This window comes from Budorcas taxicolor, chromosome 5 (genome assembly GCF_023091745.1).
Source record: "Budorcas taxicolor isolate Tak-1 chromosome 5, Takin1.1, whole genome shotgun sequence".
Classification (NCBI taxonomy): domain Eukaryota; kingdom Metazoa; phylum Chordata; class Mammalia; order Artiodactyla; family Bovidae; genus Budorcas; species Budorcas taxicolor.
Window position 1 is genome coordinate 19,340,226 of NC_068914.1, and position 143,021 is coordinate 19,483,246.

Below are 143,021 nucleotides of genomic sequence, written 5' to 3' on the forward strand. Positions count from 1 at the left end.
AGGGGTAGATTGTAAGCTCATGGAATACAGACATTTTTGTTCCTCTTCTTTTGTTTTCTGCAAGGCTTCTGCCAGTTTTCAATGCAACATATAGTTTCATTTTTCCCCCCATGGGCCTGGAAATCAAAAGGAGCAACTGTATTGCTGTGGCTAAAGGATTTAGCTTATTTGAGCATTAGTATTCCCATCTCTAACATGGTGATATCACTATCATCACAGGGTGGCAGGAAATAGGTGAAGGACTTAGCCCAGCACCAGGGTCATAGTGGGGGCTTAGTAAAGACTGGTTGTTCATAACTGTACTCTAGAGAAGAGGGTGTGGAGAAAAGGGTATCCACCTACACTACTGGTGGAGTGTTTTTAAACTGGTACAACCACTATGGAAAACAGTATGGAGGTTTCTATAAAAACTAAAAATAGAATTACCATCAGTTCAGTCAGTCAGTTCAGTCGCTCAGTCGTGTCCGACTCTGCGACCCCATGAACCGCAGCATGCCAGGCCTCCCTGTCCATCACCAGCTCCCAGAGTTTACACAAACTCATGTCCATTGAGTCAGTGATGCCATCCAGCCATCTCAACCTCTGTTGTCCCCTTCTCCTCCTGCCCCCAATCCCTCCCAGCATCAGTCTTTTCTAATGAGTCAGCTCTTCACATGAGGTAGCCAAAGTATTGGATTTTCAGCTTCAGCATCAGTCCTTCCAATGAACACCCAGGACTGATCTCCTTTAGGATGGATTGGTTGGATCTCCTTGCAGTCCAAGGGACTCTCAAGAGTCTTCTCCAACACCACAGTTCAAAAGCATCAATTCTTCAGTGCTCAGCTTTCTTCACAGTCCAACTCTCACATTCATACATGACCATTGGAAAAACCATAGCCTTGACTAGATGGACCTTTGTGGGAAAGTAATGTTTCTGCTTCTTAATATGCTATCTGCTGCTGCTGCTGCTAAGTCGCTTCAGTCGTTTCTGACTGTGCGACCCCATAGACAGCAGCCCACCAGGCTCCGTCATCCCTGGGATTCTCCAGGCAAGAATACTGGAGTGGGTTGCCATTTCCTTCTCCAATGCATGAAAGTGAAAAGTGAAAGTGAAGTCGCTCAGTCTTGTCTGACTCTTTGCGGACCCCACGGACTGCAGCCCACCAGGCTCCTCCGTCCATGGGATTTTCCAGGCAAGAGTACTGGAGTGGGGTGCCGTTGCCTTCTCCAAATATGCTATCTAGGTTGGTCATAACTTTCCTTCCAAGGAGTAAGCGTCTTTTAATTTCATGGCTGCAGTCACCATCTGCAGTGATTTTGGAGCCCAAAAAATAAAGTTAGACACTGTTACCACTGTTTCCCCATCTATTTGCCATGAAGTGATGGGACTGGATGCCATGATCTTCGTTTTCTGAATGTTGAGCTTTAAGCCAACTTTTTCACTCTCCTCTTTCACTTTCATCAAGATACTCTTTAGTTAATTCTTCACTTTCTGCCATAAGGGTGGTGTCATCTGCATATCTGAAGTCATTGATATTTCTCCCAGCAATCTTGATTCCAGCTTGTGCTTCCTCCAGCCCAGCGTTTCTCATGATGTACTCTGCATATAAGCTAAATAAACAGGGTGACAATATACAGCCTTGATGTACTCCTTTTCCTATTTGGAACCAGTCTGTCTCAACCATAAAAAAGAAGGAAATAATGTCAGCTGTAGAAACATAGATGGACCTAGAGATTATCATACTTAGTGAAGTAAATCAGACAAAGACAAATATATGATATCACTTACATGTGGAATCTTAAGTGATACAAATGAACTCATTTTAAACAGAAACACACTCTCAGAAAACAGGCTTGTGGTAACCAAAGGGGAAAGGTGAAGAGGAGGGATAAACTAGGAGATTGGGATTATCATGTACCCACTGTGTGTGTGCTTGGTCACTCAGTCATGTCCGACTCTTTGTGCCCCTTTGGACTGTAACCTGCTAGGCTCCTCTGTCCATGGGATTCTCCAGGCAAGAATACTGGAGTGGACTGCCATGCCTCCTGCAGGGGATCTTCCAAACCCAGGGATCGAAACCATGTCTCTTGTGTCTCCTGCATTCCTGGTGGATTCTTTACCCACTTAGCCACTGGGGAAGCTCGTATACTCATTACTGTATATAAAATTGATAAAACATTATTTATATATATAAAACAGATAATCAGAACCTACTGTATAGTACAGGGAACTCTCAATATTCTATAATAATGTATATGGGAAAATAATCTGAAAAAGAATGGATACATGTATAACTGAATCACTTTGCTGTACATATGAAACACACAACACTGTAAATCAACTGTACTCCAATATAAAATAAAATTTTGTTAAATATTGTACCCTCAGCAACACTGCATGATCAATGCATTTTTTTTTTTTTCAGGTAAGGTAATCTGAAGCATTGGCCCAGTTAATATAAAGGGGCCAAATGAGACCTCTGATTGGAAATTCAAAGTGCATTTTCACCATCCCTGAGCCTATGCCTGCATACACTGCACCTGTAATGGCAATTAAGTCCCATCTAATCAGTGTATTTGCTACGCACAGGTTATATTGTGCTTTTGCACAGAATGTTCTTTACATAGAGAACAGCTGCCCTCACTGCTTTTGGGCCAAAGGGAATTTGCCTTTATACTGACAAAGTGAAGGTGAAGTTGCTCAGTCATGTCCGACTGCGACCCCAGTCCATGGAATTCTCCAGGCAAGAGTACCGGATTGGGTTGCCATTTCCTTCTCCATACACTGATAAGAAAGCTGTGCAAATTGCTTCATGATGGGAAGCATTTATTGAAGAGTTATTAAGTCGAGTCAACTGCCACGGAGTTTATTGGTCCCTCTGTCTCTGGGATCTTTCCTTTAGTTATTACAAAACCGTTAAGTTAACAGAAAATATTCACCAGGAATAAGATTAAGCAATAAAAATCACAAGTGTATGTGGCAATCTGAATTTTTTTTAAAAAGCCTGAAAACAATTTGCAGTCTATCAAAATTTTAAATTTGTCTTTACCCTTTGAGTCACCAGTTCTGCTAGAAGAATTCATGCTAGTTGACTAAGAATAGCCAATCAGGCATACAGCCTACGGCAGCTTTGTTTATTACAACAAAACCTGGAAAAAATATCCAGCAGTCCAGTTGAGGAATGGCCAAATATTCATGCCATGTAGCAGTCAATGACATCACTGCATGTGCTGATATAGAAAAGACGTTCAAAAAAATCCAAGTGAAAGGAGAAGGTTGTAGTACTCAACAGCTGCTAGCTATAGCCTGGGGGCCAAATCCAGCCTGCTGGAGGTTTGGTAAAACATTTTACTGGAACACAGGCACACCCGCTCATTTATGAACTGCTGTGACCGACTTCTAGCTACAATGGAGAGAGAATTTAATTGTTGGGATAGAGACCATATGACTTGCAAAGTCAAAAATATTTACTGCTTGACCCTTTACCAAAAACTTTTGCCAATATTTATCCTATGATCTTCTTTGTGTTTTTTTTACATAGAAAGTATTGAGGGGGTGGTGAAAGAGATACGTTAATGGATCTGTTTGTATGGGTATAGACGATTTCTGGGGACAAACAGACAAAAATTAACCACAGCCAACAACTACTCTCTCAGGGAGTAGGCATGAGTTCTGTACGGAAGGAGTCAGGCCCAGGGAATTTCCTTCCACTTTATAAGCTTCTAGGCTCTTTGGAATGCAAAGAGGCAAAATGGTTGTCTTATAAACAGCTATATAAGGAGGAGACCTTATAAACAGCTATGAAAAAAAGAGAAGCAAAAGGCAAAAGAGAAAAGGAAAGATATATCCATTTGAATGCAGAGTTCCAAAGAATAGCAAGGAGAGATAAGAAAGCCTTCTTCAGCGATCAATGCAAAGAAATAGAGGAAAACAACAGAATGGGGAAGACTAGAGATCTCTTCAAGAAAATTAGAGATACCAAGGGAACTTTTCATGCAAAGATGGGCACAATAAAGGACAGAAATGGTATGGACCTAACAGAAGCAAAAGTTATTAAGAAGAGGTGGCAAGGATACACAGAACCACCATACAAAAAAGATCTTCACGACCCAGATAATCACGATGGTGTGATCACTCACACTCACCTAGAGCCAGACATCCTGGAATGTGAAGTCAAGTGGGCCTTAGGAAGCATCACTACGAACAAAGCTAGTGGAGGTGATAGAATTCCAGTTGAGCTATTTCAAATCCTAAAAGATGATGCTGTGAAAGTGCTGCACTCAATATGCCAGCAAATTTGGAAAACTCAGCAGTGGCCACAGGACTGGAAAAGGTCAGTTTTCATTACAATCCCAAAGAAAGGCAATGCCAAAGAATGCTCCAACTACTGCACAAATAATTGCACTCATCTCACATGCTAGTTAAGTAATGCTCAAAATTCTCCAAGCCAGGCTTCAACAGTCCGTGAATTGTGAACTTCCAGATGTTCAAGCTGGATTTAGAAAAGGCAGAGGAACCAAGATCAAATTGCCAACATCTGCTGGATTATCAAAAAATCAAGAGTGTTCCAGAAAAACATCTATTCCTGCTTTATTGACTATGCCAAAGCATTTGACTGTGTGGATCACAACAAACTGTGAAAAATTCTGAAAGAGATGGGAATACCAGACCACCTGACCTACCTCTTGAGAAATCTGTATGCAGGTCAAGAAGCAACAGTTAGAACTGGACATGGAACAACAGACTGGTTCCAAATAGGAAAAGGAGTACGTCAAGGCTGTATGTTGCCACCCTGCTTATTTAACTTATATGCAGAGTACATCATGAGAAATGCTGGGCTGGATGAAGTACAAGCTGGAATCAAGATTTCTGGGAGAAATATCAGTAAACCCAGATATGCAAATGACATCATCCTTATGGCAGAAAGCAAAAAAGAACTAAAGAGCCTCTTGATGAAAATGAAATCAGATAGTGAAAAAGTTGGCTTAAAGCTCAACATTCAGAAAACGAAGATCATGGCATCAGGTCCCATCACTTCATGGCAAACAGATGTGGAAACAATGGGAAACAGTGAGAGACTTTATTTTCTTGGGCTCCAAAATCACTGCAGATAGTGACTGGAGCCATGGAATTAAAAGATGCTTTCCCCTTGGAAGAAAAGTTATGACCAATCTAGACAGCTTATTAAAAAGCAGAGACATTACTTTGCCAACAAATGTCTGTCTAGTCAAAGCTTTGGTTTTTCCAGTAGTCATGTATGGAGAGGTGGACCATAAAGAAAGCTGAGCACCGAAGAATTGATGCTTTTGAACTGTGGTGTTGGAGAAAACTCTTGAGAGTCCCTTGGACTGCAAGGAGATCCAACCAGTCCATCCTAAAGGAAATCAGTCCTGAATATTCACTGGAAGGACTAATGCTGAAGCTGAAGCTCCAATACTTTGGCCACGTGATGCGAAGAGCTGACTCATTTGAAAAGACCCTGATGCTGGGAAAGACTGAAGGCAGGAGAAGAAGGCGATGACAGAGGATGAGATGTTGGGATGATATCACTGACACAATGGACATGTGTTTAAGTAAACTCCAGGAGTTGGTGATGGACTGGGAGGCCTGGCGTGCTGCAGTCCATGGGGTCTCAGAGTCTGACACGACTGAGCGACTGAACTGAACTGAACTGATGCTCTTTGGTTTGTTTTTCTTAAAGCATGTGTAAGATTTAATTTAAAGTTTTTTAAGAAAATCAAATAAAGTAGGAGGACACCAATGGACAGTGCTCAGCACAACTAGTGGCAGGGGGCTTCTAGTTATATATATATATATATATATATATATATAATATACATATATATTAATAATATATATATGTATGTATTTTTCAGTTCAGTTCAGCTCAGTTGCTCAGTCGTGTCTGACTCTTTGCGACCCCATGAATCGCAGCAGGCCTCCCTGTCCATCACCATCTCCCGGAGTTCACTCAAACTTATGTCCATCGAGTTGGTGATGCCATTCAGCCATCTCATCCTCTGTCGTCCCCTCTTCCTCCCTCCCCCAATCCCTCCCAGCATCAGAGTCTTTTCCAATGAGTCAATTCTTTTCATGAGGTGGCCAAAGTACTGGAGTTTCAGCTTTAGCGTCATTCCTTCCAAAGAATACCCAGGGCTGATCTCCTTTAGAATGTACTGGTTGGATCTCCTTGCAGTCCAAGGGATTCTCAAGAGTCTTCTCCAACACCACAGTTCTAAAGCATCTGAATAAGGACTGGGAGGGACTAGGCCCCAGAATCTGATTTTTAACCAGTTCCCCCGGTGATTCAAACATACCCCTATGTTTGAAACTAATGCTCTAGTCATAAGTCTCAGAGATCAGGAAAAATTTCTCAAGGGGTTTTAGATCAGCATGAGATAACCCAGCAAACATCTACCACAGCAACAGCGGCAATGATGATAGCTCCCATTTGTGAACACTTCTTAAGTGTTCCGCCTGAGGCTATAGGCTCTATGTATTCATCTAGTGGGTATCCTTGTCCTGTTCCTGATCTTAGAGGAAATGCCAAATCACAAGTTGGAATCAAGACTGCCGAAAGAAATATCAACAACCTCAGATATGCAGATAATATCACTCTAATGGCAGAAGAGGAACTAAAGATACTCTTGATGAGGGTGAAAGAGGAGAGTGGAAAAGCTGGCTTAAAACTCAGCATTCAAAACCTAAGATCATGGCATCCAGTCCTATCACTTCACAGCAAATAGAAGGGGAAAAAGTGGAAACAGTTGCAGGTTTCATTTTCTTGGGCTCTAATATCACTGTGAACAGTGACTACAGCCATAAAATTAAAAGATGCTTGCTCTTTGGAAGGAAAGCTATGACAAAACTAGACAGTGTATTAAAAAGCAGAGATATCACTTTGCTGACAAAATATCTGTGTAGTCAAAGCTATGGTTTTTCCAGAAGTCATGTACAGATGTGAGAGTTGGACTATAAAGAAGGCTGAGTGCTGAAGAATTGATGCTTTTGAATTGTGGTGCTGGAGAAGACTTTTGAGTCCCTTGGACAGTGAGGAGATCAAATCAGTCAATCCTAAAGGAAATCAGTCCTGAATATTCATTGGAAGAACTGATGCTGAAGCTTCACTACTTTGGCCACGACGCGAAGGGCCAACTCATCGGAAGGGACTCTGATGCTGGGAAAGATTGAAGGCAAAAGGAAGAGGGGTGACAGAGGATGAGATGGTTAGATAGCAACACTGACTCAATGGACGTGAATCTGAGCAAACTCCAGGAGATAATGAACAGGGGAGCCTGGTGTGCTGGTCTATGAGGGGGCAAAGAGTCAGACATGACTTAGTGACTAAAGAACAGTAGCAACTTCGCTTTTCACCATTGAATTTGATGTTGGCTGTAGGTTTACCTTATATGGACTTCATTATGTTCAGGTTTGTTCACTCTGTACCCATTTTGTTGAGAATTTTTATCATAAGCGGATGTTGACTTTTGTCAAAAGCTTTGTCTGCATCTATTAAAATGATATGATTTTCATTCTGTAATTTGTTAATATGGTGTATCACACTGACTGATTTGTGGATATTGAACCATCCTACATCCCAGGGATAAATCCCATTTGATCATGGTGTACAGTCCTTTTAATATACTGTTGAGTTAATGTATTTTTAAATGTTTTTTTTTTTTTAAATTACACAAATTTTTTTTTCTGTTTATATATTTTACTTTACAATATTGTATTGGTTTTACCATACATTGACTTGAATCCACCATGGGTGTACATGTGTTCCCCATCCTGAACCCCCCTCCTACCTCCCTCCCCATCCCATCCCTCTGGGTCATCCCAGTGCACCAGCCCTGAGCACCCTGTATCATGCATCGAACCTGAACTGGCGATTCGTTTCACATGTGATAATATACATGTTTCAATGCCATTCTCCCACATCATCCCACCCTCGCCCTCTCCCACAGAGTCCGAAAGACTATTCCATACATTGTGTCTCTTTTGCTGTCTCACATACAGGGTTATTTACACAAATTTTTATATGTTAAGATTTCAAAAAAATGCAGATAAATTCCTCTATGCTTGCCGTCAATCTCACTCCCTTCTTAACGATTAACCATTATTATCAGTTCAATATGAATCTTTCTTGATTTTTATGTTTTTACACACATATATCTGAATATGAATATACAATTTAGTATTTTTAAGTATGTATGAGATCATAGTTATTATATACATTTTGAAATTTCATATGATTTATGGATGCTGCTGCTGCTAAGTCGCTTCAGTCGTGTCCGACTCTGTGTGATCCCATAGACGGCAGCCCACCAGGCTCCCCCGTCCCTGGGATTCTCCAGGCAGGAATACTGGAGTGGGTTGCCATTTCCTCCTCCATATGGATGCTACCTAATTCTTTTTCTATAATTTATTTACTTATTTTATTTCTGGTTGCACTGGGTCTTTGTAGCTTCGAGCAGGCTTTCTCTAGTTTCGGAGTGCTGGGACTACCCTCTAGTTGCAGTGTGAGGCTCTTAATTGCAACATCTTCTCTTGCTGCAGAGCACAGGTTCTAGGTGGACTTCAGTAGTCCATACGAACATGGACTTCAGTAGTTGTGGCACGCAGACTCGGTAGTTGTAGCTCAGGGGCTTTAGAGTGCAGGCTCAATAATTGTGGTGCACAGGTTTAGTTCCTCCACGGCATGTGGAATCTTCCTGGGCCAGGGATCTAACCTAAGACCCCTGCAGTGATAGGCGGATTCTTATCCAATGTACCACAAGGAAAGTCCTAGATGCTACCTAATTCTTTTAAACTGGTGTAAAGGTAATACAGATGTATTGTTGAACACATTCTTGAGCATGCATGACATGTTTGTGAAATCTAATGTGTTGTAGGTAGCTGGAATGCTGGTTACAAGTTGGAGAATAGAAGAAGGGCAAGAGAGGTAGGCAAGGACTGGGTAATGAAAGGACTTGCTAGAGACCCTGGACTTTAGGAGAACCTTGAGAGGCACCAACAGTTTTTACAGCTGGAAACGACTATTATCTCTGTAATGGGTACAAAATTCTAGGAATTCTAGGATTCCTGGTGATCTGCAGTGCTGTTTGATAATATTTTCCTCCTCCCTACCATACCCTTCTCATTAGGAAATGTCCAACCGTATTTACTGAATGCGTAACTCCTCCATAAATACTGACGTGGTCTTGGTATGGTATGTCATTTGGACATGTTCCACAAGCATTTGCTGGGTGCCCCATGGGAGGCAGTGGAGGGGAGTACCAAGTTGTGTAGTGGTTTCCGAAGCAGGGTCCAAGGCTCTCTGGAGGTGTTCTCCAGTGGGGCCATTCAAAATCTAGGAGGTGATTTCCAAGTGCCACTAGACTCTAAGCCTCATGAGGTCAGGGGCTCTGTCTCTTTTGCTTCCCTCTGTATTTCTAGCACCTAGCACATGTCTTTGCATATATCACGTACTTCATAAGTATTGAATGAATTAATCCAAAATACAAATTCTTTCATTGCTTCCTAAAGGGAAATACTTATGTATCAAGACAAGACCATAACTGGGCATTCACAAACTAAAATGTATATTTCTGGAGTTCGCTGAGAACAGTAACTTAATATTTTACTAAATCTAGTCAGTCATCATAGGATAGTTAATTTTTTAAAAAAAGGAAAAAAAGCTTCCATATTCCGGCTTTTTTCTTTTTCTTTTCTGCAGGTATGGAGGTGGTTGGAATTTCTGCAACGTAAGGAAGGAATCTTTATTTTGTTGTATCCTTAATGCTTCTTGGGGACCTCAACTAATGCTTTTTAATTAAAAACTACTATTAATTATTCTACTAATATTAAGATAGTATGTTGTGAGTGTTGAGTTAACTCTGTTAATATGAACAAGAGCAAGATTATCTGCTAAACCGGATCCTCCAAAGACAGAAACCAAGCCTGAAAAGGCCCCTGCAAAGAAGGGAGAAAAGGGACCCAAAAAGAAAGGGGGAAAAGCTGACAGTGGTGAGAAAGGGAAAAACCCTGAAAAAAATGGAAATGCCAAGTCAGACCAGACACAGAAAAGAAAGATGAAGGTGCTCGGGATACTAAGTGAAAGAAAAAAATGTTTTTTAAAATTGTGGTGTGTTGCGTTAGTCACTCAGTCGTGCCCGACTCTTTGCGACCCCATGGACTGCAATCCACCAGGTTCCTATGTCCATGAGATTTTCCAGGCAAGGATACTGGAATGGGTTGCCATTTCCTTCTCCAGGGGATCTTCCCAACCCAGGGATCGAACCTGGGTCTCCTGCACTGCAGGCAAAGTCTTTACCGACTGAGCTACAAGGGAAGCCCACATAACACGCATTTACCATCTTAGCCATTTTTAAGTGTTCTGTATAGTTTACCAGTGCTGAGTACATTCACAGTATTATACAACAGATCTCCAGCATTCTTTTCATCTTGCAAAACTGAAACTATGTGTGTGCTAAGTCTCATCAGTTGTGTCTGATTCTTTGTGAACCTATGGACTGTAGTCCGCCAGGCTCCTCTGTCCACGGGATTCTTCAGGCAAGAATACTGGAGTGAATTTCCATTCCCTCCTCCAGGGGATCTTCCCGACCCAGGGATGGAACCCATGTCTCATGCATCGGCAGGAGTGCCACCATAACCCTTAAATAATTCCCCATTCTTGCCCCCTCCCAGGCCATGGTAACTACCCTTCTACCTTCTGTCTCTGCAAATCTGAGAATTCTAGTTCTCAGTACCTATGCTAGTACCCAGTATAAATGGAATCATATAGTATCTGTCTTTTTGTGACTGGCTTATTTCACTTAGCATGTCCCCAAAGTTCACTCATGTTGTAGCATTTGTCAGAATTTCCATCCTTTTTAAGGCTGAATAATATGACACTTTGTTTATCCATTTATCCACTGATGGACACTTGGGCTACTTCCACCTCTTAGCTGTTGCGAACACTATTGCTGGGAACATCAGTGTACAAATATTTCTTTGAGACTCTGTTTTCAATTTTGTAAGTTATATACTCAGAAGTGGAATGCTGGATCATATGGTAATTGTATTTCCTATATTTGAGCAAATCCTCTGTTGATTTCTACAGGGGCTGCACAATTATATATTCCCTCCAACAGTATACATATTGGGAACATACAATTAGCTTAAGAATTAAGATTTCTTCCAAATTGTACTCTAGATTATGTTAAAGGGAAAACATTTAGAAATCTTAAGACTTTTACCTCCTCAAATTTTAGATTGATTGCTTTTCAGAATGATTTTTCTAGCATTATATGAACTCCTCTGGCTAATAAAAGGCTAAACATTTACATTTTTCTCAGGAGTTGAATGACTTTTTATGTATTAACACAGACGGTTTTCCAGTTTTTACCATGCTCAATGCAGGAAGGAATCACTAATTTTCATCATCCGTGCCCTTTTGGCTCCCTGGTCTCTCCCCTCCTTCATAGCCACATTTCAAATGGCACTGTCTAGTGTCACTGCCCCCTTTCTTCCCCTCTTGGCCTCCCCTTTGGTCACTCCAGTCCAGCATCCATCCCTGTTACTCCCCTGAAACTGCATGTATCAAGGTCATCCGTGGCCTCCATGCTGACAATTTCAGTAAGTGGTTAATTTTTATGTGTCGACTTGACTGGACTAAAAAACACCTAGATAACTGGTGAAACATTATTTCTGGGTGTGTCTGTGTTTCTGGAAGACACTAGCATTTGATTCAGTATACAAAGTAAAGAGATGTCCCCTCACCACTGTCAATGGGCATCATCCATCTGCAGAAGGCTCAAATGGAACAGAAACACAAAGGAAGGGCAAAATCTCTCTCACTTCTTGAGCTGGAACATCTACCTTCCTGCCTTTGGGCATCAGAGTTCCTTGTTCCACAGCCTTCAGTCTCCAAGACTTACACCAACAGCCCCCTGATTCTCAGGCCTTCACACTCAGACTGAATTATTTCACCAACTTTTTTGACTCTTCAGCCTGCAGACTGTGGGACTTCTTGGCTTCCATCACCAAATGAGCCTGCTCCTTAATAAATCTCCGCTTATACAGATCTATGTACCCTATTGGTTCTTTTTCTCTGGAGACCTCAGACTAACACAGGTGCATTTCAGTTTCTGAGTTCCTGTCGACCTAATGTTGAGCACACGTAGGGGAATAAGACTAGAATGAGGAGGAGAATTACATAAAACTCAACAAAGACCCTCCATCTCCAGATCACTCACAATAAAGGCTAAGTCCTCACAGTGGCCTACAAGGCTCTAAAGGTCTGCCCCTATTGAGAGATAACTCTCCATGAATCTCTCATATTTCTGTACTTCTTGTAGCGGAGATACTAGACGCCTTTATTTCAACTATCTTTTTTTTTCAAAGATGTTTAAATAAAGAACAGCCTTGGAAAAGAGTCTCCATCTGGGCAGGGGATAGGTCTCTCTGCTGGCTAGTGTAATACTGACTCTATCTGGGTCAAAAGTCAGTCAAGTTTGCCTGCAGTCCACTATGAAAGACTGGGGTTCCCTAAGCTCTGGGTTCTTCAGCTGTGATGCAAACCCACTCTATGCTGCTCTGCATCACCCCCAGAGAACTTGGTGGGGGGCAAGTGCAACACATATCAACATGAAGCTCATGCTACTTGCTTTGGTTGAGGTAATAAAATCCTTGGTCTCTGCCCCAGGAGTCTCGTGTTTGCCAGTATCCACGGAAGTGTGCCTGGCTGACTCTTTAGGTGGTCTCAGAACCTTCCCAATTCTTAACCGTCTGCCCCGCACTTTTATCACCTCATCTCTTGCTACTATTTCCCTTGACACCCTGCCTGGCTATGCTGGCCTCCCAGCTGTTCCTGGAACCTGCCATGCACACTCCTCTTTGGGGCCTCTGCACATGCTCTGCTGTTAGCCTGGAACATTTCACCCCCAGATGTCTTTCAGGTCCTCTCCAAATGGCATCTTGGTGGGGCCTTCTTTGACAATAGCTTCGCCACCAGTAAACAGGCTGACATTTGCCGACCTTAGTGAAAATGTTATCTCAGTCAGTTCAGTCACTCAGTCATGTCTGACTCTGTGACCCCATGGACTGCAGCACACCAGGCTTCCCTGTACATCACCAACTCCCAGAGCTTGTTCAAACTCATGTTCGAGTCAGTGATGCCATCCAACCATTTCATCCTCTGTCATCTCCTTTTCCTCCTGCCTTAAATCTTTTCTAGCATCAGGGTCTTTTCCAACGAGTCAGCTCTTTGCATCAGGTGGCCAAAGTATTGGAGCTTCAGCTTCAGCATTAGTCCTTCCAATGAATATTCAGGACTGATTTCCTTTAGGATGGACTGATTGGATCTCTTTGCAGTCCAAGGGACTCTCAAGAGTCTTCTCCAACACCACAATTCAAAAGCATCAATTCTTCAGCACTCAGCTCTCTTTACGGTCCAACTCTCACATCCATACATGACTACTGGAAAAACCATAGCTTTGACTAGACAGACCTTTGTCAGCAAAGTAATGTTTCTCCTTTTTAAAACACTGTCTGGGTTGGTCATAGCTTATTTCCCAAGGAGCAATCATCTTTTATTTCATGGCTGCAGCCACCATCTGCAGTGATTTTGGAGCCCAAGAAAATAGTCTCTCACTGTTTCCATTGTTTCTCCATCTATTTGCCATGAAGTGATGGGACTGGATGCCATGATCTTAGTCTTCTGAATGTTGAGTTTTAAGCCAGCTTTTTCACTTTTCTCTTTCACTTTCATCAAGCGGCTCTGTAGTTCCTCTTCATAGTCTGCCATAAGGGTGGTGTCATCTGCATATCTGAAGTTACTGATATTTCTCCCAGCAGTCTTGATTCTAGCTTGTGCTTCTTCCAGCCCAACATTTGGTATGATGTACTTTGCATATAAGTTAAATGAATGGCATCTTATTGAGTTTTAAATTTATTAACTTTTATTATTTTCTGTAACCTATATTTTTGTGAGTTTATTATGATTAAGAGCCATTTACATTTCCTTCCCTGATAATCATGATTCTCTCCTTACCTATTTATTTTTTTATTTTTTTCTCCTTACCTATTTTTTTAACAAACCTTTTTCATATAAAATTTTTACTTGCCTATGATGTAATTACAGCTTTCCTGATGGCTCAGTGGTAAAGAATCCACCTGCCAATGCAGGAGAAGCAGGTTTGATCCCTGGGTGAGGAAGATCCCCTGGAGAAGGAAATGGCAACCTACTCCAATATTCTTGCTGGGTAATACCATGGACAGAGGAGCCTGGCAGGCTATAGTGCCTGGGGTCACAAAAAAGTCAGACATGATTAGGTGACCAACAGTAACAACAACGATGAGATTACACGCATTTTTTTCTCAACTTATTATCAATCTTTTGAGTTTATGGTGTCATCATTACTGCTGTTTTGCCATACAAGGTATTTTAATTTTTCTGTGGTTGAATTTATCAATCTTTTATGGCTTCTGGATTTTCAGTCACAAATAGAAAGACCTTCTCTATTCCAGGAGAGTTGAGACTATAAAGAGTTGAGGCTATAAAGAAAGCTGAGCACAGAAGAATTGATGCTTTTGAACTGTGGTGTTGGAGAAGACTTGAGTGTCCCTTGGACTGCAAGGAGATCCAACCAGTCCATCCTAAAGAAAGTCAGTACTGAATATTCATTAGAAGGACTGATGCTGAAGCTGAAACTCCAATACTTTGGCCACCTGATGTGAAGTGACTCATTGGAAAAGACCCTGATGCTGGGAAACATTGAAGGCAGGAGGAGAAGGGGATGACAGAGGATGAGATGGCTGGATGGCATCACAGACGTGATGGACATGAGTTTGAGTAGGCTCCAGGAGTTGGTGATGGACAGGGAGGCCTGGTGTGCTGCAGTCCATGGGGTCACAAAGAGTCTGACACGACTGAGCGACTGAACTGAACTAATCATGTTTGAATATCTGTGTGCTAGATTCCCCTCCACGTTCTTTTTCAGAGACTGTTTTCTGACTATTCTTGTTTATTTTTCCATTTGAATTTTAGGAACAAACAGGGTAGTTTAATCTTATTTGTACTTTTATAAGAATTATGTTAAATTTGTAATTTTATTTACAGAAAATTGAGATCGTTATATTGCATCTTCTCATCCAAAGGCATCATTCATCTTTCCATATGACTCAATTTTCTTACCTGTAAGATGAGAGCAATAATACCAATCTCATAGGGTTGTCCTCATAATTAAATGGGGAAATGCAGGTGAATGACAGTGTAACAGGAACCAAAGTTTTGGTTTGGAAGTGCTTTGCCACTTCTTAGGGTATGAACTTGGGTTTGGTTACCAGAGTATTATGAACTTTGATTCTCTCATTTGTAAACTGGGGATAACAATAGTACCGGCTTCACAGGGCTGTGACGAGGGTCAAAAGAGATGAGGCGTGCAAAGTACTCAAGTGAACTGGAACGTAAGTACTCAATGAGCATTAGCTGTTCTTCTAGAAAACAGGTTATCCCAGGGAACTGTGACATAACGCTGAAGCTTACGGAAATCCATCTTAGGTCGAGGGCTCTCAGATCAACTCTTCCTTCCGAGAACCTACCTACCCGCTGGTCGCCACTTGCGACTTTCCCCGAGCGTCGAGAAAAACACGCACTCGTATCTGAAGCCGCGAGATTGAGCGCCTAGTTTCGCTGCTAGACTCCAGAACCCTACCCCACCCATTGGGCTGCAGCGCTGCCACGTCTCGCGTATCCCGAGCTCCCTACAAGAGGTAGAGGCCGCCCCAGAGCGACTCGTCACGCCGAGGCCCGCCCCTCCGCGGCCCCAGTCGCTGGTAGGGCGGCACCGGATGGCCAAGCGCCGTGACGGTACGAAGGGGTGGGGACGAGCACGCGCCCGGAAGTTCCGGGGAGGGGGGTGTTACGTACATCCGGCGAGTAGCTGGCGGTCCCGGGTGCAGCTGGCCTCTGTGCTCTGAGGGAGGGTCCAAGCCGCCTGCTGCCGCCGGAGGAACCCCTTGGGCCGTGAGTCAGGGGGCCCCGGCGAAGGAGGGAGCTGGGGACGGAGGCGCGAAGGTGGCGGGCAGGGAGGGTCTGGGTGGAGGGCGGCGCAGGCGAGGTTGGGGGAGGAAGTGACACGCAGGCGGTTCTGTGGGGCCGCGGGGCTTGTTCTGGGCGGGGACGGGCCGGCTTGGCCGGGTCTGCTCGGTTCCCTGCCGGCCTCACGGGTATCGGGTCCATCCGCATTTCTTTCGGGGGTCTTGGCAGCTGTTGGGCAGGATACCAGTTTTCCTGTGTTTACTGTGCGTCCCGGTTTACGAATCGGCTTCACATCCCCTGTCTCGGATGATTCTCAGCCCTCGGTGGGGTGGATTGAAGTCCTTGATAATTATCCTTGTTTTTACAGAGATTAAGGCCTGTAGAGGCATAGTGAATTGCTCAAGACCCCGCAGATAGCAAGTGTGACCGTTCGAACTAGATATCCTGGCTCCTAGTCCAGGGCTCTCCCCACCCCCACTTCAGTCGTGTATTATCATCTGCTGTCCTGGGTTGAACCCCGTGTTTTCTTCGGCCTCCCCGCTTTTCCCTCTCTTCAGTGCATGGGAAAAAAATCTCGGTTAGTGTTGTCCCTTGTTCTTGTCTTTTCTCTTTTATTTCGGTACATCTGTTTAGGTTGTGATGGGGCTTTACAGAGTTTTGCAGTGGAGCTGACCTTTGACATTTACTCTGCGCTAAGCAGAGTTTCCTAGGCAAAAGCCAGCTGCTTGCTATCCTACATCTGTCTGAAATAGTGTCTTAAAGTTGCTCGGAGCATATATAAATAACGAGTATGGGCAATATAAGTGATGCATAGGTTTTTTATTGACCGATCGTCAGTCTAGTGCTCTATTTATTTGAATCATCCATCCTTAAATTTGCAAATTTTAGGTACGTTGGCAGTGCTTTTGTTGGTAGTTAGAGACCTTAAGCTAATTTGCCATAAGATGCCATAAGGTGGTAAAGTGGGTCAAGGCTAGAAAAGAAATAAAGTGCTAGTTATTTAACTTACGGTTTAAAAGTTGTGATGAGTTATAAGGATGAAAACATTGGATTATCATAGGTGTAATTGGTGGTTTAAAAAAGTTTTTTTTTAAGCAGTTTTGTGATTTTCATTGGAATTTTATGTGATATTAAAAGGAAGGGCTTTGACTTTGGCATTAAAAGAGGAGGGTTTGAGTCTTTGCATTGTTACCTTTTCAGCTGAGCTCTCTTGGTTAAGCTAACTAATCTGGGACCATCAGCGCCCTCATCTTGTTAAATGAAGCCAGGGATCCCTACCTCCTAGGGTTAGTGTGAGGCTGAAATGAGATGTATGTACAGGCACCTTATAAACTGAAAAACTACTCACTGGAGGGTGCAAAGCCTAAGATCTCAAGGATGGAGGCACCATCAGAGCCATTTCCTCTTTGGGTAGCACTACTGTGAGGTTCTTTGGGTCCAGTAAGGGGTTTTATTATTTTTTAACATCACCTTCGTTTTGGAGGGAAGAATTACAGGATTTTCCAAACGGGGATATCAAGGGAAAATAAACTGGAAAGTTAAAGTAGTTCAGTTAATTATGAAACATTCCTTAAAATGAGATTTTCTGCCATTCTGTCACCTCCAGAGAATTTATCTAGTTGGGAACACTTCTATAATGATGTGGTAAAACTTTACAAAATGTCTGTAAAGTACTGACTGTAAACCAGTGTAGTACAAATGAATATATGTGTTGGGTTTTAAAGTTGAAATCAGTGGGAGTGACCTTAATGAGACATGTTTTCTAAAGGTGAGACGTGCTTCTTCAAGTGGTAGAGAAAGAAAATAGGGAAGGATGACGGGTTTGGTAGGATTGCTGAGGAGAGGCACGTTGTTCTTTTACTTACCAGTAGTGGAAACGTAAGCACAGGAACTTTGTAAGTATATTTAAATCATTGGACTTCATACTAAATTTGGTTTTTCTACCAAAATATATTTTGATGTTGCTGAAGAAGGCAAAAAAATCCTTGTTTAGTGTCTTTGTATAAAAGCTTTTCCCTCAGTCTCCACCCCCACCCAAACTCCCAAGCTTCTTTTGACCCACCTATGGTAAGCCATAGCAGATAAGCACTAAGCAGTCCTGAAAGTTTTCAGGTCAGGCCCCAGGCCTGATAAAGACGACCAAACCAAAAACAGTAATTGGATGAAAAAGAAAATTAACATATGCTGTCTCATTCTTTAAATGAATATAGGTAGGTTTTTGTAGCTAACCCTTTTACAGTAAACCTTTACTTTAAAAAAAATATAAAACTTCAGGAAATTTGTTTGATAACAGTTGGCCACAACTAGTATAAAACCTTGGCGTTCAGGTGTTCTTGCTGTTGGAGAGCAGTGAAAGTGGGGGATCATTCTTTTTTCTGCACCAAATCTGACGTGCTGAGGCAAAAATGCAGTGTGATCAGGAAATGCTGACTCTGAGAAAACTAAATACCCACCATTGGCTCTAGATTCTATTACTGTTACATTTAGAGGTCCTCTTGCTTATTCCCAGTATATGTATACCTTTTAGTAGCTTTGGGTCATCTTTTGTTTTGTCTAGCCTTATGGGAAACAGTAGAAAAAGTGATGTTAATATCAGCATTGAGGTATGTACTTGGGTAGGAGCCTACCTATATGTCCCGAATGAATTTTCTTATTTTAAGAAAGTCCATATTTGTAAAATGGGTTAGGTGGGTCTTAATTATTCACATTATTATTGGACTGTCTTATCTCTTCATGGCTCTCCAACATAGTGCTGTCATCTTTTTCTAACTTGAGACATATCTATAAAAGAGGTTAAACAATACTGTTTAAGAAGAGATAGAATTGGTAAATGGAGCAGTGCAAATTGTGCCAGCTAGTAGGATTTTAGCGAGCTTGTTTTTTAGAGTTGTTTACAAGAATGGGTTAATATGCTTTTCATTCAGGTTAATGTGCCTTTTATTCTTGTTTTCTAGTTAGCACATCAGTGTGACATTTTGATCCAGATTATTGATGAGGGTGATTTCCTAGAAGTTTTGCTAACTGGCAGACAGCTGTGGTGTATCTAGGGAATGTGAATGAGCAGGTGCCTGGAGAAGTGAATCATACAGTGAAAGGAAAGTGTATCTTTAACGCGTAGTCCTCTGTGTATCATAGATTGGAAACTGATAGAAAATCAGGAGTCTATGCAGATCTGAGTACCCCAGAGACTTCCCTCCAGGGTGCAAAATCCTTTGATTTTTAGATCCAAAAACATGGGGGTGTAACCACGCATGAGGGCCAGCAAATGAGAGTTAACGCCTCTAGAAATGTACCAGCATTGAGAAGGCTGATGTCTGCTGCTTTCCTATTTTGTACAGGGAGTAAGCGTTAATAATGTCTTTCATCTTTGAGTGGATCTACAATGGCTTCAGCAGTGTGCTCCAGTTCCTAGGTAAACCCATTTCCTTGAAATACACATTTCAAATGCTGTGCATTTCCTGAAACAATTTAAATATAGGTAGATTTTGCTGTGTAGAAGCTAATTATGCTATTATTATTATTTTCTTTTTAAGGACTCTACAAGAAATCTGGAAAACTTGTATTCTTGGGTTTGGACAATGCAGGCAAAACCACTCTTCTACACATGCTCAAAGATGACAGACTGGGCCAGCATGTTCCAACATTACATCCAAGTAGGTTTGAAAATACCTGGTGACCTTTTGTTATTTGAGGGTCAGTGTCAGGGTTGGAGGATGGATCTCCAGTTGATGCAGTTCTTTTATTTACTGAAGCCAAAAGACTTGATAAAAAATTCTCTATAGGATACGCTCAAGTCAAATACCCATGAATCTAAAGACCTCTGGAACTTTGTCACTATCTGTTCTTACTAGTCCTGCCATGGGACACATCTCCCATATCTACTTCTAAGGAGTAGCAAACACTTTGGAGAAAAAGAGACTTGGCTTTTTAAAATAATTGAAGGGTATTTTCACCCTTGTATCCTTTTCTTCACAAAGTGAAAGCTTCATTAGGTTTTATGTTTGTATTGGATTATAATTTTGGTAGCTTGGCCTTGTTGGATGGAGAAGTTTATTTCCTTCCTTTATTTTTCAGCATCAGAAGAGCTGACAATTGCTGGAATGACTTTTACAACTTTTGATCTTGGTGGGCATGAACAAGGTAAGAGATGATTCAGTGGAAGGGTGATGTTGGCTTCTGGATCATTTTGTTCCCCTTTTTCAAAGCAGAGTCTTTGAAATTGCTTTCTAATAACATGAATATTCCCTTACGTAATCATAATAATTGTCAAACCCAGAAAGTTTTATTTATCTACTCTATAGTGTATACTGCCTTTTTTGGTCATTTGTTCTGGTAAGCTCCTTTCAACATTTTTCCTCTCTTTTAAACAAGATCCAGTACAGTATCACATGTTGAATTTAGTCATGTCTCTTTTTTATCATTTATTCAGTGGAGTGTATGTAGGAAATTATTTGTAATTTTAAGTCATTTTAAATTTGTCAAGAGTTGCAAAGATAGTAGAGTGACTATTTGTGATGACTTTGATCTGAACTGATATTTTGTGTATTCTCCCCATTTGGGGCAGTTGGTGGAACATTTTCTTCTGCCTTGTTGTTCTCCTCAGTGCTTTGTGCCTTACTCAGCCTATGTCCACTTGGTTCCCAGATTCCTATCTGGTGTTTATGCGGAATTGGGGGCATCTTCATCTGATGGATGCCCACTTTATGTTTGGCATGACTTTATAGTCAGTGATTTCATTAACATTACACTTAATTTATTCATGTAATAGTTATATCCTACAAAATCATATATGTAAAATCATCAGCACATAAAATACCTATACAGAAGTGATTGAAAGAACATGTACAGAAACATTAGCAATGGCTATGTATTGATGGAGGGCTGGTTTCTTTTTTTCCTATAATAAACTTGTATCGTTTTCATTCGGGTAGAGAACAGAGCATGGTATCTTTTCTGCTTCTTTCAGAAGTATCTGTAACCACTTACAGATTTAAATTCAGAGATAAAATAGTTGTAAGCTGAACTGAGACCATCTGGAGAATGCAGAAGGAGGAGGTGTTTTTAGATACCTGAATTGGGAATTGTATATTATTTGGTGTGATAAATTTAGCTTTCAGGTTTTGATAAGAGTAGAAAAGGAAATTAATTTATGTACAGATGGTCTCCAACTTAACAATGATTTAACTTAAGATTTTTGACTTTACGATAAAACAGCCTTTGGTCACGCTGGGCAGCTCCCCGGTCAGCCATGAGATCCCGAGAGTAAACAACTGATACACTTAAAATCATTCTGGGCCCATGCACCATGCTTTTTTTCATACAATATTTCATACAATCATACAGTATTCAATGAATTACATGAGAGAGTCAACACATTATAAAATAGGCTTTGTATTAGATGATTTTGCCCAACTGTAAGCTGATATAAGTGTTCTGAGCACTTTTAAGGTAGGCTAGGTTAAGCTATATTTGGAAGGTTTATCAGATACATTTTGACTTAGGAGATTTTCAACTTACAATAGATTTATTGGGATATAACCCCATTATAAAGAAAGATTTGTCCATAGTTTTGTTTGAGGAAAATGTACTTAACAGAAACATTTTTTCCATAATAACCTTGCTACATTTTACACAAATTACTGAGGTGCTGTCTATTTGGAGGGTTTTGTTTTGTTTTGTTTTTTGGTATAACTTAAAAATTTAACTTATAAAAGTAGTCCAGGATTAATGTAGCAAATTCAGTATATGATGAGTATACAAATCTGAAAGGTAAAAGTGAAATTTCCCCAACTTCTCCTTCCAAGTCCTGCTCTTCTGAGGTGACCACTGTTAAATGTCTGATGTAGAAGCGCTTCCTTAATCATCCCATAGAAATGAATAGGTTAGAAATTATAATACAGTTAAAGCACTGCTTCCCAGATCATTGTCACATCATGTTATAAACCAAAAATTGAAATTTATAAGGCACACTGGGTTAAATTAGGAGACTGAGGTAATTGGCCTGGAAACATCAACCACCTGGCAAGCTCTGTCTCCCTGTGGGCTGAGTAGATGAAAGTGTCAGTACGCTTACAAATTGGTTAGTTAGGAACTAACTTGGGACTAGAGTTATATGGATAAATAATCTGCATCCTGATACTCTAACTCAGAAGTTGCAAACTAAAATGGCTCCAGGGTGAGGTAGGTCCTTTAAGTGAGTGAAATTGGAAATGAGACAGTAGGAAGTGGTGGAAACTTTGACAGACTGAAGATCTGAAGCCGCATGTAAAGGGGCAGCCACCACTCAGTCCCGCTGATTATTATCCACCCAGTATATGTGGACTGATAGGCATGGGATTGCCAGATGTTGTACTTTTTGAGAAAATCAGGCAGAAAACCCTGATTTTAGTATTTAAATAAATCAGATTCAGTTCACGGACCATCGATTTATTCGTCCTCTGTTTTGACTTAATACTGGCTAGGACTTGGAGAATCTGTACAGAGTTTAATGCTATTGAAACCTGGCCAGAATTTGCTTACTTCATAGACCATTAGGTTATTCATATTCAGCATATATGTTTTTAAATTGAGGCAACTACAAACTTTGTCTTTTAGCACGTCGGGTTTGGAAAAATTACCTCCCAGCAATTAATGGGATTGTCTTTCTGGTGGACTGTGCAGATCATCCTCGACTTATGGAATCCAAAGTTGAGCTTAACGTATGTTTATATTTTCTTTTTCTTTTCTTGGCCTCTGTTTCTTCTAAGAAATACAACTTAGTAGTGCCAGTACTTAATCATTCCAGGTAACATTTGGTAAAAGTCCTAGCTATAGGAAGAAAGTATTTTGAAATAAAAAACATTATTTTTCAATGTTCTGAGGAAACTTGGCTTGAACACAAGTAAATTAACTTTGCTTAAATTTATCATAGGGTGATTCTGTGTGCAGTTTGCTCAGGACATTCCGCAGTTAATGTCTGCTTTCCCAGCATAATTAATGTCTTTCCCTTTCATGCATCACATATGTTCACTCTTTATGATGTGTTGGCATAGTGAAACCTTAAAGGAGATATTAGAGTTCTTTGCGTTTTTGAATCTGTGCTCTCAGGTTGTACCTGCCCAACCTTTGGCACTGAGTGACTTCCCAGACCTTAACAGGCTGTTCTGTCTTCAGTTTTGGTCACATGCATTGTTTGATACTAACTAGGACTCGTGTCGGATTTTTTCCTTTGTCAACATTCCATTTTTCTTGTCTTGATATTTCTGTACCGCCTTTGTAATCCATACTGTGTCACTCTGCCTCTTCTTTCTCTCTGATTTATAACTCTCTGCATTCTTGTTCCTGGCAGTTTGAACCTCTCTTCTGGTGTAAGTATGTTTGTTGAATCTGAAGCTGTAGTCTTAAGATCCTCCCCTTACTTGACCCCTTGGCACTCGTCATTCTTTCTCTCTGTAAACGCCCCTTTACATTCTTGGTTTTGGTGTTTTCTCTGGCTGATACTTCTCTGACTCTTGGCACAAGCACCCGTTCCCCTGCTTAGCCCTTAAATCTTGGTGCTCCCCAGGATCTGTACTTTTTCCCAGGCTGGTCCAGGCTTCTCTCATTCTTTCATCTGCAACCCATCATGCCAGTGACCCCCAAATGGGTTTCTGTTATTTGACTCTCTCTTGAGCTCCAACTTCATACATAGTGCTACTTATTAGAAACTCTGCCTACCAATTCTGTCCTCCCAGAATGGAACTATTCATCTTCCCCATCCTGTACCCGGACATGCAGTGAATTACTATAGATTTCACCACCACCTTGCCACATACTACTTGTCTTTGCCCTCCTTAATATTCTTGAGTAGATCTCTTACCAGTCTGGGGATAAAATCTACAGCTCTTTCGCATAGCACATAAGTTCTTTCATAATCTTTCTTCTGTTTATTTCTCCAGCTTTTCTGTTGCCTACCTTGAACTACATTCCAAACATAGTCAACAACTTGCCCTCTCTTGAATATCCAGAAGTAACTGTCTCTGCCTGGTTTTCTCACCTGACCCTTCCCTGCTTTTGCTCGCAGATTTCTAAATGTCCTTTAAGAGATCCCAGAATTTAGGTATGACTGTTTCTGAGACGCCTTCTTTGACCTCTCAGACTGTTAGACTCTCCAGCTTACCAGCATCTGTTGTTTTTACTGATTTTATTAGGTCTCTCCCACTGGAACTTAGATGTAGGGATCTTGTCTTATTTCTTTGTGAAACCCCCTTATCTAGTAAAGCCTTGAGCATATAATATGTACTTTGTTACTATTTAATGAATGAATAACATCCTTACTCTGATTTTGTCTAACATTTCTTGGTACTTGAGATGTTCATAGTAGGTTTCCCTTTATCCTTTTAATTCTGCCCTCCTTTCCTAGCTCTTCCTGTCAGTGAAATAGATTCCTAGGCTTGAAATCTTCACCACCTTCAACTCCTGTGTTGTCTGTCTTATCATTTAGACATCAGTCTCTTCACTTCTTTCTCTAGAATGCTTGCTGCACTATTCAGTGTGTGCTGCTATCTTAGGCTAGATCATCATCCCTTACCTGAGCACCACAGATAGATACTATTTGAGAATTCATTGTGCTGGAAGTCTAGATTCTATCTAATAATTCCTGGATTCAGGGTCTATTGCAAGCTAACTTCTCAGACTGGCACCATAATATTTGTCATACCATCCCAACTCATTTACTCTGTCAAGACACATCAACATAAATGCTTTAATCCAGCCAGGTGATACTCCATATGGCTTTATGAACTCTTCCTACTGTAAAGCCATTGCTTATCTTCTTCATTGTTTGGGTTCTGCCTATCCAAACCCTGCCCCTCCTTCAGAGTCCAGTTTAGTTTCCACATCTTTGTTAAGACTTTGCTTAAGTCCATGTCACTGTTTTATTTTCCTGAATGTCTCTTAGTATTTGTATTCTCTTCCTGTTCATTGTGACAGTTAATCATCCACTTGCCTTGCTTTATTGAGAGATGAGCATAGAGCGAGGATTTCTTGAGCCAGGGATGTGTCTTACCTTTCTTTTGTCTTCCTGTCATTGTTGGGGATAGTATGTTGCACACAGGGGGCATCTAGTGAATACTTGCAGTTTCCTGTAGTCATCTTTGAGGCTCTGTAGCCAGAGCTTTGTTCTTCCTGGACAGTGCTCAATGGAGAGCTGAGGATGGTCTGTGGTTGAGTGATTTAGCTCAGAGTTAAGGTTCTGCTGCTTTACAGATAGACACAACTTTACATTATAATTGTTTTGAAGCTTTTGGGGAATCTTTAACTAATGTCAAGGTAATTTTTAGGGGCTTTTCGCCTAAAAATAAGGGTGTTATATAATGTCAGGATTAACTTTTAGTTAATCACTCAAGTATAAATATGATCAGATTTTCACTCTGCATTTGGTACCTTGTAGACAAGTGAAAGGCAAAATTATCTTCATTGTCTGGTGGGCTTTTATAGATTCCTCACCCAGCTCTTTTTTTAAATCTTGGCTTTAGGCTTTAATGACAGATGAGACAATATCCAACGTGCCAATCCTTATCTTGGGTAACAAAATTGACAGAACAGATGCAATCAGTGAAGAAAAACTCCGTGAGATATTTGGGCTTTATGGACAGACCACAGGAAAGGTAAGAGAAAAAATCTTCAGCAGATACATTATAAAGGCAGCTCACAGCTTTTGAAACATTCATGTTTTACAATCTAGATTTTACTTGTCTTTTAAAAGTAACTGGGTTTAACATTTATTTTTCTAGAGGTGATTTGTAGACTGTGAAGGCTGGAGCATGTTCTTTCTTTTCCTGTGTTCTAATGAGAGTTTTTCTCAGGTATTTGACGGAGTCTTTAGCTAGAAATTTTTTTGGACTGGAAATTTTAGGTTATGAAGAGTGCTCATTTATATCATTTTCTAAGCACTGAACTCAGAGTACTGAGTTATTCTCTGTGCTCCTGCTGAGAGAGGTGGGACTATTACCCGCATTTGGAGATGAGGAAACTAAGAGTGATTGGTTCAGGTCTACACAGCAAGTCAGTGATAAAGCCAGGAATAGAACCCAAATCTTCCAGATCAGTAGAATCTTGTTGCAGAAAATTATGCTTGTGAGAGAAAAATCCAGATAAGCTCTAGTTTATTGGAATCCTGGTCTCTTCCCCATAAGGTTTGGTATATTTAATTTTTAAAAATTTGCTTTTCTGGAATCTGTAACTTCCTGACTTTTTTTGCATGGTTCCTTAGTCTTGCCTCTTCTTGGTTATATAGTTCTTTCTAGAAATACTTTTTTTCATTAACTTAGTTTTCCATTTTACACACACTTGAATTTTTTATTTTCTTGACATAACCTGCCATTCGTATATATTTCTGAGTGCTTGTATTAATACGAATGTTCTTATTTCTAAGAAATCCTGGACTTCTTTTGTCCGTAAGAGAACATGCTTTTCTTGGTTTGCTGCCATAGCTTTCCAGATGAACCAGTTCGTGTGTTCAAAGCAAAGGTGCTTCACAGTGAGAGAATCTGGGAACAGGACTCTACTGAAAGCATGAACCCCAGTGGCCTTGACCACATTTCTGTAATTAATCCCTGCTCAGATTTGCTTCTGACGGATGGAGAAAGTGATTTTTGTCATCACCCTTGCAAGCTTTTCCACATGGAAATGCTAACATCTTGGTTTTGCCTCCCCTAGGGGAATGTGACCCTGAAGGAACTGAATGCCCGCCCCATGGAAGTGTTTATGTGCAGCGTGCTCAAGAGGCAAGGATACGGCGAGGGCTTCCGCTGGCTCTCCCAGTATATTGACTGATGTTTGGACAGTGAAAATAAAAGAGTTTTACTTCTCTGGACTGATCCTATTCACAGCTTCCTCATGAACTTTTCTAATAGAACAAGGAAAGCTCTCCGACCGTGTCTGGCGTTGAGAAGCCAAGAGTCTCTGTCTGCTCTCTCATCGCCCAGTGGTGACATGTGCTCTTCTCCACACTGTTGGGAGGTAATGCTGCCCCACGTGCTGGTGCAGGTCAGCACCCCGGGACTTGGAGGTGGCAGGATTTGTCGAGTAGAGCTGTGTGCCATCACGGGCCACCTGGAAAGAAAAACACGTCTCACCACTGTGGTTGATTTCAAAAGAAAGTGATTCTATTTTTTAAAGAAAGTGTTGTTAATGTAATTGGTGACCCTCCTCATAACTTTTTTTTTAAGTTCACAATATACTTGGTCCAGAGTTTTCTTTTCTTTTTTTTTTATCTAGTGAATGGCATTTAAATATTTCATAAAATTATGCACAGATACACGTTGGAGTCCAAAGCTGAGTTAAGTGAACAGCAGGCTGGTGAGAGAGGCTCCCCCGTCTCCCTGACTGCCTTTAGTAGGTGGCACCACCCTGTGTGCAGAGCGCCAGAAAAGAGCAGAACTGCAGCCTCGCGGCCGAGGCTACTTTCCACTGTGCTGGGCTCCGGTCATGTCTCCTCCCAGTATGGATAGCAGATGGGTCACTGTGGAGGAGTTGGTTCTAGCGTGGGTTTTTGTTACTGTCTTTATTCAATAAATTACCAGTTTCAGCCAGTCTTTACTTTTACGCAGTTTTAAACTTTCTTTCTGTAGCACCTTTTTCATTTTCAGTTGTAAAAAGTGACTTTCGCCTCATGAAAGATTTGAGAACATCTCCCATGTCACACACTACAGGTGTGTCTCAGTCATTTTTGCAAATTCTAGGGGAAATTTTTTTCTCAATAGGAGAGTCACACAGGACAAAGTTACCAGCTTAAGGACTCTTAATTCTGTGAGTTGAGAAATTCGACGTCTGATATTGTAGCATTTGTTTGAATCTAGGAAAGATTTATTCCACTTGCAGAATTTGGTTTCTTTATTGGACTTCGTGAACTCTGTTTTTTTGTATTGGTTATCAATTTTTTTTTTTTTTGGTATTAAAGGTTATCATCTGTAACTTTTCCAGATTTGGGGGGTGGGTGGGAGGGATATGAAATTGTCTTTCTCCAGGCCAGAAATAACCTGGGGAAATTCTAATCCAAGAACTGTGTGTTGAGCTGTTCCTTTTGAGCCAGCATCACTTGTCAGTTAGCACCGGTATAAAAGCCTCTACGTCCACAGCGGTGTGATGAGGGTTATTTTTATAGCATTCCACTTCTCTAATGCCACGTGTGAAATTGGATTTTCATGATCTTAACCAATGTTTTACCCTTGTAGTAAAGGATGAAGGGATAAGAGATGGTCTTCATGTGGGAGGATATCTTCTTTAATGACAAATTAGAGATATTTTTCTCAGAACTGAAAATTGTGATGTTGAGGCTTATTTGCAGAGGACTGAACTAAATTCAGTGGATTCTTGTTTTTAATGTGAGAGCATGGAAAGTGTGGATAACATATTCCTGGGGTGAGAGTATTTTTCTTTAGTTGGATTTCGCCTCGTTAGTCTTCAGTACTGACCTGGTGGGAAAGCATACTTTTCACGGCTAGGTACCAAATGCAGAGGCTCAATGAAGCATAAAGCTGGGAAGAGCAAGTCTTCATTTATTAGCAAGCATAGCTGGTTTGGAAAGGGGTTAAAGCCTTAAGTGAACAAATCTAGCTAATGGTGAATGAACTAGGTAGTTAACTTACATACTTTTGATTTCCTTTGGCTAAAGGTAACCCACACTTCTCTATCCAGAGATAGGAGAGGTGTGATTGCTTCAGTGTTAGTTTTCTTCTTTTTTTTTTTTTCTATTTGTCCCTAGTCAATTTTTAGCAAGCTAGAAAACTATGGATTCTACACAGGGCAGCTCTTTGTGAAAGTGGTTTATTTTGGCCACCGGAGAAAGAGCTGGGATTGAAAACTCAAGTGGCGCCTGTCTGTTTCTTGCCCCACAGAAAACACAGTTCCTTTGATAAAATAGAGGAAAGAAGCTGCTGTAAGGAGCTCAGCTCCTAACAGGATCAGAGCTTTGTACAGGAACTCCCATGAATTGAGACTTTTCATTCTGTTTTATCAGAGTGCGTATATGTCCTATTTCAGGAAAAATAAAACAGTCATTTACAGAAGAGAGTCAATCTGTATCTTAAGCGTTTTAATAAAAAGTTAAAACAAATTTGCTATCTTGCTCCTTTTTGGCATTGGCTTGTTCTGAGTGTGAACATACAACAGATATGAGAGACAAAAATTTTGCTATGAGGGGATGCAGGCTGTGAGTGTGTGGAAAGACCAGGCCAATTTACACATTCCACTACAAGTAATACATTTAGTACTGTTTGAGAGCCTTGCAACAAATGGTGGTCCCAGGATTGGTTATTTCTGCAACAGGATGGACATGGCAGACTTTTTGTACAAAATCTCATATATTAACACGCTAGTAGGGGCTGGATTCAGTTTAGCTGTTTCATCATTTGATATAAAATTGGAAAGATTCAGTTAAATGTTACATTTTGCAAAATAGGAAAAGTAACGAAACATGCTTGAGCATTTACTAGGCTTGTAGGAAGCTTTGATTTAAAAAAACCCAAATAAGTTTATAAAATTAAAGTACTGGGATAAAATAGAATGGGAAGCAAAATGCAGCAGGTTGTTTTTGACTGAGTATTAAATTACCAGAGACATCTTGAGCTTGAAACATACTGTGAAATGATGGCATGGGTTTTACATTTATATGAATTTATTTGTGCTACTTGAGTCGGATCAGAGCATGAAAATTAAAGGCTGAATCAATGAGCCCAGCACTCAGGGGGTCAGGACCCTACTGTGATGTGTCGTAAATAGAGAAAAACCTGATGCAAACAGTTCATGCTGGAGGCTTGAGCATCACTCGAGAGAGAAAGAAACACTTTCTTAATTTCTGGAAAGTTGGATAGTCAGATTTTACTGTGATCAAGCCATCTTCTGTGTCACAGAACTAGAAGAAGACAGTACCTGCTATGGGAAAACTGCTGATTTCAGTACTGCTTCATACTATAATGGATCATTTCCCTTTCTCAGGTTTGTGACTGGAAATATTGAACATTACCCTGTATTGTGTTGCAGATAAAACCAAGCAGCATTAATTTATTCAAAAATTGACTAGAAAGGTTATGTAAGGTAGTAATTGAATGTTTTTCATTAATGCTGACATAAATATCTACTAAAATAATTCATTAAAATTAATGTGTACTTTAGTTGATAGTGTGATAAACAGACCTTCATAAAATGTCTAGCTTGTGATGTCTGCTTCAGGGATATCTAAAACACACTTGTTCGTATTCCTCTGCCCTCAGGGTGACTTCATTGGAAAAGATCAGGGATGGCAAACTATAGCTTGTGGTCCTGATCTGGCCTGCTGCCTGTTGTATGACCTGTGAGGGGAAAAAAAGTGCAATTTTGTGACATGCTACAATGATAAAGAATTCGAACTCTTTGAATTAAATTTTATTGGAACACAGCCATCCCACTCCTTTAGCTTTTGCATGCTACAGCAGCAGAGCTTAGTATTTGAGACAGAGACTATATGGCTCACAAACCATGATCTATTTACACTATATGGCTCACAAACCATGATCTATTTACAAACCATGATCTATTTTACAGAAAAAGGAACCCCTAAACCATATAAATGTCATTATATGAAATGTGTATACTGCCAACTATAGGGTTGTGTAATTTAAAACTTTGACTTCGGCTACTGTTTATCCTGGGATTCCCTGGTGGCTCCGTGGTAAAGAATCTGCCTGCCAACGCGGAAGATGCAAGAGACCTGGGTGGGGAAGTAAAAGAATACCCATTCCAGTATTCTTGCCTGGGAAATCCCATGGAGAGAGGAGCCAAGCGGGCTACAGTCCATGGGTTCACAAAAAGTTGGACACTACTTAGCAACTAAACAACAACTGTTTATCATAGTTTTGAAGGCCAATTTTATTTTGAGCAAATCCAGTTTCCATGAGATTGGTAGTGTGGTCTTTGGCATAACGAAAGACCCTCAAGTTGTATCTTATGAGCTCTATTATCTCCTAGTGGATTGCTGTAGGGTTTACTTACAAAATTTCAAAGTACAGAATGGCTTCTTTGCCCGTCTTATCGCAGGGATCAGAGGTCAGATGTCTCCTACACCTGGGCAGATACTGACAGGACCCGTTAGGGACTGGGCAAGTCTACGCACCTCAGCACATATTTGAATTCCCTTTCCTGCAGCTCAGCGAACAGAGACGAGACTAGGCTCCGAAAGACCAGCACGCCCTTATCTCCCGGTAAAAGCCATATTCCTGTCACTCTCCCGGGGCTCGTCCTCCGGTCCTACAGCTCCCGCTTACATTGCGCAGGTGACCTGAACGGTCTAGGCGGGGAAAGGCGGGGTCAGCCTCAGCAGCCAATCAGAACTCGGCCCCTTGCCCAGCCAATGGGGTTTAGCCAATCCGGCCTGACGAGGAAGCCCTGGGACAGTGCTTGCGCCTCTTGCTTCCAGCTTTGGGTGGCGCTACGTGGAGTCAGCTGGTTCCGGTCGTGGTCGTTGCTTGCTCGCTCCCTCTTCGGGAAGCCCTCGGTGTGCCGTCCCGGAGGCCATGGGGCGTCAGTGGGGGCCCGCCATGAGGGCAGCTGAGCAGGCGGGCTGCGTGGTGAGCGCCTCCCGGGCAGGGCAGCCCGAGGCAGGCTCGTGGAGCTGCAGCGGGGTGATCCTGAACCGTCGCCCGGGCCTGGTGCTGTGCCATGGGGGCATCTTCACCCCCTTCCTGCGGGCCGGCAGCGGGGCGCTGACCGCTGCGAGCGCCGCCTTCCTGCCCGGCGACAGTTGCGGCGACGACCTGCGCCTGCACGTGCAGTGGGGCCCAACCGCCGCAAGTCCGGCAGGCCGCGCGGAGCGGGGTCGCCCGGGGTTGTGCACGCCCCATTGCGCCGGCCTGGAAACCCGCCCGCCCGCCCGGCCCCGCGGGCGGCCACTGCAGCCCCTGCGCCCCGCCGAACTTCTGCTGCTGTTGAGCTGCCCAGCCTTCCGGAGCCACTTCGCGCACCTCTTCGGCGGCGAGGAGGCCGAGCAGTGGCGCTTCGCAAACGCTGCACCGGATGATGAGATGTCGGAGGAGGAGGAGGAGGACCAGCTGAGAGCGTTGGGGTGGTTCGCGCTGCTTCGGGTGCTGCCGGAGACGGAGAAGGAGGCGGAGGAGCGAGGGCCGGTATTGGCCGTGGCGCCTCTCGGGGACGTGCCCAAGGGCGCACCGCTCCTGGCTTGCGGCTCCCCGTTCGGGGCCTTCTGCCCGGACATCTTTCTCAATACGCTCAGCAGCGGCGTGCTCAGCAACTCGGCCGGCCCGCTGCTGCTCACCGATGCCCGCTGCCTGCCAGGCACGGAGGGTGGAGGCGTGTTCGCGTCACGGCCCGCGGGGGCGTTGGTGGCGCTGGTGGCTGCACCCCTCTGCTGGAAGGCCCGCGAGTGGGTGGGCCTCACGCTGCTCTGCGCCGCCGCCCCACTGCTCAGCGTCGCCCGAGCCGCCCTCTACCGCCTTCACCCTGACACTGCCGCCCTGGCTGCCCTCCTACCGCCTGAGATGGGTGCCCCGTGGGGCCTGCCCCTCAGCTACCGAGACCCCGGGCCCCCTTGGGCAGCTGCGGCCGTGCTGGTGGAGTGTGGTTCTGTCTGGGGCTCCGGAGTGGCCGTGGCGCCCCGTCTCGTGGTGACCTGCCGGCATGTGGCCCCTCGGGAAACGGCCAGGGTCCTGGTGCGCTCCACCACCCCCAAGTAAGGCCCGCAAGGTTGCCCGCACTCCACTTCCTCACCAGCTGTCAGGTCTAGATCCCAGGCCTCAGGTCATAATCCTGAGGACTACGGAGGCCTTCTGGTCTCAGGCTCATGCCTTGGTGGTGCACTGTGTGTAGGGACCTGGGACCCTCCTCTCATCCTTGGTACTCAGAACCTCAGAGTAAGGAGTTCTTTGCCTCCTGGCAGAGGGTGAATGGGACTTGGGCAAGATGCCAAGCAACTCTGGAGGTCTGTGGCGGTGTTCAGCATCCCTGGCTAAGCATCACTGTGCTCCCACTCCCAGTCTGAATTCCTTCTGGGCAACTCCTGTCTTAGCCTTGCACCCACACACCAGAGGCCCTTGAATGGAGTCTTCCTAACCCTGTTCTCTTTCCCCTGAATGCCTAGTGAAATGCCAGGGGCCCAGGGTGCCACCCTCCTGGAGTAGGAGAGGAGCCTGTTACTCTTACTTGGTTTATCTCTTAGATCTTAACCAGAACATCCCTTCTGGATCAGAATGACAGATATGGGGTTCCACCTAATAAGAGTATTAGAGTGGGTCCCAGGCAAATAGGTATATTTTGAACAGTTGTGGGGGGGTCTTGGCTGCCAGTTTAGAACTTCAGACAGTCATTTGTCCCCTCTCTGCAAGGAAAGCACTCTTGCTGTCATGTACTTTCACTTGCTCTTGACAGTGGAGTCGGGAGCCTTGGCTTCTTGGCTTGATTTTCTAGACTTTTCACTTGCTCTGACAGTGGAGTTGGCAGCCTCGGCTTCTTGGCTTGATTTTCTAATACATGTTCTTGCTGTTTCTTCTGTAATCCCAGGTGCTTTACCTAGGCCAAAGCAAAGCACTATAGCACCTTGGTGTTAATGCTTGTTGTTCTCCTGTACGTGGTCCAACCCAACTTCTCAGCCCAGATCTTCCCAAATGCCTCTACTGAACTTCCAAGGTTAACCCAACCTGGCTTTGCCATAGAAATCCCCTCTGACAATCAACAGGATGGCCATGACTTTATAGGGAAGACTGATGCTGAGAATTTTCCTCTGTGTATGGTCCTCAATTCCTCCTCCCTCCCACCATCCCCCACCCCAACATACTCTTGGTCCTAGGGAACCCACCAGGTCTCCTGGAAGCTACTCCTGCAGTGTGTGTAACAGGCAGCCATGCATAATCTTGGGCAATGTGCTTAATCTGTCTAAGCTGCTTTCCCAGGAATTGACATGTAAAGTCTTCTTACTGCCACATAGTAAGAGCTATAGAAGTGCTAGCATCTATATAAACACGGACCCAGAGGATGAAATTGTATCATGTCTGTCCCACTAAATGACAAGACTGTTGGTATCAAATGAGGCAGAAAAGGAAAACCCTGGGAAAATCAGCCCTGGCTCCTCCCGCTAACTGTGTGCTGGTGCTGCTGCTGTTGCTAAGTCGCTTCAGTCGTGTCTGACTCTGTGCGACCCCACAGACGGCAGCGCACCAGGCTCTTCCGTCTGTGGGATTTTCCAGGCAAGAGTACTGCAGTGGGGTGCCATTGCCTTCTCCCACTAACTGTGTGACTGTGAGATGTATTTACTCAATCTCTCTGGGCCTCAAAAGCACCATCTGAAATGGAGATAATACCAGTGGCTAGTTCATGGGGCTGCTCTGAGGACTAAATGAACTGATGTCCATAGAACATTAACACCAGGCCTGGCCCACAGTGCTCCCTGGGGGCTGGGTGTCTGTGATCATGATAACGTGCAGGAACCTGTATAGAGAGGTACTCTGCACTTGTAAAGCATGTTTGGAAATTCCACAGAACAGCTAAGTGATGTGCCCAGAGTTGTTTGCGGGTGTGTTCCAGGGCTAACACCAAATCTTTTGAGTCCCAAGTTCATGATTTTTACTGTTACTCATTGTTTTGCTTCCTCCCAGTGCTAAAAGTTGGGAGAGCTAACCTGTCATTTGGTTTCTCTTGTGTCCAGGAGTGCCATAATCTGGGGACGCGTGGTGTTTGCCACCCAGGAGACATCTCCCTATGACATAGCAGTTGTGAGCATGGAGGAGGACCTAGATGGTGTCCCTGTCCCTGTGCCTGCTGAGCATTTCCATGAAGGTAATGAACAAAGGGTCCCTTTGGTCAGGAAAGGACCTTGGAAAATCAGTGTTGGGCACATCAAGCCTACAGATCAGGGGCCAGCTCGTCAGGTCAGCTTTCTCCTCACCCCTGCTGGAGTCAAGCTGGCACCTTGTTGCATCCTGGTTACAGTGCTTTGGCTGGAGTTGCTCTTAGAGGCCTCCTTGCTGTGCTCAGCATGCCCGCAGTGCTGGGGCGGGGGGGTGAGGGGGGCAGGTGGAATTCTCCACGAAAGGTAAAGCATGTCTTTTTCCTGAGGCCCCGCAGCAGTGTAGTGTGGAGGTGCTGAACCTTGAGGACTCCTTTTAACACTACAGGCTGGTCTGTGAGGCTCCAGTGGCATGATCTGAGTAAAAGGCCTTGTGATGCTGCCACAGAAGTACCAGATGTTTTGGTTTGTGGATGTGATTTGTTATAACGTAACAAGGATTATGAGCTCACTGCTTTGGCATCTCTTCTGCCACTTACTAGGCCTGTATCCTTGGACAGCCAACTTAATATTCTTTGTCTTGGTTTCCACATTTGCAAAATGGGGATAATGCTACTTACTCCTAGGTCTTGTGTGGACTGGCTGAAATATTGCCTGTGAAGCACTTGGTGAAGGAAGGTGGTGTCATTTTGTAGTCATTGTCAGCGTTTTATTTTCACCAATAGACTTTTTAGTCCCAGGAGTTGGGTGTTAATTCCACAAACATGTATTGAGCCCCTGGCTAGATGCTAGGAATCCTAAAAAGTGACTACCCAGTCCAGAAGGGGAATGAGGGCTGAAGAGAAGTGATGGAGCAGATACAGTGGAGGTTCTGACCTCTTTCTGTAGGGGCCTGGGGAAAGTTCTCATGGAGGCAACAGGCATCTGAGCAGAAACTAGAAAGGCAGACAGGGTTTGGAAATTTGGAGAGGACCGGTGGGGAGGGGGCTTGGCGAGTGTATGAGTCCTGCCAGATGGAGGAGGCTCCCCAGCTTAACCCTCCTTCCTTCCCTGGCAGGCGAGGCTGTCCGTGTAGTGGGCTTCGGTGTCTTCGGCCAGGCTTGCGGGCCCTCAGTGACCTCAGGCATCCTGTCGGCCGTGGTGCAGGTGGATGACACACCGGTGATGCTGCAGACCACGTGTGCCGTGCACGGTGGCTCCAGCGGGGGACCTCTCTTCTCTGCCTGCTCCGGGGACCTCCTGGGTAACCAGCTCCTTGGCCCTCTCCCAGCCTTCCCCTGGCCAGAGCCTCAGTCCCACCCACGAGTGCTCAGTGGCCAGCCCTGGGAGCCACCCTCTGTCTGGAAAGATGATGGGCCTTATGCCCAGGGGTAATTAGCTAAGGTTTTTGGACTGTTGTGCTTCTGAGGTCAGAGAGGATGGATGCTGGGCTTGGAGGGAAGAGATCTGAGTTCTAGTCCTTTCTCTGCCACTAAGGCACTCCACGACCTTAGGTAAGTCACTTAATATCGTTTGATCTGTGAAACTCAGTAGTTGGATGAGTCCAGGGGTCACAAACTCAAAAGCCCAACCTACCAGTTGGACAGGTAAAGTGAATGAGTGAATGAATGAGTGAGTGAGTGAATATCTTCAGTGAGTGGAGGGCAAAGGAGAAACGGGGTGAACACCACTCAACTCTAGCACATTCTTGCCTCATTACAAAGATATGTGGGCCTAACACTGGCTGACTTTACAGTTTTTCACAAGGAAGTATGAACTCTTTTTTTTTTTTTAATAAATATGTGTTTCTTAAATCTTTCGATTTAAAAATTTTGTTAACTCAAGTTTTTTTTTTTTTTTTAATCTGTTAAAAAAAAAAGCCAACCATGAGTCCATATGGATACCTCCACCTACAGTCCAGCACACAGGGTTCATGCAAGCCTTCCCCTTCCCTTATTTCTGACTGAGAAACATTGCCTTTCTGTTGCTAGCTGCAGTAGATTTATTTATTTCTTCAACTGCAGTGTACAAAAGAAGTACTTTCAAAATTCCTAACCACATCCCTGTGAGAAACAGATTCACCAACTAGAAGACAATATTTGAGTGAGTACCGTTCTTTAGCCTTAAAGTGTCCAGTCAAAAGGCTGTTTTCCAAAGTTTCTTAGATTAGCTCCTTCCCCTTCAGAATGGTTATGTGATTCATTTGAAATACAGTTGGGTACATTCATCCTAGTCTGCATTCCATCTTTCTTCCATATACTGGTTGACCTTCTAAAAGATGTATACAGATAAGTGGATACAGAGATAAATATAAATGTGTGTACGCATGAGTTTGCGTGTGTGTGTATGTGTATACATATGTCTCTTATCTCGGTCTGCTGAGAGAGGCTCGAAGCCAGTGACACTCCAGTGGCGATGAGCGTGCCAAGAGTCCAGATCTTGGTTTCTGAGAGTCATTCTCTAGTAAAAAGAACCAGGAACTGACTGATTCCAGGGCTGCTTTGTGGTGCTGGAAAGGAAGGAAACTCTAAGAAAAACCAAATGATGAGCATGTCAAATGTTGAAAAACCCAAGAGCTGATGTGAAGGAGCTCCTGTGGGAACAATTTGAACCACAAAACAAATAGCAGTAGTATTGCATTGTGACCCAAGAAAAGAATGAATACTCGTGAGTCTATCCTAATATAAGTTAATATTGAATGGATTTAAAAACGGAGCCAAAGGATAGCTTTCCCTTATGGAAGAATTTCTGTTAATAAATGTTGGAGAAATGAAGCTCAGTAGTTGTAGCACATGGGCCTAGTTACCCCATAGCATAGGGGATCTTCCCAGACCAGGGATTGAACTGGTGTCCCTTGTATTGTAAGCCAGATTTTTAACCACTGGACTACCAGGCACGCCTATCACCTCAGTCTTAATCGTGAGAAAACATCAGGTCAACCCAAATTGAGGGACATTCTACGGAATAACTGACCTGTACTCTTCAAAGCGTCAAGGCTGTGAAAGATAAAGACTGGAAGTGACTCAGATAGGAGGAGACCTAGGAGACATGATGACTAAATGCCACGTGGGATCCTGGATCAGAAAAAGAGCATTAGTGCAAACCCTGGTCCATCCAAGTGAGTTCTGTACTTTAGTTAATAGCATTTCACGAAGCTTAATTTCTTGGTTTTGATCAATGTGGTGTGGTGACATAAGGAAAAGCTGGGTGCCGAATGTACAGGAACTCTGTACTATTTGGGCAAGACTGCTGTAAGCCTAAAATTTTCTTCAAAAAATTCATACACATGCACTGAGCCAGCCACCCAAAACTTATGTGTGAGTCTGATGCATTTATTCATTCACTCAACAAGTACGTGTTGAGGTCTTGCTATGCCAGGCACTCTTCCAGGTCCTGGGGAGATTATGAATAAAACACAGCAGCCCGGCCCTCATGGAGCTGAAAGATAACAGAAGTTGGAGAGAAAAATAACAAAATAAGTGAGACATAGTGTGTCAGATAGTGTTAGGGAGAAAGTGAAGCCAGGAAGGAGGGCTGGGGCGTGAGGGGCCTATGTCGATACATGAAGCCTGGTGTCTGTCACTATGAGGAGTATTCAGCACCCCCGCCCCCACAGGCCTAGGGCCTCCAGGATAGAGGTGGGTCTCCCTCCCTTCCCTGAGTCTTCGCTCATACCCTCTTTTCTTCTCTGTCTTCTGAACAGGCATCGTCGCCAGCAACACCCGGGATAATAACACAGGGGCCACATACCCCCACCTGAACTTCAGCATCCCCTTCACGGTGCTCCAGCCGGCCCTGCAGCAGTACAGCCAGACAGGCGACTTGGGTGGCTTCCGCCAGCTAGACCGCGCCTCCGAGCCAGTGAGGGTGGTGTGGCGGCTGCAGCGGTCCCCAGCAGAGGCCCTGCGGAGCAAGCTCTGAAGCTGTGTCACCCCTCTGCGGGGGAGAACAGCCCTTTGATGCCATGGGGAGGGCTGATGCTGGCGGCCTCATGATCCAGACGGGACCCACCAGAGCCCAGTTGCCTCCCCTTGACTACCCACCTTGCTCAGCTCTGGAGTCTGGACCAAACTTCTCTTTAGCCGCTGGGCACCTCTCACTGGGCAGGCCGTTTGGAGGTGCTTTCTCTCTCTGCCCCCTGACAGTAGACTCAGCTCTGCCCCTTCCCTTCTGGCGAGCTCAGGACAGCCGTACAACAGCCCTGGTCCTGACAGAGATGCTGGCTGTAAGACAGGCCCAGTCCTGGTCTCGAGTCTGTCCCCTGTCACCTGACGATCGCTGGCCACCTGGAACAGCATCTTCCCTGGGGCCTTGGCTCCTCTCTGCCCTTGGTCAGAATGGGGCTGACAGAGCACGGGGGCTTCCTCGGAAAACCTCAGCAGAGGGGCTGTGCTCCGAAGACCAGAGGTGCAAGAGAAAGCATTGTCCTGTTCCGTGGACCAGCAGTGGCATCCCTGGAAGCCAGAACTCCCGGCTTTTCGTATGTCAGGTGCCCTGACCTCTGGGGCACTCAGACACAGTGCCTTAGTTTTCCAGCCCGTGAAATGGGCCTCAGGGATATGGGGTGGGGTGGGTTGGAGGGGTGGAATGTGTCTTGTGGGCTATCTGGTTGGGGTTCAGGAATAAACAGGACCTCCAAAGGATGGGTCCTTATATGTCAGATTCTTTTTTCTTTCTTTGTTTCAAGAGTTGAATGGGGAATAGGAAAGCTCCAGGCACAGAAGTACACACTTTCTGTCCTGCTGTCTCAGTGGGGTTTGATCTCACAGGACACTCTTGTGTCAGACTTGACCTAGTAGCTGGTTGTGGTGCCAGTCAGCCCTGGATGGGCTTGTAGGCCTGGGTCAGTAGTGGTCTTGGCCTGGTAGCAGGTGTTTACAGGGTGCCTAGCTGTGCCAGGCCTGGGGATGGACAGGAGTTGGGGAGTTCAAAGGTGAACAAGGCCACGGTGGCCCCTAGGAGCTAAGACCAACCCCTGAAGTCAGGAACATGTATTGCATGCCCAGGGCCTTGTGTGCGCCAGCCTTTAAGAAATAATTGTTAAATCATTGACAGACTGAATGCAATTTGGGAACAACTGGGACAGGAGTGAAATGGGGTGGGGCTCTAATCTAAGCAGAGAGAATTGCTCTGAGTACTTTGTTTCAATATCTATTTGTTGAGTGCCAGCTCTGGGCAACCACAGAACACTCTGGAGACAGTGATTCTCCTCTGTGTGGATTAGGAAAGGGGCCAGAGGGCAAATGTTTTAATAGCTCGAATGAAAGCCTGCAGTGAATTAACGGGCGGCGAAGGAGGGCTGGGGTCTGACTTGGCTGTGAGTGGGAGGGGAGAGGATTCATTCCAGCATGTGTGGGTGCCAAGGAGCCCAGGCTGTGCTGGGGAAACGGGTGTGTGCCCCCAACCCTGCCCCGATTGGTGGAGCAAGCAGGGCCTCTCTGCCCTGTTCAGATGGAAGACCGTGTCCAAGGGCCCCAAGGATGGAGGATCAAGCAAGGATTCATCCACGTGACTCACGAGTTGAACCCTGAGGGGAAACTAAGTGTTTACCAGATAGGCTGGAAACAGGGACGGTGTCCAGGTTGAAGGCAGCAGGGGCTGGGACAAGCAATTGTGGAACTACACATATGTCTTGCCAGGCTTAGTGGAGAAAAGATTGGAACGGAGGCTAGAGAACCAGTGACGATGGGCCTGGTGAGGGGAAGACGGCCGAGGCAGGCCTGGTGGGTGTGGAGAAGCTCCAGAGTCACACAGGAAGTGAGCTTGATTGGATGTGGGGCGATGCGGAGAGAGAAGAGGGGTCAAGCGGTGCTGGGTCTCTGGCCAGGATGGTGATTGAGCGGCTGGCAAGTGTAGGGACAAGATGTTTCCCTGGGGTGTCTGTGGGACCTCAAGTGGAGAGCAGAGCAGGCTGTTGAGTAAGTCCCATGAGTTAGGATAATGCAGGAAAAGGTCCCTTCTCTCCCAGCTCAGTGGCTAAAGACAATAGAAGTTTGTTCATTGCTCATAGAAAGTCCAAAGTCGTGCACCTGACCAGGAAAGTTGGGGGCGGGGTGGCTGTCATGCATTCGGGGTTAAGGGACCCGAACTCTTTCCCGTCTACAGCTCTTATCCCTGGGCCTGGGACCTCAGACCCAGCAGGTCTTCTGTATCCTGCTAGTGGGTGGGGCAAGAGAGAGTGGAGAAGATATTATGGCTTCTTTTCGTAAAAAATTATTTTTTATTTTGAAACAGTTTCAGACTTACAGAAAAGTAGCGAGAATCCCGACACACCCTTCCCCCAGACACCCCATACCACCTGTGCCAAACACCTCAGTGATGTTCTCCGTGACAAAAAGACCTCATCTGGGATCATGAATGGTACCCACTTGCCCTGGCTCTCTCCCCACCTTGACGTGGAGCAGCTCCTAGTCTTTCCTTGAGTTTGATGCCCTTGATCTTCCTGAAGTCATTTTATAGAATGTGTCTTAGTGTGGGTTTGTCCATACTTCCACATGATTAGATTCAGGATGTACATCTTTGGGATATTACATTAGTGATGTCTTCTCATTTTCTCCTGCTGGGTATCACACGATCTTTGTCAAATAACAGATGATAATATCGATCCTTTGACTAAGATGATGCCTGCTAGGTTTCTCCACTATAAATTTTCTTTTTTGTTTGTAATTAATAGGTATTTGTGTGGAAATATTTGAAGACTGTGTAAAAATACTGTTCCCCACCCAGTTTCATCTACTATGCTTATCATGCATTGATATCCCTTGACTAAATAACTTTAATGTTTGCCAAATGGTAATCTTTTGTTTTCATTTTTCCTCCTACATTTATTCATGGGCATTCTATTGAAGTGAAAGCTTTCCCTCCTCTCTGTTTAACTATGTTTGTGTGGAATCATGGATTTGTATTTTAATCAGTGGATTATAATCTATTATTGTCATTATTTTGATGCTCAAATTGTCCCTATTGCCTGGTGGGAACTCCTTCAAACTACTGTGTTCTTTTGGCCTCTCCGCCTCATTTTTTTTTTTTTTTTAATTAATTTAGTTGGCTGTGCCGGGTCTCACTTGTGGCACATGAACACTTCGTTGTGGCATGTGGGATCTAGTTCCCCGACCAGGGATTAATCCTCAGCCCCCTGCTGGGAGCAAGGAGTCTTAACCATTGGACCACCAAGGAAGTCCCCTCCCCATCATTCTTTGAGAACTTCCTTCAAACCATACTGTTCTAGACTTACCTTGTACTTTCCCTGGAATCAGTCACTTCTCTGGGGTCCTTTTTCATTAGAGAATGGTATACAGAAACAAATATCTAGGTACTGGGTGTGCTTCTCACTCAGGTGTTGCTGCTTCCAGGCCCTCTCAGTAGACAGAACTTAGATCTGCATTTGTTTCTGTCTCTATATATTGTAAGTCACGAGTTAACACCAACAGTTGCAGTTTGAAACTACAAGCTCAATACCACAAGGTTCATTCTAGCTGTCCCCTTTTCATATTGGTACCTCCCTCCTTTCAGTGAGAAACACAGCTCCGTTATCCTCAATATATTAACTTGTTTGTTCCACCCCCTGCATGTAGCCAATCTTCTGACCCCATCAGGCTGTCCCTGCCTCTCTGCTCTGATGCTGCTCTTATACAGGCCTCCATTACTGCTTTGCACAAGCCTGCCTCGTGATTTTTTTACTTCATTAGTAAAAAGGGAAGAACGTCACCCTTGCTTCTTAACTGCTTCAGCCCAGAAGTGACATTATAATCGTTCCTGCCCACATTCCTTCCATGAGAATCTGGCCCCAGCCAGCAGCGACGTGGTGTGGGGGAGATTGGCAGATGCTCCTCGGCAGGCCCCGTGTGCCATGGAAGGGGAGAACGACCTTTGTGGAGAGCTGGCTGGCTCCGCCAAGCTGGGTCTTGTTTCAGGGCAGCTTTAGGAACAAAGACTCACTCGTATTACCAAAATAAAAGTCAGTTTGCTGTTAGATGCTCCTGCACAGGTGCTGGAAAGTAGCTTGGCCTGGGGAAGCTCTAGGGCCCTCTCGGCATGAGTGATGACTCAGCATCCCTCTCTGCTTTGCTTCCTCTCCTGTGGCCTTCTGGGCACTGAGTCTCTCCTCCTGTGTTAGTACAATTTGGTCTTTCTGGCCCTTCTCTCCATGACCTTTTACCTCTAGATTTCCTTGTCACATGCCCCATTATCAGATTTCCTCAATAAATGTCCAAGAGAGCAAATACCTGCTTGAGCCCATCATTTTCTCATGCCTTGCTACATCTGGGAGCAGGTGCAGTGAAGAGCCTGGGGCTGCCAATGTTCAAGAGCAGGAACCTGCAGGAGCCTGAGAAAGGATAAGCAGTAGCACAGGAAGTAAGCCAAGGGGGCTAAGACCTTGGTCAGCAGGGCAGACATCAGGATCTGTTTTCCTCTCTTCTTTCCACCCATACACTGGACGGCATCTCCTGGCCATCCCCATGGTCAGGTGTGTCCATAAGTTCCAAAGCACAGAAGGGAGGTACCCCACTTCCAGGCCCTGCCTTTTCTGTGCCCTTACCCCCACCCGCTGGGAGTGGAGACATCCCTTAAAAGACACCTTGGCAGCCAGTTGGTGAAGACAGCCCCTTTAGCTGGTCCTTGGATGATGGTGTGGAGTGGGCAGCTGCGTTAACTAGTCCACTGGCCTGGTACTGAAGCCCAGGCAAGTAATGCACTTCTGTTGTATTTGAGCCATTAGACTTGGGTGGGGGAAGGGGTCTGCTTGTCACAGTAGTAGAATCTAGCTTCATGAATATAGCCTTCCCCTAGCTGTGAGCACTCTGCCAAACCACATTTCAAGGGAGAGAAGAAACTGGAGGATTCCCCCCATTGTTTGAGGGTTGTGAATTTCACTAAAACTGACCAGGTTCTTCAGATAAAGTTAAGAGTTGTCCCTTCCTCAAATGGGAATACCGCTTCTGTTTCTCTGGGCCCTTGAGTTGATCCCAGTACCATGGCGCTCCTCCCAGCCCTGGGAGCCAGCAGTAGAGACACCTGTTGCTGTCATGGAATGTATGCCTTCAGGCCTTGCTGAGAGCCAGCAGTGCGTCCTCCTCTTAGGTTCTGGGATATTAGACAACCTGCCTGATGTTCCTACTATTATTATTATTTTTTTAATTCAAGGTTCCCATCTTTCACTTTTTCTAACTATTTTGCCAGCGCTATGCAACATGCGGGATCTCAGTTCCCGGATCAGGGATTGAATCCGCGTCCGTGGCATTGGGACAATCTTAACCACTGGGCTGCCAGGGAAGTCCCCCTACTAATCATTAAGGTTCCATAGAACTACCGACGTTAGGGCATCTGAATTGTTCTGGGACCTGGAACAATTCTGGCATCTCCGGCACCTGGAAATTCAAAGACAAAAGTCCCTTGTTAGGCAAGGAGCCGCGATTTTCATCGCCAAAGATATGTACACTGTTGAGTGGAAAGAGAGGAGTGATGTGGGGACAAGAAGGTTCCACTGGGACCCTCTCCCCTCTCTTGAATCAAGGTGTTCCCTGGTTGCCAAGAAAGTGCTGAATGACAGTGACACTTTCCCTAGTTTTCCTGGTGGGGGTCAGGTCCTTGGAGACAGGCCATACCAGCTCTGCAAGCCACGCCCCAAGCCCAGCATGGACCACTGCATGCCTCTCTCTCCTTCCTCCCAGCTTCAGGTTTGTGCTGCAATTTCAATAAGTCCTTTCCTTGTACCCTGCCAATTGGAATCCACTTCACGTGTATCGGTCCAGTCCTTCCACAAAACTCTCCTTGACCTTCCCAAGCCCCAGGGCTGTGTCCTTGCCCCGGGAAGGCCGTTTCCCACAGTGCCGGGGTGTGTGCCCAGTGCACTTCTGATACCTGTGTGACTCACCATTGAGTCTCTCCTATGCCTGCTCAGTGACCTCTGGCTCCCTTAGCGATGATGCCCTGGTTTTAGGGTCAAGACCCAGCTCCTCTCCTTTACTAACTGTGTGATTTTGCTGATTTATTAGCTTGAGTTTCAGTTTCCTCATCTGTGAAGTGGAGATGAATAAGACTTACCTTGGAGGACCCACGTGTAAAGTAAATTTGAGAAGCTATTCAAAGCACTTAGTTTGTGTTCAACAAATATTAGTTACTATGTTTCTAGGAGTACTGGTAGGGTTGTTTCATCAGATATGAATCATTCTGGTTGTCAGGGGCTGGACAGAGGCAGGAGTGGAGAGGGACTGCTCATTGAGTACGGGGTTTCTTTCTGGAGTGATGCAAATATCCTGGGCTTCCCTGGTGGCTCAGATAGTAAAGAATCCACCTGCAGTGCAGGAGACGTGGGTTCGATCCCTGGGTCAGGAATATCCCCTGGAGAAGGGCATGGCAACCCACTCCAGTATTCTTGCCTGGAGAATCCCATGGACAGCTATGGGTCCTTGGGGTCACAAAGAGTCAGACACGAGTGAGCAACTAACATTTTGGGCTTCCCTTATAGCTCAGTAGGTAAAGAATCTGCCTGTAAGGCAGGAGACCCGGGTTTGAGTCCTAGGTTTGGAAGATCCCCTGGAGAAGGAAATGGCAACCCACTCCAGTATTCCTGCCTGGAGAATTCCATGGACAGAGGAACCTGGCAGGCCTCAGTCCATGGGGTCACCAGGAGTCAGACATGACTTAGCAACTAAACGATGGAATATCCTGGAGTTAGATAATGGTGAGGATTGCATAGCCTTCACCCCATTGTTTTACGTTTTAAAAGTGAATTTTATGGTATGTGAATTATATCTTAATTTAAAAAAATCATTTAAGCAGGGATTTCCCTGGTGGTCTAGAGGTTAAGAATTTGCCTTGCAATGCAGGGGACTTGGGTTCAATTCCTGGTTGGGGAACTAAGATCCTACATATACCTCAGAGAAACTAAGCCTGTGCACCAGAACTACTGAGCATGAGTTCCATAACTAAAGAGTGTGTGCACCACAGCAAAAGATCCCGCAGGCCACAACTAAGCCCTAGTGTAGCCAAATAAAGAAATATAATTTTTTAATCATTTAAGCAAACATTAGTGAACTGTGAGGAAACCAAGGGCTGGGGTCAGTGCCAGATGCTGGGGACTCAAAGTCCAGCAAAGCCAGGTCTCTGCCCCAAAGAGCTAGTCAATGGTGGTTGTTATCCTCAGTGTCAGAGTTTAACAAGGCCCCTCCCCCACACCCCACTTTCCTCTAGCTCTTCCCAGGTGGTGCTAGTGGTAAAGAACCTGCCCGCCAATGTAGGAGACACAAGGGACATGGGTTTGATCCCTGGGTCAGGAAGATGCCCTGGAGTAGGAAATGGCAGTCCACTCCAGTATTCTTGCCTGGAGAATCCCCTTGGACAGAGGAGCCTGGCAGGCGACAGTCCATTGGGTTGAAAAGAGTTGGGCATGACTGTGTGCGTGCCCCCCCCCCCCAACACACACACACATGCACACATGCACGTGCACACACACACACACCATTTTACTCTAGGGATTTCAGGAGGACTACGAGGAGATACAAGCTATTTGGAAGTTTGCAAAGCCCAGGACAAATGAAGGCTCACTGTGCCCAGAACATCAAAGCCAACTCGGGGCTCTCTGATGCATCCCTGAGAGGCAGGGGTGGGATAGGCAGGGCTTATGAGCTCTCTGTACCCCACACTCTGGCACAGTTGCTCTTCTGTGACCTCAAGGCCTGAGAGAAGGAGGTGCAGACTCCCATGCCTCTGACTGTGTTCTTTTCTTCAGCTCATGTTCTCACTGGGCAGGGTGCCAGCTGGATGGGAGGAGATGGGAGGATTCCAAAGGACCAGCAGATGCAGCCTGAGGTATATAGGCTAATGATGAGCATGGGATGTTCATGGGAGGATGCCAGCTCCTCCTCCACCTTGAGATGATTCTGGGTACCAGCATCTTCTAGATGGAATCGCTCACAACACTCCCTACACCAGGGGTATTGAAAACAAGACCTCTGACCACAGCTTTTGGAAAAGGTACAGAAATGCTTACTTCTAGCATAAACAGTCATGAAAACCAAGGCAATAAAGGGCACTATTCAAAAGAGCACCGGGCTGGGAGAGAGGAAGCTGCCAATGTTCTGCGTCATAGCCTTGGGCAACCTAATTTCCTTATATCAAAGAGCTGTAATAAACAGCCGCTCTGTACTCTGCTGCTGCGTGCCAGGCAACATACTAACACACTTCACACAAATGATCTCACTGAACCTTTTCTTTACTTTTTTTTCCCATCAACTCTTCTACAACGCTTCGTGTTTGTGCTAATATTTGCATTAAATAGATGAAGATGGCTTTGCTGTTTTGCTAAGTTGTGTCTGACTCTTGGCGACCCCGTGGACTGTGGCCTGCCAGGCTCCACTGTCTGTGGGATTCTCCGGGCAGGAACACTGGAGTGGGTTGCCATTTCCTTCTCCAGAAAATGGCTTATCTGTCACCAAATTGGCTTGATCCTACCTCCAGTTTACATCAGTATATTTCTTGACAGAGTCGAACCGCCGCCTTCTTCCCCCTGGACTCTCCTCCTAGTTCCCCGAGTTTCAGGCAGCCCTCCATTCCCCCATCTTTTCACCTTCCAACTTGACTCAGACCTCACTCTTCTGCTTAAAACCCAGCAGTGGGACGTCCCCAGTGGTCCAACGGTTAGGTCTCCACGCTTCCACTGCAGGGGCATGGGTTTGGTCCCTGGTTAGGGAACTAACATCCCTCATGCTGTGACCAAAAATAAACCAAAACCAAAACCAAAAAAAAACCCAAACAACAAACCCAACAAACAAACCCAGCAGGGGCTCCCCATTGCCCTGGACAGTCTTCACCAGCGCCTGGAGGCTTGTGCCATCCTGCCACGCTGGGCTGCTCTGTCCCCAGCCTCTCCTGCAATGCCCCCATTGTCAGTTCTTTGCCTCCTCTCTGCCCAGGGCTAACTTATCCTTGGAGAGAGGCCTTGGCACCCTTCTTTTGCCCCCAGTCTTTCTTACTGCAATTAGTAATATATATATATATATATATATATATATTTTTTTTTTCTTGTAGTGTAGTATCTTTTTCCAGACTATCAACCTCGAGGAAAGCAGAAACCATACCTTGTCTTGTTCTATATTTTACAACCCCTCACCCCAACCCCGCGAGCCTAGCACAATACCAGACATGGATTAAGTGCTCAGCTTGTTACCTAAGCGAGGGCAGAAGGCTGGTGATCCGCGCCGCCGAGGTCCCACAGCCCGCGTCGGAGCCCCGCGCTCCAAGGAACGGCGACTGGTAGGGGGTCCCGCAGGGGAGCCGGGCCGGCGCAGCGCGGGCGGCTTCGGCCGCAGGGGTCAAGGACACACGGTTGAGGCGGTTGATTCCTGGGCGGCTGCAGTTCCCTGGGGGGCCGCCAGGGGCACAGCCCAGGCTGGAGGGCGGACGCGCCGAGTCACGCCGGCCCGGGCGGGGCCTCGGGCCGGGCGGCGACAACGGGAGCTGCTGGCGGGAGCGGGAGCGGCAAGGGGCCGCTGGCAGGTGAGGGGCGCGCCGGGCGGGCTCTCCGGGACCCCCGCGGCTGCTGGGCCCCAAGCTGCCCGGAACAGCGTCGGGGGCCGGGGCGCCCGATGTGGCCTTGGGAGGAGAGGGCGATCTGTATGGGAAGCGGGGTTCAGGCCTGCACCGCCCCCCAGGTCCCCCAAAAGTCAAGGAGGAAGTTTGCTCCAGCGAGGATGGAGCAAAGTTGCCTGTCACCTCGTTCACGCCCAACCTTGGAGATCCGTGCTAAGTCTTCCCAAGTAAGACAGACACCTTCCCCCGACCCCCATCCCGGGAGGGCTCCGAGGGTCGCGGCTAGACGGTGGAAGCCGCCGTGGGCGGACTGAAGCCGGTGTCACAAGGCGGGAGCAAAGCCTCAGGGTCAGGAGGAAAATGCGGGGGTTACCCAGGCTCCAGGGTGCACTGGGAGGTCCGCTCCTCCACGGAGCTCCAGCTTTCCCGGAAACTAAGGCCAGAGGTAACTCAAGTAACTCAGGATTTGCCAGCGGGATCCAGAAATTCCTGATCCAGCAGGAGTTGCTTTTGGTGCCTGATGTCTGGGATTTTTGTTTCAAAGCACCCATTAAATATACCCTGTCTTTCCCCTCTGGTTACACTCTCTCTGCCCCTTGATTGTACCATGACATTGAGAGAGGCAAGGGGCTTGGGAGTTGATGGTGCCACAGCAGGACAGGCACAGGGTAGAGGTTCAGACTTGGTTTGGGAAGGGGCTTCCACGTGTCCCAGCTCTGCACCTTGTGTTCAAAATATGTAAATGTGTTAAAACATCAAGGAGGCCTCCTTGGGTATGTACGTGCCCCAAGCTCTCAGAGGCCTCCAAGGAGTGCAGTCAGTAACCTCGCATTTGGAGGGTCCATTTCAGAGCGGGAGGTGAGACCCAGCTGGATGGGCCTTTGCTCAGGACTATCCATCAGGTAAGTGAGGGGCTGGGCAGAGCAGGTATGCTCCAGGGCCAGCCTGATCTCTATGTCTGGTGGTGAAATGAGGAAGCCGGGGTCCAGGCACAGACTGTGGGGATGTTAGGGGAACCACAAAGTGACTGGCTCCCAGGAGACTGTACAAGTTGTATGGCCTGGGTTTTGGCACCAGAGGCTATATGACACATGAAGAAACTGGTCTGTCCAAAAATACCCTCTCCTGGGACATGAAACGACAACCCCTTTTTCAGACTTTGAGTCCCTTTCGGAAACTGGTCTTTTGGGGTTTTGTTCTGCATATGTTTCCTGAGGAGCTGGCTGTGGAGTGCCTACTCTCAGCCCGGGCCCTGGTGTCCAGTGAGGGAGGCCATTCACCCCTTTGCCTTCCCCTGTGGGGAGGGGTATGTTTATGGTGTTTTGAGTCACTCTCTAGGCCCTTTCAGATCTTCCCCGGTGGCTCAGTGGTAAAGAGTCCACCTGCAATGCAGGAGACGCAGGTTCGATCCCTGGGTCAGGATGGTCCCCTGGAGAAGGAAATGGCAACCCACTCCAGTGTTATTGCCTGGAGAACTCCTTGGACAGAGGAGCTTGGCAGGCTATAGTCCATGGGGTCGCAAAGAGTCAGACATGACTGAAGCAACTTAGCATGCATGCACACACGCACGCTAGGCCCTCTCATCCAGGTCAGCCACTCTGGAAATGGCTGTGGAATCTACCTTGGGCATAACCAGTGAGCTCTAGAAAGCGGTAGGTTTTATTTGTAATCTCTATGAAACAATTCTGGGGTGATATCCACCCTTTGATCAGAGCCCACATGGTCCCCGCTGTGTGTCTTCTGAGACGTGACCTCTTTACAGCTTTGGCCTAAATGTAACTTCCTTGTTTTTCAGTTGATTTCTAAAAGCCCTTTGTTTTATTAGAGAAGAGTCCCGTTGGGATCAGGCTGAGTGTCCTTGGCAGAGGAAACAGGATTTACCGAGAAAATCTGAGTATAAGCCACATTGTGTGTGTGTTTGGGAAGGGGTAAAGATGGCATTACTTAGGAGTTGCTGGACAGTTAGGATTTGTTCTCTTGGACCTTCTTTTATGCTGACATTTCTGCATCTGGGAGGATTCAGTGAAGATCCTCTGTGCTCATTCTCTTGGCTTGATGATCAGTAAAATCAGATGGTGAGTTTGCAGTTCCTCAAAAAGTGAAGTCTAGAGTTACCATGGGACCCAGCAATTCCACTCACAGGTATATACTCAAGAGAATTTTTTTGTTCATGCAAAGAGTTATACATTCATAGCAGCATTATTCACTTTAGCCAAAAGGGGGAAACAACCCAGATGTCCGTCAGTGGACCAAAGGATAAACACGGCGTGCTATCTCCATACAATAGAATATTATTACTCAGCCATAAAAAAAAAAAAATACTGATACAAGTAACAGCTTGGATGAATATTGAAAATATCATGCTAGGCAAAAGAAACCAGAAGCAAAAGGTATGGAGGAGGAACATCTATAGTGACAGAAAGATTAATGATTGCAGGGGTTGGAGGGAGAAAGGAATGAGAAACGAACACTAATGGATATGGAGTCTTTTTTAGGGGAGTAGTGATGAACATGTCCTGGTGGTGATGGTTGTACAACTTTACGAATGTACTAGAATCCACTGGGTTTTACACTCTAAGATAGTGAATTTCATAATATATGAAAAACATCTCACTGCACTGCATGGCTAACGGAATCTTGGTTCCCTGACCAGGGATTGAATCTGGGCCCTCGGCAGTGAAAGTGCAGAGTCCTACCACTGGACTGCTGGAGAAATCCCCCAAATATCTCAGTTTAGAAAACTAGGTGGTAGGAGGCCTCCTCTGTCTTTAAAACTTTATTATTTCTGTAAAGTGGCATACTCACTTAAACATATTCAAACAATACCAAAAAAGAGGGGAAAAGCTCAAAGAAGAAAGTAAAAACATCATCTGGCAAGCACTATTAGCATTTAGGTTTAGAGTGCAGATGTCAAACTGCTGAGGATTAATCTTGGGCAAGTTCCTGAAGTTCTTGCCAAAATGAAGAGGAACCCCTGCTACTGAATGCAAAGATGCTGCTGAAAGCTCCGTGGATGCCCGCTGTTGTCATCATTACATGCATGTGTGTAGGTGTGGTTAGGCACCTGTGCTTGGTGGTCCACAAATGAGATCAGGCTCTATGTGCTGTTCTATTGTCTAACTTTTTCATGGACAAGTTTTTTTTTTTTTAAGACTTTATGATGTTTTTAGAGTAGTCATAGGTTCACAGAAAAACTGAGTGGAAGGCATAGAAATTTTCAACACGCCCTCTGTCCAGCACACGCATAGCCTCTTCCATTATTGACATCACTCACCAGGGTGCTCTGTTTGTCACATTTGATGAACCTACATCGACATAATCACCCACAGACCATAGTTTATGTTATAGTTCTCTCTTGGTCTTGTATGATCTGTGGGTGCAAATGAATCATGAACAAGCTTTTCATGTAAAAAATCTTTCACTGTTAAATTGCCTCCAGAATATTCCACCGTATGGGTGTATAATAACTAGCCTATAATCTCCCATTGGTGAAGGTTTCCACTCATTGATGGAGTTGCCCATTGGTTCAGGCTGTTTGCCCAGCACTGCTACTACGTTAGAACCTATAGTTCAACGTCACCAATTGCACACTTGCTTTCTGAGCACCTACAGGGTGTGTGCCTGGGAGTGCAGATCCGTCGCTTAAGCCAAGGGTTTAGGTGTCTGGAGAAGTAGGTCACGGCTGATCAGAGGGGAGTCCAGGGCCCAGGTGAGAATTGGCATTGGATGAGCCAAGGGAGAGGAGGGTATCCAAGAGTGTTGGGCAAGGGAGGCTGCCGAGGAGAAAGGGTGGAATGGGCTGGAGCGCCGCCAGGCCCCCTGTCCGCAAGTGGGTGTGTCAGGGGTCAGTGGAGGAGAGAGAAGGGCAGATTCCAGGAGAGGGGCCTCAGGCAGCTTGTGGCTAAGAAATGCCTCCTTTCCCCAACCCGGCTATGGCAGCCCTTCCTGGGCCTGGGTGTGTGCTTAGGCCCCACTCTGCACCTGGACAACTAGAGAATCAGTTCAACTAGGGCTGTGCCTAGTTGGGTGAGGCCAGGGTTTGCTCTCTGGGGAACCGGTTAATGATCCTGGGGGCGCTGAGGGAACAGGAGTTCAACTCATTTGACTAACCCACTGCATGTCCAGCCTGTGCTGGGCTCACGGGGCTTTCTTCCCTGTGAGAGCCTCAGGGCAGCCTGTAGGTCTAGACACTGGCCTGACATGACAGTCCTCTGTGCGTGCTGGCCCCTGTCACCTGCTTTCCTGGCTGCCCAAACCTGTTCCTTGAACCCTTCACACCCCCTCCCCTCCTGCCACTGGACTTCTTGGCCCAAGCTATTTCCTCTGTGATGAAGGCCCCTGGCTCCAGCTGTTTTTCAAGGCTCCACCTCAAGCTTCCCTGGGTGGCCCATGGTGGTCCCCTCTCCCCAACAAGCTGGTAGCTTCTTAGTCCTATGACCCCCTGGCTTTGGAAACGGAGCTCTCTGGGTGGTTCTCTGACCTCTTCACTGGCTGCTGGCCCCAAGGGCAGGCTGGCACAGAGGGGAGCCATGTTGAAGGGGGCAGGTGAAATGTACCCCTTCCATAACCTGCCTGACCACCTGCCACATTCCCAGGCCCTGTTCAGCTCCTGGTGTCTGCTTCTGTTCCTGGCTGGTCCCTGGGGTCCTCTTGGGTCCTGGCCCAGTTGGCAGATTCAGCCTGATGAACACTCCTCAGGCTATATCTGGACAACCTTTCTGAGGGCCTGGGACCATGAAGGTGACAGTACCTGTTAGGGGGCTTGTTTTGGTCCCAGCCCTGTCAGTTTCTCACTTGTAAAACTGATTCATGTTGACATATGGCAGAGGCCAATAAAATATTGTAAAGCAACTCAGTTCAGTTCAGTCACTCAGTTGTGTCCGACTCTTTGCGACCCTATGAACTTCAACATGCCAGGCCTCCCTGTCCATCACCAACTCCTGCAGTTTACCCACACTCATGTCCATTGAGTCAGTGATGCCATCCAACCATCTTATCCTCTGTTGTTCCCCTTCTCCTCCTGCCCTCAATCTTTCCCAGAATCAGGGTCTTTTCAAATGAGTCACCTCTTTGCATGAAGTGGCCAAAGTATTGGAGTTTCAGCTTTAGCATCAGTCCTTCCAATGAACACCCAGGACTGATCTCCTTTAGGATGGACTGGTTGGATCTGCTTGCAGTCCAAGGGACTCTCAAGAGTCTTCTCCAACACCACAGTTCAAAAGCATCAATTCTTCAGCGCTCAGCTTTCTTCACAGTCCAACTCTCACATCCATACATGACCACTGGAAAAACCATAGCCTTGACTAGATAGATGGACCTTTGTTGACAAAGTAATGTCTCTGCTTTTTAATATGCTGTCTAGATTAGTCATAACTTTCCTTCCAAGGAGTAAGCGTCTTTTAATTTCATGGCTGCAATCACCATCTGCAGTGATTTTGGAGCCCCCCAAATTAAAGTCAGCCACTGTTTCCACTGTTTCCCCATCTATTTGCCATGAAGTGATGGGACCAGATGCCATGATCTTCGTTTTCTGAATGTTGAGCTTTAAGCCAACTTTTTCACTCTCCTCTTTCACTTTCATCAAGAGGCTCTTTGGTTCTTTGCTTTCTGCCATAAGGGTGGTGTCATCTGCATATCTGAGGTTATTGATATTTCTCCTCCAATAAAAAAGTCATAATTAAAAAGAATGGTAGAATGCATAAGTTTCAACACATTGGGGACCATTTAGTCAATGAAAGGCAAAGTTAAAAATTCCCTCCAATCTCCTATGCCAGATCTGCCCTCCCTCACCCAGGTTTTTACTTCCCCAGAAGAGAAATTAGTGTGTATTTGAATACCAATGGCAACAGTGCCTGGAGGTCCAACCATAAGCTGCCCCCATAAGTGTGAGAAGATCTGGGGACCACTGTGTCTTGGAAAGCTACTGTTCAAGGACATTGCGGGCTGGCCCCTCCCATTACAGAGGGTAAATGAAGGCCCAGAGAGGGGAGGTGTTGTGCCCCAGACCACACTGATGATGCAGGGTAGAGTGGTGGCCTTCCAGTTGCCTGCAGTGCTGCCTGAGGGTACAAGGTGGGCCGGAACGTGCTTCTGCATTGCTTCTTGGCAGCTTGCTGTCTGTCTGCTTCCTCCCCACTCCTCCTTGCTGTGCTCATGCATGTGTGTGTGAGCCTGGACCACACTTGGCCTGCAGACCTGGCCCTCTTTCCTTGCAGATGCTCTCTTTGATTGCAGGTCCCCTTTCCTGGACATCAAGCAGGACCTTGCATCACCTGCCGCTCTCCCTGGAGCCCTCATGATCAGCGCTTCTCCAGCCTGTTTCTCACCTGCAGACTTCCTTCCTGGTCCTTAACCAGCACTGTTTCTTCTCTCAGCAGAGCTTCCTTCTTGCCCCCTCTTTCCTGGGGGATGTCACCCAGCAGTCCCTTTGCACCTCCTCTGCTCCAGCAGCCCCCTCCTCCTGACCCCATTGTCATAGCCTCACACCGCAGCCTATTGTATAGGCTGGTTGTCTTACCGGCTAACTGATCTCCTTAGACCTGGGGCTGAAGCTGGTGGCCTGTGAGCTGGGTGGAATCTGGTCACTGTCTGCTTAGTGCGCTCCTTAAAGAATTCTGTTTGTTCCTTTAACGTGGCCTCTGCTCACCAGCTCCCCAGAGGCACACTCACTGTTCCTTGGTACTGTGCACGCACCCAGCTTCCCACATCATCATCCACTGGCCCTTTGAGTTTGAAATCCTCCCTTTAAAAGGGCTAAGCCTTATCTTTCTGTCTGTCTCTGACTATGGCATCCACAGCACAGAACACATCAAAGAGCAAGAGGTTCATTAATTTATATTATTGACTGAATGAATATATTAATGAGTGAAAATAAGTGCAAAATAGTTGTTTAATGTGTGCAAAAAATAATAATAATCATGGTTGTAGGTGCACAGAATGTTTCTGGAAAGATTCATATAAACTTGGTAACAGTAGATGCCTTGGAGAAGGGAACTGGGGGGGCTGGGGGGGGTGAGATGGAATTAGGATACCCCTTGTTCCTTTGGAATTTAATTCAAATTTTACAAAAGTTCGAGTTTCATTGAAAGGTGATTGCATGCTTTCAGAAGATCAAGTCTTGGCATTTGTGGCCTTTTTTGCTGTGGGCCCACCTCTGCCTTCTCAACCTTGAGCCCCCCTGAATCTGATGTGGTCTTTCCTCCTATCCCAGTAGCGCCTGGTCCGAGATGGGGTCCCAGGTCTCGATGGACGCGGGAGCCGTGCATGTTGTGATTGTGGGCGGGGGCTTTGGTGGCATCGCTGCCGCCAGCCAGCTGCAGGCACTGAACATCCCTTTTGTGCTGGTGGACATGAAGGACTCCTTCCACCACAACGTGGCAGCCCTCCGGGCCTCCGTGGAGAGTGGTAAGGGGCCCCTCTCTGGGGCTTTCTTTGTGACAGTGGCCTATTCACCACTGTGGGTCAGAGGGTGGTTTTCTCCCTTTACGGCAAGGTGCCTAAATTCCACCATTGACAAGTTCTGGGGAATCCTATGTCCCTGTCCTTAAGCAGCTACCACATGAAGGCCCCAGAAGTCAGAGTGTGAGCTTCCTTAAGGACCTAGGGCTCAGACTGGGTGCTCTAGGGTGCAGTGGCTACCCAGGGGTCGTTGAACCAGCGGTGTCACTGTTGGCATGCAGCTCAGGACGGGTTCTGAGTTACTCTGGCTCCTGTGGGCAGCCCAGCTTTATACTGCAGCCTCCTTTCTATCCGTTCCCCAGGGTTTGCCAAAAAGACATTCATTTCCTACTCGGTGACCTTCAAGGAAAACTTCAGGCAGGGCCTGGTGGTCGAGATAGACCTGAAGAATCAGACGGTGCTGCTGGAGGATGGCCAGGTGAGTCCAGCGGGGCTGGCCGTTCTCAGCTGACTTCAGGAGGCCCCAGGGATGTGGCTGCTGGTGGGAGCATACCTGGGCTGGTCTCCTCAGGGACGAGGCGCCCCCATCCCTTCCCTGTGCCTGGAAGATAGCAGATGCCTCCTGAGCCGAGGCCAGACCCCAGCGGCCACAGGAGTGGTGCAGACATTTTTGGAGCCCTCCCTGTATGCCAGGCACTGTCTGAAGCCTCGTGTGTTCTCCTTTAATGCCCACTGTGACCCTGGGAGGGAGGTGCACCCCAACCCTCCACCAGCATGTGGACCCAGTTTTTTTCGCCCAGCCCAGAGGCCCCCTCGCTGTCTGGAATCAAGGGGTAGATGCCACGATCCCACATCACCCGGTGGGGGAGGGGTGCAGAGGTTTTCCTCCTGGAATTAGTGCTCCTCAGACCCAGCACCCAGTCTGGCGTAAGTTCAGTGTTTGGTGGATCCCCAAGGGACCAGAAATCTGTCAGTGAGCCGCCACCTGCCCACCCACTGGAGGATCCCCTCCAGCCTGGCCCTCTGCTCTAGTCAAAGCTAAGTGGGGGTTGGACAAAGGGGCTCCAATTCCTGTCTTTAATGAGTGCGTGGTTTCTTGTGAATTAGTCCTCCTTGAATCAATTTTAAGACTATAGAACCTCTGCTTGGCATGATGATAGAAAACGTCCGTATCCTGTAGTTTTGGGTCCCTGAGGGCATCTCAGGCCTCCATGGGGGAGTGGCGAGCTGAGTGGGATACAGATCCTCCATCTCCCTCCCATCAGAGCAGCTCTGCCTTTGTCAATTTTATATCTGTAATGTCTTACGGAAAAACCCAAATGAATGAACTTTTTGGCCAGCCCAAGGGATTTTCTTCCCTTTTTTTTTTTCTTCTTTTGGCCAGGATTGGGGAAGTTTCTTCTAGAATAAATGTAGTAATAGGGAGATTCTAGACTAACTCCACATTGGAAGCTAGAATCCTACTTATTCCCCAGAAATAGTTTTTTGCCTGGTGGAGCCTGGAGTTGGATGCAGAAGCCCAGGCTCTACCCTCACCTTTTTTTTATTTCCTTGCTCCTCCCAGGCCCTACCCTTTTCACATCTCATCCTGGCCACGGGCAGCACTGGGCTCTTCCCGGGCAAGTTTAACCAGGTTTCCAGCCAGCAGATGGCCATCCAGGCCTATGAGAACATGGTGACGCAGGTGAGCTGCCCACTGCCATGGGCGGGGATTGAGGACAGAGCTGGGGTGGGTGCCCATGAGAGTGAAACAGCTGCGGGACACCTGGGGCTGCAGCAGGGAGCCGCCAGGAGGTGTCTGGGGCTGCAGAGATGCAGAGTTACCAGAAAGAGGCTCCTGGGAGAAGACCTTTGGACCTGTCATGAAGTTTGGACATGGGCATCTAGACCTGCTCATGTAGCTATTGGCTCCTGTTTGCACAGGGCATATGTTTTACAGAGCTGGCTTGGATCCATGCTCTTGGTTCTCATGGGGATCCTGAGAGGTGGGTGGAATGGGTCTGTCCCCACTGAATAGATGAGGCATGGGGACCTGGAGAAGGTCATGCAGCCGTGTGACTGAGGTCAGGCCTTTCCTTCTCTGCAAAGCCACTGAGAGGCCTGGGGAACTTCTTCACATAGTCATGAGCAGACGTTAGACTTGAAGTTAAGAACCTAGCCTATGAACTCAGGCAGATCCGCTCATCTGCAAGGTGGGCAGGTAGTGAGAGCTTAGTAAGAAATGCAGGGAGACACCCAGCAAGAGCCTGACCCCAGGAAGGTTATTTGGACCCTGAACTTGGAAAGGGTTCTCTATGCTTCCTTGGTCAAGGTGCCCACTTCCTAGTCTGGGCCCAGAGGTGGGGTGGACTTGAGGGTGTGCTTATACTTCCTGCTTCTCCAGGTCCAGCGCTCACAGTCCATTGTGGTGGTGGGAGGAGGCTCTGCAGGAGTGGAGATGGCAGCAGAGATTAAAACAGAATACCCCGAGAAAGAGGTAGGCCAGTGACCTTGGGTTTGAACTCCCCAAAGTGGGCTTCTTTTTTGTCTAATGAACCTCAGAATTTGCTCAGGGCCTGGGAAGGGAGTCCCATTAACATAAAGTGGGAGCATGTGTTTCCCATCTCCTGCTCTCTGTACTGGGGCCCCCCTAAAGTCCCATTCTGCTGGGAATTCTTCCTGGAGAGCTAGGGTGTGCCCTCATTCAGTGAGGGGTTCTGCCCTCTAGGCCAACCCAGAGGATCAAGCCCAGGGGAAAAACATTACAAAAGGTTAACTCCTGTGTGCCCTGCAGCAATTTCTCCTTTGTGATAGAAACTTTGATTACCTCTTTTTGCTGACAACCAGCTTGGTCAAAGATTCCCTCATTGGTGTCTTGTCTGGGTAAGAGACGAATTTCCCTGGTGGCTCAGATGGTAAAGAATCTGCCTGCAATGCAATGCAGGAGACCTGGGTTTGATCCCTGGGTCCGGAAGATCCCCTGGAGGAGGAAACGGCAACCCACTCCAGTATTCTTGCCTGGAAAATCCCATGGACAGAGGAGACTGGTGGGCTACAGTCCATGGGGTTGCGAAAGAGTGAGACATGACTGAGCGACCAACACTTACACTTTTTCTGGATTAGACAGTAGTCTTCTCCCTGGACAGATAGGGGGACCCTGCAGTGCACCCCTCACAGCCCCTGCTGGGGAAGGACTGGCCAGCACTGCTTTCTTGCCCGTGAGAGGGTGGCCCTGCTCCCATTTGTCTTGCTGGCATCTTGGAGACAAATGGAGCAGGCTGTAAACGCTCAGCCTAGGGCTGAGTGATGCTCACCAATTATGGATCCATGAGGCGAGAGCTTGCCTGTAGCTGATGCCAGATCAGCTTCTGGGAGCCACGTGGAGCCTGTGGCTGGTTCTTTTTCCCTAGAGAAAGGCAGGTTGGTTTTGAAAAGAGAGATCAATATAGGCTAATTTAATTATATGGCTATTCTCTGATGATTTATTGGAAATTATTATGAGTGACTGATGTAGAAGTTGATTAATTTTGATTTATGGGGTAGAGACTGGTCTGAAGTAGTAAATAACTCAGTGTAATTCTTGTATGTTTATAATTAGTAGACAGGTAAGAGTAATAGTAGTGACCCTTTATTGAGGAGTCAGTATGTGCTGAGTTGGGGCTTCCCAGGTGGCTCAGCAGTAGAGAACCCACCTGCCAACGCAGGAGACGCGGGTTCAATCCTTGGGTCAGGAAGATCCTTTTGAGGCAGAAATGACAACCTGCTCCAGTGTTCTTGTCTGGGAAATCCCACGGACAGAGGAGCCTGGTGGGCTACAGTCCGTAGGGACCCAAAGAGACATGACTTGAGTGCGCACGTACATGTACTGAGCTATGTACTTTCTGCTTAGCCATTTCATCATTACAAAATTCCTCTGAGTGGGACTGTCCACCTGACGAAGTCTTTGGGAGGTGTCTGAGTGGCTATCTGAGATGGGATTTCAACCCAGGCAGTCTGATTTCAAAGTCCAAGCTCTGAACATCTCTACAGGCTGCCTTCCACTTCACTGCACTGACCCAGGCAGCAAATAGACATGCCTGGAAGCACCAGTTTTAGAACCAGCTTTGGTGTAAATGTCAGCCTGATTTACAGGGTGTCAATGGCTTACATAGAGACTGTGTAAGTGTCCAAGGATGCTTGAAAATAATTTTCCACATGTCTCTCGGTGAGGTATGTGTCAAGAAGCATTGGCACATCTGAAAGAATTCTAGTCTGGGAGATATGGGTTCCAGCCCAGCTCACCATTAACTGGTCTGAAAGTGAAAGTGTTAGTCGCTCAGTTGTGTCCAACTCTGTGCGACCCCATGGAATGTAGCCCGCCAGGCTCTTCTGTCCATGGAATTTTCCAGGCAAGAATACTGGACTGGGTAGCCATTCCCTTCTCCAGGGGACCTTCCTGACCCAGAGATCAAACCCGGGTCTCCTGCATAGCAAGCGGATTCTTTACTGTCTTATAACTGATCTGCCAGTGGGCCACTTACTTCTCTGGGGCCTCAGATTCCTCACCTGTAAACTGGAAGTTGGGAGGAGGTCGGGGAGAAGTGCTGCTATGTTTTCGGGCCTCTTTGTGTGAGTGGGAGACTCAGTGTTTTTTCTCTGCCTTGTGGTTCTTTGCCCCCAGGTCACTCTTATTCACTCCCAGATGGCCCTCGCAGACACAGAGCTCCTGCCCTGTGTCCGGCAGGAAGTGAAGGAGATCTTGCTCCGAAAAGGCGTGCAGCTGCTGCTGAGTACGTGCAAGGCCCCTCCTGCCTGCCTGGTCCCTCTCCCCGGCAGAGACTTGGTCTCTGCCCACAGTCCGAGTGAGGGTGGCCGCGCTCAGCCCAGGCTCTCTGTTCAGTGCCCATTTAGCCCATTGTTCTCCTGAAGGTGTGTCTGGGCAGGGCCGAGGCCCCGGTCCTGACAGACTTCTGTGTTGTGGAGGCGGCACCGTCCTGGATGTTGCTTTGGATGGAGTACAGGTGGGACCTATTTGTTGAATGGTTTAAAAATCACGTAAAATATTCTACCTGAATTATGATATCTCTTTGGTGGAGAGAAGAGGTGTTTTTGGTTTGTATTTTGAGGGTGGTGGGACTTCCCTGTGACTCAGATGGTAAAGAATCTAGACCCCGGTTTGATCCCTGGGTCGGGAAGATCCCCTGGAGAAGGGAACAGCAACCCACTCCAGTATTCTTGCCTGGAGAATTCTATGGACAGAGGAAGTCTGGCGGGCTACAGTCCATGGGGTCGCAAAGAGTCAGACACGACTAAGAGACTAACACTTTCACTTTTGGAGGGTGGTGAAGAGCATGGCTTTTGTCCAGAGCAGGAGGGAAGAGATCTGCCCAGCATATTAGGGTGCGGCTCCTGTTCTGGGGGTGTGATCCCCCCACTTCCCTCCCTGACCCTCTCACCTTTTGCTGGGAGGGTGAGGTGTCTGCTCCATGAGAGCCCTCCCCGCTCCTGGGCTTCATGGAAGTGGCTGTACAGCCCTCCTCCAGGCAACAAGGACAGTGGACCCGTCGACTTCCCTTGTCCCTGATAGGGAAAAGCCTGGAGGGCTCGTCCTGCCTGGCTGGGCTAGTGGAGTGCACATTCAGGGAGGTGGTTTCCTCAAATGACCATTCGGAGAACCTATTGGGAAACTCAACCTCACTTCCCCAAGTTGCTTCTTGGAACCTGCCTCCCCTTGGGTCCCTTGGGACCAGATGTCCTGCTGTTGCTTCGCAGGGCTGCAGAGCGCACTGGTGTCTGGCTGTTAGGCCAGCCCTGGCTTGGGCCTCGGCCTTGGAGACACACCTGCCCAGCACCAGCCTCCTGGTCAACGAGTCTCCCCTGACAGGTGAGCGGGTGAGCAACCTGGAGGCGCTGCCTGTCAATGAACATTGTGAGTGCATCAAGGTGCAGACGGACAAAGGCACGGAGGTGGATGCCAACCTGGTGATTGTCTGCAACGGTATCAAGATCAACAGTGCAGCCTACCGCAGTGCGTTTGGTAAGTGGGAGGCTGAGCGGAGGGCCCTTCTGCAGGGTACCTCTTCTCTCTCCAGCCCCTGGGGAAGGTCCTGCAGGACTCTGCCTCAGGAATCGGCGCTCTGCCCCCCACCCCCACCCTATCTCAACAGCTCATTTAGTGTCTTCTGAATGGTGACATCAAACTTCAAGTTTGGGTCCATTCCTGCTGTGCTTCCCTAGGCTGTTTTGATGGTGACTTAGTTCAAGGCGAAGGCAATGGCACCCCACTCCATTACTCTTGCCTGGCAAATCCCATGGGCGGAGGAGCCTGGTGGGCTGCAGTCCATGGGGTCGCTAGGAGTCGGACACGACTGAGTGACTTCACTTTCACTTTTCACTTTCATGCATTGGAGAAGGAAATGGCACCCCACTCCAGTGTTCTTGCCTGGAGAATCCCAGGGATGGGGGAGCCTGGTGGGCTGCTGTCTCTGGGGTCGCACAGAGTCGGACTCGACTGAAGCGACTTAGCAGCAGCAGCCCAGTGACCGGACTCTTCCAAAACTGGATCCTGCACCCCTAGTGGTGAGAGATGGAAACAGGTTTCAGAGAGAAAGATTTGCTGTTACTTTTCTCTGCTTTTCCTGCTTTTCTCTGGGCTTCCCTTGTAGCTCAGTGAGTAAAGAATCTGCCTGCAGTGCAGGAGACCTGGGCTCGATCCCTGGGTTGAGAAGATCCCCTGGAGAAGGAATGGCAACCCACTCCAGTATCCTTGCCTGGAAAATCTCATGGACAGAGGAGCCTGGTGGGCTGCAGTCCATCGGGTCCCAAAGAGTTGGGCACGACTGAGCGACTAACACTTATTTACTTTTCTCTGCAGATGCAGGGGAAATTCCAGGGTCAGGCTTTTCTCTGTCCATAGGTGCTGCTCTCCCAAAATCCTGACCCAGGCATTTGACCACTTGAGCTTGGAACAATCTTGAGGAATGGGGGCGATAATGAAACCTCTTGTTCTTAAAGCTCAGCGTTGACTTATTGAACTAAAATGGAGATGAGGGAGCTGGACCCATGGCTCCATCTGTGAGCTGGAGACTCAGTGGTTTCTTCTCAGGCTCCACTGTGGGCGTGTCCCCAGGTCCCCATCATATGCTCCCCAGTATCTTTCCTAGATAAGAAGCTCCTGTTGTGTGTCTAGCAGAAAAGAATGATCCAATCCCAGAAAGAAACTAGTCCTGGGTATTTGGGGGTGGGATCAAGGGCTTAAAATGTACAGAGATCCCAGGACTTAACACCTAATGGTCCTAATGTTATATTTCCAAAGGTAAATTGTTTAAAGTCCCTTATAAAGAAACAGTTATCATTTATTAAAGCCCTGCAGTTATTTAAAAAATCTGATCCTCATTCAGAAGGAAATCCAAGACTTGCCTAGGTTGTGACTTAATCATCAAGTGAATTCTTGTTAATCGTGGTAACTTATAAAGACTCAAGTGCTTTGTAAGAAGTGACCCTTTCCGGTATTTCTGACCAGTTTCCACCCTAGAATTGTAACCTCACCTTTGCATGAAGTGTTCTGAGGTGGAGAGGTCAGGCAGAAATAAACCAGGAAGGAAACTTGCCTCTTGAGGATGTGCCTTTAGAGGGTGGCCGGACCAGCACCACGGCCAGTCCTCACTGCGGTTCAGGTGGCCACGGCAGCTCAGGATCTTGGTTTCGGGCTGGTTCTTCCTGGCAGGTGATCGGCTGGCCGGCAACGGTGCTCTGAGAGTAAACGAGTACCTCCAGGTGGAAGGTTACAGCCACATCTATGCCATCGGAGACTGCGCTGATGTGAGGGAGCCCAAGATGGCCTATCACGCCGGCCTCCACGCCAATGTCGCCGTGGCCAACATTGTCAACTCCATGAAACAGAGGCCCCTCAAAACCTACAAGCCAGGTCAGGAAGCCCCACATGCGGCACAGTCTTTAGAGAGTTTGGGTTAGATGCGGAGAAGCCTTTGTGGACTTTAGGATGCCTGAACGCTAGAACACACTCTGAAAGTTAGGGATAGGAACCCGCCCCCACAACCCCAACTCCAACCCCAACCCAGAGCTCTAGGAAGGTATGTTGGGGACTTGGCCACCTTCCTGAAGGCCGTATGCATTTCCCCGCCCCGACACTGAAGGCCCCGGGAAGGGTTTGTGCCCAGGGAGTTGCAGGCCTGTGGACAGAGCAGGATTCTAGATTGGGTGCGTGTTTCTGCTCCACAGGGTCACTGACGTTCCTCCTGGCCATGGGGAGAAATGACGGCGTGGGCCAGATCAGCGGCTTCTATGTGGGGCGGCTTATGGTTCGGCTGGCCAAGAGCCGGGACCTGTTGGTCTCCACGAGCTGGAAAACCATGAAACAGTCTCCACCCTGATGGGGAATCCAGGCGAGAGACAGGTACCACCGCCGCCTGGGGATCAGATTTCTTGACAGATGGTACCCACTTGACAAATGCCTAAGGGGAAAAGCTCTTTTCCTGGAGTAAGATGTCAGTGCCGACCAGACACACAATTTATAGAAAACCAGAAACTGGGCGAGGGAGAGGGATGTTAATGTTAAAACAGACACCCCTAAGGGACTCGTTCTGGGTTTGCAAAGGTGTTGCACTCATGCTGGCTGAAGGGTTCACTTGTTCCTGGGAAGGGCATGGCCTGCCTTCTCTACCCCAGCCTCCTCTTGGGTGTGTGTGTGTGCATGTGGTATGTGGCATTCAGAGCTCTGAGTAGGGGAGAGAGCTCCCTCTCCTGGTGGCAGGAAGCATCTCCCTGTCTCTAAGGGCAGGAAAGAGGGCCTGCACAAAACCAGCTAAGGAAAGGGGGCTGGGATGGAGGGATGGCCTGCATCCCAACCTCTCCCATCACATGGGGCCTGGGGAAGCCTGTACATCCTGCAACACTCAGATTAATAGGAGCCTGATTTTTCAACTGTTAGTCCATATCATTTTTATTCTTCATGAAACAAGTATTTCTATTTTTAGATCCTGATTATATACCATAGGTTGTATTTAAGAAGCATTAGATGAAATTTCCCTCCTGGTTAGTCCATTCTACCAGAGAGCGAGTTTTTATAGACCTAAAGGGTTAAGACAGAAGCCTGGTCTGCCAGCTGCTGGGGGTGTTTAAGGAAAGGCAACCAAGCTAATGTGACCATTTTCATGGGTTGCAATCTGGCTAACATTCAGGGAATAGATTGGGGTTCAGCAGGGGAACCCCTGCATGCTTCCAGGCTAGCATCATGGGCAAATTTGTGACAAATCTCTAGCTGATGCTGGGGCAGGAGTACCCTGTGGGAACCCTGTGGTTCTGTTCCTCTGATTTCCTGACCAACCCCAATGTCACTTATCTGGAGGCTCAGCCTTGTGGCAATAATGCCTGCCACCAATGATGTTAAGATAAAAAAAATAAAAAGTTGACTCCTCTGTTAGAGAGAGGACTTCTAATCAGGACAAGCCTATTTGGGACCACAAGCCTAAGGTGGAACTGGCTGATGAGTTCATCTGAATAAATTCAGGCCCTGCCCTGGCCCACCCTGTCTCTCCCTGCCTACTTTTAACGGTAACCTCTGGGTACCTGGCCAGAATTCTTAGGATACCAGCCTCACTGGGGTCTTGTGGTCTATCCTGTCTATGCTGTGGCCCAAGTCTGTTCCATGCTGTTGCCCATGCCTTAGAGAGACTGTGCTTCTCTCCCAAAGGATGGCCACCCCATGGAGGCTTCACCCAGGCCTCCATTCCTGCGGACCACAACCAACCAGGCTCCCTTCCTGCAAGCGGGACCTGCTGCCTGAGAAACACAAGCCATTGCGTGCCGTCTGCCCTGGGGCCTGGCATGGTGGGAGCCTCTGTCCTGTAGGGACAGGCCCTGTTCTGCTTATAACATTCTAGAAGTGTCCATCCACGGGGACACAGTTCTCCAAACTGAGGACAACGTTGCAATAAAAGAATATATTGTAAGAAAGACACTGGATCTTTTATTTTTTTTTTTCCTTTCATTTTCTTTAAAAAAACAAAACAAAACAAAACAAAGCCTGAAGCAAAATCTTTTTAAGAGCAGTTACAGATATTATAGGGTTAAAGGTGGGGGCACTAAAACAGAAAAGAAAAGCACCAGTGAGATGCCTTTCTAATTTTCTTCTCTCCCATCACTGAATACAGACAGCCAACAAAGCCCAAGTCACTTTTTTTTTCTGCCCTCTTCCCTTGCAAAAAAAGGAGAAACAGAAGATTTTAAGAATTTTGAAAGGATTTTGTGTGTGTGTAAAAGTCAATGCTATAAATCTAAACAAAGTCTGTGTTTTTTTAAAAAAGTTCTAAAACAACAGGAAGAAAACACATAGAAAGAAAACCCTGGTGGAGACCTGGTTAATTACGGACTGAGGCTCTTTTTTAACGAGAATATAAAATAATGGAAATGCAGAGGGCTCTTCCCGTGGGCAGGGCCTGCTCCTGCAGCTCCTGCTACCCGCTTCCCTTTCAGCTGCCCTCCGCTCCCCTGCCGTCACCCTTCCTCTCTCCTTTTAAAGATAAAACCCCGCTCCTGTGACTCTGATCCTCCTGCTTCCCGTTGGTGAGTGTGGTGGCCGCCTGTGGGCGCAGGGCGGCTACTTGGCATCAAGCTTGGCCATCTCCTGTACGTAGATGCCGATGCTCTCGCTGTCGAAGAGGAGGAAGTAGACGTTCTTCAGTGAGGATGCACTTGAGTCATCAAAGTGGGCCGAGATGGCTTTGAGGGTCACCTGGGCTGCCGTCTGTTTGGGGAAGCAGTTTCTGTGCCAAAGGGAAAGAGGAGCCAATGTCACTTTAGTCCTGGGGCCCATGAAGGAACTCTGCCCTCAGCCCGGGGTTGGGGCAATGTGGTTCCTTCTTATCTTGGCACCAGGCCCTTGTTCCTGTCACTCAAGGTCTTACTGTGTGCAGGGGGGTCCACACACAATCTCTTTTGACCCCAGGAGAGGGACAGCTTGGGAAGGAGACGGGCAAGGTCCTTCTAAAGTCCCCACTTCACAAGTGCCACACTGGCTCAGAGAGGCACCATGGTTTTAGGGCTGGCTGGTGAGGAGCCCCGTGTTTGAATCTATGTGGCCTGACTCAAGTCCGGCTTAGCTTTAAAAAATACCAACGCAGTATTTAAAATACCTGATCTTGCAGAGAGCCTGTATAGTTTTTATTAGCTCACTCAAAACTGGTTTCCATGCTAAATGGATTATTTATTAAAGGGCACAAATGTATGCTCAAAAGAGGCACATCTTCATTAATTCCTGTTTCATGCATTTCACCTTCCTCTCACTAACCCATGTGGATGTGCCAATGTAATTTCAGCAGTGATGATTCTGAGCAGGGCCCCAAGCCCCAGGATGCCACAGGAGAGCTGTCTGCCAGGGACCCAACCATCGTGGTGACACCCTGGCCCCCCTTGGGTGGGTCTGGGATGGGCTGGCCTGATAAGAATTCTTCTTGGTCAGCTGTCATGTCCCAGCCCAGAACATCCTGGCATGTGGTCGCAGTTGTATGCAGAGAATTCCATTCAAAGCGTCTCCAGGCCAGCCTATGGAAACCCAGCACTGCCCACTTAGGTTGGGATAGAATTGTGGCAGGAAGCTAAGCCTCATTCCTTCCCTCTCTGCCTTCTGGTATGACTCAGCTGTCACATCTTCAGACTGTAAATCATCTTCGCTATGGAGGACTCTCAAGAGAGAGGCTGTTCAAAATTAAAGCAATAACTCCCTCTGGCTGTGAGTGGAAGGGGAGAGGCCATGCTACATGTGAGGACAGACAGCCTCATTATTTGCCTGAAATATTGCTCCCGTGCCCAGTTGGGGTCTGTGGCAGAGACAGCAATCATTTCTCCAAACCCTGAAAGCAAGCCCTTGCTGAGGACCTTTCACTTCTCCAGACTCAGCCGCAGAACTTGCCCAACCCCAGAGCAGCATGGGATTCCCCTGGGGACTCTGAGATTTGCATCCTAACTTTGTGGGCTCCGGGCTGCTGGTCGGTGGACCACGCTTTGAGAAGCAAGCGCCTTCGAGCCTGGTGTTTCCCATTCTGTGTTCTAGACAGGGACAGCTGGTGGGCATGTGGCCTTTGAACCCGGCTCTCAAAAAGGAACTCTGCCTCCTGTTCCTCCTGGAGGCTACCTTTCTCTGTGTGTTTCGAACGATGGAAACTGGGTTTCTCACTCTGTCACCTGGTCAAAGAGCTTGGCTGCCACCAGCACTCCTTGGTTACGTCCTCTGGGATGGCCAAGCTGGATGTGACCAAGTGGGGGCGCAGCTGGTTCCCAGGGAGAAGGCTGGATGAACTGACCCAGCATCCCTGCCGCCCGCCCAGAAGAGAACATCTTACCTGCCGCTGGGGAAGGGCGGGAACGCCACCGACTTCAGCTTCTTGTCCTCTGCTGCCGAGAGGCAATTTTTGATGGTCTCTTCAAGCTGCTCTTCACATTTGTCAGAGCCCCACTGAGGAATGTGACAGTGGATGACAAATTTGGCTGCAAGTCCGCTCGACTGGCTGACGGCAGCTGCGACATGAGAGAGAGATGCTGCAGGTTATTTCTTATGTCTCCATGCTAAGCCAGGGGGTTAGGCTGAACCTCCTGCGTCCTCCTCAGGAAAGGAAGAGCCGTGGCAGAATTGCTTTTGACAGTTGGCACAAGTTTCGGGTACACAGTGGAAACAGATGTGACAGTATGCCGCAGACGTTCACATGGCCTGCCTTCTGGCCTCCTAATCAAAGGTGTGGGGCTTCCCACGTAGTATGTGTGCAGTGGTAGAGAATCTGCCTGCCAATGCAGGAGACGTGGGTTCGATCCCTAAGTTGGGAAGCTCCTCTGGAGGAGGAAACGGCAACCTACTCCAGTACTCTTGCCTGGAAAATCCCACGGACAGAGGAGCCTGGCGGACTACAGTCCATGGGGCCACAAAGAGTTGTACATGAGTGAGCACACATGTGCACACACACAATCAAAGGTACACAGTGGACTCGTCTCTGACTCCTGGAACCTGTGAATGATAACTTATGTGGAAAAAGCGACTTTGCAGATGTGATTAAGCGAAGGACAGTGAAATGGGAAGGTTATCTTGGACTATCCAGCTGAGCCCTAAATGTATCATACAGGTTCTGATAAGAGGGAGGCAGAGAGGTCAAAGGTAGGCGAAGGCACTGTGACAGAGGAGCAGGGGTGGGAGTGATGTGTCCAGGGGTCAAGGAATGCAGGAGGCCGGAAGCTGGAGCGGGCTTCCCAGGTGGCGAGAGTGGTAAAGAGCCTGCCTGCCAATAAATGCCGGTTCGATTCCTGTGTTAGGTAGATCCCCTGGAGGAGGGCAAGGCAGCCCACTCCAGTATTCTTGCCTGGAGAATCCCATGGACAGAGGAGCCTGCCGGGCTACAGTCCATAGAGTCACAAAGAGTCGGACATGACTGAAATAACTTAGCACAAACAGAAGCTGGAACAGGCAAGGAACAGCTGATTTAAGAAGGAACCAGCCCTGCCAGCACCTTGATTTTAGTTTCTTAAGACTAATTGCGGCCTTCTGATGTCCAGAGTGCTAAGACAATACATTTGTGTTGTTTGCTGCTACCAAGTTTGTGCTAATTTGTGCAGGCCTGTAATAGTTTCTAGTGATAGGAGACTAATACAATGGCTTTTAAAAACTGACCAGCCCTCTCTTCTCTCCCCATCTGAGGTCCTGACTTGGTAGGTCTGATGCAGGCCTTGTGCTTGGTGATTTGAGGACCCTCCATAAGTTGAGACCCACTCTACTAGGTTGTACACCTCCTTGGACAGGGACTGTCTTTTGATCATCCCTGTATACCTGAGAAGCCCGCAGCGAGCAGGTGTTCACAATAGGTTGTGAAGTTAAATCACGGCTGCTTGGTCTCATAATTTCAGTTCATACTCCCTATTTTTATTTTTTACTCCCCCAAACCTCTTTATTGTCAGAAGCAGAGCTGATAGTGAGGAGTTCTAGGTAAGTCCTTGTGGCCACTGATCTCCAAAGGAGCGGTTGGGTTTGATCCACTGGCCACTCTGGCCCCTTGGGGGCGTCGGTGGCTGCAGCCACCTGCTGCTTGCCTCTAAGCCACCCACCTTGTGGAGCTGGGGCTCTGTGCCACTCAAGGAACCAAATTTAGCAGAGGCCCCCCACCCTCCTGCAGTGGCCAGGCTCTGGGAGACCGGGGGACTTAGAGCAGGTCACGCTGCTATGGCAGCATTGCTTACAAACATATGTCTGCCGCATTCCAGAGCAGCATGTGGGGTTGGTTTAAAAGACTTATTTGGAAGGTATGATGCCCACCCAGTACATGAGCTGTGTTTCCTCGTGATGTCCATCCACCGTGCTGAAGAGGCTATACCTGCACAGGCCAGGGTGGGTGGCGACAAATGCAAGGGGTGTCCCCTGCCTGTCGGCTACAGCTGTGAACGCCCTGCCTTCCCAGTGCCCAGGCTGGTGCCAAGTGTCTGATTAGTGACTGAGTGAGTTAAGGAATCGATGTAAATACTGAGGCAGCAGTGGGCATGACTGGTTGACTCTCCGACCATGTACATTTGTACACCAGAAGCAGAATGTTCCCACTGGCCTTGTGGTTCAAGGGAACCCAGCATCGTGGGGATTGGCACTGCCTGCTTGGGGCAACTTCCCTGAGGCCCTCACTGTTCTTATACGCTGGGGAGATTTCAGCTCCTTACAAACCAGGTTGATTTATTTTATATATGTTTAAAATATGATCATGTTACCAGCTGAATGATACTCTTTTTAATGTTAAAAGTCATTTTAAATAAGAGAAATGTACCCCTAGTGGTAGTGTTACGTGAAACAAGAAATGTGTTAAGTTAATCAAGAAAAAATGGCATGCCTTCTCATCCCCTCTGACACTCTCTATTTACACTAGGTTTTTTTTTTGTTGTTGTTGTTGTTTCTTTCTTTGGTGTTTTTGGTCCATGCTACATGGCATGTGGGATCTTAGTTCCCCCACCAGGGATTGGACCCAGGCTGCTCCCTGCAGTGGGGACCGTCAGGGAAGTCCCTACACTAGATTTTGAAGGAAGTCCATGGTAGCAGGTCAGCCTAAAACAAAGCATTTCCATGGCAACTGGAAATGGAAACCCCCGCTTGTAGTTGTAACGATTTAGTGTTCTCTAGAGGCGCCAAGGTGAAGGTCAAGTGATCTTGGGGCTCAGGACCCTGATATTTGGTAGAAACATCTACTAATACTCTTTATGTGATGTGATGTCCCCTGGTGAGTCACCTTCACTTGGTGGAGACCATGCTCTGAGACGGCAGAGTGGCTGCAAGGAGCCTCTAGAACCTTCCTTCAGGGGAGCCCAGCACCTTTTCAGAGTCACCACCATCAAGTGGACGGCAGGGCGGCCCCTTGTCCTGCTGGGAGGCTGCGGCTGCGGCCGATCCTTGGTCTCCATGGCCCTGTGCAGCAGCCCCTCCTTCTCCTGTCCACCCAGGGCTAGTGTTCTCTCTGCTGCCACTTGGCCCTGGCTCCTACGAACCATTTTTGTCCTCAGTTTTCATCAGCTGCTTACCAGTGACCTTGCTGGAGCCCCAGGTCCAACAGGTGCCCATCAGAGTCATCGCTCGCGCCCAAAGCCAGTTTCCCTTTCTCTGTCTCTGCCGCTGGCACCACCTGTTGGCTTCCTCTGACTTGCCTCACTCCAGGCCCGTCTGCTTCACTTTCACCACCATGTCCCACCCCTCTCCCATCCAGCTTCCCGGCTGGAATCTGGATGCACTTATAATCGCCGTGGGCTTGGACCGAGATGAGTTCTTCCACAGGGAAGTTGCATTTGCTTCTATGTCATCTGGGGACTCTACCATACCCAGGTCACGTCCCACCAGCCTTCCCAATTGAGGTTTTGGGGCCACAGTGCAAATCCACAGGCGTACCAGCATGTGGTTCAAATTCCCTAGTGAGGCTTTTCCCCATTGGTCTACCCAATGCCAAGGTCAAGACAGGTACTGGCTGCCCTTTCTGCATGGTGGGTCCATGTTTTGCTTTCTGTTAAACTGAAGGTGCCCAGGCTTTGTGTGGGGTCTCCTACTGGACACTCCATCTTGGAAATGTATTCTTTCTTACAATAAGGACATATCTTACAAGTGATGGTGTTTTGAAACTGAATGAAAAAAAAAAAGGTCTAATTTAAACCCTGATGAACTATCTCCCCTTTTGCAGATGCACCCACACAAAATCCTTCTTCCCAGGGAGATAACTGCTGTTTGGCCCCAGGGCATGAATACTTGGCCCTAACAGAGGGATCTGCTTTCTTAGCTCATGCTTGTTTCCTGCAGCTCTCAGTCCTTCTGGATTCATTTCTGTTTCTCCCTGTGAGGCTTTTGTGGTCCTTTCAGCAAGAGTCTGTGGACCCCTGACTCTCAACTTTTGCTATCTGAAACTCTGCACCTATTACCCTCCCTGTTGACTAATAACAAATAACATGTGACCTTCTTAGTGCACAGTCCTCCCCCTTGGTGCTTTGAAGACACTTCTGTCTCCAAGCATCTTTTGTTGCTGACAGGTCTGCTGGCAGGAGAACCATCTTTACAAATGCCCTGCCTTTCCATGGGCTGCTTTTCAGGTTTCTCTTGATTTTTTTTGGAAATGCCACCATGATAGGCCAGGTTTTGGATTTATTTTGATTTTTTAAATATACTCAACGTTTTCAACCTGAGGACTCAAGGGTTTCATTCTGGAAAATTCTCAGTCAAGACCTTTTTTAAATTGAGGTATAGCTGATTTATAAAATACTAGTTTCAGGTGTGCAACATAGTCCTTCAGGATTTTTATAGATTATACTTCATTTAAACTTACGATAAAATACTGGCTATATTAGCTGTATTCCCTGTGCTGAACAATATATCCTTGTAGTTTATTTATTCCACACATAGTAGTTTGTAACTCTTCACCTTTTTATTAATTATTATTATTAATTTTCTAGACTTTTTGGCCCGTGATACAAGATCTTAGTTCCCTGACCAGAGACTGAAGCTGTGATCTTGCAGTGGGAGCATGGGGTCTTAACCACTAGACTGCTAGGGAAGTCCCTTCATCCTTTTACGTTCTGCTTCTCTACCTCCTATCTCCTACCTCTGGAACTCTTCAGCAGCATGCTGGAGGCTCTCGTTTTATGCAGAGAAGCTATTTTTCTCTCCTTCCCATCCTATCAGGCAGTTTGCAGGTGCTTCCCCAAGACCCCCAGTTAGGATCCTCTCTTACACAGACGATTCAGGGCTGTCCCTGGGTTATACAAGAGATGGGGTAGATGCAGGCACTCGGCTGATGGGTGACCTGGCCCTGGGCTTGGGTGAGGGGCTCTCTGCACCCTTCTGCTACTCTAGAAAATGGACTTCACACGAGCCAGAGCCCAAGGTGTCGGTCAGAACCTTGGCTTCCTGTAAGGGCTGAGATTTCATCCAGCTCCTTCTCTCAGCAGGGAACCTGGCTCGCGTCCCTTCCAAGTGTGAGGTGACTCTAGTTCCCTCAGCAGGTGGCCTCCTGATTTCTCTGCGTATTACCAGAACTGCAGCCCAGCTCCCACATCCCCTCACTGTTGCTGCTTGCAGCTCTCCTATCTCTGTCTACATGGATGCTTATGTTTTATGTCAGCATGCCACTGTCTTAAAATTTTTTTTTTAATTTTTATTTATTTTCGGCTGTGCTGGGTCTTCGCTGCTGTGCGAGGGCTTTCTCTAGTTGTGGCAAGCAAGGGCTGCTCTTCATTGTGGTGCACGTGCCTCTCACTGCAGTGGCTTCTCTGTTGCAGTGCACAGGCTCAATAGCTGGGCTTAGTTGCTCCACGGCATGTGGGATCCTTCCGGACCAGGGACTGAACCCATGCCTCTTGCACTGGAGGCAGATTCTTAGCCACTGGACTGCCAGGGAAGTCCAATGTCTTAAAATTTTAAAAAGGAAATTCTATCTATCATCGTATGACAAGTGGTACGTGCAGACTGTAAAGTGAGGACATGCGTTCTTTCTTGATCAGTAGCCCTGTAAGTTTTCTTGCAATCCAATCTGATCGTGACATTCCCCAGCTTCTATTTTCAAAAGCACCTCTCTTAGTCTATATGGAGTCAAATCCAGACCATTAGCACAGTCCGAGGGCCAGGCCCATCTCCGGCTGCTGTTCATCTCCTCCCTGCCGGCTCCTGACCTTGCCTTCTCACACTGTGTCCCTACTGCCCACAGTGTCCTTGCCCCCACATAGATCTCGCATCCTCACTGGCACTTCCCCAACTCCCCAAGCAGAGTGTGTGGCTCCCTCTCTGTGCCCCACTTATGTGTCTGTCTCACCTTCTCGACTGTCTAGTGCTGGAGGACAGGAGTGGGTTTTCTTTGTCCTTGGAGCCCCTGCCCCAGGGCAGCACTTGGCACCAACTAGATGTCCCTGGAGGTAGGTGTGAACATGGATCTGAAGTCAGACCCACTTGTCAAAAAGTTACCTTTGAAAGTAAGTGTTCAAACAAAAAAAACCTGTGCACAGGTGTTCAGAGGAACTCTATTCACAGAAGTCAAAGGTGGAAATAACCCAAGTGATGAATGGATAAACAAATGAAATAGTATTCAGCCCTAAAAAGGAACGAAGCACTGATACCAGTTACAGTATGGATGAGCCTCCAAACATTTTAAGTGAAAGAAGCCAGACACAAAAGATCACATATACGATTCAATTTATATAAAATATCCAGAAGAGGCAAATCTATAGAGGGAGAAAGCAGACTGGTGGATGTCAGGGGCTGGGGGAGGGACGTGACTACTCAACCCATGTGGAGTTGCTACAGAAGGTGGTAAAAAGTTCTGGGAACCAGGTAGCGGTCACAGAGAAGCAGCGCTGAGTATACTTAATGCCACTGCACCGCACAGGTTTAAAGGTCACAATGGTAAACTTTGTCATGCATTTTCCGCACACACAGAAAGTTACCCAGCCATTCTAGACCGGTTTTGGGTGAGCTGATGATGCCAACTGGCCTGAACTATCCAGACACTTTATAGACCCCATGGTGTATGAAATGATCTATGTGGGCCTGCTCAAACTATCTGAGAGATGCTAAAAACACCTTCCTGACTGGTTGTGGCCTGTTTTGCTCTGTGAACTGAATGTGTGTGAAGCATGTCCTGCTAGAGGGGAAGGTGGCTGGGGACGTGACCCAATTCCACACTTACCTTCAGCTACTTCCAAAGGGCCCTGGGACTTGCGAAGCTCCTTTACTGTTTCCAAGAACTCCTTGCCCCCAGCCTTTTCCAAGGCCTTACCTGTGAAGGACAATAGCGGAAAGCTATTGTGGTTGCCCTTTTCAAAGCCATTAATTTACACTGGTTAACACTTTTACTACGTCTTAAAAAAGTGCTTAGAAAGTAGTAATCAACTTTTGCAATTAAATCCTGGTTACCGGGCTTCCCCGGTGGTCCAGCACTTAAGAATCTGCCTGCCAAAGCAGGGGACAAGGGTTCAATCCCTGGTCCGGGAAGACCCCACATGCTACGTGACAACTAAACCCATGAGCCGCAACTACTGAGCTGGTGCTCCAGAGCTGGTGAGCTGTAACTACTGAAGCCCACGCGTCTGGAACCTATGCTCTGTGACAAGAGAGCCACTGCAGTGAGAACTCCGTGTGCCCCAGCTAGAGCGCGGCCGCCACTCTCTGCAACTAGAGAAAGCAACATGCAGCAACAAAGACCTAGAACAGCCAAAAGTAAATAAACAAACCTCCAAAATTAAAAAAATAAATCCTGGTTGCCAGTGATCACTGGTGGCAGGGGTCCCTGTGCTTCTATCCAACAGTACTTAGATGCTAGCAAACTTTTTTTAAAAAATAATTATTTAATATTTTATTTCACTTACTATTGCTTCTAATGTATCATAGGAATTATTTCCCCAAAATGTTAATCACAGCTGGATTGAAAGAATATTTGCAAAATACAGTAACGTTGTTTCCAACTGTACCACACTGTAAGTCTCCTGGAGGGTCAAAGGGGTTTGCCTTTGTGGAATGTGAAACGAGCACAAGGAGCAGAAGCTATTGAGGCAGGTCTAGGCCCTTCAGTCAGAATAGGGAAGAGGCAAAGAAGCTGCTCTGAAGATGCAGAATGCCTCACTCCCAAATTGGAAGTTTTAAAAATGGCCCAGAAAGACAACAATAAAAAAGAAGCCTCAGAAGTTTGCAAAGAGGGAATTTCGTGGTAGTCCCGTGGTTAGGGCTTGGCACTTTCACTGCCGGAGCCCGTGGTGTGGCAAAAAAAAAAAAAAAAACCAAACCAAAAGTATTCTGCGAAAACAAAAGTATTTATAACTTTAAGGTTTAGGGTTAGATAAATAAGGTTTTCTTTTTTTTCAACTTATGTCTGTATTTCTTAACTTGATATTTTATTTAGAAGAAGAAGTCTCCACTGTAGAGGAAAAGGATACTGGAGATATAAAAGACTGATCCCTCTTGAAAGCAAAAAGGAAGTATAAGAAAAACCAGAAGGAGAGGCATAAAATGGGAGAAGTTATACCAGTATGAGTGCCATCAGAGTAAGTCAGTGGTACAAGTTATGTTGTTGGCTATCGCCACAAACTCTTCAAAGGACCTTTTTAGAGGTTGATTTGTTCATAAAGCAGTCTCAATGACATGAACTCTTAATGATCTTTTTAAAAAATTAAGGACTCAGAACCTCCACTGGGTTTGGGATCTTTTTGAGTTTTTGTTTCAATTCTAGTGTTTTTTTCTATTCTACTATCACCCACTACTTAAAAATAGAGCTATCTTTATTGTTTTCCTGATATAAAAATGCAAATACTGTAGAAATGAAAAAGAAGGTAAAACTTTAAAAAATAAACTTATTTTATTTGTGAGAAGCTGCTGCTGCTGCTGCTGCCAAGTCGCTTCAGTTGTGTCCGATTCTGTGTGACCCCATAGACGGCAGCCCACCAGGCTCCGCCATCCCTGGGATTCTCCAGACAAGAACACTGGAGTGGGTTGCCATTTCCTCCTCCAATACATGAAAGTGAAAAGTGAAAGTGAAATCGCTCAGCCGTGTTCGACTCTTAGCGACCCCATGGACTGCAGCCCACCAGGCTCCTCCATCCATGGGATTTTCCAAGCAAGAATACTGGAGTAGGGTGCCATTGCCTTCTTCGTGTGAGAAACTAGGACACAGTTAAGTGTTTATCGCCCTGTTGTGTCTGATTCTTTGTGACACCATGGACAGTAGCCCACCAGGCTCCTTGGTTCATGGAATTCTCCCGGCAAGAATCTTGGAGTGGGGTTGCCATTTCCTTCTCCAGGGGATCTTCCCGACTCAGGGATCAAACCAGGGTCTCCTGATTGCAGGGAGATTCTTTACCACCTGAGCCGCTGCTGCTGCTAAGTCACTTCAGTCGTGTCTGACTCTGTGCGACCCCATAGATGGCAGCCCACCAGGCTCTGCCGTCCCTGGGATTCTCCAGGCAAGAACACTGGAGTGGGTTGCCATTTCCTTCTCCAATGCATGAAAGTGAAAAGTGAAAGTGAAGTCGCTCAGTCGTGTCCTAGGACACACTTAAGGCAGAGCTCCAGATTAAAGCCACTAGGGGGAGGCTTTCCAAACGCAGCGAGTTGAGGGCAGTTGGTAGAGCCTGGGCTGGGTTTGAGGCGTGGAGGAGTTGTCACCATCTCTATGTGCAAGAGAAACCCTGTTTCTCTCTAATACTAGTTTTTGTTGTTTGTTTTTTGTGTTTTCTCCCACCCAGTGCTATCATATCTCCATTTCAGCAAAGCAAGTGGCCTCTGATGCCAAGGGGGACACACAGGTGAGCCCGGCAGCCTGGGGCCCCTGGTGCTGCCATTCAGGGCTGAGCTACTAGTATCCACCCCAAATCACCTACCTCAGGAGCAAGTCCTGTATCCCAGGAACAAAACGTTTTCTTTACTCATTTCTGTCTTGTAAAAATGGGTGAGATGGTGACCATTTAGTTGCCATCTTATTATTTCTAGTGTCTGGAAGCTTACCTTCCTAGGTTCCTCCACTAGCCTGGTCCCACTGGTGGGACAGGGGGCAATCCACTGGTGAAATAATTCAGTGTATAGCCTTACAGACAGCCTAACTTGTTCCAGATGTCAATTTCCTTTTTACCAGTGGTGTTCTCAATACTGCAGCTTAAAACACATGTACAGGTTTACCCAAAACAAGCACAACAATACTTAGAGTAACACTGCTCATTATAGCCCATGTTGGAACGGCCCCAGTGCCACCAGGGGTACATTGGATCAACAAACTGTTATATTCCTACAACGGAACACTGCACAGAAAGACAATGAATGAACTACAACCAGGCTCAACAACATGCGTAGGTTTCACAAAGCTGAGCTAAAGGCGCCAGACACAAAAGGAGACGTACTGCACGACTTCTATAAAATCTAAAACAGATGAGGCCCCTCTATGCTATTAGAAGACAGGATAGTGGTAGGGACTTCCCTGGTGGCCCAATGGTTGAGACTCTGTGCTTCCACTGTAGGGGGCGTGGGTTCAGTCCCTGGTGGGGGAACTAAGATCCTGCATGCTGTACAGAGCAGCCACAAACTAACAAATAAACAAAAAAACAGAGGACATCACAGTGGTTACCCTCGGAGAAAATGGTCCTGGGATGAGGGATGAAGGGGCCTTGTGGGGTGCTGGCAAGGTTCTGTTTCATGATCATGATGCTTGTCACACAGTTTTATTCATCAAGCTGTGCACTAATGATCTGTTTTTGTATGACACTTCAATAAAAATTTCAAAAATATATGTATGTTAAAAAAATTAGTTTTTGATCCCTGGGTCAAACCTGGGTCTCCTGCATTGCAGGCAGGTTCTTTACTGTCTGAGGCCCCAGGAAGTCCCAATACTTCAATGCTGTTCAGTTAAACACAAAGGCAGAGTTTGATTGACAGGGTCCACCAAGCAGAGGCTATCCAGCTGACAGAGACCAGCCTCACGAGAACTTGCCAGAACAGTAGCTATTCTAAGGCACTTCTCCTGAAGTCTCAGAACCTTACCTATATCTTCCTTGAGGTCAATTTCGGCTGTGGTTGGGTGGACGATGCCCTCCACTTTCATGGAGCCAATATGGCTGATGTCACTCTGGGTCAAGGACAGCTGCATTGGGAAGAGAAGATGGAGAGTTGGGCGAGGTAAGTCCTACGGAAGACCTTCACATCTGTGCGTTCTTTCACTGACTGCCAACAGAAACGGCTCTACGTGGAACAACCATCTCAAGTTTCCCTGGTGTGTGGTTTTCAGTAGGCTCTTTTGAGCTCAGTGGATTTGATATTCACCCTGAGGTTAGCAACATGCAACAAATCTGCCTCCTCTTCCAGGAACAGGAACGGGATCTCCCTTCCTTTTCTTCTCCCTATAGATTATGTCCTCATTTCTCTTCTGGGTGGTCTTGGTGTTTGACATTGTAGTTTCTGAGTATCTCCTGCAAGAAGCTACTCAGTTCCCAGCATTCTTTTCAGAGCAGCACAGACCTCTGGGGACAGGGACGCAAAGCCAACCACTTCTGCGGGAGAGAAGTGATGAGTTCCGGGATTCTGACCTGCCTGTGTATGGCCACCTTGTCTTTTGGGGACCCTGGAACCACACTTGTGAAATGCTGTCTTAGGGGCGTGAACTGAGTGGAATGGAAACCATTCCCCATCATCTTCCCACCTGAGCAAGAACTTCTTGCTCCCCTATTTAAGTGAGAGAAAGTGAATCATCTCATAACCATGGACAGCCCCTAGAGCGGACGTAACTTCCACTCTTTGCTCCCCTGCTTTCATCAGTGATAAATTAGTAACCTGCCACTTTGATGCGCTTCTCAAAACATGCTCTTGCCAATGGCTTCAAAAGAGGTTCTACCACTGTCAGGCTGCAAACATTCGCTACCTGAGATATGATTAACTGACTCTTTCCACACGTGTCTTATTGCAGCCCCAGTTGACTTAGTAGATAAATTGTCTGTTATGCTTGTGGGAATGAATTATCTGCATGTTTGGCGGGGGCTGCTGTTGTGCTGCTGAAAACTGTTGAAATGTATAACCCAGTTTGTTTTCTTTCTGAAGCCTAGAAAGGCAAGCAGACTGAATTATTGGCAAATAATTCACTTCTAACACCAGGGATATTCAGGGAACATATCTTTCTATTTTCTTTTCATGATAAATTACATCACACCATGTAAAGCAGGCCTCCCAAAGGCTGGTTGAGAAAGTTAGCCCTGGATTTGTTTTTGGTGAGCACAGGAATAACTGGGACATGGGAAGCAGAAAGATACTGAGCAGAAAGATCCACTGGCTGACCAATGTCAGCATAAACAATTCTCAGCACTAAAGAGCTTGTTTATCCTCACAATGCAGACATTGCCATAGCTTTTCAATTTAAAAATGAATACAAGACCAGAGTGAAAGTTATATCAGGGAAGGAATGGATGAAGGTGGCATCATTGCTTGTAAACAGTAGGTTATAAAAGTGCAGTAGTGCTTTATGGCAGCACATTACAACTTTCTTTATTACCTTCTGCCCTAGCACAAGGCTCTTAGAAGACAGGATAGTGAATCCATCCCCTGGCCCGTCTTCAGAGGTGGAATTTGAAGTCCCTTCTTTATCGCTGTCCTTTGGTTTGGACTGTTGGTAGAAACCAGAAGGACAGATGAGAAATCATCCAGAAAAAGCCCAAAGTGGCTTTTAAGTCTTTCCCTTGGCAACCACCCCGTTGGATATAAAAGGAAGTGGTCAGGTGTTAGGTTCTACTGTTTTTGATGGAGGGAAGCAAGGGATACCAATCTGGGGAAAAAAGGATACTACAAAAAATAAAGTGTATTTAAGGGATTCTTCAGAGAAGGCAACGGCAACCCACTCCAGTACTCTTGCCTGGAAAATCCCATGGATGGAGGAGCCTGGTGGGCTGCAGTCCATGGAGTCTCAAAGAGTCAGACATGACTGAGTGACTTCACTTTCACTTTTCACTTTCACGCACTGGAGAAGGAAATGGCACCCACTCCAGTGTTCTTGCCTGGAGAATCCCAGGGACGGCGGAGCCTGGCGGGCTGCCATCTATGGGGTCGCACAGAGTCGGACACGACTGAAGCGACTTAGCAGCAGCAGCAGCAAGGGATTCTTATGCACCCACAGTCCTTACTCAAACCTGGACACAGGTATGTTATTCTTGCTCTTTTCAACACCTGCACCTTATGGAGGCTGGGGTCATTCATAGTACACTGTTCAATATCCCTTCTCTCCAGGACTCCCTGGGGCACAGCGGCCGAGAAATGAACTCTTTTGTCATCTTTTTAGTCATCACAGAGGTCCAACGAATGAAAACTTGAAACCCCCAGAGCAGTGCTGTCCAACAGAACTTCCTTCCCTCGTGGAAATGTTCTACCTTTGTGCTGCTTGGTACTGTCAAGCATGTGAATTGCGGCTGGAGCAACCAAGGAACTGAGTTTTATTTCATTTTAATTAATTTAAATTCAAATTTAAATAACCAAATGTTGCTAGTAGTTGCTGTACTGGGCAGCATATGAAAAATATGACTCCACAAATGGTATCTCTGAGTTAAAGCTACGTAGCATATCAGGTTATCCAAACACCTGAAATGCCAGTGGCTGAACTTGGATGACTCTCTGTGGAAGGCTAGAGATGTGTCAGCATGCCACATGGGGGAGGTGGGAAGTAGTGTTCCAGGCCAGCATCTCTCACCGAAGATTTTGGTGGGGGCAGTGAAAGGGGTCCGGAAACATGAAAACCACCATGTTTTGGGGTTGGAAATCTCTAGTAGACCCTGCATGATTATCTGAGCTGGTCTCAAAGACTATTTATTTATTTATTTTAAAGATTTTTTGGATGTAGCTAATTTTTAAATTCTTTATTGAATTTGTTACAGTATTGCTTCTGCTTTTATGTTTTGATTTTCTGGCTTCCAGGCATGTGGGATCTTAGCTTCCCGGCCAGGGATGGGTCGAACCCACATGCCCCTGCAGTGGAAGGTGAAGTCTTAACCACTGGGCTGCCAAGAAGTCCCCTCTTTATTCTTTTTCACAGACATTCCTATCATTTCCTCCCCCTACCCACCCACGGTAACAAACTGAGGCAAGTTCCCAGTCCTTTGGAGATGCTGGCAACATCTTCCTCTTTGGATGGTTCAACTTCCCTCCTGTTCTGTGAGTGTCTGGGGCTCACAGGTACCACTAGGCTTACCTTTTTGGATGTCCGTGGTTTGGCAGCCTTCGATTTCTTTCCCCCCTTCTTTCCTGACGTGGCCTTCCTTCCTCTTTTCTCTGGGGGAGGGGAGAGGATGGTTTCTGACTTGCCTTTGGTCCCTCGCTTTTTGGCCAGCAGTTCAGGGTGGATTCTGGGCAGGACGCCTCCGCTGGCGATGGTGACTCCTTTTAGCAGCTGAAGAGAGACGATGTGTGAGCTCAGACAGCAAAGAGCATGTTGGTTCTGGATTAAAAATGATTCTAACTGTTGGCAAAGAAAGTGTTAAATCTGGTCTCTGCTTTCCAAAGAAACTGCAGGATACACGAGATTTAACTGGTTTTCCCTGTCTCACGGGTAGGGCTTTTCTCTGTAGGTATCAAGGCAATCCACAATTTGGTATGGAAAAAAAAACAAGCAAAGTGAAATGAAAGCGTAGACAGGGTGGAACCAGGGATGTTGCCCAGAGCTCAGAAATTCCAGACATAACAGAGGATAAAGAGCTTCAGATGTAGGAGCACAGCTTGACAAAGTGGGGTTCAAAGGTTAATGCAAGGGCTAGACTCAGTTAACAACCTTCCTCACTCCTTTGATCATGCATTCCATCAGTAAAATATGTTTGGCCATGCACCTCCCAATGGATATCTGTTTACTCTAACTAATCGACATGAACTGCTACACTAATACATTTTGCACATTCTATAGCAGTGCCACTCCAAGTGTGGTCTGCAACCAGGGCCCGTCCATAAGCTATTATTACCCATCTGTGGCAAAAGCGGTACAGAAATCACGAGGAAGCGTCTAATAAGTTGATAGAGTTATTGTTTATCTATTGGATCTAGTAACAACAAAATTGTAGCTGGTAGTTTGTATATTTTTGTCTTTTGATTTTTCTAGTAATTACTTTTTATTTTATTTTTGGAAATTATCAGTTCATGTTGGATTGGAAATAGGAACTGATTCTTAGCCACAAACAGGTTGAAAAAATAAGACCAGAAAACAAATATAAATGAAAGTTCTTATACTATCTACCTGCTACCTCGCACATCTTCCATGGGGGGAATGCAGGCGGGAATTTACTTGATTTTGGAAACAGTTTTAAAGTATAAAGGGTTAGTTTTGATAACAGAAAGAAGGACACTTCTGCCCTCATCAGAATAAATCATCAACAAAGACTGGGTGAGGAAACTGTAAAGAGAAGAACACGTGTGTACCGCACCTCCCCCAGCAACACACAGAGCTTGCTTTTACAGAGGAAGCGAAGCTCTGGCAAGATTCAGAATATATAATGGAGTCTATTCCAGAGACAATTTTATTTTGGATCTCAGTCCTATACTATCTGAATGTTTCAGTGTAGATGTAACTGGGCACTGCAGCAGGAAGGCTTTCTAACCAGCTGGGTCCACAAGCAGTAATGTGTTTGGCAAAACCATTTGGTGGCTGGTGTCAATGCTTCAGACGTACCTGGTTGAGCTCCTCGTCATTGGCAACAGCCAGCAGGATGTGTCTTGGGGCTATCCGGGCCTTCTTGTTGTCCCTTGCTGCATTCCCAGCCAATTCTAGAATTTCCGCTGAAATTTCAAGGGAGTGTTAATAGGCAATCATAGAATGGGGTCTGAGCTTTCCAAAGCTTTTCTTTGGAAATGGTCTTTGAGTTTGATCACTTTTACTCATTTGCGGTTTTTATGTCTGGGGCTGGAAAGAAATCCAGAAAACTGAAAAGTACTCAGGTCACAGACATGTAAGGTATTTTAGAAAGACCTGATATATGATCCTGTGGCAAAGTCTTCTAGCTGTCCCTTGACATTAGTTCTCCCCCATCTTTCTTAGCGGTAGACCTCTGATTTTTTGCTGAGCCCATAATCACAGGAATGAAGACAGTATTCCCCAGTCTCCCTCGTTGATAAATGTGGTCATGTGACAAAGATCTGGTCGTGTTGCATGGTACTTCTGGGAAGTATCCGTCAATGAAAGGACAGTGCTCTTCTTCCCTCTTCACCGGCAGACTGAGGACACGATGGCTGGAATTTGAGCAGCCACCTTTGTCCAAGAGTAAGAAGTGGATTACAGAGCAACAAGATAGAAGGAACCAGAATCTCTTATGACCGTGGAGCCTCCTTGTCTTCTATAGACTTCTTTTGTATGAGAGAAAAAGAAACTGTCTCGTTAAAGCCACATTCAGCAGAAAGAAGATGAAGTTGCTACCCCGTGGAGTATAGCCCACCAGGTTCCTCTCCATGGGATTTTCCAGGCAAGAATACTGGAGTGGGTTGCCATTTCCTTCATCCAAGGGATCTTTCCAACCCAGGGATCGAACCCAGCTCTCCCTCATTGCAGGCAGATGCTTTAACCTCTGAGCTACCAGGGAAGCCCACACTGAGCAGAAGTTAACCCTTATTAAAACATAACCCTAATATAAAACCCGAGTTTCTTTCACTGTGCAGCCATTTCTGAGGAGAGCTGAGACCCCTTTCAGAATCTCCTTCCTCTTCACTTGATGCCCCTGGTCCCTTATGTCCTAAAGGAAAGTGGATAGAAAGAACTGATTTATACTCAGGGGTGAGGAACGACTTAACCTAAAAGGTGAACTCCTAATGGGAATACCTTGGAGACCTAGGGAGGGAGCTTTGTTGGGCCCCAGGGGTTTTTCACATATCCCTCAGGACCTAACCATGGCTCTGACTTCAGCAAACGTATCATTTGATAAATGTGAAAAAGTTTAAAGAAAAGAATATCCCTAAAAGTATTTCACATACTATCAAAATTTTGGAGTCAAAATTTAAAAAAATCCATAGAATTGGTTTATACTCCTGAATGCTTTCTCCTTCCACCTTTATTTATTTTTTTATTCTTTCTCAATTTTAGAAGAATGTTTTGCTAAATCAAATTTGTCTGCCTTCAAAAGTATGAATGAGCCTGTAAAAAAATTCTTTCCCTAGAAAGAATTCCTTCCCTAGCGAAAAAGGCAAAGTGCCAATGTGTTATATGTGGGGGTGGGGGGAATTGTATGTGCATGAATGTGTTGTAATGTATGTATGTGTCCAGGTGTGTGTGTACGTGTGTGTGTTGAGGGGATTTGCTTGTACAATGGCATATATACTAAGCCCTAAAATTAAGACAATTTTGCATGAGTCTATACAATCAACCCAATTTCAAATAAAACAACATATGCAATTGCCATCATTCATAAAATCTATGGCAATAAAATAAAAAGTTGGCATAAATATGCCATATTAACTAAGCAAATGTGATTAACAAAAAATTAGAATAAAATAAGCATTAGAGTTAAATATTTATATGGCATTTCCATAATGAAAAGCTCTAAATCACTGCAAATTCATTCTCACATCTTTTCCAGGTTATTAAGCAAGGAATATGGTGTTTACCAACAATTCATTTACACAGTCACGGCGTTTTCTGAATCAAAGATTGAGGCACCGTGGTTTGAAAAATATGAGCAGGCTTGTTGGGAATGGAACACAAGAGCATTTGAAATGAATGCCATATTAGATATCTAACATGGTTTGCTGCCTTCGGATTGTTGCCCAACTTTTCTTTCTTTTAAAAAGTGTGCCCAATGGGGCTTCCCTGGTGGCTCAGTGGTAAAGACTCTTTCTGCCAGTGCAGGAGACTCTAGTTCGAACCCTGGTCAGGGAAGATTCCACATGCCGCGGAGCAACTAAGCCTGTGTGCCACAACTCTTAAGCCTGGCCTCTAGAGCCCAAGAACCACAACTATTGAGCTCATGTGCTACAACTACTGAAGCTCGAGTGCCCTAAAGCCTGTGCTCCAAAACAAGAGAAGCCACCACAATAAGAAGCTGTGCATTGCAAAAGAAGAGTAGCTCCTGCTCACCACAACTAGAGAAAAGCCCACTCAGAAGACTCAGCACAGCCAAAGAAATCAATCAATCAAATTATACAAAAGGGAACCCATCAAAAGAGGTGTCATTGTAAAGTCTTCACAAATAGCTTGTGTTATGACTCTAGGCTGAAATGTATAGCACCCCACTGAGCACAATTAAAAGGACTTTCCTATACCTGCTGATCCCAGGGGCCCCAAACCTGGGAGGAAGGAGTGCTCCACTCACCTCTTAGTCTAGATGGTGGAAATGGGCCTCTGAGTTTTAAGCTTCTGAACAGGTGAATTTCTTTGAGCATCATGGACCGTAACTGTCCTGCCTCTGTCACCAGCATTTAGAGGAAGCAGTTAAGGATCCTCTCCAGGGTTCATCAAATTAACCATCAGTATGAGAGGCAGGGCTAATGGGAAGCTTGCAGCCCATGCTTGCAGCCTTCAGGAAGCCCCTAAAGGTCAGGTTATTTTCAGCTTGACAGACAGATGCAAAGACTGGATTCTCAAAGGGAAAATCTGCCCTCATCGCACACGGCCACAGGAAGAGGCTAAAGGCAGCAATTTGTTAGAAGGTGCAATGCAGGCCCACGGGTGAGGCTGGCCCGTGTGCAGCTGGGCTCTTGGACTAACTCTTCCGAAATAATTTATAGGGAGGAAGAGCTTGATCATGTGCTCGAGTGCGAAGCAGAGGTAGAACTTTTTCTCTTTAAAGAGGAAAAAAAAGAATACACAGCAGAAAATCTAGACCGAGAAGCTCTTTTCTCTGTTGGATGTTTAGCCTAAGCATTCCTTGGGGCAGATTTCACCAGTTAAATGTTTGAAATAACGTTAATCATTATTAATATTTTTGAATGTTGTTATGACAAATATATTCATGTCAACTATAAAAGTTTGCTACACTCCTGAGTGATTTTATTGATTTTGGGAAAACGAGTATCCTTGTGCGAACTGGCAATCGATAGAAAAACTGAATTTATATGGCACACAATGTTTCACTGCAAATTTTGTGGGAAGATCATAATTTGTTAAGTGGTGGAGACTTCCATGGAAGTCTGGAAATTTCTACAGCAAACCGCTCACTTCTCACAAGTCACACTTCCAGTCACAGTAACCATCTGGAATACAACTGATAGTGAAAAGAATGATTTCTTAGCCAAAAAGGATGCAGGAAAGCTCATCACGCACATTCTTCTTGGAAGAGCCCGTGTCCTCTCATTCTGGACACAATCTAACCCAACAATGGACAGCTCAGCTCATAGGAGATGGGAAATACCAGAACGCGGGACCATCTCCTGCCCTCGCCTCTGCACGTTTATCCACCCGCCCACTAGGTGGCGGTGTCCCTGGTTTGGGTGCTCTGCTCTGCTCTGGCTGCGCAGTCTTCTGGGGGGAAATCTCTCTCAGTCACAGCGCCCGCTTCCATCCTCCTTCCCATGTCACCAGATCTGTCCCTCCTGGCCTGCCATGATGTCACCTGGGTGTTCTGCAGGTAAATCAAATTCACCACATCCCCAAATCTAAATCATTCCCAGAAACAGGCTCTTCCCATCACCCCTGGGACTGGCAGTTCCATCCACACACAGACCGGGAGTCATTCTCTATCCCTACCTCACTTTTTCCCTCTCTTCACTTGGCCTCATCAGTCTTACACACCTTTTCTCTTCTCCAAACTTATTGCCATTACCTGAGTTAAACCTCTCTTCTCCTCCAGCCCAGATAATTGTGGTGGCTGCCTAAGTGGTTTTCCTGTCCCCGGTTTTGTCTTCCTCTAGACGCATGCCAAAAAGGCCAGCACTGGCCGATGGCATCTTTGTACAAATTAGAAAAAGATGCCCCTTCCTCAAGATGCTGGACTGCCCTGCTTTTGTTAGGACAAGACGCTTTACCGCCATCTGCTGGAAGTGTTCATAAGTTACAGTTCTTTGAGGTCTGTGATGTGAATGTTACTACCTTAAATGTATGTCCTTGGGCAGTGTACAACCTGTGCAACCACAGGTGTGATCCTGGCTGCCAAAGTGATCTTTTCAAAACCCAAATGTAAAAACTAAAAAATCAATAGATTAAAAAAAAGTTTGGTGTTAAATCAGTTTAGTTCAGTTCAGTCACTCAGTTGTGTCCGACTCTCTGCAACCCCATGGACTGCAGCATGCCAGGCTTTCCTGTCCATCAGCAACTCCCGGAGCTTGTGCAAACTCATGTCCATTGAGTCGGTGATGCCATCCAACCATTTCATCCTCTGTCGTTCCCTTCTCCTGCTGCCTTCAGTGTTTTCCATTATCAGGGTCTTTTCTAATGAGTCAGTTCTTCATATCAGGTGGCCAAAGTATCAGTCCTTCCAATGAATATTCAGGACTGATTTCCTTTAGGATGAACTGGTTGGATCTCCTTTCAGTCCAAGGGACTCTCAAGTCTTCTCCAACACCACAGTTCAAAAGCATCAATTCTTTGGTGCTCATCTTTCTTTATAGACCGACTCACATTCATACATGACTACTGGAAAAACCATAGCTTTGACTAGATGGACCTTTGTTGGCAAAGTAATGTCTCTCCTTTTTAATATGCTGTCTAGGTTGGTCATAGCTTTTCTTCCAAGGAACAAGCATCTTTTAATTTCATGGCTGCAGTCACCATCTGCAGTGATTTTGGAGACCCCAAAAATAAAGTCTCTCACTGTTTCCATTGTTCCCTATCTATTTGTCATGAAGTGATGGGACCGGATGCCATGATCTTCGTTCTTTAAATGTTGAATTTTAAGCCAGCTGTTTCACTCTCCTCTTTCACTTTCATCAAGAGACTCTTCAGTCCTTCGCTTTCTGCCATAAGGGTGGTGTCACCTGTGTATCTGAGGTGATATGTCTCAGATATTTCTCCCAGCAATCTTGATTTCAGCTTGTGTTTCATCCAGCTCAGCATTTCGCATGATGTACTCTGCATATAAGTTAAATAAGCAGGGTGACAATATACAGCTTTGATGTACTCCTTTCCCGATTTGGAACCAGTCTGTTGTTCCATGTCTGGTTCTAACTGTTGCTTCTTGACCTGCATACACATTTCTCAGGAGGCAGGTAAGGTGGTCTGGTATTCCCATCTCTTGAAGAATTTTCCAGTTTGTTGTGATCCACACAGTCAAAGGCTTTGGTGTAGTCAATAAAGATGTTTTTCTTGAATTCTCTTGCTTTTTCTATGATCCAACGGATGTTGGTAATTTGATCTCCGGCTCCTCTGCCGTTTCTAAATCCAGCTTGAACATCTGGAAGTTCTCGATTCATGTACTGTTGAAGCCTGACTTGGGAGAATTTTGAGCATCACCTTGCTAGTGTGTGAGATGAGTGCAATCGTGCGGTAGTTTGAACATTCTTTGGCATTGCCTTTCTTTTGGATTGGGTTGATTGCCATTCTTTCCCAGTCCTGTGGCCACTGCTGAGTTTTCCAAAGTTGCTGGCATATTGAGTTCAGCACTTTAACAGCATCATTGTTTAGGACTGAAATAGTTCAACTGTGAGCGATTTCATCACCTCCACTAGCTTTGTTCATAGTGATGTTTCCTAAGGCCCACCTGACTTCGCATTCCAGTATGGCTGGCTCCAGGTGAGTGATCACACCATCGTGGTTATCTGGTCATTAAGATCTTTTTTGTATAGTTCTTCCATGTATTCTTCCCTGGTGGCTCAGAGGTTAAAGCGTCTGCCTGCAACACGGGAGACCCGGGTTCGATCCCTGGGTCGGAATATCCCCTGGAGAAGGAAATGGCAACCCACTGCAGTACGCTTGCCTGGAAAATTTCATGGACAGAGGAGCCTTGTAGGCTATAGTCCAAGGGGTTGCAAAGAGTCAGACACGACTGAGCGACTTCACTCACTTCACTCACTCCATGTATTCTTAGCACCTTCTGCCTCTGTTAGGTCCATACCATTTCTGTCCTTTATTGTGCTCATCTTTGCATGAAATGTTCCCTTGGTATCTCAAATTTACTTGAAGAGATCTCTAGTCTTTCCCATTCTATTGTTATCCTCTATTTCTTTGCATTGATCACTGAGGAAGGCTTTCTTATCTCTCCTGCTATGAATTAAATTTACCCATTGGTGTTAAATGGATTGACCCAATTGTCTGGAAATGATGTGTAAATGATAGGTTTCTCGGTTACATGAAGATTTCATGAAGTGCTCTCAAATTCAACCTTGTTTTTTTTTTTCCTTTGTCCATGCTGAGTGGCATGTGGGATCTTAGTTCTCCAACCTGGGATCGAACCCATGCTCTCTGCAGTGGAAGCATGAAGTTGTAACTACTGAACTGCCAGGGAAGCCACTCAACCCTGTTTTAAGGTCTATTTGTCCAGTCAATTAAAAATAATTACAGAACATTTTCTCACCATAAAATGATTATAAATATCATGATATCAATGTCATGATATTTATTGCTGATGGATACAAAATTCTTTTCCAGAATCTGGGCTTGCTTTTTCAGTCCATTTCCCTCACTTACATCAGAGATGTAAACTGGGCCAGCATGTAAACTGAACTATGAATGTGATGTCCATTCTCAGAGGCTGGTGGATGTTTCTAGATGAGCAGTCCAACAGGTACTTGAGGCGGAGTGTGCAACCTCCCCCATAGGTTTGGACCAGAAATGGCCTATGGCTCTAAAGTCATAATGACGTGTGAACCTGGGGTCAGCCAGGCAGCCAGTCCAGAGAAGTCCAGTAGTTGGGCAAGGCCAACTACTATTTCTCCCCAAGCGCCTGAAAATTTGTGCGACCTTTTTTTTTGGCTAAGTAGCACCCACTCTTTTGTTTTTTTCCATTTGGTGTAGATTTCATTTTTATTTGTTAAATATTTAAATTTTTAATAGATTTTATGAAATTGGGGGATCTGCTCCAGGAAAAATTAAAATGGACTTTAAAATATGGATAATTTCTTGGTACAGTTTTACTTAATAGAAAGAATGGTTCATGAATTTCAAAGATTTGTGAAATATGACTTTGCATTTTTACATGCTATTTTTAAATAATTTATTTACTTTTAATTGGAGGATAATTGCTTTGCAATGTTATGTTAGTTTTTGCCATACAACAACATGAATCATTCATGGGTATACATGTCCCTTCCCTCTTGAACCTCCCTCACACCCACCCACTGGCCCCCATCCTATCCATCTATGTTGTCCCAGAGCACCAGGCTGAGTTCCCTGCGCTAACAGCAACTTCCCATTTGTGTCTATTTCACACATGGTAATGTATGTATGTCAGTTCCACTCTTTCAGTTCATCCCACCCTCTCCTTCCCTTGCTGTGTCCAAAGTCTGTTCTCTAAGCCTGTGTCTCTATTCCTGCTCTGCAGATAGGTTCATCAGCACCCTTTTCTAGATTCCATATATATGTGTTAATATACAATATTTGTTTTTCTCTTTCTAACTTACTTCACTCTGTATAACAGTCTCTGGGGTCATCTGCCTCACTAGAACTGACTCAAATTTGTTCCTTTTTATGGCCAAGTAATATTCCATTATATATATGTACCACAACTTCTATATCCATTCATCTGTCAATGGACATCTAGGTTGCTTCCATGTCCTGGCTATTGTAAATAGTACTACAATGAACACTGGGGTACATGTGTGTTTTTCAGTTATAGTTTTTCCAGGGTATATGCCCAGTAGTGGGATTGCTGGGTCATATGGTAGTTTTATTACTAGTTTTTTAAGTATCTTCATACTGTTCTTCATAGTGGCTGTATCAATTTGCATTCCCACCAATTTACACGCTATTTTTAAAACCCTTTTCTTTTTCTTTAAAAAAATTTTTTATTGACGTATAGTTGATTTACAAGGTTGTGTTAATTACTGCTGTACAGCAGTGACTCAGTTACACATACATATATGTACATTCTTTTTTTGTGTGTGTGTTCATTTACTTTAATAACACTACATTTACCATGTTATCACCATGGAATGTAAATTCAAGTTAGACAAGAAAATTTCACAAGTACAGCAAAGCATTCTGTGATATACCAAAGTTTGTATAACGTCTGACTAAACCAGCTTGCTCATCAATCACTTCCATTATAGGCATTTTATTTAGCTGATGATTCTTTTGGAGAGAATAAACATAGTGCACACATTTAAAAAGTGTTTTTCATTTGCCTTTGCATTAGCACTTAAAATACACATTTGTTTCAAAATATCAGTTAATATTATTCTAATATAACAGCAGCAAAATATAATTCTGCAACTACAGAAGAGCTAAAAGGGATCTACAATTTAAGTTATTCTCATGTTTACAACTACGATTCTAAAATAAATACTATTCCAAAGTGGCTCTGTTACCAGCTTTTTAGGTTTGGTTTAAAAACACACACAGACTTGCAGGGAGGTTTATAATGTTGTATTTCATGCACTGTTCTGAAAGGGTTCCTCAAGAGCCAACCAGTCCTTAAAACAGAACTCAGTCCACAAGGCAGTCAGAAAGTTAAAATTAACTGGGGTAAATAGGATTCCTACATTACATCAAAAGCGAATGATATTCTGCAGCAACTGGGAGCATTTTCAGGATTGGCATGTTGTCTTCTTTGGAACTAACTTCAACGGAAGAGTTTAAGAAGGTGGACAGGTACCGCTATCAAGTGCATTTAAAAGGAACATGTTTTTTTGTGCTGATCTGACTCCCCTGAATGACCTAGCTAGCGAACTCGTCACCAGTAACTTGGTCACCACGCAAATCAAGCCTGCAAGAAAGGAAGCCCATATTCAAATTACCATGTTCTTGTCTGACCCAAACAATTTATTTTCAATATAAACATATGAGCTCAATATGAGATGTCTAACTAAAGCAAGCACCACCAACAAGACCAAGACGGCATCTCCTCTTCTAAGGTTTAGTTTTGCCCAGAATTCCTGATACAGGGAATAGCCCATACCAAGAATCGTTGCTCCCACAACAAAGCCTTGGGCTGCCACACGCATGTGGGTCAGGTGAACATTCATTTTAGTGTTTTCCCTGCTTTTCAATCTATATAATCCATATGCAACAATTGCTGCCACACCTGCCATTCCAATGGGGACAAACAGTGAGCTTTTAGGGTAAGTTTAGATCCCTGATCTTCATCAAATGAAGAAAGAGAAACATCTGTGTCGCTTGACATAGTGACTGAAGAATCTTCAGACAACTACAAGACGTTTCAGGTTCCTACTGGCTTCTTGTACATTCTTTTTCATGTTCTTTTCCATTATGGATATTGAAGGGCCCCAGTATGCCACTTCCTGCCTTCAATGCCTTCCCCTGGCACGTGTGCAAAATGTGCACATTCTCATGTGGCCCTCAAAGCCATGTCCCCTGTTCCCCCATCTCATCTCTCACCCTTCCATTCCCCAGCTCTGCTCCACGTACACAGAAATGCCTCCAGGTCCTGCAAGGGGCCACATACTTCCTCTAAACTTCGATCTTCACTCTCGTTTCTCCGCAACCTGACAATTAACCCATCTGAGTCTATCCAGCTCCTGCTAATTACTCATCATGGCTGCCCATCAGAATCTTTTGGGGAAATTTAAAAAAATCCTGATGCCCAGGGATTATCCCAGAATCTTTGGGAGTAAGATCCAGGCATCAAGATTTTAAATCAATCAATTTGTTAAAAAACCAGGATTGAGAACCTGATTTAGATCTTTATAGCCCTTGCTTGATATTGGGCAGCCTCCCCCTGCTTCCCAAAGCTCCTCTAGCTTCCCTGCCCACAGGCATGCCATCTTATTGTGTTGTTTTTTGTTTTTTAGCTGCACCAGGTTTTAATTGTAGTATGCGGGATCTTTAGTTGAGGCATGTGGGATCTAGTTGCCTGACTAGGAATTGAACTCGAGTCCTCTGCATTGGGAGTGTAGAGTCTTAACCACTGGCCCACGAGAGAAGTCCCTTTTCTGTTGTGTTCAATGTTCTTTGGTCCTGCTAGAATGTAAACCCAGGACCACATCTGTCTGTCTTCCTTTGTATTTTCAAGGCCTGATCTAAAGGAGAAATTCAAGTCAATATTGTCATGAATGTTGAAGGTCATTTCAAGGGTGACGGGAGACTTTCACACTTTCAACTCCTTTCCCTAAACAAAGTCAATTCATGCCCCTCTCCCAAACAAAACAAAACAACAGCTAACAGAAATCCTCCTTTTACTTATTCACCAATGGCCTGCAGCAATGATTCATTCTTTTGGCTTAAACTCCTCGTCTCATTAAAATGCAATACAGCCCCCAAATAAACCACCCTTATGGAATTAGTCATTACACTTTACCCTGAATGATTTCATCAGCTCTTCATAGAAGAGAAAGGAGAAGGATAAGCATTTATTGAGTGCATCCTATGCACCAGACATTTTACATACATTGTGGCTCATTAACAAAGTTAAATGAGCTTAGCTCTGAAAATACTCAAAGATCAGAGAGGTTAAGGAATTAGTCCAAGGTAATGGAGCTGGTAAATTGAGAAACCCGATTTAAACTGACATCTAAACCCCTGCTCTCAATTCCAGCCTGAGTTTGGAGAGGAGGAAAAAGCACAAATGGAAGGGATGGAAAGGACACAGAAGCCAGAAGCCCCGCTGCATCTTCTCCATTTGACCCAGGGCAGCTGGAGGCTGGCCTTGGGAAGGAGTGTTGTTGGAAACACCACCCTTCCGGGTGCTCCTCCTCCTGTCTCTCACACTTCATGTCCAACCTGTCAGCAGATCCTGTTGACTCTGCCTTCAAAATCCCTCAGTACTCTGATCCCTCCTCAGAAGCTTCACCGGCCTCTCCCCAGCCTCACATCTCTAACCTGGGTCTCTGCAGCTAACTAACTTCCTTCCATTTCCCTGCTTCAGCCTTGTATCCCTCTGCCTGCAAGGTCAGGTTGCTCTGCCTCTGCTCAAACCCTTCAGGACAAGCTCTCCTTCCCCGACCAGCCACTGTCCCTCGGGCCTCCTTTACACTTTGAGCCCCTCCCTCAGCCCCAGCCTTCCAGCCCCACTGCTGCTTCTCAGGCACTCCCAGCACCTGCTTCCCTCTGCCCCGAGGGCCCACACCACATGCCCCTTCCTGGCCTCCTTCAGCTGCCAGCCCCTCACTGGGCCTCCCTTCAGCTCCCAGCCTCCGGGAACAGCCTCACTCCTTTCCTGCTTTATTCATCCTGGAGCACGTGTCACCGTCTGACACAGCACATACACCCCACTCATTTCTTGACTCCTCTGCTCATTCCTGTCTCTCTCCAGAATGCACTCTGCTCCCAGGCAGGGACTCCTGTCTGCCTTGGTCTCTGCTGGATCCTCAGCATCTAAAACCACACCTGGCATATAGTAGGTGCTCAATAAATGTCTGTTGAGTGAATGAAGGACTATGAGAAAATGGGTGACATCCTACTTTGAGAGACACCATCAGCCTTCACGGATGTGCTGTCTCAAAGTCCAGAGTGTGACATTCAGGCTATAATATGCATTGCTAGGAGGTCTCGTGGAAGTAAGCCAAAATAAATGAAAAATCATATAAACAGGCCAATGCTATTACCAGGAAAAAGTCTAAGGACTTACTGTGTGCACTGACAGGTAGAGGCTTGGCCAATATTTGTTGAATGAGTGGAGAGGAAAACATAAGCTTTCTCATCAAACACGTGTGAACCAAAGAAGAGAGTCTCTGGTGATTGAAAAGGCCAAATTTTGTTTTATTATGCACAGTTTAGGCTTTGGCTAAGTGGGGGCACAGGAAGTACTAATTATTTTGATTATACAAACATTGTAATGGGGCAGTGTACTGAAGTAGAAAATGCATGGCTTGGGATTGAAGAACCTCAGGGAACCCTGGCTCCCTGCTTGTAGGCTATGGCATCTCTGGGTTACTCAGGATCTTCTTGCATCAGTGGGTGATATGGACCTGATAGGTTGTTTTAAAGCTTCTGTCATCACTTTCAAAGTCCCTCCTCTCCCTCCAAGTCAGGAGATTTTTTCCTTATCAAATTCCTGGGTCCCACTCCAGACCCAATGAATCAGACCCCAGGGGGTACAGTCTGTGCAGCCAGGAACCTGCATTTTAAAGAAGCATTCATGCTGCTGAAAGACTGGCTAAAATCTCACTCCTCTGAGTGGTCCCTGGACCAGCAGCATCAGCATCATTGTAGCATGTTAGAAATGCAGAGTCTCAGGCCTTACCCCTGACCTTGTCCACAGGATTCCCTGAGCGACCCCCACTTTGAAAAGCACTGCTGTATCACACTTAATTGATATGCCTTTCAGATCCCTCCTGCTCTTCTCGCCAACCTCCTCAAGGATCCTCCCAAAAAACTTCTAGCTCAGGAACCAGCATTTCATTTCACGAGAAGATAAAGACTCAAGATGCCAAGGTCTGCCTGATGGAAGCTCTAGCGGGAGGAGGTTTCCATGGGTGGATCACAGCAAACCTCCTGCCAGTAAGTGTTGCTTGGTGAGCGATGGGGGACCAAGAGGGCAGAACAGGACTGAATAGATACAGAGAAGGAAGAGGCCGCTCTTGAAGGAGAGGCAAGAGGGAAAAAGGGACCTGGTGACAGAAGCGGGGTCATGTTGCCGCTGCAGGGAGCTCGGCTTCCCAGGTAGACAGTTTGGGGAGTTATCCCATGGACTTAACTGGGATTTAACCCTGGTATCTGGAGAATTTGTTAACCTTGGGCAAAGTCAGGGATATTGTTGCTGATGGCTAAAATGACCTCTCAAGGAACTAATCACATTTCTTCCTATGTATTTTTATACTTACTATATTTTATATATGTATATATGTTTTGATACTGTGAGGTTTGATTTCTGTTTAAGACATAAGAGAGCCATAACAAAAAGTTAAAGTCCTCAAATAGACAGAGACCACACACAACAAAATGTCATCTTTCAGTAAAAAAAAAAAAACTTTAGCAACCAACATAGGAAACTGTTTCCAATATATCTGTAGACAGAGGACAACCTCTGTAATGGAGAGTAAAATTAAAATATTGTTGGCATTATAGAACCAACTGAAGATGCTTTCAGCGCCAGAGTCAACATTACTTCTGGACACTGAGTACATTATGTACGGATATCGAGTTCAGTACAGCAGGAGTACTGAAGTGAGGACCCTGGAGTAAAAGTGAACAACTCTCCTGCAAAATGAATAGCAAGCCCCTATCTTCCCTGTAGTTTGTCTTCTGCAGGAGCCTAGAAATTTATGTATTACATTTGTATACAGCAAGACACACCTCTCGTGGGGTGGTCTAGAAGAGTCCCTTTGTTTCTCTTCCCTTCACGTTGATCCTCTGTCCTCTTCCCTAAAGCCAGCAGGAGTCAGTTTTAGTCAATCAGGCAACCTGAAACCCCAATACCCCCCACAGTGACCCTGAGATAGCCACAGGGCGAATCAAGGCTCCCCTGCCCAGCCTGGATGTAGGGGTCGGGGGGGGGGGGAGGGAGGGGAGGATTACCTGGGAGGGGTTACCTGACCTGCGTGTTCACATTACCTGCCAGGTACTCGATGACTGCGGCCATGTAGACGGGAGCACCCACGCTGATCCGGTACTTGAACGTCCCTTTCTTCAGGTACCGCATCAGCCTACCCACCGGGAAGATGACCCCGGCCCTGGCTGAACGTGACAGCTTGGACATTTTCTTCTTCCCGCTCCGGCCCGACATTTTGCCTTAGTTTCCCTCGCAGCTTGCTTTACAGGGTGGCCTCCGGGCACTGACTCAATGCTGGAAAGGAAAGATGGCAGGGTGAGGAAGGGCGACTGGCCGATGGCTTGAGAACCGTAGTGCAGCCCCAGCGCACCTGCGACCCACCTGATAGCCCCGGGGAGGTGGCTGAGACCTGGCTGCCACTGCAGGGTGTTGCAGATGGGGAGCTGGGTGTAGGCACGCCCACCCACAAACAACTCCCCATCCCACCCAGCCAGCCCAGCCTCTGTAGGAGGCGCCACAGAAACTCAGGAGAGGGATACCTGGTGGTCAGTCTCCAGTGAAATCCCCTTCATCATCTCCAGAACCTGTGAATTGGCTACTCAAGCATGTTATCTGCTGATACTTTTTAAGTTGACCTGTCTTTATACTCAGAAATGTCTTTTCATAGTAGGCTTCCCTGGTGGCTCAGATGGTCAAGAATCTGCCTGCAATGTAGGAGACACGTGTTCTATCCCTGGGTCGGGAAGATCCCCTAGAGAAGGAATTGGCAACCCACTCCAGTATTCTTGCCTGGAGAATCCCATGGATGGAGGAGCTTAGCGGGTTACAGTCCATGGCGTTGCAAAGAGGTGGACACGACTGAGCGACTCTCACTCACTCATGTGGCCAAAGACACTTTGGAGGTGTGATTAAGTGGGAGAGATTATCCTGGATTATCTGGGTGCGTCTAATGTAATTGCAAGGGTCTTTCTAAGAAGGGAGGGAGATGAGAGGACTGACAGGATGACAGCAGGAAATGGGATTCTCCCCTCAGAGCATCCCAAAGGAACCAGCCCTGCTGACATCTTCATTTTAGCCCACTGGAAATGATTTTGGGACTCCCCTGGTGGCCCACTGGATAAGAATCCACCTGTCAGTGCAGAGGCTACAGGTTCGCTCCCTGGTCTGGGAAGATCCCACATGCAGAGGAGCTCCTAAGCCCATGGGTCACAACTACTGAGCCCACGTGCCTAGAACTAGCTTTGAAACCCGAGAGGCCACAGCAATGAGAAGCCCGCTCACTCAAACTACAGAGTAGCCCCTGCTCACCGCAACTAGAGAAAGCCCATGTGCAGCAATGAAGCCCCAGCGTAGCCAAAGAAATAATAAAATTAAGTTTAAAAAAGAAAATGATTTTGGACTTCTGACTTCTAGAACTGTAAGAGAATAAATTTGTATTGCTCAAAGCCACTAAATTTGGGGGAATGCTTGTTACAGCGGCAACAAGAAAACCAATATGGTTCCTCGTTGCCTTGATTTGCTTCTGCCTCTTGTTAATAAAGAGTACAAAGTTAATATGGCCATGCTTATCATAATGGTTAGCTTTGACCCACAACTCAGAGCTGATGTGCACCTTTTAGATGGAAACACTTCTCTAAATTCTCTAGTAATGTAGCATCCTTGCAAACAGAAATATGCCAGAAGAGGCAGTTTTATTGAATATGCTAATGCAGAGTAACACAGCAAACGAAAAACCATAGTGCAACTCAGACTCTTGCTCTTTGGAATGGGGAACCCAGGGTGATTTGGGGGAGGAACTTCAGAATCAGCACAAAGAGGTGACTTCAGTACAATGCATGGAGAGATACATATATGATTCATTGTTATTTCAGGAAGCTATCTTTAGTGCAAAGATGAAAAATAATTATATACTTCAGAAGAAACCTTTGTAAGGCTAAAACTAATTCAGAGAATTGTAATAGAGCTTAACCTGTTAGTGGAGAGAGTATTATAACCAAAAAAAGAAATATAAGCTAGAATAAGTAAAAGCAAATTACAAACAAGAAGGATCAAAGAAAAGGAAACAAAAGTTTTCTAGGAAAAATGTTAGTGAATCAAACCTCTCTGGCCCAAAGGCAACATTATTTTCAGTGGCCATTTTCTTTGGGGATGGAAAATGAGAAGGAGAAGGTCAAAAATAAAATTGGTTCTACCTGTTGAAGCAACACAAATTTTGGCTCGGTCGGTTTGCCAACAGCCAAGATGTCATGAAAGTAAAAAAAAAAAGATAGAAGAAAGTGCTAGATAAATAAACTCATGACTAATATGAAAGATACAGAACTGGGATTTAATCCAGATGGAAGACCGAACATGGAGTTCAATTTTCTAAAGTATCTGATTACTCTGTATGACTGAGGATTTTTATATAAAAACTATGGAATTAGCAACAAACCCCATTCTCAGCACCCTCTTATCTCAGAGGTAAATGATGTAAGTTAGAGGCATTTTTAACTACATACTTTACATACATTCTTTTTGTATGTTCTTATGTACTTACTGCACTCCTATTTTATGTCATTTTGCCACCGAGAGATGTAGGTGTTCATCAAAGTTAAGTACGAGAAAGATGAGCAAACAGCCTAAGAACTTTATCTCTTTCCCAGTAAGGCACAAGGATAAGACAGCATCAATGTTTTTAGAACTTCCACATTTTTGTGCGTTTGCTGCAAACTCTCACAAATCCACTTAGAGCTGTCCTCTCTGTGATGGAGCAAGTAGCTGCGTATTAGGACTATGACCATCAACTCATATTAAAGAAACCAGTCAGGCATTAGTAAGTGTATGAAGTACCTACTGGTCAGTACCGTCCTGGGGGACAGGGAACACTCCAAACAATGTTAAACAGTTGCTGTTCTCAGGGACAGCTTCACAGCACATGCTGGCTAGCCACTGGTGACATTCAGAATGGAGGTGGCCTCTGGTGTAGTGGAAAGAGCCTGGAACCAGGCAGGAGTCCCTGGGTGTGGTCCCACTTCTTCATGACCAGCTATGGGAGCTCTGTGTGTCATTCGTGTGGGCCTCTGTAAAACAGGGAGGTGACTAGTTGATCCTGAAGGTCTCTCTGATCTTAAACATTCCAATCTTTGGAAATGCACTTTCCAGCGGCTCTGGAAAAGAAGCTTAGTCTCTTTAAGAAATGAATTCTGAAGAGTTAAAAGCCTGTGCAGGTGCATAAAGATGCGTTAGTGTTGGTAACTCCACTAAACCAATTATGTGCTTTTTCCAGTTACCAGTAAGTTGGGGGAGGGGGAAGATTAGTAGGTGTGGTTGCCAAGGAAACCACCGGAGAAGCCCATCACAGGATGGATATATTCTATGGCAACAGTGCAACATGCTGGATAGTCATAATCTCTCTGACAGAGAGCAAAACCCACGGAGCACAAAGGCCACAAGGGCAGGACCCCTTCATCCCCCTCATGCCCAGGACATTTTCTCAAATGAAAACAGACAAGGAATGACTAGGTGTGCAGGATAAAGCCACCAGGGACTCTCCCAGAATTAGCCAAGTGGAGTCACAAATTGCCCTACAAGTTGGAAATGAGGACTGGCAGTAGAAGAGAAATAGGGGACTTTAGGGAATTGAAGGAAAACAAGGGTTAGATCAAACAAAGTAATGTACGAGCTGAACAATATAAAATGTAGGGATCACCCCCAAACATTGCACTTTGTATCGAGAATTTCTTCCTTTGACTTCCAGACATGGCAGCCCACTCCAGTATTCTTGCCTGAAGAACCTCATGGACAGAGAAGCCTGGTGGCTACAGTCCATGGGGTCGCGAAAGAGGACATAACTTGGTGACTAAACAACAAAAGGGCCTTAGAGCTAGGGGTGCAGCGCTATTTGAAGTCTAAATGTGAGGTGGACTGTTGCGCGCGCTTTAGGACAGCAGAGTCTTTGTGTCTGCAGACCTGTGTTTTTGATAGGAAACCAGTGACCACAACCAGTCGCCGTGGCCAGGCACAAGAATAATCATTTGCATGAACTACAAGTCTCACTACAGGAGGTCCTGATCAGGAGAGTGATATATTCTGCCAACCTCCCAGAAACCCTCACGGCGGAACCCATCTTGGCTGAGAGATGCCCGGGCCACTAGGAAGAACCCTAAGTCAGGCCAAGTATGGGCACAGGCAAGATGACTGGCCAGAGTCAACCCAAAAACTAACCCCCCCACCACCATAAACCCTGAGACAGTGAGCCATGTACAGAGCGGTTCTCCTGGGTTCCCTTACCCTGCTGCTCTCCTCCCCCTTGCCAATAAAGTCTTTTGTTTTGTCAGTAGGTGTGTCTTCTTGGACAATTCATTTCCAAGTGTTAGACAAGAGCCCACTCTTGGGCCCTGGAAGGGGTCTCCCTTTGGTTGCATGTGCAGCCACTGTGCTGAGTTTAAGCAGCCAGGTGCCTAACTCCTGGCCTTGAGGGCTGGGAGGCCCCTGCACGTTGAAAGAATCAGATCACGTCCAGGAATCCTTCGGGGAAGCAGACAGCAGGCTCATGGGAGCTAATAGGTCACACCTGCCAGGACCCATAGATGGAAGGAAGGGTAGAACCTCCTCGGCCCACTTGAGAGAAGACCCTACTTTCCAAATCCCCCCTTGCCCGCTAGCCTGCTCTGGACTCTGCTTGGAGTGGTGAGAAAAGATAACCTTTAACTTCCTTCTTTTCCAGACCACCCCTGACTCTATGCAGGCTTGGTAACAGAGGAGTTAAAAAACTTGAACACAGGTTTCCCTCCTCTTGTGAATATCAATCTCTGTGGAGGGCCACTCTTGGAAAGGGAAAAGAACTACGGCAACGTGAAACTTGTTTCACTAGACTAATAATTAAATGTTTACATTTACTTACCTTCTCCTCCAAAACAAGCTCTGTTCTAATTAGGCAGAGCTTAAGGACTACAGTGTGATGTTTGTCTATAGGACTGAAGAAGGAAGATGGCTGGATGAAGCTCTTCCAGTGGTTACACACACTACATGGGGGACGGGAGGAATGGGAGAGCAGACCAGATACACGCCGGATCCGCATCATACCTGTCCTTCCACATCTGGAAGACTAAGGTACGACTACTGTAGAAAGTCTCATAATGACTTGCAAAGTGAACAGATGAATTGTAAGCGTGTTAAGTTGAGGGAGGGCAGGAAAATAAAACTCAGGGAAGAGGCAGGGAAAATGAGTGTGGCCTGCTCACTGCCTTTCACCTCTGGGAGCACAGCGATAGGGAGGACACCACTGGTTTTGTGTGTGCTGGGGAAGAGGGCATATCAGACTCTGTTGTTTTAGGATTTATTTTTATGTTTGGGTTTTAAGTCCATAAGAACGCTGATGGGTTAGACTTTACAGGTATCACAAGGGTTAATATTAAATTGCAACACTGACTCAGACCTGGGCAATAAAATCACACCAGTCTATTTAAATTACTATTGTATTTCATTGATTTTACGACGCACTTAAATGTTTTTTTTTAATCTCTAGAAATCAGTATGCATCTTACAATCTATGAGATCATAGATTCAATGAAAGTATTTATGGAGCACTTATTATTGAACAAGAAACTACATTAGATACTGTAAAATATACATGGCCTTTGTCCTCAAATATTTTCCAATGAAGTTGCATGACAGATCATAATAAAGTTTTAAAGATGCTAGAGCCATGGTTCCCAAACTGTGTGCCAAGGGACCCTGGGACAAAACAGTGAAAGTTTAAGCTTTCAAGTGGACTACGGTGATAGTCAACCTCTGGTTGCCTCTACACCTACCAGCTTATGTGGTTCCACTGGTGGTTCAGGGTAGATTGTACTATCTTCCTTTTGGTGATTCCATATCTTTGCAAAGCTGAGTTATTGGCTGTTGTGATTAAAAGCAAGTGCGGGGTGAAAATGAATGTGAATGAGAATGGGGTGTTCAATCTGATTCCAAGGTGGGAGAAATCATGTCCTGTCCAATAGGTGTACACCCCCTTTCTAACTCATCCCTGGTTATTTAAGACTGGGATGCAATTGTTCTCCTAATTCATGTCTTATTATTTTTTCAAATGGCTACTAAATTGTTAGGACAGAAATACTTATTAAGTTGTTGAGATCAAACCACTTAATGGAATGGAAGGCTTTTCTTCTGGGTTCTGTGAAAAAAAAATGGCCAAGACCCTACATTCTCTTGTGAGCTTATATAAGCTGAAACATATAATTAGGACCAGCTCAAGGTCTCCCTAAAGCTGGAAAAACAAGAAAGTTAAAGAAGTTATTTAAAATTTTTGAATTTATCTTTAAATTTAATACTTGCACACAACAGTAAAATAAACTGAAAAGGTGAAGAAGTTTATCATTTTATTTCAACCATTGATTGCATTGAAAACTTTAAATAATATGTTTCAATTCCCATTACTGACTCCATCAACTTCAGGTCTTCCCTGACAGCTCAGCTGGTAAAGAAACGGCCTGCAATGCAGGAGAGACTCCAGTTTGATTCCTGTGTTGGAAGATCTGCTGCAGAAGGGACAGGTACCCATTCCAGTATTGCCGGGCTTCCCTTGTGGCTCAGCTGGTAAAGAATCCGCCTGCAATGTGGGAGACCTGGGTTTAATCCCTGGGTTGAAAGATCCCCTGGGGAAGGGAAAGGCTACCGACTCCAGTATTCTGGCCTACAGAATTCCATGGACTGTATAGTCCATGGGGTCACAAAGAGTTGAACACGACTGAGCAACTTTCACACACACAACTTTAGGTACTGATTCCTGAGCCTTCGCCATGTAAAATGAGGATGTGCGAGCCCCAATCTTTCCTTGGCCCTCACCTCCTGACTTTATTTCCCTATTTCCACCTCTCCTGTATTTTCCACTATCCCAAATTACAACATTTCTATTTTGTTCTGTAATCCCAATTTTGTCCCTAGGTGAAATTTTAAAAATAAATGCCGATGAATAGCATTAACGTGACGAAGGCTTTGTAAATATCGTTCCCGTCAGACCTGAGTCGGATGCTAGCATCACACTTCTTTCTCTGTGGTCCAACGCTAGCACGTTCCACACACACACCCAAGTTACTACGGGCATACCTCAGAGATATTGTAGGTGTAGCTCCAGCATAACCCCATAAAGTGAGCCACACAAATTTTTTGGCTTCCCAGCACATATAAAAGTTATGTTTTCATGTCACTGTGGTCTATTAAGCATGCAATAGCAGTATGTCTTGGGCTTCCCTGGTGGCTCAGACAGTAAAAAATCATCTGCCTGCAATGTGGGTGACCTGGGTTCAATCCCTGGGTTGGGAAGATCCCCTGGAGGAGGGCATGCCAACCCACTCCAGTATTCCTGCCTGGAGCATCCCCATGGACAGAGGAGAGTCGGACCCAACAGAGCAACCAAGCACACAGCACAGCAGCATGTCTAAAAGAATGTACAGACCTTAATTAAAAAATAATTTACTGCTAAAAAGATGCCCAAACAGCTACAACAGAAACATCCAAGATCACTGATCACAAATCACCGCAACAAAAATAATCATCACGAAAACGTTGGGAATACTGTGAGAATTACCACAATGTGACAGAAACACCAAGTGAGTCAATGCTGCTGGAAAAACAGCTCCGGTAGACTTGTTCAAGGCAGGGTCGCCACAAAGTTTCAATTTGTGAAAAACTGCAATGTTTGCTAAGCGCAATAAAATGAGGTATTTGTGTAATTACAGTTGATCCTTGTTATGTGCAGTAGTTTAAAAAAAACAAACAAACTTTATTTTATATTGAGTATAGCCAGTTAACAAAGTTGTGATTGTTTCAGGTGGACAGCAAAGGGACTCAGCCATACATACACCGGTGCCCATCCTCCCCCAAACTCCCCTCCCATCCAGGCTGCCACATAACATTGAGCAGAGTCCCACGCGCTACACGTGTTCTATAAAGTAGGTAGGCCACTGCATTAGTGAGTGGTGAGCAGCTGTTCTGGGGAAACAGGGTTGGGTTGCTGTCAGCCTCTGATCACAACATTTTCACCAACGGATCAACACACAACCTTGTCTGATGTACGTTTCTGTTCAGACACCTTATGTAATATGAATTGTTGATTCACTAACACTGAACTCACGGCTAGCATCAACAACTCTTGCTTGAACAGAGCTTATCTAACACACATACGTTCTACATAAGGCACATCTCAGCCTCCATGCCTTTAGGAACACTAGACATCACTTCAAGACCACACTTGGGGGTCATTTTGAACAGTGAGGTTACTAACAGAAAGCACAAAACTGAAAAACATGGCACTAAATAGACCATGATGAAGACTCATGTACAACGTGGAAGATGAAACAAGAGGGCAGAGTGTGGCCTTGTTTGATCTCAGCTGGGAAGGTGTGCAGTGGATGGGTCAGCTTTATCTGCTCTGTGCATGTCCTTGAATGACTGCAAAAGTGCCACAAGTATTGATTTTTGGGTTACCAATAAGTTTCAGTGAGTGGGCAAGTTAGCATATATGGAATCCATGAATAATGAGGGTTGACCGTACTTATCTTTGCTCTTGTTGACAGAAGAGAAATGTGCCTTGGGAGTTCCCTGGTGGCCTAGTGGTTAGGACTCTGGGCTTTCACTGCAATTGACTAGTGCTCTCAGGCTCAGCCGTGTCTGACTCTTTGTGATCCTACGGACTGTGGCCCACCAGGCTCCTCCGTCCATGGGAGTTTCCAGGCAAGAATACTGGAGTGGGTTGCCATTTCCTCCTCCAGGGGATTGTCCCGACCCAGGGATTGAACCTGCATCCCCTGCATTGCAGACGGATTCTTTACCGCTGAGCCCTTGGGGAAGACTTCACTGCAAGGTTTGGGTTTGATCCCTGGTTGGGCATCACCCAGCTTCTAGGTCACACTGTTGTTTGCAGGGGGCACTTTTCCCCCCGAGACATTGTTCCTGGAGCCCTCTGCCCTGGGCTCCAGTGTGGGGTGGTTGTTCTACCCAGTAGTCATCCTGGGGCTGTCTTCCCAGCTCAACCTGGATGCCACGACTTCCTCCTTATTGGCATTCTCGTTTTCCTTTTATCTGCCTCATGTTGCTCTTCCGGGACAGTGCTGAGAGGTGAACTTTTTCTTACACAAATGAAATTGTCCTTATTGAATGATCTTTGGATTATTATTTGGTGGAGTTTCTAGCATCAAAGTCATTTTGCTTCAACGTTTTGAAGCCATTGAGCCATCATTTTTGACATTCAGTTTTATAGAGAAGTTTGGTAGACCCCATTCCCCAAACTTTTAAATTTTCTCTGTGTGTTCTAAAATTTTACAAGGATGTGTCTAGGTGTCAGCACTTCATGATAAGCCTGTTCAATCTGAAAATTTTTCAAAACTTCTAGAATTTTTTCCTGTTATATATTTGATTATTTCCCCCACCTCTTTTATTTCTCCCCCTTCCCCCTTTGTCTCTTAATGGGATGTCTGTAAACCAGGTCTTGGATCTCCCAGATTGCTCCCCCAAGTCTCAACCCTTTCCTTCTGATTCTCAGGCTTTTAAATTTCTCTCCACACTCCTTTTCTTCCCATGCAGGATCTTAGTTCCCTCCAGGGATCGAACCCATGTCCCCTGCAGGAAGTGTGGAGTCCTAACCACTGGGTTGCCTGGGAAGTCCCATCTTTTTAATTTTGGTAATCATATTGCTAATTTTTGAGCGTTCTTTCTTGTTCTTTGATTGTTCCTGTTTCATAGCATCTTTTTTTTTTTTTTTTTTAATGAATGCACCATGTCTTCCAATCTCCCTGAAACTAGCTGGGGTGTGTTTACATCATCTTCTTTCTCTAAATTATTTTATTGACTCAGTTCAGTTCAGTTGCTCAGTTGTGTCCGACTCTTCGCGACCCTATAGACTGCAGCATGCCAGGCTTTCCTGTCCATCACCAACTCCTGGAGTTTACCCAAACTCACGTCCATTGAGTCGGTGATGCCATCCAACCATCTCATCCTCTGTCGTCCCCTTCTCCTCATGCGTTCAATCTTTCCCAGCATCACGGTCTTTTCAAATGAGTCAGCTCTTCGTATCAGGTGGCCAAAGTATTGGAGCTTCAGCTTCAGCATCAGTCCTTCCAATGAATATTCAGGACTGATCTCCTTTAGGATGGACTGGTTGGATCTCCTTGCAGTCCAAGGGACTCTCAAGAGTCTTCTCCAACACCACAGTTCAAAAGCGTCAATTCTTTGTTACTCAGCTTTCTTTATAGTCCAACTCTCACATCCATACATGACTACTGGAAAAACCATAGCCTTGACTAGACGGACCTTTGTTAGCAAAGTAATGTCTCTGCTTTTTAATATGCTGTCTAGGTTGGTCATAACTTTCCTTCCAAGGAGTAAGCGTCTTTTAATTTCATGGCTGTAATCACCATCTGCAGTGATTTTGGAGCCCCCCAAAATAAAGTCTGACACTGTTTCCATGTTTCCCCATCTATTTGCTATGAAGTGATGAGACTAGATGCTATGATCTTCGTTTTCTGAATGTTGAGCTTTAAGCCAACTTTTTCACTCTCCTCTTTCACTTTCATCAAGAGGCTTTTTAGTTCCTCTTCACTTTCTGCCATAAGGGTGGTGTCATCTGCATACCTGAGGTTTTTGACTCAGTTGCCCCATTTATTTCTTTTCATCTTTCTTGTTCATGTTGGCTTTCCTACCATGTCTGGTGATCTTCGGGGATGCATTCATATTTATGAATGAAAGACACGGTTGCTTACTACAGGCAGACAGAAAAGCTTTCCACAGCTATTGTTTGGTAGGCATCGTTCCTGTTTGGGACCTCAGGGTACATGCATGGGGCATGCCAATTAGCAGGCATCGTCTTAGGATGCTTGGTTAGGGACTGAGAGCCCTCAAATGGCAGAATGAGAGTTTTACTTGGTAGAGCCATACCCATCCTCCAGATTCTAGATCTCCTCTGTAGTTGTTCAGTTTCTTTAGAGAAGAAACCTCAGATTGTCAGTTTGGAGGATAAATGCCAGGTTGACAGAAGCGCTACTAGGAGTAGGAGAGGGAGAGAGACCCATTCACCTAGCTGTTCTGGAGACAGACCTTCAATGACTTTCCATTTTTCATCCTGCCCAACTTCAGGGCAGCTCCCTCTTGCTTTTATTCTTAGCGGTGGCTCTTTCAGTGATGCCATTTACGTTTCTATGTGCTTTCAGTCACAGAAGGAAATTTGCTGAAATCTCCCTCCCATTTGCTGATTACCATCAGCAGCCCCCACTGCTTGGTTGTGAAGGGCTTATTTTCTCTGTACGTCTTTTACCATTATTTCTGTGGGCTCCAGAGGAAAAGCTCATGTGCTCTAGGAAAGCGCAGGTGCTCAGAGTCCATCACTTAGGACCGGAAATCAAAAGCGTCATTTTAATTTAACATCTTAACATCACTTGGGAATTAGCCTAGATATGCGTATACCAGTAAAGAGAAAAAGCTCAAGAGTTTTGTGATTGAATAAGAATGCCATATTGAAAAATTCAGATTTACTTTCATCACCAGGTGAGTCAGTGGAAATTAACTGGTCCTGAGACAACTGAGGAATACAAAATTTCTTATCAAGACATTGTAGGAGACTTGGACTTCCCCAGCAGTCCAGTGGTTAAGACTTTGCTTTCTGTCGCAAGGAGCTTGGGTTTGATCCCTGGTCAGGGAGCTCAGATCCCACATGCCTCTCGGCCAAAACCTCAAAACATAAAACAGAAGCAATATTGTAATAAATTCAGTGTGCTAAGTCACTTCAGTCACATTCAACGTTTTTGACCCCATGGATTGTAGTCCACCAGGCTGCTCTGTCCATGGGATGCTCCAGGCAAGAATACTGGAGTGGGTTGCCATGCCCTCCTCCGGAGGATCTTCCCAACCCAGGGATTGAATCCATGTCTCATGTCTCCTGCACAGGTACGCAGGTTCTTTATCACTAGGGCCACCTGGGAAGCCCAGTAAATTCAGTAAAGATTTTAAAAACGGTCCACATCAAAAAGAAAGATTGTATAAGACTCACTAGTAGAATTAGATTCAGTATGTCTGTATTTGCATAATTATAGCATATGGAATTCCTATAAACAATATTTAAAACTATACTGTAATCCCAGATGGGAGGAGTGGAAGGAAAGAAAACATCCTAAGCAAGCATTTGCCCTTATTGAATCAATTGCTCTTGGTGAGAAACAGCAAACTTTACTTAATACACTGCCTTCATGAAAAGATGAAATAATCTGGTTTCTTTAGAACAATGTGTGTGTTGTGTGCTTATTCACTCAGTTGTGTCCGACTCTTTGCAACCCTCTGTCCATGGGGATTCTCCAGGTAAGAATACTAGAGTGGGTTGCCATGCCCTCCTTCAGGGGATCTTCCCAACCCAGGGATGGAATTCAGATCTCCCGCATTGCAGGGGGATTCTTTACCAGCTGAGCTACCAGGGAAGCTCTTTTTAGACCAGTATCTTTGTTTAATTTAAATAAGTTCTTTCTCAAGCATAAATAGCTGATCGAGAATAAACTAAGTTTCATGCCCTAACTTCTTGAAGTTTTTATTATATACAAACTGATGGGGAACAAGACAAAGTAGCCAACTGGCAAGATGGCCTGTTAGCAGCCAGCAGCAATTCTGATTTAAATGACAACTTTTTCTGCCTCTGAGCTTCAGCAAACCATCTTTTAAAAAGAGATAGCAGTCAGCATTTGCGATTGGCAGCAATAATTACAGGCCAGTGTGTCACAGGCGTAGCTTGACTGGGCGGATGCGCCACCTTGACAAAGGATCTAGATTACCAAGAGAGTTTATTTTAAATACTCTTTTGAGGGCGTCCCCTCCAGAAGTATATAAACCAAAGTGCTTTTATACATACATTATGTTAAATCTAGAACTAAGAGGTCTTCTCGCTTTTGAATGATCGAAATAAATTTAAAAACAAGCTTCTGTAATGTTTATAATCGAGAAATTCATAGTGTCATCCCCTAATGGATTCGTTTTAAAATTGCTAAAATTTATTCAATTTATTCATCTTCAGTTCCCATGATATTTCCCTAATCTGTTGTACGATGCTTCAGAATATTTTCTATTGTAAATATTTATGAAAAAAAAAAACCAAAGTAGATCCTGCAATAAGCATCTTTACTTTGTCATTTCAAAACTATCCTTTGGGAGAATAAAATGAGATGAAATAAAATTAGGTAGGACATAAGGGAATTCAATGTAAATACATTAACTGTATGTAGAAATATGTTTTTAAAGGGCAGAAAAAAAAATTCCAGTCTCATACCTGATAAAATTCTAACATATTTCAGTGTGTTACTATAAGTACTGTATTAAAATAATAGTTTATTAGTATTATTTTGTAGCTGTAAAAACCATTTTCAGTAGCGCTAGCTAAATCACTTGCTCTATTACACTTCCATTTATGAACTCCAAGGGCAAATCATTATTGCACAAGTAATACTTTCCAAACCATTTTCTTCCAAGGCCACCTTTAAGTGAATGAGAAGAGTCAATAATTTTATCGTCATATATGTTAAAGCGCATTAACAATTTATAATGTAAAGAGCTATATCAAATGCAATTTCATCAAGATGACATGGATCAAATTAACTAAATTAACCAACCACGAACGTTAGAACCAAGCATTAACCCAATTTATTTAAATTATACTATTGGATTACAAATCAGTCCCGTTCAAAAAAGCATTTCAAGTCATGTCCTGGAATAATCTGGCGGGAAAATCAACTGCCAGCACATTCTTTATAATTCAGAGGCAGAAGATATGCGGCTGTCTGAGACATTTTAGAAGGGATGGAGGGCAGAGCGTGGGATGGAGCCGATGTGGAGTGGACTTAGGCTGCTGCTACTATAGTATATGGTGACTTTTTAAGATTTTTTTTTGATGTGGACCAGTTTTAAAGTAAAAATCTGTTACAACATTGTTTGTGATTTTTTGGTCATGAAGCATGTGGGATCCTAGCTCCTTAACCAGGGATGGAACCTGCACCCCCTGCATTGGAAGGCAAAATTTTAACCACTGGACCACCAGGAAGCCCCGAGTCTTGTACCATCTCTGGATAAGAAATTTTATATTCCTCAATTATCTCTGGTGACTCTTAAAACATTTTGTCTTCATTGAACCAGAGTTAAGGATTTTTTTTTCTTCTTTGTTATTAGCCTTCTGTTGCTTTCTAATATATTTGGCCACCTATGGTATTAATTAGATGAGAAATAAGTATACAGGAATGAATAAAAATACTTTGAATTCTCTTTGATTCTGAGTTAGTAACACATCCCAGAAGAAAATGAACCAGTTTGCCTTCCTGAATCTATTTATTCACGGAAAACACAATAAAAGAAAACCCTTCACTGAGTCCAGCCTGGTTTTGTCTTTTTGCTCTTTTGAGAATTAACAAATTAGAACAGTGGGCATGCTATCCTGTTTCCTTAAAATCGAATAGTTTCAGATTAATAGTGAGGTGTATTGTTATAACAGTGACCTGTCCTTGCAGGGGACTAGCTTTGAACCCAGATGAGCTGCTCAGTGGGAGGGAAGGGGATGTAGCCTCCTTTGGTGATGACTGGACCAGTCCATCAGTGAGTGGGCTGCAGCCCCTTGTGCTGCCTGACCTACCAGGGGCTTCCAGAGACATTCAATACTGCTGGGCAACTGAGGATACAGGTGGCGCCACTTGCGGGCTCTCACAGCTACAACAGACTGTATGCTGAGCAGAGGCAGCTGTCCTGGAGCCCCTCCTCCTCCATCCCTCCCCCTGCCTGCCTCTCCCCACCTTGTGTTCCTTACGGTCAGTCCTCAGGCAGTGGCTACCTTGTGGGCAACAGTGGCTAGGGGGCTGTTGCTTCGGTTCTATGTTGGTGACAGGCAGTGTTGCTCCCTGGTCAAAGTGGTGAGTGTCCCCCATAGTCTGGGGCCCTGGCAGGTTATATCACCTGCAATAGTAAGGAGATTGCCAGCCATATGGTGCCATTCCATCTGTGGGTGGAACAAGCTAGACCTCACAGTGTGCATAATGGTGGGGCAATGGGAGGATTCCAGGTCTGCAACACCCAGCTGTGGCCCTCGGGCAAATCAGTTGATTTTTCAGAACCTCTCTTTTGCTCAAACGAAACACCTTTCAGAATATATATAACATGCAGAAAGAGGGGGAGTTATGCGGATTGGAATGGGGAAGGCCTTGGAAGCTTGATGGCTTGGTCCCCACCCTTTATTGTCTTGGGCCTCCAAGGAACTCTGGGCCTGTGGTACTCCACTGGAGAACCATGGCGCTAGCGGACCTCTGAGGTCCTTTCTGACCTAAAAGTTTCTGCTACTCTAGAAAGATGCTTAAAATGTCACTCCTTCTGACCCCCCACCCCCATCTGGTACTTTATTCCTAGAAATGGAACAACTGGGTAGAATTATATCATATGCTGGTGATCTTTCCTTTGAAGTCACTATTCCATCACTCATGATAACCACAGAAAAGAAAAAGCGACCCGAAAAACTTTTCTGAGGTATGGCTTGTTTCTTTTCCACCCCAAGACAATGATCTATATTGTTTACTAAAGAATAGCCAGGGGTGAAAATCCAGTTTAGAAGCAGGGGGCAGTGCTTGAGTGGATGACCACCTTACTGGAATTCTGGAAGACTGGTCGATTTGGAAGTTGAGCACTCTGGTGGGGAACCCAGTGAATTATCGTCTGATCCAAAAGTTTATGCTGTATATGGTATAAGCTACTGGAACTTACCTTTTTGTATTCTTCCACCACTATGTGCTGTTATGGTTTTGTTGAGCAGTGAAGGCAGCAAAACTACAAGTTACGCAGTTCTGTGTATGAACCATTACTGAGGCCAGATCAGTGAACACAGCGTCTGGGTTTTCCCAGAAAGTCTGATTTCATTCTGTTAGATTTTTATCCTGTTGTCATGGAAATAACCACATTTAGGCATCGAAACTGTATCATCAGGACTACTTCTCATATCCAGAAATGACCTTCAAATCTTTGGTCAGACCATGTGTTGCAATTTTGACCTAAACTATACTATTGCTGTACTTAATTTTTGTGGCATCACGGAATCAGCTGAAATAAACATCCCTGTATGAGGCTGGTGGTCCTATGCCTGTTTCCATACACGTTCTGTCAAAGCATGGGAATTTTGACTTGAATTACTTACTCCATTCCAAGTTGAAATTGGCAATGCCAGTCAAATAAATCGGGCAAAGTATGATGGATGGTGAGATGGATAAATGAACAGTAAGGGCTTCAGAGAAACCACCAAATTTATCTTATTTAATACTTCATGACAAAGACAGTTTAAAGTACAGTGTGAGGTGGTTCAATCTGATGCTCTTTATCTTTTATTGATATAGTCAGGTAAAATAGTGACATAAAGAAGAGTTTCAACAGAAAATTTGCATACAATAGCGTTAAAAAACTTTAAAAAGAACATAATCTGAGAATCAGTGGAATGCTGGTATCTCCTGTTCTCTCTGCGCACACAGGAGGATATGGTTGGTGGAGTGAGACTGCCTGCGTGGGAGTCCTAAGTCTACCACCCACCAGTTGTGCGGTGACCTTTGATACATTTTAACCTCTCCTTTCTTTTCTGCAAGATGGGTATAACAACAGTACCTGTCTTTACGGCTGTTATAAGAATGAAACTCATCGATACATATGAAATGCTTGGAACAGTACCTGGCAGGCAGGAAGGCATTTAATAAACATTAGCTATTATGACTTATTTCCACAAAAGAAAGTTTTAGGGACTATTTTTATAGAATGCAGGCTAACGTTTTAATTCAAAAGCGACTTTTATAATAGTACAGTGCTGGATGTGTGTATAACATGAGGCTTAAAACACAGTGATGTCTTTCTGCTTCTCTCATTCCTCTTAGGAGGCAATGTGAAGGGGTGGAAAAGAAACGTTAGTCCTGGGAGGACACCAAGAGCCACATGCTCTGTGGGAATGCTTTTGTTTCCCTCAAGGCCTGGCACCTTGGGCCCGTCTCGTTCTAATCTCATATTCCCATCTTCCATCTGCCTGGGAATTCACAATCATCACAATGTTAGACCCATAAGATCTCACAACATCATAACTTAAGACTGAAAAGGACCTGAGTGATCAGTCATTTAGACACCCTCCCCAATTTCTGCCACAATAAAATGACGGGTGGTGGTCATTGAACGACTTGTCCATGGCTACACAGTCTGAGACCAGACCAAGTCCCCTCACCCCCACTTCTGGAACCCTGGTCTGGGGCTGTTTCTCATACCCTTTGTTGTATGTTTCATCCACACTGGCACCTTGTATAGTATTATCTACACATTTGATATTCAAAAAAATATTCCTTCAATGAGAGAGTGAAACCAACCTTAACGATTTGTTTTCAAAGTATTTTGGGGTCCCTTTTGTAATATTTGGGGAGAGGGAATGGATCACCTTCTCAAACACTTTTCCCTCCAACCTACTTCCCAGTTCATATCTCATTGAGTATCCAGAGGAAAACCAATCCCCATCCTCGTTTCCACCACATTCCTTTCCATTTTTATTTAAAGTTTTTTTTTTTTTGACATGGGCCATTTTTTTTAAAGTCTTTATTGAATTTGTTACAATTTTGCTTCTGTTTTATTTATTTATTTTTTTTGCCCTGAGGCATGTGGGATCTTAGCTCCCAGACCAGGGATCGAACACACACCCCCTGCATTGGAAGGCGAAGTCTTAACCACTGGACTGCCAGGGAAGTCCCCCCTACATTCCTTTTCAAAGTGCCATTTTCCAATACCACTGTTAGGACTCATGTCCTCATTTTTTCCTTCCACATCTAACTTAAGGTATTCCTAGAATCATAGCGATGAAAGCAACTGTGACCTGTTCATTTAGTTCACTCCCCAGCCTGAACCTGGGCAGGCAAGACAGGCCAGGATTCAGCCTGTGAGGGAATGTACATCATCACGCAGAAGAAAGAGGAGGTGCTAGCTAGAGCCTGGCATCTCCATTAGGCTTCCTTCTCCTGCTTTGTCTCCCCTCCCTCTTTCCCTCCAATCCTGCTACATTCCCTGTGAAGCCTTGCCCAAATCCTCCCTTCCAGCTTAGAATTCTTTTCTCCCTTTAAAAACTGTTGTAGCATTTTAATTATGGCTTTTATTACATATTATCAATCACTTTGAAATTAATTGTGTTTAGCTATCCAAGCAACATACAAATTAATCCAAGTTGTAAAATTTCAAATATTATAACAATGGTTATGGATGGGTATGATTAATATGACTAAACTCCTCCACAATGCCTTTAATTCTTGTCTCTTTTAGTGGGTGTCTCATTCTACACCTTTCCTATCTGTTTATGTATGCATTTTTACTTATACAAATTCATGGTTTTATTTTGTTTTTATGAAAGTGGTACCATTCAATATATATTGTTTTGCAATTTGCTTTTTTCATTAGTAATGTCTCAATGACCTTTCTGTCTCAGTATACATAGCTATACTTCATTCTTTTTTAACCATTTCCTAATTTCCAAGAAGATGTACAGAGTTTATTCAGCCATTCTCTACTGATAGCCATTAGGCTTTTTCAATTTCAAAATTACCAAAACTCTGCCATGGAAGGGAATAACATAATATGTGTACACGCCTACCTGCTTCTCTACGATATATACTGAGAAATGGAATTGCTGGGTCATAGAATGTGCACATTATTAACACTGCCAAACTGCCCTCCAAATAGGCTATATCAATTTACACACCTGTCAGCAGTATATAAAAGTACCCATTTCCCCATTAGTTTGCCAATCTTAATCTCCTTTCCCCTTCTTTTACCTTCATATATAGTTTATTTCCTAGGTTTGGGGGTGTAAGCACTCTGAAAGCAGGGTCTAGGATCTCCTCATATTTGGAATTCTTCCCCCATCCAGTGGGGTTTAATAACTGGAACTTCACAAATGCTTGTCGAATGCTCTCTAACCATAAGTTTTCTGTTCACCTCTGGTTAATACACACTTTTCAAAAGCATTTAGCAAGATAGCATCTAACTTTGAGAATGAAAACAATTCTAAGAAAGTTGGTTGTTGTTGTTGTTGTTTTTTGCACATACCTCCTTCCTGAACAAGTTACAGATATCTTTCATTTAAAGTTGTTTAAGACAGGATTCTCTTCTGCCTCACTGGCAGGAAGCAGTGAAAACAGACCTGGTTATCTCAGACAATAGCTAGCAGGGTGTCCCACCCGCTGGGAAACAGGAGACCAAAGGCGCCTCAAAACCCCAGGGAACTAGACAAGACGGAATGGTGAGGGAGCAGGGTCACAATCCGTGGAACATTCTGGACCCAAGAAGGTAAATTCTTTTACAGGGTTTTGAAATAGAGGAAACCATTAATAATGTCCCAAGTATGGCAGTAAATGGATCTGGGTGAGGAGGAACTGTGACGGGGTAGGAAAAACCAGAGTGAGAACTGGGCATATTTTTAAAGGAAATGTGGATACAGGAAATAAGGGTTTTAAAGGTGTGAATTACGTGATTCAAGAGAAACTTCCCTCCAAGCAGTGCCTATATTTATTTATATGATAATCTTGAGCTAAAGCAATTCTAAAAATCGACTAGTGAAGTTCCAAATCTTGCTGTTTTGAACATTAATTTGAAAATAAGAAGAATTTTACAAAGGGGTAAGAGACAGCTTTCAGCTAAACGTGAACTCATTGAGAATTACATGTAACTTGGTTTGTGTTTCACAAAAGAACTGTTCCTAAATAAGAAGAAACATAAAGGAAGACACATGTTCGCTCTTAACAGTGTTTCTTTTTCTCTCACCTAATGAACCGTTTCAATAGCAACTGCGCAGCCCAGTGAGGGTACAATTGCATTTCGACACAAAAACAAATGAAAAAAATGAGGAAGTTGTTTGCTGTGCGGGACCGATTGGGGAATGGGCCCCTGAGGTCTCAGGGGGCTTAGACCGAGGCCAGGTTTTGAATTCCCCTGGGCTGGAGAAAGGCTAGAAAGGCTAATACTTTATTTCATTAGCGCTGTTGGAAAACCCAAACTGCCTTTAGTTTACCATCAGGGGTTCGGGGCTGTGATCCCTGAGGCACCCCTTAAAATACACAGGAACCCGCGCTGTGGTTTCTCAGCCTATCCTCGTCCCTTTCATCCCTTCGCCCACCCTGGGGCCATTGCCAATAAACCCAGCAGTGACCAGGCTTAACTCAAGTCCGCGGCGGCCCATTTCAGGCCAGGAAAAATCAGGGTCTGGAAACAACTGGAACAGGAGGCTCGTTTGGCCCTTGAGAGGCTCAGTGCCCTGGCCGTTGTTGTGTGGAACAAAGAGGGCAGGAGCGGAGGGCGCCCCCAGGAGGAAAGGTGGGGAAGGACACCCGCGGGCGGATTTCTGGAGGCGGGCAAGGCTGGAACTAGGGTGCTCCTGGAGAGCGGGCTGGGCGCCCGGGGAGGCAGGGCTGGTCCCCGCCCCGCGCGCGATTCGCTCCGCATCTGGCGCCCGGCGCAGCCCTTTCCTGAGTCGTAGACACTTTACTTTTATTCCTTTCCACCCTAATTATTATTATTATTTTCCCGCGCAAAGCAGGAACCTGGGACTGCCCAAGCTAGCGGCGGAGGGGCCGCCATTTCCCGGGGAAAGCGCAGCGCGCGTCGGCACCGGGCGCCCCGGAAAGGAAACCGGAGGGGAGTGCCCGGCCCCGAACCCTCCTCCGCACCGGCCCGGGGCTCGCAGCCGCCCGCGGCGCCCCGCTTACCGCGCGGCAGCCCCAGACCTTAGCCCCCGGGGCCCGCGTCCCCGGCCTGACCTTCTCTGGTGCGGCCCGCCCCCGGACCCCGGTCTCTTCCCTCCATCCGGCGCCTCCGCGCCCCTTCCATTGTCAGCCCGGAGCAGCCGGCGCCCGACCTGGGCACCCTCGGAGGCCCCCAGAGCGGCCTTGCCTGGGCTCTCTCGGCCCCTGCGCAGACCACCGCCCCCGGACTAGCCCTCCTCTGCGGCCGGGCGTCTCCCTTCTCCCCCTCTGCGCCCCCAACTCCGCATCCCCAGGAGCCCTCCGCTCCCTCGGGTCCAGCGTCGCCCGGGGCCGGCGGCTGGACCCCGCATCCCTTCTCTTCCCTCCCTCATCGCCCAAGATGCCCCCGGCTCCTCGCCAGCCCCAGGAATTTTACCGCTTCTTTAGCAACCCCCCTTTATTTCCCGAGAAGGCAAGTTGGGCAGCTTGATTTATTAATTTTTCTTTCTCTTTTTTTTTTTTTTTTTTTTTTTTTTGCGGCAAGGATCGGCTCTGCGGGGAGCGCCCGCAGGGGCTGGGCAGCGGGGAGGGGCAGGGGGGTTTCTCCGGCCCCTGCACTGCCCCCGCGGCTCGTTTTGTTTCCAGACCCCGAAGCCCCCTGAACAATAATGCCACCGCCATGGCGGGCTCACCTGGTGCTGCGCCGCCTGCTCCGGGCGCCCGGTGCCCTCCGCGCGCCGCTTCCCGGGCGCAGGTTCGGCCGGCGCGGCGCCGGTGCCGGGCAGGACTCTTTGCCTTTCTTTGGGTTCTATCTGTGCGTGTCAATGGCGGCAAGCGGCAGTTCTCCGGGCCGCGGATAGTAGCGGGGGGAGGAGGAGGAGGGAGAAGGGATTGCTCCTTCTCCACATAACCACCTCTAGGAGGAGTCGCTCAGCCTCATCCCCCGCCAGCCCATGCTCCGCGACCGGTCCGGGGCTTTCGGTGGGGCTTGATGAGCTATTGTCCTTCAGGAGCATTAATGATGAAACCGCGCGGCCTCCGCTTAGCTGGCGGATCCGCTGGATGCGCTGAGGGCTTCTTGCTAAGATGAGGCTTCCCCCAGAGCTGGTGATTGAGGCGCTATGGTCTCGATCCAGAGTTTCCTGTTAGCGGGATCCACCTTTGGTGGAAAAAGGTGGCGTGGGCGTTCATCTGGTAGTCCTGGGGAAAGCCTTAGAAGGTGAAAGGGAAAAATGCCATTTTCCAATGTCTCGTGTCCTCAAAGAATAATAAATACATTAACGATTGTGTCCACCACTGGGACGATAGCGTTGAGTGGCCACAGCCATGAGAACTAAGACTTTATATCCATGCCTGCCTTTTAGCTTTTTATAAATTATGACAGAATCCAGAGTTGCATATTCTTTGGAGTTAGCAGATGTATGTTTTCATGGGTAAGACTGTGTGCGTGGACCTAATTTTTAGTTCAGTTGCTTTTACGGGGTGTTAATTTGTATTCTTGGTAGGTATTAAGACTAGCAGGAGGCTATTGTCTTAAAGACCAATTTCTATTAGTTTCTGGAAAAAAAATATTTATCGGGGTGTGGTGGACAATATCAGGTGTGAAAATGGAATTTATTGTAGTTCTGTTCTACTGGAAGCCAGTTCTGTCCTTTGTATTATATTAGCTAGGGCTCCATGGCTAGGGGGGTTGAGTCAAAGGAATTTGTTTATTTCAGTGGGAAAAGCTATCTTGCTATGGGCCATTCTTGTTTCCTGTGATCTCCTGCTCTTGGTAAGTCAAAGGATTGACGAAAGGAGAGGCAAATTTTTGATGTCTTCACAAAAGAGAAACCCACAGGAAAACACAATTCTCCAACACTGGCCAAATGGATGCATTTCAAAGCCTCTTCCATTTGGTAATATTATGTGTATTTGATGCTATAAATGTATAAATGTTTAGGCAATCTTTCAGTGTAAAAGCCTCCAATAGACTTAAGTGGGAAGACCCCAAATGTCCATTACCCTCTGGATTTATGCTAATTAATCAGGGCTGTTGATGGAATTAGCACATTAAACCAAATGTGCTTCAAAGGGTTTTTTGAGCATTGGTTTATTTCCCAAAAGATTATGATGTATCATAAAGGTATAAACAAACCTCTCTCTCTTTAACTCTCACATGGCTTCTCAAAGTCTGCTGGACCCAAATGGTCTCTGTTCGCTGGGACTTCCTTCCTTCACCTTCATGCTCTTTTACACTCCCTGTGTATGACTTCACTGTTCTTTGTCTTTGAAGGTCACTTACCAGGTCAGAAATCTAGTCAGGACAAAGTTCTCTTTTCCTAAGACATGTTTAAAGAGTTTAAAAATGATCCCCTGGGGCATCTCATAATGGTTTCGATTTTCCCTTCCCACAGGAAGCCCCTACCTTCCCTACTATATAGATTTCTGATGCCTATACTTGATCAGAAATAATCTCCAGGCCAACATTCAAGAGGGCTCAAGAGCCTTCTGGGAGTGCTTGAAAAATCCTCCTATCCTGTGATGCAGGCAGCCAGGCTGACTGAGATAGAGCTGAATAATTCATCAATATATATTAGATTCATATTCTCCCTATAACTTCCCAATAAAAATGTAGGCATGGTCATTTTTATGTGTAGTTTATATAACTTGTTTCATCGTAGCATTTTCTTATATGCTCCTCTGATAAAGGCTGAGTCTAAGAAATTTACTAGACAGGACTTTCCCCTTTCATACTGGTTGGTTCCTTCAAATAGATGATGTAGTTGAAATTCAGAGAATCAAGGGAATGTCAGTTTCATAATAGTCTGGTTCTTAGAAGAGATCCCAGAGTTCACTTGGTCAAACCCTTTACGTGATAGGAAAAATCTAGTATTCAGGATGTAGAGGGGACAAAAATGTAACCTAATGTGCAGATCTAGTTAAATTGTCTATATTTATTATTGAACATTTAGAACATGAACAGGAATTTAGCACTGAGGTAATATTGTATAGTTAAAATACATTTGAAATAGTCAACAGGATTATGAGTTCATCAATAATCTTGAGTTCTGCAGTGGCCTCCCACACAGGGAGCCTCTGACAAGGTGAATAATAAATAATGATAGTAAGACCCTACACTTATTGAATGCTTATTGTATGCACTGAGCTTTTCCAATACTAACTCATGTAATCTTGACAACAACTCTATGGGCTGGGTGTTGTTTTCTCCTTTTTATAGGTGTTGAAACAGGCAGTGAGCGGGAGACAAACTTGCCCGCAGTTACAGTTAGGAAGTGGCAGCCTCATACTCTTTGTTTTGTTGTTGTTGTTGTCTAGTTGCTAAGTGGCCCGCCAGGCTTCTCTGTCCATGGGATTTCCCAGGCAAGAATCCTGGAGTGGGTTGGCATTTCCTTATAAAGAGGATCTTCCTGACCCAGGGACTGAACCCAGGTCTCCTGCACGGCAGGCATATTCTTTACCGCTGAGCTACCAGGGAAGCATTTGCTTTAAGCAGAGCAATTTTGTGATTGGTCACAAGGTCGAAAGTCTCTTGGACCGTTCCCAATCCATATCCTCAAGGAGTCAGTGAAAAGCATGATTATAGTACGTTTAGTTGATTACCGTAGCAATGAAAATATTTTCTTAACCCTTGACCTGTATGTGTGCGTGATTTTATGAATAAATGTATTGATTGTGAGTTGACTCCATTAGCAACAAGGATCTCTCATAAACATTTTATTGAGATGCAGGATGAACTGTTTCTTCACTTAGAGACAGGCATGTCACATGATTTAGAGATGAAAGAAATGAATTAGCCATGCTACCAGATTCATATTCTGCTGGGTCTGCTAGTAATTCATCCACAAAATCATCAGTTTTAAAAATAGGTTCAATTTTGCCCACCCTCCAAAGCCATTTTACTTTTTCTGTGACCCAAATGTTTGATGTGTGAATTTAGTGGGCTTTTATTTTCCATAATTAGTTCTAATCTGGTTTATGACAGCTATTATAATTTGTGATTGTCTTACCCTTCTGAGATCTTGGGATGCAATTACCTTATTAACTTCCTGATCCTCACCTCTTCTAGAAGACTATATCATGTAGGTGTATGTTTTTATCTGACATATCTAAGTACATGAGTATGAGATTTCTATGTCCAGAGTAATTTCATTTGAGAATTCTGATCTCCTTTGAAGTAACCTGAGATTCCCTGGGAGTGTCATAAAAACAGATGGAAATCATTGGTTTAAGCTCTTCTTTGAATGTAAGTTAGGCAATTCTAGATGGTATATTAATTCCATCAAGGCACCAACTGGTCTAACTCTAAGTAGCAACTTGGAAGCCTGAGGTTATGAATGCCCACAAAACATCAAGCTAAACAGTTCCCCACTATGCTAAGAAGCAAACGCAGCTTCTAAGTGTACCTTATAGCCTGGAAAATATTAGGCAATCTGACATTAAAGTTTTTTATTAGAGAAATGCAGAGTCTTTCCTGTTATATTTTGAATTGTAAACATGATAAATGTTAAACATGTATTTCCTTATCACAGAACTGGTGGCTTGAAAATCTTAATCATTTTGGGTAGTGAATAATATCCTTAAAGAGAACACATAGGCAATTATTGTGCCAGCAAAGTGCATTCTTGGTGTCTCAGGCTAAAATGAACATTGTCCCCTAACAAAAGAAACATTTTACTGGTTCTGGTTCTTAAGAACAACAATAGAATATGTCCTTTTAGATACTGTGTCCTGACCTTTTGGGCTTCCCAGGTGGCGCTAGTGGTAAAGAACCTGCCTGCCAAAGCAGAAGACGCAAGAGACACGGGTTCGATCCCTGGGTCGGAAAGATTTCCCTGGAGGTGGTAACCCACTCCGGTATTCTTGCCTGGAGAATCCCATGGACAGAGGAACTTGGCAGGCTATGGTCCATAGGGTTGCAAAGAGTCAGACACAACTGAAGCGAGTTAGACACAACTGAAGCCAGTTAGAATGCACGCAGGATATTTTGGTTTGAAAGGGGGATTTACATGAGTGGGTGTGATGCATATCTATGTATATACATCCACATATGAACAAATAAATTTTGGTGTGTATGTTACATATGTGGACGTTATAAGACGGGTAGTGACTGAGGCTGCTGTAGGTTCAGAGTAGCCCAGTTTGGGACTTCTCTGGTGGTGCAGCGGATAGAAGTCCGTCTGCTAATGCAGGGGAGAGAGTTCAGTCCCTGGTCTGGGAAGATTCCACATGCTGTGGAGCAATGCCGTGTGCCACAGCTACTGAGCCAGCGCTTTAGGCCCCTGAGCCACAACTGCTGACCCTGTGAGCCCACAAATCCTGAAGCCCACACGCCTAGAGCCTGTGCTCTGCAAGAGAAGTCACCACAGTGAGAAGCCCACACAGGGCAAAGAAGAGTGTGCCCCTGCTCACCAAAACTAGAGAAAGCCCAGGCCAAAAAAAAAAGGCCTGATTTGTATTTTAAAGAAATCTACCAAATGTTTAGCATTTAACCAATGAGCTATGTTGTAAAGGAAAATGAAATGTTTCATGTTTTTAAGGGAAATACATTGTCAGCCCCAATTATGCAGAGTTGTAGTTAGGGAAATAAGGCACGTGATATCATTAAATTGAATGGAAACAGAACCTGGAGCTCAGGGGAGTGTGCCAGTTGGTATCTTGCTCTGTTTGGTGCTGGAGCTCCCTGGGAGATCATCCCAGTACCCCCAGGCAGCGCTCTTTGTGACAGTTGTGACGGGAAGTGGCAGCGTGCATCTAGAGACTTTGGACTTTAGCATCTGTGTTGGGAGATTGTGCGATGTGGCCTCACACCTCAATGAAATGGCTCTTTACAGTTCAGACCCATTCTAGAGAATGGGGGCATTGATTTTCCAAATGCACACAAGCAGAATCCCATAGTAAAACTATAATTTATTTATACAAATGGTGTGTTTTTACAAAGGCCATCTGTCAGTTGACTCTCTAATCTAAAACAAATCTGTTTGTTCCCCAGAAGAAATAACATGTCTGTTGAAAAAGGATTTATGGACGACAGGCTGCCCAATCTACCAGCCATTGGTATAACAGTAACTATTTATGATATATTTACTTCTAAGGGAGTGCTGTGAGTAGAAACTATTACTTGTAAAAGTATGGTAATTAATTTTTCATTACCTCAAAGCCAAGAAATGGAGCCCAATCGCATTTATTAAGATTGCTGCATGAGAAACATGTTTTAGCATTCAGAGAGCTATGGCCTCATGGTAGTGCACGGCTCTGATGGATGGGGTAGGACTATGGGCTTGAACTCAAGCCCTGGATTTGGTTTTGGAGGCCAAGAAGGCAAATCACTATTGAATGATCCTGGCCACTTGATTTCTAGGCACCAACTCGTAGCCCTTATTGAAAATTAGATCTTACCTTTAATACTGAAAGAAAAGAGGACGCTAGGTGAGGGAAACAAATGAAAGAGAAGGGAAAACCCCCTGTCCCCATCCCTCTACACAAAACAGATACTCCACTGAATATTCATATTTTAACAATTATTTTGGAATGGAATCTAATATTTCTTAATATGTGCCCTTTTAAAGAAACTGGATTAGGTCACAGGAGAGGTACAAAAAGGTATGTTTTTCTTCTCTTAGGAAGCTTGCCATCTACCTGATAACTCAGGACACGGTGATAGATACAGAAATCACGTTGACATTATCAATAAAAAATGGTTCACCAGAGTCAGTGGTTATCTTATCTCTGAACCCTTTCCTAAGTCCACACCAGTTTTTATAGTTTGGTTTTCCAAAGTATTCTTAAAATTAACCCTACCAAGTTTTTTCCCCAAATATTTAATTTTATTTTTATATTTCAGAGATTATGATATATATGACACCTGAATATAACACACAAATCGAAAAATGCAAAGGTGGATGGTCCAAGGGGTCCTTTCCCTGTATCCCCCAGGCAGCCAGGTGCATTCCCCAAAGTTAAGTTGCTTCTCTGTCCTTCCAAGCACCACTTTTCCCCTGGGTGTCTCTTTGTGGACAAAAGTGTTATTTGTTTTCTCCAAGGGACTCTGGAAGAGTCTTTATAGTCAAACCTCAAAGGGGACAGATTCTATGACAGCACATGAACTCCTCTTTGTTAAGATCTCAGGCAGAAGTATGGGCACAGAGACTTGGAGGTGAGATGTTGGTGAATGTAACCACGAGGATCTTCTGCTGGTGCAGCCAAGTGAAAATTCCTAACCCCCACCACTCTGGATCTGGAAAAATCCTCACGTGATGTAAGTCAAACCCCAGAGACAAGGCCGGCACTGAAATACATTGCATCTATCAGGTCCAGAGTCCCAGCTCTGAAGGCAGGGGGACCCTCACCTTTGATGACTCCTTGACAATGCCTGGATGCCATTCCATTTTATTTCCCATAAATACCTCCCAGGAGTGGGGCTAGAGATGAAATGGGCACTGCCCGCAGACCCCCATTATGTGGACAAGTCTCCCAGGGCAGTTGGACTGAACCCACTTACCCCACGCTCCCCACTTCAAAGGGCATCCGAATCAATGAAATGTCTGTTGACCCAGATCACATCCAAGGTCATGTCTGCTTGGGATCTCTGCAGCCTGGGGCCCCTGAGCAGGTTCACCTTCAGCTGGCGCTGCTGCTCCCTGGTTTGGGCTGCCAACCTTCTCACCTGGAGGCCGGTTCCAGTTCAGCCTTTCGGGGGACTGCAGGCAGTGGACCAGGGCACAGCGCGTCCCTGGAGCCTCCACGGGCAGGAGGCTGATTTAGCCGAGGCACCAGAGAAATGAGCTCTGGAAACAGTGGGAATGGGGCAGCTCATGGCTTCCTGCAACCTTTCAGCTGTGGCCTCCTCAGGTCTGGTTCTCAGCAGCCCTTGTGTTGCTCCCTCCCCTATTCTTACAGAGGAATTTATATATATATATATATGTGTGTGTGTATATATATATATATATATATATATATAGAGAGAGAGAGAGAGAGAGAGAGAGAGAGAGAAAAGAATTTCATGCTTGGGCTTCAATAGAAGACTTCCTGCCTCACCTAAGTATTCCTTCTATTCGATTGGGTTGGAGAAGAGCTTCAGAGTGAATGGGAAGAGAGTTTATGTCAAAGGAGACTTAGTCACTCACACCTTTGCTGTCCATAGAGGTTTCAACCTGTTTCTTCTTTTTTCCCCTCCCTCCCTGTCTCCCTGCCCCGCCCACCCTGACCTTCTTCCTTCCTTCTTCCCTTCCTTCTTTCTTTCCCTCCTTCCTTTTTCCTCTTTGAAAATTCTTAGCTTGGGTTTTTGGGCACAGAAAGGTCCACTGAGAGCTATTAAGCTCCTGGGAGATACTAAGGCTCTGGGACGACTTGTGTGTGTGCGTTTTTGTTGAGCTCCATCTTGTGTTGTTGGCAGCTTCTCATGGGGATTCCCCCCACAAAAGATAGCTGCCCACTCAATCTTCTCATCTCACCCCAGACTCCTCACCTCACCAGCTAGCTCTGATTCCTCTGTTACGTACTCCCAGAAAACCTCCTTCATAGCACAGATTGAAAACATTTGTCTGTAAAGGGACACATAGTCAATATTTTAGATTTGTGGAGGATATTATGTAGGTATTTATATAGCAAGAGAAGAAACAAATTTCCATAATTTTTTGTTAACACAATTCTAAATATAGTAATAATAATGGAATATGATTTTTGTTTTTATTTAAAAAATTAGTATAGTTGGAGGATAATTACTTTACAATATTGTGATGGTTTTTGCCATACATCAGCATTAATCGGCCACAGGTATACATGTGTCCCCCCCATCCTGAACCCCCCCTCCCAACTCCCTCCCCACCCTACCCCTTTGGGTTGTCTCAGAGCACTGGCTTTGGGTGCCATGCTTCATGCATTGAACTTGCACTGGCCATCTATTTTGCATATGGTAATATATGTGTTTCAGTGTTATTCTCTCAAATCATCCCACTCTCGCCTTCTCCCACTGAGTTCAAAAGTGTGTTATTTACATCTGTATCGCCTTTGCTGCCCTGCATGTAGGATCGTTGGTACCATCTTTCTGAATTCCATATATATGCATCAATATATATGTTTGTCTTCTCTTTCTGACTTACTTCACTCTGTATATTAGGTTCCAGGTTCCTCCACCTCATTAGAACTGACTCAAATGTGTTAAATATTCATTAGAAGGACTGATGCTGAAGCTGAAGCTCCAATACTTTGGCCACCTGATGCGATGAGCCAACTCATTAGAAAAGTCCCTGATGCTGGGAAAGATTGAAGGCAGAAGAAGAAGGGGATGACAGAGGATGGGATGGTTGGATGGCATCGGTGACTCAATGGACATGAGTTTGAGCAAGTTCTGGGAGATGGTGAAGGACAGGGAAGCCTGGTGTGCTGTAGTCCATGGGGTTGCAAAGAGTTGGACATGATTGAGTGACTGAACAACAGCAATATTTCACTGTGTATATGTACCACAACTTCCTTATCCATTCATCTGTCAAAGGACATCTAGGTTGCTTCCATGTCCCACCTATTGCAAATAGTGCTGCTGTGAACATTGGGGTCTATGTGTCTTTTTCAATTCTGGTTTCTTTGGGGTATATGCCCTGCTATGGGATTGATGGGTCATATGGAAGTTATATTCCCAGTTTTTTTTTTTTTAAGGAATCTCCACACTGTTCTCCATAGTGGCTGTACCAGTTTGCATTCCCATCAACAGTGAAAATGTTGAGGGTTCCCTTTTCTCTACACCCTCTCCAGCATTTATTGTTTGTAGACTTTTTGATGATAGCCATTCTGACCAGTGTGAGATGATACTTCATTGTGGTTTTAATTTGCATTTCTCTAATAGTGAATGATGTTGAACATCTTTTCATGTGTTTATTAGCCATCTCCATGTCTTTGGAGAAATGTCTGTTTAGGTATTTTGCCACTTTTTGATTGGGTTTTGTTTTTCTGGTATTGAACTGCATGAGCTGCTTGTATATTTTGGAGATTAATTCTTTGGAATACAGGTCTACTAATGAGAAGAATGGGATTCTACTTTAGGGGTGATAACATTTGTCCTCCTTTCTCTCCTTCTTCTCGTCCCCTTCTGTCTCCTTTCTCTTCCCCCTCTCTTCTTCCTCTTCTCGTAGACATTTCTCTTGGATCTCTCTCTTTGCATACTGCAGGCTGTGCTGCTTGCTTTCTCGGATTGCTGTCTAATTATTTGAGGGATTTATCTCTCCCACCCCTTTAACAATTTCCTTCTCCCCTTTTGCTGTCCTTCTTATTTTTGGTTGACGTCCTTGTTTTGGTGGGGAACATCTTCCAGGAACTTCCTGAGAAAGGGTGCGTAGAGGTGAAACTATTTGCATATCTGAAAGCAGCTTTAGCCTATTAATACTCTCACATTTTATACTTTCACCTGTGGTCATTTCTCTTACACTTTTTCTCCTTAAGGGTTTATGTCTGTGAATTCCTTTATTATTATTTTAGTGGAGTTTCAGGAGGAAGTGAAAATAAACATAGGTAACAGAGTTAAAATTCCACCTGCTAGTCAGTGTATTTTTCCTTTTTTAAAAGAATCCCCTCCCCTAAATTTTAGTGAGATAGCCAGAATAACGACTGTTTTTCCTTGTTTCCCTTGGAGCTAGATGTGGCTGTGTTATTAAGTTCTGGCTAGTTCTGCATGTGATATGTGTGTAACTTCCAGGTCAAACTCTAAAGGGAAGAGGCGGGTCTTTTCCTTCTCTACCCTTTTGCCTGGAACACGGTTATGGTGGTGAACCATCCTCAACCTTGCAGAAGCAGGTAGCACTTGGGGAAGGCTGAGCAACAAGAAAGAAGGAATCTGGGTCCCCAGCATAGTGGGGCACCTTATCAGCTCTGGGCTTCTAATGATCCCTGGTATGTGGGAGAGAATTACACCTCTGTCTTGTTTAGGTCATTGTAAGTAGACTAATCCACTGTATGTTCAGTCTGTCACGTTCAACTGGAGGAGGTTCTTCATTACATGTAAAATAAATTTCTCACCTTTTTCACATGAGGGAATTGAAAGGCTCAGAAGTGGTAAGCAGTGGAGGAGGGAACACATCTCTCAGTTGGGTGATAGGTGAACTGTTGTCACATGACCACACTCCTAACTTATTTTGTTTTTCTTCATGTGGGTTCATGGAGCTTAGAAATGAAAGATTTGGTTCTAATCCTAGTTCCTCCACTGTGTGACTTTGGAGGTGACAGAACCTCTTTGAACCTTAATTTCCTCATCTATAAAATGATAATAATAGTTAAGAATGGGGTGGGGGGTGTACCATATTGTCCTTTTGTAATTAAGTCTTTAACTATTTGCTCTAAAATGAATCTTTAAAATGAATTTTATTTAACATGCAAACTTACTGTACTCCTCTGTCCATGGACTTCTCCGGGCAAGGATACTGGAATGGGTAGCTGATCCCTTCTCCAGGGGTTCTTCCTGACCCAGGGATCAAACCTGATTCTCCTGCATTGCAGGCAGATTCTTTACTTCTGAGTCACCAGAGAAGCCCCCATAATATCAATAGCTATTATTTACTGAACGTTTTCCATGTGCCTGGGTCTGCAAAGCACTTTTAGAATAGTAATGACGTTAATAATAATAAACTCTATTGCATGCTTATGATGTGCTGTGTATTCTGCTAAGTGCTTTGCATGTATTATCTCATATACTTCTCACAATAATTGCGTATGACCCAGCAATCCCACTTCTGGGCATATACCCTGAGAAAACCATAATTGAAAAAGGCACACGTACCCCAGTGTTCATTGCAGCACTATTTACAATAGCTTGGACATGGAAACTCCTAGATGTCCATTGACAGATGAATGGATAAAATAGTTGTGATATATATATATATATACACAATGGAATACAACTCAGCCATAAAAAGGGATGTACTTGAGTCAGTTTTAGTGAGGTGGATGAACCTAGAGCCTGTTATACAGAGTAAAGTGAGTCAGAAAGAGAAAAACAAATATTGTATGTTAAGGCATATATATGGAATCTAGGAAAATGGTACTGATGACTCTATTTGCAGGGCAGGAATAGAGATGCAGACATAGAGAACAGGCTTAGTACACAGCAAGGGAAAGAAAGGGTGGGACAAATCGAGAGGGTAGCATTGAAACGTATACATTACCGTATGTAAAATAGATAGCTAACGGGAAGTTGCTGAATAGCACAGGGTGTTCAGTGTGGTACTCTGTGACAACCTGGAGGGGGTGGGGTGTGGGGGGTGGTGGTTCAAGAGGGAGGGGACATATGTCTACTTAAGACTGATTCATGGGTTTAATCCATGGTCAGGGATACTAAGATCCTGCATGCTGCTTGGCATGGCCAAAAAACCCCCTCCAAAACTAAAGATGTACATTAAAACAAGCATTTTGGATAAGATGAAGAACAGTCTTTTGCAATGAATCATTGAGATGTACCTAGGGCATGTTTTCCTTTCCTCTTCTAGGCTTCTCTGGCAAGAGGCACAGTTACATCACAGTCTCAGAGAGAATTTGTCTTCTAACTTTGTCTTATGGGCCCAAAGTCACATAGCTAGTGGCCCAGTAGGCATCAGAACTGGGACATTCTGATGGAGATTCCAAGGTTCTTTCCATTCCACCTAACTGCCTCTGTTAATCTCACTACACATCATTGTGTGTGTCTCACATCAAAAGTTTAGAAGAGACTCCAAAATAATTCAACACAGGAAGATTTTGCAGTTGGATTTTATGTGGACAAATGAAAATGACCCCATTTCTTTATTGACACACATTCATTTTCATAAAAAGATACTTTTCATGGAAGCAATTAAGTAGATATACCCAGAATCTTCTGGTGTATTCATAGATTTATGACGAAAGGACTGTGTAGTCGCCATTTACTGACGAAAATCATTTTCTCATCAGTACAAGGTCACAGCTGCCTTGTCCTTTGAGTCTGGTTTTGTCAAGAGGCCCAGTTCTCTTTCTAGGACACTGGGCTACCTCTCTCTCTGGTTGCCACATTCATCCAGCTCATTAGGTGAAGGTAGTCACCACTTCATTCTGTGTCAATGGTCATGAAATTGAGCGCTCCCAGTGTAACAAGTGAGCAAGAAGATCCTTAGAGCCAGAGGTGGTGGTGGTTTAGTTGCTAAGTGGTGTCTGACTCTTGCAAACCCATGGACTGTAGCCCATCAGGCTCCTCTGTCCATAGGATTTTCCGGGCAAGAATATTGGAGTGGGTTGCCATTGCCTTCTCCAGGGGATCTTCCTGACCCAGGAATCAAACCCTGGCCTCCTGAACTGCAGGCAGATTCTCTACCTACTGAGCTACCGGGGAAGCCTGTCAAAGCCAGAGGGGCTGGTCACAATTAAGATCTTTAAGAACTTTGAAACAACATCCCTTTAGAGTGGCTATGACAGCTGCTGCTCGTTGAGATGAGAAACCATTGGCTCAGAACCAGCCAGCTCTGAACAGCAGGGCTTCATGCGCTACTCCAAAGTGTTTATTTCTTTCCATGGTGGTTGCTGAAATGCAGGCTCTAGGAATCCTGCTTTAAATGTGCCGCTGGAGACTCTGGGCTATTAAGGGTTATTGCTAGTGGTCCTCCGTCTAGGAAATGATTCCAGTTCTGTATTATCCATCTTTGACTTGGCTTAAAGGACTGCATGTATTACTGCAGAATGTTGTGGTGATTTTTGTGTTTGCTTTGGTAACCCATATAGTCATTTGTAATGAAAATTATGTTGAGGATATTATGGTACATAACCCAAAGAAGCAAATATTCACCCATCAGATGCTGTCAATTCTTTTTAGAATAAATTCTGTAAACTCAGCTTCACATGAACATGTTTTTATTTTCCAAGCAGAATGTGTGTTCAGATTACCTTTAGCTCACATTTATATATCCTTAAAATTGTCGTGTGTATGAATGATTCAGTTGAGTTAATAGCCCCAGTTAAATACTTCTCTTGGAACTATTTAAAATTTTCTTACATTGCTTCAAGGTTAGATAAAATCCCAAATTTTGAACCTCTTTGTCATGAAAAAAAACCTGCATTATACTTAGTGAGAGCTCATGACATCCCATGTGCCACCGCACTCCTTTTCACATTAAAAAAAAATCAGTAATCAACCTGGACATTCCTTTTATTTTTTTAAAGTACGTTGTAGTCCCTTTGCTAATCTTTTGAGTGTGTAAAGTGTTTTCTTGCAAATGCTATCGGGCTGACATTTTTTTGTGGCTAATCTTACTTGACCCAGCCCTAGTCATTCACAAACAACAGATGTTCACGGGCTATTTTTCACTTTCCTGCTTGCTCTGTGAGCAATTAAGTTTGTAGTAGGCTGTGTCTTTGTCAGGTCCTCAGATTTCCAGTCAAACCTGGTATTTTCCTTGAGCTGATTTTTCCTCCCTTGGGACACGGTCTTTTGGTGCGGTTGGAGGTTTGTGGCAGGCTTCATTTACGTTTGCTCTGGTTTGGGGTACAGCTAATTCAGGCATAAGGTTTTTGTCAGATGATATTTAGAGGCACTCTGTATTTCTGTTTGGCATACTGGAACTATGGCTCTTTCTACAGAATTCATGAGTGCAATACCTCAGTCTCTTTGTTTACAAAATAATCACAAGCCCTTCTAGACAAGACCAGAGTCTCCCAGGGTCTCTGACTATTAACTCTAGCTTTGGGATAACTGTTCCTGATTCCTATCTCTCAGTGAAATATTATTAAATTAGAGCAACAGATTGACAAAAATGGGGTTTTAGTTGCCTTTAATTCAGTTCTGTACAAAAAACTTTCGGAATACCTACTGTCTACTAGATATTGACTGTTAGCATGCACTCCAAACCAATTTGGAGAGAAGTGGGCAGGACTGATGTAATCAAAGCAAAGATGCAAAGATAGAGAAATGAGTATGAATTTTTTCCCTAAAAGACCACATATCCAATTTGTGGATGAAGTGTTTCTGTTCGAAGTATTTATTGGTTCTATTTATTTTTTTCCTGGTTACAAAAGTAAATAATGTCCATAGTAGGCATTTTGGAAAAAAATAAGAAAAGTAGTCTTCATCCACACTCTCAACAAACATAAACTAACCATTAACACTTTAATCTCCTTCCTTTTTTCTAAGCATGTCTATATGATTCACAAAACTCTTCATATTGTTTTTAAGGACTTTGTCTTGTAAGATGAAACTTCTATCTAGAAAATGACTCAAATGTATGGCTTAATATAAGTTATCACAAGGTGAGCACTCATAATTAATATCTAAATAAAGAAGTGGAACTTTACCAACACCAGAAACCCCGCATTCTGCCCCATCACCGTTTCAACCCCCTCACCTCCCATGAAAGTAACCACTATTCTGACTTTTACCGTGTATAGCATTTTATCATTCATAACTTCTATGTATGCTACAAGCCTCAAAATACGTTATTATTATTTTCATTGAACTGCCAACGATCTTTTAAAGAGATTTTAACAAATAAGAAAATCACTTTATATTTACGCAAATATTTCCATTTCTGGTGCTCTTTATTCTATTGTATAGATTCAGATTTCCATCTAAGTTTCCTTCTGTATGCAGGACTTCCTTTAACATTTCCTAAAGTGCAGGTCTGCTGCTAATAAATTCTTTTAGCTCTTTTATGTTTGAAAAAGTCTTTACTTTGCTTTTGTTTTTGAAAGGTATTTTTTTTCTGAGTATAAAATTATAGGATTATAAGTTTTTGTAGTCATTTAGTCCTTAAAATGTTGCTCCGTGGTCTTCTGACTCGCTCTGTTTCCATTCACTAGTTTTTTTTTTTTTTTAGATCCTTTTTTTGATGTGGATCTTTTTTTTCTTTCAGAGTCTTTATTGAATTTGTTACAATATTGTCTCTGTTCTGTGTTTTGGTTTCTTGGTCATGAGGCATGTGGGATCCTAGCTTCCCAGTTCAGTTCAGTTCAGTCGCTCAGCTGTGTCTGACTCTTTGTGACCCCATGAATCGCAGCACGCCAGGCCTCCCTGTCCATCACCAACTCCTGGAGTTCACTGAGACTCACGTCCATCGAGTCAGTGATGCCATCCAGCCATCTCATCCTCTGTCGTCCCCTTCTCCTCCTGCCCCCAATCCCTCCCAGAGTCTTTTCCAATGAGTCAACTCTTCGCATGAGGTGGCCAAAGTACTGAAGTTTCAGCTTCAGCATCATTCCTTCCAAAGAACACCCAGGACTGATCTCCTTCAGAATGGACTGGTTGGATCTCCTTGCAGTCCAAGGGACTCTCAGGAGTCTTCTCCAACACCACAGTTCAAAAGCATCAATTCTTCGGCACTCAGCTTTCTTCACAGTCCAACTCTCACATCCATACATGACCACAGGAAAAGCCATAGCCTTGACTAGACGGACCTTTGTTAGCAAAGTAATGTCTCTGCTTTTTAATATGCTGTCTAGATTAGTCATAACTTTCCTTCCAAGGAGTAAGCGTCTTTTAATTTCATGGCTGCAGTCACCATCTGCAGTGATTTTGGAGCCCCCCCAAAATAAATTCTGACACTGTTTCAACCAGGGATCAAACCCTCATCTTCTGCATTGGAAGGCAAAAGTCTTAACCGCGGGAGTGTCAGGGGAGTCCCTAGTTAGTTGTATTCTTATCAGTTGGCTGCTTATGAGATTTTTATCTTTACACTGACTAAGCAGTTTGGCTGAAATCTTGCTGTTGCTCAGTCGCTAAGTCATGTCTGACTCTGCAACCCCATGGTCTATAGTGTGCCAGGCTCCTCTGTCCTTCACTGTCTCCCAGAGTTTGCTCAAATTGGTGTCCATTGAGTCAGTGATGCTGCCTAACCGTCTTACACTCCACCACCCCTTTCTCCTTTTGCTTTCAATCTTCCCCAGCATCTGTGTGTTTTCCAATGAGCTGGCTCTTTGCATCGAGTGGCTAAAGTATTGGAGTGTGCCTCAGTAAAGTTTTCTGCTTGTATTCTCTGCTTTGGGTTCATTGAACTTCTTGGATATATGCATTTGATAATTTTGATAAATTTTGGAAAAATTTCATCCATTATTTATTTCTTCAATTTTGGCCCCACATCCCTCCTCTTCCTCTTCTTTGGGGACTCTACCTGCTCTTTTTCAGGCTGCTGGAAGTTACCCCACTGCTCCCGGGTGCTCTGGGGTTTTTCTTTCCCAGACTTTTTTTCTCTATATGTTTTATCTTGGATAGTTTCTATTGCTAGGTCTTCAAGTTCAATACTTTTTCTTCTGCAATATTTAATATGCTGGTCCTCCTGCCCAGTATGTTTTTTAAAATCACAGATACTGTAGTTTTCATCTCTGTTCATTTGGATCTGTTAAAAATATTTTGTTCAAATTGCTGCATGGTCAACCTTTCTTTTACTTTATTAACTATGTATATTTTAATTACAATTGTTTTATGTCCTTATCTACTAACCATTTGCATCATTTCTGCCTCTCCTTTTTATGGGTCGCATTTTCCTGTTCCTTTTTATACCTAATTTTTTGTTGGCTCCACATATTATAAATTTTAACATGTGGGATACTGGATATTTTATATTTCTGCAAATATTCTTGAGTTCATGTCTAGGATTCAGTGAAGTTACTTGGGAACAGTTTGATCACTTTGAGGTTTGCTTTTAAGCTTTGTTAGGTGAGGTGCAGGTCCTCTGGAGAAGGAAATGACAACCCACTCAAGTATTCTTGCCTGGAAAAACCCACGGACGAGGAGCCTGGGGGTCTGTGAGGTTGCAAAGAGTAGGATACAACTTGGCGACCAAAAAACAGCAATAGGTGAGGTCAGAACAATTTTTGTGTTAGGGCTGATTTTGCACCACTACTTAATGCCTCATGAATTATAAGGTTTTTCCAGGTAATGGATTTTACCTGGATTTACGTGAGCTCCAGGAATTGTTCACCTTTCTCTGTGTGATGGTTCTTTCCCCAGATTTGGGTGGTTTTGTTATATCAGTACGCAGAGGTGGTTCTCTGCGGACCTCTGTTGCTCTTGTCATGCATTCCTCTCCTCACCTGTCATTTGCCCCAGGGACTCTAGCCACCTGGCCTCCTGGACTCCCAACTTTGTTTCCCAGCTCAGGAAGACTGCCGGGTTTCTCCTGTCTGCATTTTGGCTTGGATCTTTTCTCTGGGCAATAAGCTGTGGCAGTTTTAGAGTTTACCTCCGTTGTTTCCCATGTCTTAGGGATCACTGTTCTATGCAGCCAGAGAGCCAGTATCTAAAAATGCACCCCCCACCACCACATATATTTTGTCTATATCTTAGTTATTTCAGGTGGGAAGCTCAATCTGGTCCCTGTTACTCCATCTTGATCGGAAACAGAAGTCCCTATCTTGACTTCTAGAGTGATTGCTCCTTTATTCTACTTAGTAGTTTTGTCACCCAGGGGTACATCTCTAGAAACTTTCGCCTTGCCCATAAAAAAGTTATTATGCACCTTTTAAGTCTCTTTTAATATATAGACTTCTTCATCCTTTTCTTTTTCTTTTGTTCGATCTGTGGAAGAACTAAACTGTTTGACTATGCTTTCGCATGCTCTGGCTTTTGCTGATGCCTATTTTTGGTGTAAATTTAACATATTGCCCGAGTCTTTTATGTTTCCTACAAGTGGGCAGCCAGATACAGAGGTCTGATCAGTTTTGGGTTCAATTCCTTTGGCAAGATTTCACCAGGAGGTACATAATGTCTGGTTGTTTCTCTTTTTGTAATGTTAGCATTAATGTTTAATGCCTAAATGTATTCATTCACTGAGGACTGCAAAATGGAGATATTCCAATTCTTTAATTTCTTTTTCATTTATTAGGTGGAGTGCTTTATAAAGAGACACATGTCCTCATTACTATTTGATTATTCATGGTACAGCTTATATGGGAAGGTAGAGTAAATGATTCATTTAAGATAACAAATTGTTTCATATCATTCTCTCAAGATGACTCATTAGTTTAAAAATTCATTTTTAATATCATTATTAACTCATTGACTGATCGGTTTTTATCAATTGCAATTATACTTTTTGAAGCTCAAATTGCCCTGTCTCCGGTTAGGGGGAACCTCTTCAAGTTGGCTCTGAGGTTTTTTTTAAACTTTTTATTTTGTATTGGGGTATAGCTGATTAACAAACAATGTGACAGTTTCAGGTGAAAGCAAAGGAAGGGCTCTGAGTTGTTTTTAACACCTTAATAGCTTAATAAATTCCTCTGTAATATGCCAATATTTTCCAGGTTCATCTTGTACATTTCTTGCCCCAAACCAGGAATGGCAGCTTGCCCAAGAAGTCTTTTCGTAGAAAATGACATTTTAAACACTCTGCTAGGGATGGTCATTGCTGTTAGTGGATCAGTGTTACGTCATTGCTGTTGGTCATTATTTTCAGGCTTTTTTAGTGCACAGAGCTAAGATTTTATGTGTATTTGTTTATGTGTCTGTATATTTTCTTTTAAGAGAGAGACTATCTCATGCATTCATACTGATACTTCTAATTTATAATGAGAGTTGTAAAATTCAACTTCCATATTACATTTATATTTCCTCTCTTCTATACCAAGAGTCTTGATTCTTAAGGACAGAAGAGATGATAGAAATAGAATATCCCACAAGTACTCATCTACTCTGTCCCTCACACAAAACACCCTTAGAATAATAACGGTAATATTACAACCCCCAGTGTTATTACTAAGGGCAGTTAAAATATTTTTTTTTGCATATTGTGTCCAACTTAAACGGTATCTACTTGTTTGCACTTCAGCCATTTCATACTATAAATCTCTCTCTCTTTTAGACCTCATTTAGTGTTAGTTCTATAAATAGCTACTTGTTTATTACTTATCACCAATCCTTATGTTAAATGTTCCTTTAATCATTTTGTTTGACTGAAGCTCATTCTTTGGTATATTTCTCAAGAAGTTCTCATGGGAACAATATTTCATAAGCTTTTGTGTGTTGGTAACACTTTATACCTTTGTGCCTGAGTGCTACTTTTACTGTCTATAATCTTAGGCTTGTATTTTCTTTCTTTGAATATCTTAAAAATATTCTTCATTTGCTTCTGGAGAAATGCTAGTGTAGAAATATTTCATGGTAATCTAATTTTTCTTTCTTTTATAACTCAACTACTGTTTCAACTGGATATCCAAAGTATTTTTTTTCTTTTAAGTTTAGCAATTTCATTAGAATATTTTGTGATATTGGTCATTCTGGGTTGATAATCTTAGATACATATGATATGTTCTTTTAAAATGTAGTTTCAAAATCTTTTAATTTAAAGAAAGTTTTTAAAATTATGTGTTTTGATATTTATTCTATTCCTTGATTTTAATTTTCTTCTTTGGAGACTTCTAGTATTCATACATTGACTTTTCTTATAGATTTTATTCTTAAGAGCACTTTTAAATTCACAGAACAATTATCTGAGATCACTTACTTTTGTCTTGAAGATTCATACTGGATCTTACTTAAAATATCTAATTATTGATAAATAAAAAGGCACCTTAATTTTTGAAAGATAGTTTTTCTGGCTGCAATATTCTTGGTTGACAGTTCTTTCTTTCAGCAATTTGAATTTATCATCTCACTGCCTTCTGGCCTCTCAATGCTGAGAAGAAGTCAGCTATTAATCTTATTGGGGTTTCCTTATATGTGATGAATCATTTTTCCCTTGCTGCTGTCAAGATTTTAGTTTTGGGTTTGAGCTTCAGTATTTTTACTATGATGCATCTGGTTGTGGATTTTGTGTGTGTGTAATAAAGGTCGCAAAGAGTCGGACACGACTGAGCGACTGAACTGAACTGAACTGATTAATATTTATCCTACTTAGAATTTACTGATTGTTCTAGTGAGCCCAGACTGCTTTAACATAACACATAGGCTGGGAGGCTTAAGCAAAAGAAATTTATATTCTCAGTTATAGAGGCTACAAGCCCAAGATCAAGGTGCCATATGGTTTCTTCTGATGAAAGTTATCTTTCTGGCTTGTAGATGTTTGCCTTCTTGCTGTGCCCTCTTATGGTGGGGGGAGAGAGAGAGAGAGAGAAGGAAAGGAAAGGGAAGGGAAGATGAGAGGAGAGAGTTATGGTCTTTCTTTTTTTTCTTATAAAGGTGCTAATTCCATCATGGGGATTAAACCTAAGTACCTCCCAAAGTCCTTACCTCCAAATACCATCAAATTGGAGGACAGGGCTTCAACATATGAATTTTGAGTGAAAAACAAACATTTAGTCCATCTCATGCTTCCAAATTTAATTGCAAGAAAATGACTCCCAACTTCACATTTCTAACAGAAAAATTTATTTACTGCCATCACATTTATTTATTTACTTATGGTACCTACGGATGTGAGAGTTGATCGATAAAGAAGGTTGAGCACCAAAGAACTAATACTTTTGAACTGTGATGCTGGAGAAGACTCTCCTGGTTCCCTTGGACTGCAAAGAGATCAAACCAGTCACTCCTAAAAGAAATCACCCCTGAATCAAGCTCCTAATTTCCCTCTGCACTGTCCTCACTTCTGGCAATCAGCTGTTTGTTCTCTGTATGCTTGATTCAGTTTCTGGTTTATTCTGTTGGTTCATTTATTCTGTTTTTTAGACTCCAAAATAAGTGAAATCATACAGTATTTGTCTTTCTCTGCCTGACTTATTTCACTTAACATAATACCGACGAAGTCATCTTCTTCCTTTTTTTAAATTGAATTATAGTTGATTTACAATGTTGTGTTGGTTTCTGGCATACAACAAAGTGATTCAGTTATGCATCTATATATTATTTTTCATATTTTTCCACTATGGCTTATCAAAAAGTATTAAATATAGTTCCCTGTGCTATACAGTAGAACCTCGTTGTTTCTCTATTTTGTATATGGTAGTTTGTATCTGCTCATCCCAAACTCCTAATTTATCCCTCCTCCACTGCCTTTCCCTTTTGATAACCGTAAGTTGGTTTTCTATGTCTGAGTCTATTTCTGTTTCATAAATAAGTTCATTTGTTTCATTTTGTTTTTTATTTTTTAAATTCATTTATTTTTGGGCTGTGCTGGATCTCTGCAGCTGTGCGGGCTCTTTCTCTAGTTGTGATGAGCAGGGGTTATTCTCTGGTTACTCGGCATGGGCTTCTCATTGTGGTGGCTTTTCCTGTTGCAGAGCCGGGGCTCTAGGGCATGCAGGATTCCACGGCTGTGGCACGTGGGCTCAGTAGTTGCAGCTTCCGGGCTCTAGAGCACAGGCTCAGTAGTTGTGGCTCACAGGCTAAGCTGCTCCTCGGCCTGTGGGATCTTCCTGGACCAGGGATGGAACCTCTGTCCCCTGCATTGGCAGGCAGATTCTTTACCACTGAGGAAGTCCCATTTGTTTCATCTTAGGTTCCACATGTAAGTAATATCAGATGGTTATTTGTCTTTCTCTTTCTGACTTCTCTTAGTGTGATACTCTGTAGGTTCATACATGTTGCTGCAAATGGCATGAGTTCATTCTCTCTTTACGGCTGAGTAGTATTCCACTGTGCGCACATACCACGTCTTCTCTAACCTTTCATCTGTCAGTGGACATACAGGTTGCTTCCATGTCTTGACTGTTGTTAATAGTCTATGAACATCAACCCTTAATACTCATTGGAAGGACTGATGCTGAAACTGAAGCTCCAATACTTTGGCCACCTGATGCGAAGCGTCGATTCATTGGAAGAGACCCTGAAGCTGGGGAAAAATTGAAGGCAGAAGGAGAAGAGGGCGACAGAGGATGAGATGGTTGGATTCAATGGACATGAACTTGGGCAAACTCTGGAAGATGGTGAGGGACAGGGAGGCCTGGCATGCTGCCATCCATGGGGTAGCGAAGAGTTGGACACAACTTAGTGGCTGAACAACAACAACAACATGAACATTGGGATGTATGTATCTTTTCAAATTACAATTGTCTCTGGATATATGCCCGTGAGTGGAATTGCAGGATCATATGGCAACTCTATTTTTAGTTTTTAAAGGAATCTCCATACTATTTTCCATAGTGGCTGCACCAAATGACATTCCCACCTCCAGTGCCTGAGGCTTTGCTTTTCTCCATATCCTCAACAACACCGGTTATTTGCTGTCTCTTTGAATAGCCATTCTGATAGACGGGCTTCCCTGGTGGCTCATCTGGTAAAGAATCCACCTGCAAGGCGGGAGACCTGGGTTTGATCCCCCGGTTGGGAAGATCCCCTGGAGAAAGGAACAGCTACCCACCCCAGTATTCTGGCCTGGACTACATGCAGTCCATGGGGTCAGAAAGAGTTGGACACGACTGAGCGACTTTCACTTTCACATTTCTATAGACATGAGGTATCTCTCATTGTGGTTTTAATTTGCATTTCTCTGATGATTAGCAGTGTTGAGCATCTTTCCATGTGCCTGTTATCCATCTATATGTCTTCTTTGGAAAAGTGTCTATTCAGGTTTTCTGCCCGTTTTTAAATTGGGCTGTTTGCTTTTTTTGTTTTTTTATGTTGAGTTGTATGGGTTCTTTGAATCTTTTGGATATTAACCCCTTGTCAGATTATATTGTTTGCCAATAAAAAGAAATTAAAATGATTCCTCTATTGATGAACACAGAGGTTTGCTCCTATTTTTTAAATAACAAACAATGTTACATTGAGTATTCTTGTGCATTCTTTCTCTCTCTGCTCTCTGCTAAGTCGCTTCAGTCATGTCCGACTCTGTGCAACCCCATAGATGGCAGCCCATCAGGCTGAGATTCTCCAGGCAAGAACACTGGAGTGGGTTGCCATTTCCTTCTCCAATGCATGAAAGTGAAAAGTGAAAGTGAAGTCGCTCAGTCATGTCTGACTCTTAGCGACCCCATGGACTGCAGCCTACCAGCCTCCTCCATCCATGGGATTTTCTCTCTATATATGTATAATTATATATGTAATACATTGGCATATAGTTTTACCTATATAATATTGATAGATGATATATAAAGTATAAAATATTTTGAAGTTGTACACAGGGCAGTTTCTAGAACTATTAATCAGAATGTTTCTGTTTTTACTTTTAATAGACAATACTCATGTTCCAATGAAATAATTTCCCATTTATTTTCCACTCATTTTTCTTTTCTGCCCAGTTGTTTTCATCTATTATTAGGACAATTTTAAGAGAATCATTGGGAAAAAAATCAACCATAATCCTGTCACTTTACATCAAGAATTTTTTTGTGTGAGTTACATTTGTTCATTTTGTCCATGTGTTATTAGAATCTAACATCTTGTTTCCTGGACAGGGAAGCCTGGTGTGTTGCAGTCCATGGGGTTGCAGAGAGTCAGACATGACTAAGTGACTGAACTGACTAACTGATCTTGTTTCCTGTTTATTTTCATTCCACTTAAAACTGTCAAAAACATTTCCCTGTGTAATTCCATAGTCTTTCATCATCATCTTTATCATTATCATATGGTTTTATGATGGCATGATAAACTGAACAGATAAGATAGTAAGTTTATTTAACTATTTGGATGGAAACCATTCTAAACTGCAATTAAGAAAGATGTCCCTATCCCTTTTGCCCCAAAGATGCATGGATCTTTAGGCCTCTATTTGGAAGGGCTAGGCTACTTTTCGGAGGCTAGTCAGAGAAATACCAGGTGCTCAGGGAGTTTCCTGTCCAGTCCAGAGACACATTTTAAATAAAGGTTTTCATTCCAAAAGCAAGTTTGGAATTTTGTTATGGAAATTTTGGAGGGAGAGAGAGAACATTAGCCACTGATACTACCACTGTAGTATTAATATTTCCTTTCACTTAAAAATTAATTTATTAATTAATTAATTTTTGGTCACGCTGGATCTTCATTGCCGCACACGGGCTTTCTCTAGTTGTTTTGTGCGGGCTTCTCATTGCGGTGGCTTCTCTTGTTGCGGAACATGAACTCTAAAGCAAGTGGGCTTTAGAAGCTGTGGTCCACAGGCTCAGCTGTTGCTTGGCATGTTGAATCTTCCGCAATCAGTGATCGAACTTGTGTCCCCTGCATTGGTAGGTGGATTCTCAACCATTGGGCCACCAGGGAAAAGTCCCGTTTTGTTTTTTGTGTTAGAACATTTCCCCTCAATTTGGTTTCTTTACTTTCCTTGTCTTCTGTCTTAAAAAGTACAGAATACACAAGTACATTCTTACTGTGTAAAAGATGAAAATAATTATTAAATGGAGAAGAAACAACATAGCGCTCTTCATTCTAGCACACAAGCCTCCCTTCCCTCTAGAGGTTCATTACTGTTAAATATTCGG

General features: G+C 44.8%; 4 protein-coding genes across 6 annotated transcripts; 3 read left to right on the forward strand and 1 right to left on the reverse strand.

Annotated features, from left to right (window-relative positions):
* Positions 1 to 15,883: 15,883 nt before the first annotated feature.
* On the forward strand, positions 15,884 to 26,847 carry SAR1A (secretion associated Ras related GTPase 1A). The gene is made up of 7 exons (XM_052639732.1): positions 15,884 to 15,989; positions 19,343 to 19,416; positions 19,538 to 19,657; positions 20,079 to 20,144; positions 22,599 to 22,702; positions 25,499 to 25,630; positions 26,682 to 26,847. Exons 2-7 carry the CDS (start codon positions 19,359 to 19,361, stop codon positions 26,796 to 26,798), a joined length of 597 nt encoding a protein of 198 aa, XP_052495692.1. The 5' UTR covers positions 15,884 to 15,989; positions 19,343 to 19,358; the 3' UTR covers positions 26,799 to 26,847.
* A 4,640-nt stretch (positions 26,848 to 31,487) lies between these two features.
* Positions 31,488 to 39,373, forward strand: TYSND1 (trypsin like peroxisomal matrix peptidase 1). Its single transcript, XM_052640323.1, has 4 exons — positions 31,488 to 32,685; positions 34,654 to 34,784; positions 35,792 to 35,977; positions 38,417 to 39,373. Exons 1-4 carry the CDS (start codon positions 31,514 to 31,516, stop codon positions 38,632 to 38,634), a joined length of 1,707 nt encoding a protein of 568 aa, XP_052496283.1. The 5' UTR covers positions 31,488 to 31,513; the 3' UTR covers positions 38,635 to 39,373.
* An 8,768-nt stretch (positions 39,374 to 48,141) lies between these two features.
* On the forward strand, positions 48,142 to 65,574 carry AIFM2 (apoptosis inducing factor mitochondria associated 2). Of its 3 annotated transcripts, XM_052640190.1 has the most exons (11): positions 48,160 to 48,210; positions 48,366 to 48,470; positions 55,454 to 55,647; positions 56,004 to 56,119; positions 57,206 to 57,325; positions 58,025 to 58,117; positions 60,281 to 60,389; positions 61,484 to 61,636; positions 63,326 to 63,526; positions 63,841 to 64,015; positions 65,312 to 65,574. In XM_052640190.1, the coding sequence occupies exons 3-10, from the start codon at positions 55,470 to 55,472 to the stop codon at positions 63,990 to 63,992; spliced, it is 1,122 nt and encodes a 373-aa protein (XP_052496150.1). In that variant the 5' UTR covers positions 48,160 to 48,210; positions 48,366 to 48,470; positions 55,454 to 55,469; the 3' UTR covers positions 63,993 to 64,015; positions 65,312 to 65,574. The 3 variants fall into 3 exon arrangements, with proteins under 3 accessions (XP_052496151.1, XP_052496150.1, XP_052496152.1); XM_052640191.1 differs by lacking the exon at positions 48,366 to 48,470 and having other exon boundaries at positions 48,142 to 48,210; XM_052640192.1 differs by lacking the exon at positions 48,366 to 48,470 and having other exon boundaries at positions 48,175 to 48,210; positions 55,457 to 55,647.
* A 643-nt stretch (positions 65,575 to 66,217) lies between these two features.
* On the reverse strand, positions 66,218 to 97,290 carry LOC128047881 (core histone macro-H2A.2). Its single transcript, XM_052640271.1, has 8 exons — positions 97,119 to 97,290; positions 83,265 to 83,371; positions 81,801 to 81,998; positions 80,118 to 80,228; positions 78,620 to 78,719; positions 74,787 to 74,876; positions 67,959 to 68,133; positions 66,218 to 66,383 (listed from the first exon to the last, which is right to left on the reverse strand). The coding sequence occupies exons 1-8, from the start codon at positions 97,288 to 97,290 to the stop codon at positions 66,218 to 66,220; spliced, it is 1,119 nt and encodes a 372-aa protein (XP_052496231.1).
* Positions 97,291 to 143,021: the final 45,731 nt, after the last annotated feature.

Coding starts and splice junctions, on each gene's coding strand:
- SAR1A (XM_052639732.1), top strand. CDS start 19,359: ATGTCTTTCATCTTTGAGTGGATCTACAATGGCTTCAGCAGTGTGCTC. Junction 19,658..20,078: donor TGTTCCAACATTACATCCAA/GTAGGTTTGAAA, acceptor TTTATTTTTCAG/CATCAGAAGAGCTGACAATT. Junction 25,631..26,681: donor ATGGACAGACCACAGGAAAG/GTAAGAGAAAAA, acceptor TGCCTCCCCTAG/GGGAATGTGACCCTGAAGGA.
- TYSND1 (XM_052640323.1), top strand. CDS start 31,514: ATGGGGCGTCAGTGGGGGCCCGCCATGAGGGCAGCTGAGCAGGCGGGC. Junction 34,785..35,791: donor TGCTGAGCATTTCCATGAAG/GTAATGAACAAA, acceptor CTTCCCTGGCAG/GCGAGGCTGTCCGTGTAGTG. Junction 35,978..38,416: donor CTGCTCCGGGGACCTCCTGG/GTAACCAGCTCC, acceptor TCTTCTGAACAG/GCATCGTCGCCAGCAACACC.
- LOC128047881 (XM_052640271.1), bottom strand. CDS start 97,290: ATGTCGGGCCGGAGCGGGAAGAAGAAAATGTCCAAGCTGTCACGTTCA. Junction 81,999..83,264: donor ATGACGAGGAGCTCAACCAG/GTACGTCTGAAG, acceptor GTCTCTCTTCAG/CTGCTAAAAGGAGTCACCAT. Junction 78,720..80,117: donor GCCTTGTGCTAGGGCAGAAG/GTAATAAAGAAA, acceptor TTCCCAATGCAG/CTGTCCTTGACCCAGAGTGA.
- AIFM2 (XM_052640191.1), top strand. CDS start 55,470: ATGGGGTCCCAGGTCTCGATGGACGCGGGAGCCGTGCATGTTGTGATT. Junction 57,326..58,024: donor ATGAGAACATGGTGACGCAG/GTGAGCTGCCCA, acceptor CTGCTTCTCCAG/GTCCAGCGCTCACAGTCCAT. Junction 58,118..60,280: donor CAGAATACCCCGAGAAAGAG/GTAGGCCAGTGA, acceptor CTTTGCCCCCAG/GTCACTCTTATTCACTCCCA.